We start from the raw sequence: 144179 nt of genomic DNA on the forward strand, positions 1-144179 counted from the left end.
ACGACCTTTCAGGACATTTCTGAAAGAGCACCAAGCTTTTACATATGAGTGCATTTCTGTGATACACTCCAAGCTGACCTTCACGAGAAGGGCTGCAGACAAGCCAGTCCCAATGCATCACAAGCGCAAGTGGGCTGCACGTGGTAAGGTCCAATGCTTACTGAGTTCTTAACTCTTGGTCAGGTCAACACCTTTGTTTCATATGTATATATCATTTTGCAAATGGGGAAAGTGAGGCCCAGAAGAGTGAGTAACTTGCCCGACATCACTCTGCTGGTGAGTGGCTGGGCCAGGTACCTGGAGCTCTGATACGGCATAAGAAGATCTCCCCCTCACTCGTGACACCCACTGTGTCCCATTCCTGGTGCGTCCTGTGCAGTTCACTCACGGAGTTGGTAACCCAGCTGCCTTCAGTCTCCTTTTTTCCTGGGCACCATCTGTCTTCGGGCTAGTCATAACCTCAGTTCTGCTGCAGCCACACAAAGGCCAGGACATCGGAAGCTCATTGGTCATGCCTCTTTTTACCTGGGATGGTTTCACACCGTGCCCAGGGAGGCATGCAACAGCATGATTTCCTGCTGCAGGCATGACCCCGAGATACAAGTATGCCCTCGGCCCCTGGCTAAACTTTGGGGAACCGAGATATTAAACCACTGAGGAAGCAATTTCATTCTTTAGCTCCTTGCATTTAAAGAGTTCAGACTTAGGGCTGTGCTTCCACACGACGGCTTATGTGTCCTACTGTCCTTCCCTCTGAGGATCTCTGGGAAAGAACACCCAGCCCACGTCCAAACCAGAACAGACTGGGAAAGTACAGCAGGACTGCAGCAATCCTGTCAAAGATAGGTGGCTACTGCTCACTCCTCTGTCCTCTGACCAGAGATTACTTGGAAGTCCAGGAAGTTCAGCTTTAAGGACTCCACACAAGTGATCAGTAACATTAGCTCAGCAAGAAAGTCTACAGAACATAAAGAAAAAAGAGCCTTTCCTGAGCAGCAAACGCACTGTCCTCTCCACCCAAACAAACATTTGTGTCAGGAGCAACTGGAGGGAACAATTGTTCTGCCCCGCATTTGTCCACTCGGGAATCTGCTTTATCTCTGCCGGAGAACATAACCATGGGGATTTAGTTTGGTACAATACTGGAGTGGGCTTATAGTCACCATATTCAATTCAAATAATAATCAAGGTTGTTAGCCATCATTTATTTGAAGAATGTTTTCGTGTAACATCGAGGGGGGGGGTTGGAAGTTTGTTCAGGGACGGTTTTCACTGTGGTAATAATCGCAGAGGTGGACTCCTAGGAAGACCAAACTATAGCATGAACGGTTTCTCCCCTTTCTAAAGTCAGTGAAGATGTATAGTGTCTCTCCGAGCCTGCAGAGGTGAGAGCCCTAGATAAAGATCCTGTCCTCACGAGACCTCAGCAAAGCTTATATTGGGAGACTCTTAAGAAATAACCATGACAGCTGGTCCGGGGACAATTTCTCCAAACATGCTGTAATATAACTGGCAATGTTGCTAAATCACACGGTGTTCTTCAGACACTTGATTCAGATGTTGCTTTACCACAGGAAGTCTGTAACTGGAACATACACGCTTATAGGGCCCAGCTGCGCTAGCCCAGCCATGCTAGCCCAGCTGTGCTGGCCCAACTTTAAGGCTACTTACCAGGCTCGGTTGCATTTTCTTGAAGAACAAATCTAAACATTTTTTATTTGGAGAGAACACTAACCATCAACTTCAGTAGTCAACTTGAGTGCATTAGTGGGTGTTTTCCAATAGTGATTAATAGATTTAGAATATGCCAGAACTCCTAATAAGGAGGGGGAGAAAAAGGAAACTACATATTCTTTTAGATGTTTGGCTAGGGTGTTTTCCCCTAAGCTTAAACAAGTGTTAAACACTGACTCCTGAGTGACTTCACAGGTTGAGCATTTTATTCTTCAGCCTTTGTTTCCTAGGGAGAACCCATGTCATGCTTATTACATGACGGGCTCTGTTCTCAACACTTTACCATATCAGCCTTCTCAAAAACTTCAAAATAACTTACAGGTTTTATATCACATTTTAAATTAGGGCCTGGGATAGTCTTGAGGACACTGACACACCTGGGTTGATCTTAAACTCGTTTTCTTGCTGATCCCATCTCCCACCCCAGAAAAGACGACAGGAGTCTTATGCCTGCCTTAAATTTTTTATCTTTCCCATTCTACTATTTCTATAGGTGCCTTATGAAAATTGCAGGCTTAGGAATATTTTCTCACTACACTGAAATCATTGTTACAAAAAGTCTCTGTACGTTTTGCATCCCCTGAATATACTAATTTTCTATCAGTATATTATATCACTGTACAATTCAAGATAAAAACAAACACGGTCCTCGTTGATCACCCTCTTCCCATGAACCTGAAAAATGCCTTGTCATTCAAGATGACATACCTCTCAGTAAGTTTCAGGGTCAAATCTTCAAATCCCAACTTTGCCTCTTACTGGCTTTGTGACCTGTAATACATTACCTGATTTTCTAGACCATCTTCACTAACCAAGAGGATTAATTGAAAATGCTTATGGCAGGATGTAAAGTTCCTCACTTGTGAACCTCACCTTGAGGTGTGGTCCCTAAGGTAAGTGGGTTCAGAGATTCTTCGTGAAAGAGTGGACTGGCTTTCTCATGGAAGTGGGGTACTTACAGGGTAGTTAACCACCTCACCACTCTTCTATAAATACCCACTTGCCTTACTGCTCTCCCACTGTATTATGATGCAGAATGTGACCAGAACCGTGGACTTGGACCAAGAGCCCAAATGAAGTCCCTTTCCTTAGTCCTGGATATTCTGCTGAACATCACAGCTGGGGGTGAGAGAAGGAAGAGGAGGATGCCCACGGCATCTATCCTAGTTAGTCCTGTGCCAACGCAGAGTAAGCACTCAGTAAGTGGCTACAGGATTACCCATGCATGGGAGTGCTGATCACATGACAGGCAGGAGACCTCACACATGCTCTCTGACTCTGTCCTCCACAACCATGTAAACCAAGTGTTTCCAGCTTGGACTAGATTTAGAATCAGTTAGATTAATGAAGAATCTCTCCTCTTCTCTCCTCTCCCTTTCCCTCTCCCTCTCTCTCTCTCTCTCTCTCTCTCTCTCTCTCTCTCTCTCTCTCTCTCTAAGCCATCAGAACATGGACGATCTGCTTACTCTGCCCTAAGCCCGCCCTGATGTCAACTGCTCCTTTTCCATGCTCTCCTCTTCTCCTCTCCACAATGAACTCAACCCTCTCAACCATGAGCCCAAACAAATATCTCCTCTCTTGATTTGTTTCTGTCAAGTATTTTGGTCACGGTGACACAAAGTGGCTAATACATTCATCGGCCACTTTGACAAATCTATTTTGCCTAAAGCTTTTCTTGGCATTTGCAAGAAACTAAGGTCTGTGCTTTAGATCTATAAACAGAAGCTAGACAAAGCCTGGCATGGCGGTGCATGACTGTAGTCCTGTCATCACTATGGAGGCTGAGGTAAGAGGATTGCTAGTTCAAGGCTATGTTGGGGTGCACAGTGAGTTCCAGGCCACTCAGGGCTACATACATCATGAGAGTCTTATATGTGCATAAAGATAGGTATGTGTGTTTGAGAGAGAGACAGGGAGACAGGGAGACAGAGAGTGAGAAAGATTCTTTGGAATTTAGGTATGGATCTATTTTTATCTAAATTTGAGTTTTAGTTGTTATAATGCATCTCTATAAATCCTTTAATTCATTCAGCAAATATTTATTGAATTCTGGGTGCACTAGTCATAGATCAGACCTTCAAAGATTTAATGTAAAAGAGAAACAACAAGTCCAAGAAATGGCAGGTGCTAGAAGAAAAGTAGGTATAAACCTAGGGAGTCCCGGGAACAGCAGTGAATTCTTACTGGAGAGAAGGAGAAAGGGATGGAGGAGGGGAGAGGGGAAGGGGGAGGAGGAAAGGGAGGGGATGTGGCCCAGTTGCGACTTATTCATTTACTTCCTCAAAAGTAATAATACACAAAGGGCCCAGGAGGCAAATAAACACTCCTGTGAGTGGATCCCGTGGAAACGGAGAGGGGAAAGTCCTCCTGCAGGTCCTCTTTAAGATGTAAGAATATAGGGGTTGGGGATTTAGCTCAGTGGTAGGCGCTTGCCTATAAGCGCAAGGCCCTGGGTTGGTCCCCAGCTCCTAAAAAAAAAAAAAAAAAAAAAAAAAAAAAAGAATATAGCAGGCATCCTGTAAGGTGAGTAGGCAGAGAGGTGGTCAATGACCAGCCAGGAGATGAACTGAAATTCTCCTCTCTGCCTCTCCCTTCACAGACATCTACTCAGCGGGAGGCTTGACAGAAGGCGGTCTAGAATTCCTCCTGGAGGGATGACAGCTCCGAGGAGGTCTGAGAGCATCTCCTGAGGGTCTGACAGAAAGTTGAACTCAGTGCAATCAGTAAAGTTCCAGGGCCTGGGAGATGAGTGGACTTGATTGGACGGAGAGGGGTGTCCTCTCACTTCTCCGCCCTGCCCCCCATCACCCACCTCCATCCCTCCCACCACCACCCCCACGCCCCCACCCCTGCTTACAGAGGGAGGGACATAGTGTTGACATTTCTGGTTGAAACAAAGCCTTCAATGATGTATTGACTCAAGAATTCTCACAGGCTTTCTGTAGCAACCCCTCCCACAGAATATTCCATAGTGTACTATCCAGTGATCTGCTACTTAAACACAATGTTATTTTGATTTGTCTATGTGGTCTATTTAACTCAGATCTTCTTTCTGAAGCGCTTCAGTGAAAGAAAAATGCTCAGGCCGCTGGCAGTACTCAGCCAGTCTGGGTAGACCCAGAAGCCATTGCCCAGTGGCTTGCTACCTACAGTTTTTGCACACTTTGAAGGAGGACAAAATTCTGCCCGGATGCTTCATCAGCTTGGGATGTTTTGAGGAGACATTTCTATCCTGAGATAAAATCCAAATTAAAGTTACAGCAGCTAAAACTGGAACGCCACGTGCTACTTTAATTCAGAGCTGTCTTTAGTGGCGTCTCATTGAAGGCTGCATAATTATTTTCAAATTATCATATATCATTTCCAAGTTAAGCTTGATTATGAGTTAAAACTTCCAGGGAGATTGGAACTCTACATGCAAACAAGATTTTAATTCATACTTATTAGCCTCTCAGATGCTTTTGTTTCCTGGACCCTAGGATCAACTGTTTCCCAGGCAATCTTCTTAGGGAGGTGGGGAAATGTAACTGTAAGAGACCAGGGTCAGTTTTACACGCCCTGTTTTTAAGAGACACAATTTGTCTATATCCACACCCTCCCTAGTGTTCAGTTGGCAAGTACTTTTCCAAGAACCTCTCAAAAGTATTTCTTTAAAGAAACGTAATTCACCCAACTTCTGACCGCTGGATTGTAACACACACATGTGTGCATGTGTATTTTCTACTTTATTTAATAACAAGAGGCTCTTAAAGAGGCCTCTGCTTTCTACAGTGAGTCAAAACGACTTGGAGACTTCCCGAAAACCCTGGGCTGGCCGTTCTGCTTTCAGTCTTGACAGCTGTAGAGCTTCCAGTCACCTTCATTCTAAAGACAACTCATGGCTTTGTTTACATACGCAGTATGAAAAATGCCCAGCTTTACGTCTGCTGACCCCGTTTAATCTCTGAAGCGTCAGCTGATAAAATCCACCCTTTCATAGCGTCAAACATCCCTCCGATCCCAGGTCACAGGCCATTTCCATGGGATGAATCAAAAGACATTAAAGAGATCGTGAAGTCTGTTTTCCTTCAAAGCAATCAGCCGAAAAGGCCGATCGTGCTACACTGAGGTCTTCTAATGCCTACCAGCTGTGCCATTGTTTGATTGGCATTTTTCTAGTCCATATGACTATACAACTTCCGTGAGGATAGGGCTTCAGGCTGATACTTCTACAGTCCCAGTGTCTGGAAAAAAGAAAACATCCAGCAAATATTTGTAAAAATAGTGCATTAAGATGAATATTTATATGCACAAAGAAATGAATAATTTAAGGAAATTTCTCCAACAGGTTTCAGCAGTAACACCGTGGGACCGAACGCTTAAACCCAACAGCTACTGCTTAATATAGCCCAGGTGGCTGTTGCGACTTAACCTTAGCCCAACTAGAAGTGCACTGGAGTAGCGCTCCTTTGTTCATTGGTTGTACTGCCCACATTTCGAAGCTTAGTCACCCGTGGTCTAGCAGTGCTTGATAGCACAGGTTAAAGAGTATCCCTGTCATTGTAGACAAGCACGGTTCATGTCATTCTAAAGTTCTACCCCGGGAGGATGTTATTTTTTTACAAGCTCTGTCAGATCACTACTATTGCCGTCATTTTAAGTATTAACTGTGTGACGTAAGGTGTTTTCAAAGAACTGTTTCCTGCGCATGGATTGAACTTAGTCCAAACACTTCTTATTTCTTCAAAACGTCCAGTCCGTGACCTGGCTACCTTCGTTTATAGAGGTCTACGAGTCTAGTATTCTGTATGCTCACCTAAGCACTTGGAACAGTTCTCAAGACTGACAGCACCCCCTCCCCTAGTCTTCCAGGGCTCTAGCCCCACCTCCAAATCATGATCAGGGAGGACAGAGCCTTGTTCAAGAGGTGATGGGGAGGGGCTGGATACTCACTGAAGGTCTCATCAAGCAACACTTAATGGGGCTGCTCTTTTGCAAACGGGTACAGCTAAAGCCCCAGCTAAATCCCATTTGACTCAGAGAATGGTCCTGTGAAACACGAATCCAGAGTTGTCCTCCGACTTCATACACAGTGGCATGTGTACACCCCATATATACATGTATGTATTTTACATATATGCAAAAAAAAACCCAAGGATTTTAGTTAAATTTATTCTTCAGATTATAAACAGATATTTTGTTTTCTGAGAACAAAGTTCCCAGAGGTTAAGAAAATAAAATTGTAGATTTATACCTAACTAAAGGTAATCGTTTAAATACCAAGTAGGCGAAATCTCTCTCTCCGGCCAACACCTGCCGCTTTGCCCATGTGCTGAGGATCGCGCCTAGGGCCTTCTGCGTGCTAGCCACGTGCTCGAGGGTCAAGCTATTGCCTGATCCCTGGCAAAATGTCTTTAGTGCTGACGCTCTTCAGAGAAGCCTAAGAGTGAGGATGTAAGGAACGTGCTTCATGCCCAGGTTCCGGTGCAGAATCCAGGGAGCAGCACGCCAAGGGCCCCTGCAGGCCCCAGTCCCGCCCTCCCGTGTCTCTTCACAGCACGCATGAATCTAATCCCGGATATCTCCGTAGCGCCACAGAAAAGGGACCATTCTATCAAGTATATTTATGGCTACCTTCACCCATATTTTAAATGATATGCTGCAAATGTTGCCAGTTTTATTATAAAACACCAAATACGGGGGTTGGGGATTTGGCTCGGTGGTAGAGTGCTTGCCTAGGAAGCGCAAGGCCCTGGGTTCGGTCCCCAGCTCCGAAAAAAAGAATTAAAAAAAACAAAAACAAAAAAAAAAAAACACCAAATACGGCTTTTGAACGAGTCGTTTTATTGCAGTTTCTGGTTTCGGTTAAGTTAAACATTGAACACGGCACTATTTTTGAATTAATTATTTACACTGAGATAAACGTTGCTCTGGCACTTTGCCTGGCCCTGTATTCCCCATCGTGTCCGGGCTTCTGGGGGCTGGGACTTCAGTAAAGCACCACACCCAGCTCTCCCCGCTCGCAGTATTGGAGAGAAGTAGCCTCCATACGCAAGGCCTGATTATCGCCGTATCAGAACACCAAACCTAATCATTCTGGTGTCCTCGACCCTCCATATCACAGCCCATCTAAAGGGCATTTAGGGATCGTCCGGGACCTCCTTAGGGGCAAGTCTTTGATTTTTCTTCATGCAATCAACTCTTTTTTTGGTTCTTTTTTTTTTTTTCGGAGCTGGGGACCGAACCCAGGGCCTTGCGCTTCCTAGGCAAGCACTCTACCACTGAGCTAAATCCCAACCCCCAATCAACTCTTATGTCTCAGAATTTTTCATTTTACAAAACGTGTCACACCTGAGAAAGATCGTGTCGTCTGCGCACTTGGCCTTTGGAACACCTCGGGTCTTGCCTCACAGAGGGCAAATCGAATGTGTCTGTACGAGATTTGGGGTAAGGCTGAGAGAGCAGGGTCAGAGAGGAGACAGCATGAGAGACTGAAGTCCATACTCCTTGCCCACTGACTTCCACGTGGCGGTCAGGACCAGCTCTCCTCTCCTCACCTTGGAGACCAGGGGTTGGCACCCATCAGCCTTCTGGCATGAGGTGGGTAACCAGAGAGCCGGGAGCAGCCGGCGGACATTTGTAATTGCCACATGAAAACACAAAAAGCATTACAATGCCAAGCTCCACTGAGCACGGTCTTTGAGTTGGTTTGGGGTTAAACTTAGGGCAAGTGATTTGATGGCTACAATAACGTAAGGGATTTTTCCTGCGGGGAAAACCATAAGGCTTTCAAGGGTGTGATGGGGGTTGTTTTACAGCAAGGTTTTTACGGTTAGGGTTGAAAACTTTGCATCTAATTATGAACTAGCAGTCAACTTTCTTCACAGGCATTTCACTAATTACCTTGGCTTTCTCGTGGCTTGATCAAGGCTTTGTCTAACCTGCCCCATACCAAATTCTGTCTGATCATTAGAATTATCCCGAACCATTATTCCTGCTCATAAACAGTATTTAAAATGCTTGGATTTAGGGCCAGTGAGATGACTCGGCAGGTAAGAGGGACCATGGGAGCCCTTGGGACCCACAGTGGAAGCAAAGAACTGACTGCCATTCAAAAGCTGTTCCCTAGCCTCCACCTGTGAGACACACACACACACACACACACACACACACACACTACCATCACCACCCCACACCATACACACACACACACACACACACACCACACCATACACACACACACACACACACACACACACACACACACACCACCACACACACACACACACACACACACCACACCACACACACACACACACACACACACACCATCACCACCCCACACCACACACACACACACACACCATCACCACCCCACCACACACACACACACACACCACCCACCACCCCACACCACACACACACACACACACACACACACACACCACCATCACCACCCCACACCACACACACACACACACACACACACACCACCATCACCATCCCACACCATACACACACACACACACACCATCACCACCACACCACACACACACACACACACACACACCACCACCACCACCACACCACACACACACACACACACACACACACCACCATCACCACCCCACACCACACACACACACACACCACCATCCACCCACCACACACACACACACACCACACACCACCCCACACACACACACCCACACACACACAAACCCAACACCCAAAACACACACACACACACCCCACCACACACACACACACACACACACACACACACATCACCACCACATACCACACACACACACAAACACACACACACACAACACCACCACACCAACACACACACACACAAAACACACACACACACACCACCATCACCACCACACCACACACACACACACACACACACACACCACCATCACCACCCCACACCACACACACACACACACCCCACACACACACCACACACACACACCCCACACACACACACACCACACCCACACCACACCCCACACACACTCACACAACACCACAAACCCAAACACACACACACAAACACACACACACCCCCACACACCCACACAGAAACCAACATACACACACACACACACCCACACACACACACACCCCCCCCACCACACACCACACACACAAACACACCCACACACATACAAACACACACACACAAACACACACACACACAAACACACACACACACACACACACACACACACACACACAGACCATACACCACAGACACTAAATTTTTGAAATGGTTGTGTTTCTACTGCTGTGCGTAAGTTGGTGGTGTGTAAGTCCTGTGTGATTTGGACAAGCGAAATGTGTACTCTCTGCTTCTACGTATCATCCTTTAATGTGAATAGTGATGCTACCTTGTTGTTAAAAGCGTCACACTGTTGAAGTCTGGAGAGATGCAGTGTATGTTATGTAGAACAGAATGTGTGAGGCCTCTCCTGTTAGACTTGCCCTGTCGTCACACACCCTGGCCACACAGCAATGGTGTTAGAATCTGGCGATGGTGCTCGGAGAGTACACAGGAAGGAGCCGAGACAGGGGGGACTCATGAATGTCATCACTGGCTACTCACTGTGTGTCACTGTGAAAAGTGCTTTTCTCACATGCACATACTCATTTAACTTTCCACATTTATGAAATGCTAATAACTGTATTTCATAAATTTTGTACACTACTCATATAATTTTTTTTTACTCCACTAATTTATTGAGGTAGATTTTACGGTCTCCAGCATCTTTTTTCTTGTATGATTTGGGTATGATTATTCCGTGGGACATGGGAGGCAGAGGGAAAGCTCATCCACTGTTTTCTGAAGATCGTCTGGTTAAGTGCAGTATTGGGCAGATGGAGGGGTCAGCAGGTTCTGGCTGGCTGCTTCCCTTGTTCCACATCCTGGTATGCTTTCACCACCTCAGGCCCCGTTGACCAAAACCAGCAGCACCTAATGCTTGAATGTGAAACCCTCCACTGATTCTCCACCAGTTCCCAAATTGTAATCCCATTTCACCAGCTGGACATGTCTGCCTTCTCAAAGAACTGGCGGTGCCTGCCCTGATCTACTCTGTAGACCTCCATTTCCCAAGGTCTCCCACAGGGAGGGGTCTGTTTCCATCTGAACCTTGGTCTAAATGCATAGTAATGGCATCGGGTAAAGTTAAGTAGCTTACCCAAGGTTGACTGAGCTAGAAAATGGAAAGGCAGACTTGGAGGCCTTAATCTACTTCCAGATCCTGTTAATGACCACAGTGCAGTTTTGCCTTGAGAGAAACAAGGAGAAAGAGGTAGGGAGGAAAGAAAGGATCTCAGGCTGCGGCCTGCAACAAAAGTTGGCAGAAACAGACCAAAAGGCAGGGGTGGGGTGGAAAGGAAGCCGGGAGAGAGCGTAGGAACAAGGAAATCCACAACAGGGAAAGGAGGAGCCAAAGCTAAAGGTGGATGGGGTGTCCCACCACCAGTCAGCTGGTTCAGTCAACTTTGCCCTTTGACCCCCAAGGGGGCAGTTTCAGCATGGCAGGTCTACGGCATGGGCCCCAGAATTCTAGTGCCCAATTACTGAGAGGCTGGGGCCTTTGAGTTTTATTCTTCTGATAGAAACACAGCATTCATTTTTGTTCCGTTGCCTCTGACAGAGGATCTCATTTCTCTAGTCACTGTTTGAAGCCATTGCTAATCTGGTTTTCACAGCTTCACATAAGTCAGCGGTAAACTGCTTGTAAAGCAGCAACCTTTACGACACATTTTATCTGAGTTGAGCAATCAACTATTTCTTTGCAATAGGACAATGACTAAGACTTTAATTGTAGTTGGCCACGTTGAACTGATTAGCAATTTAACTATGTGATATTCGACATGAGGGATGTGGCAAAATTTGCACATAATTCCAAAATAGAGGTGTGAAATATCATTTTTCCATGTGACTATTTGGTTTACCCTAGATGTTTACTATGTATAATATTACGGCTGCCAAGGAAACACAGAAGTTAAAAACAAGCTAAAACTCCCGTTGAGTTTTATTTTCTACTTTGAGGCATCTAAGGCTCTAAAAATATCCCGCTCAGAGAACAGAAAGTGCTCTTCGAATGCCCTAGTGTGCGTGGAGGCTGAAGGACTCTCAGGACAAAACGTCTCACCCACACCATCGGCCCACACGTTTGCCCTTGCACAGCTCTCGGCTTGCTTGTGAGAGCTGGTCAGCACGCTTGTGGCAAGCGGGCCGGGAGAACAGGTTTGGTGAGAAGATATCCGTAGACGCGGTGATCACCAAGCCCCAAACCTCCTCGGCCTCCTGAAGGCCTGGTCTCTTTGGGCTCCCGATTCTACTGTTGGGCTCCGATTCTACTGTTCCTTGTCTAGATGTAGGGGTCTCCCACCTGCTTTTACAAGGTGGGTCAACCTTCTTTCTGCCTCAAGATGGCGCCGAGAAGAACGCTTGCTCAGCACATTGCTTTGCATATGGTTATTTCTCATACAGATGCATTTCCACTGGATTTAAGTAACCTTTGCCCCCCAAAGGCTAGCATATGGCCAGCGTTGAGAGCAGAAGGCAAAAACTGGGTTTATTATTATTATTATTATTATAAATAATATACCGAGTTACTAATTATGCTGTATTTATATCAAATAATCGGTAATTATTTGTTACTGCTGTGAGTAAGAAGACTTCAGGGGCTTCGGATGAAGCCCATCCCACTGCAGCCATCGCCACATGACTGAGCACGTGTAACTAAACACATGAAACAACCGAGCACGTGTGCAGTGAGCATGTTACAGGGGAGCACATGGAAGGAGCACATGTGAGGGAGACCACCTGGCCTGCGTCTCATACCTTTGCAGGTCACTTACATTTGCTCCCTACACGTCTTCCGTCCTCCCACAGTCTGCTCTCGCGGTCTACGGTCCCATCTGTAACCTCAGTCAGAGGTTACAAGTCCAGAACTGGGGTCCCACTGTCCTTCTCGTTAGTGATGGCCGGGGTCAGTTCAAACTCCTCCTGAACCCAAGTAAGACCGCCCTTACTGTCCCACAGTGAAGGTGGCTCAAGCTGCGAGGAATCCCAGAAACGCCTGTGGGAGGCATGGAACGTGGCACCACTCGCTGTTTCTCTTGCTGACTGTGCCCATGGGAGGGGTCGGGAGGTGAGAATGAGCTGCCCTTTGTGTTGGTTCAGTTCTGCGCCCCCCTATAAGAGTCTGGACATCTTTTGCTGGCCTGGATGACCCCTAGGAAGCATCCCTTAGTGGAATCTACCTTCTCAGTACCAGCCAAGTCTTGGTTCTTGCAAGAAGCGTGGGTTAGGGACTATCGCTCCCTGTAGCGATTCTCCATTTCCATCTGGCCCATCCCGGTAAAGTGGCAGCTTCGGTCTTCACTTCGTCCAAACATGGATTCTTTCCTTTGTCCTAGAGTAGTTAAGAGTTAGAGGTAAATGCCTAAGACAAACTAGATATGTATACTGGTACACTAATAGACAGTTCTTAGGGTTGACGAGATAAAGAACCAGGCTCCAAAAATTGAGCCAGGGGGTTCCAGGGTCGGCTCGGTGGCACTTACGTGCAGCTCTTGTAGGCAGCCTGGCTTTGCTTCCCAGTATCCGCATGGCATCTCACAGCCATCGGTTACTCCAGTCCCAAGAGGTACAGTACCCTCTTCTGGTCTCCCTGACACGAGGTATGTATACGGTGCACGGATTATACACACACAAACTACACACACACACACACACACACACACACACACACACACACACACAATGATGATTTAAAAAACAAAAAAACTAAGAGAAAGACGTGATCCAGAGAACTGAGCATGCTCAACTGTAATCCTAGCACTTGGAAGGCAAAGACCGGAGAACTGAGAAAGTGAAGCTACAGCATGAAACCCTATCTAAGAAAAAACAAAGGGAGGAAGGGAGGAGGAACAAAAGGAAGGGGTGGGAGTGCGAGGAAGGAAGATAGGGAATGAACACGGGAAGGAAGGAGAGGAGAGCAAGGAAAAGAAAAATAATGGAACCCAAGCCAAGGAAGGCCAGGAGGTTGGCGCAGCCAAACGTGCCTGGTTTTTCTGGGTCGCCACAGTTACTTTTCTCTGTACTTCACAGGATGTGTGCACTGATGTCACTAGCCTGAGTGTGCCTACAGCCATATCTCTTCCAACACAATACATTGCCTCTTGGCTTTGCTTCTACAGTCGATCACGTGGATACTCCCTCACCTCTAGGAATGTAGAAGCTGGCTTTGCTTTTCATTGGTAGGAGGTGGGTCCTACCTCCATCAATTAACGGGGTTTCCTAAAAACCAAAAGGGGTTCAGATATCGATCCTAAAATCAGACTATTAAGCCACTCCAATCAGATGTGAAATCTCTTACTTTGGGAATCAATACCTGACCCCAAACAACTTCAAACCCCACTTCCACGTGGTGAACCCTCAAGAGGTTCAAACTGTACCCATCTTGGTCTTCGGGGTTGACTGGGCTGTCTGCCCAGCTTCGAATGACTTTTATCCAATAGCTGTCGTGGGTCAAGCTAGGTGTAATAACTATGGTCTTGCTTAGTACAGTTAGGTCAGCTCTGCCTCTGACATATGCTTGCTTACCTTATGCTGAGGCATTTGTACAGTTATACGAGAGTTGAGTTAGGTTTGAAAAATAATAACTTATTGAAGGATTACCATACGTAGCTACATACATTCATTGATCTTGTCATTATAGGAACTCAAGTTAGGTTAAGCACTTGCTCAGGAAACCAGTTAAAGCCAAAAACCTGAGTTTATTCTGATCTCTCGGGCTGTGGTTTCCCCACAGTGCCACACTGCTTCACACAGGAAACTGAGCCTTCTATAGGCAGGTAAGTATCTCACAGGCCAGGGCAGCAGGAAAGCACGCGGAGCTAAGCTCATACCTACTCATTCTGACACTGATGCTGCTTGTACGCTATTGTTTGATGCTTGAGGGCCGCTTTCTCTGTGTGCTTAACAGAGCGGGAAGCAAACGCAGAGATCCAGAGAGCAGAAGGCAAGGTAAGATGTGTCCTGATGCCAAGTCAAGATTAACCTGAGCAGGAAGGAGACGCTAGAAAGGGAGATCTTACTCACAATGCAGTAATTTTAAGTTACTCACTCTTTCACGGCACTTTACAAATGGTGGAAGACATGGGGAACACCACCTTTTTAAAACCCGCAATGATTTGCTAGCCTTTCTTTCCTCACTTCGTAGCTGCAACCCAAGGATGCTGTCGTGCCATTTCTAATTCATTGCCAGCGCCCGACAAAGAGCTGAGGACGAACAATAGAAAAATGCAGAAAAAGAACTTAAGAGGAAATAAAGGCAAGTTATCTCACTGGAGGCACTGGGAAGGAGGACCAAGGCCAGTCCAACCCAGATTCTTCTGGTTTGTTTACGTGTGTAGTTCACTGGTTGGTGATGAGTTCTTAATACATGGCCCAGGTTGGCCTCAAATTCACGATCCTCCTGCCTTCGTCTCCTGATCAGGTTACAGGATATGCCAACGCACCTGGCTCTTTTTACTCTGTGATCAATTTCTTTAATAGGACAGGGATAATTTTCCCTAAAATTACCAAATGGTACTTTAAAGAAAGTAGATTCAAATTTGGCCAGCACCCCCTGAGCACTTCCTATGTGTTAGGCATGTTCGTGTACAGAATCTTCTATAAAACATAGATCTCCATGCTTATGTAAAGCAATCACAGAGAATCAAAGCATCTAAGTGCTTTGTGCAAGGTAGATACACACACACACACACACACACACACACACACACACAAAGCTGTATAAGTGATGAGGTTGGAAACTATCTTATATTTATATTTGCTATGACAAAATGCTTGAGGTTGCATTCTTTTTTTTTTTTTTTTTTTTTTTTTTTTTTGGTTTTTTTTTTGGAGATGGGGACCGAACCCAGGGCCTTGCGCTTGCTAGGCAAGCCCTCTACCACTGAGCTAAATCCCCAACCCGAGGTTGCATTCTTTATAGGGTAAAATTAGCTCACTGTTTTGGAAGACGAAAGTCCAAGATGATCTTTTTATCTTCTGGTGGAGTCCCCTTCGGATCAACGTCATCACTCATGGGAGAAGCACGAAAGCAAACAGCTGAGTGAAGAGGAGGACGGAGAGTGGGGGGCCGTACCTTACAGCCATGCATCCTCACAGGAAAAGACGGCACTTATCCTTTCAGAGGGCCCCGCCCTCAAAGACTCACTGACTCTCAAGAGTCTGCTACCTCTCGAGCACTGCCATGTCAGCCCCAAGCTCCAGCAGCAGAAGCCACGTTTGTTATCAGAACTCAACCCTCGTACACTCCTCCTGCATGGTCCACCACCCAGGAACGCAGGGTGTATCGGGGGACCCATGACCCACCATTATTAACATCCCCTGAATGCACGGTGTATCAGGGGGACCCATGACCCACCATTATTAACATCCCCTGAATGCACGGTGTTTCGGGGGACCTATGACCCACCATTATTAACATCCCCTGAGATGGGAATGAGTTTTTATAAATGACAGAATCTTTAGGTTACGTGACATTTGGTAGTGGACCCTCAAACGCTCGAGCCACTGTCCCTGTCTGTCTCGCCGCTCTGATCAGCCGCTGGTGCGGGGCCCTCCACTCCACTGACCGCGTCAGAGGCTTAGTCATAGCGAGACACTTGAAGGCCAGTGTGAAAATACACAGTTTTCAGAAATCTATTATTTTCTTTAGACGATTTTGATCGCTACCTTAATTTATAGTAATTTAATTTAGGTTATTTCTTCTCAACCCCAAACTGAGGTAATGAAGAGACAAAGTGGAGGTTTTGACTGGTGGTACGACAATTAGAGAAGACAGCAGGGTATTTTGGAGGAAAATAAAAGACGTCCCTGAGAAAGGCAAATCAAAACGGCGCAATATTACAGAGAAGAGTTTAAAATGAAAATATTTTAGGAAGAAGGGTAAATTAATATACTCCAAACAGATGACCATTCATTAGAAAGATTATTCCTGGAACTGTAGCTGGCAGAAAGGTGGTTCTAAAAGCTGAAGGGAGCTCTGGCTGCACCTGGATAGCCAACTAATGCCTGGGGGAAGGGAAATGGTTTGCAATTTGTGCTTCAACATCAAAACAATTGAAACTTACTGATTATTCCACTGCTGCAAAGCAGTCATTGCCTTCTGTGAATTTTTTTTTTTTTTTTTCGGAGCTGGGGACTGAACCCAGGGCCTTGCGCTTGCTAGGCAAGCATTATTTTAAGATTTATTTATTCATGTTATGTATGTAAGTATTCTATCTACCTGTACACCTACGTGACAGAAGAGGGCATCAGATCCCATTATAGATGGTTGTGAGCCACCATGTGGTAGCTGGGAATTGAACTCTGGTCCTCTGGAAGAGCAGTCAGTGCTCTTAACTGTTGAGCCATCTCTCCAGCCCTGTCTTCTGTGAATATTACCCCCTCAAAGCACTCTGGAAGTTGAGTGGCTCTTGCTAAACCTGAATCCAATAGACTGTGATTTTGATCATGGGTCATCGTATTCAGTTTTCCTGTCTTGTTTGGCTCAACTCAGAAGCCACTGGTCAATTTTCTAATTGAGACCAAGATACCTGTTTAATTAATTTTATGTTCAGCTGTATACAGAGGGATGATTGTTTCTTACTGATCTCGAGAATCTGCACCTTAGTTTAGTGGACAAGCCAACGTAGTGCGTACCACATGGACAGACCCAATCTTACTGGACTGCAGCTTACGCCTCTGGCCAGGTAGAAGAGGCCCTCAATTTCCTTAAGCGGCCATGTTTATATTTCATGCCTAAGCACCAGGGGTATTGTTAATGGGTCTTGTAGAGGGTATCCCCAGCCCAAAAAACAAAATCAAAATTTAAGTTCCTTTAAGTCTTTTAAGTAATGCACTTTTAGTGATGTTTAAAATGGGCTGACTAGGTTCCGTCTCTCTACAAGGATGTAGAAGTGTAATGGTACAGGACTGCAAAGTCACCTGTCGGCGCCAGCACCGACACGGTACCGAGAATCGGGCGAAAGCCTGAATGAAAGAAACAACACACACACACACACACACACACACACACACACACACACACAGAGGTTATCGTGTCAAGCCAGGAGAGGGAGAGAGAGAGAGAGAGAGAGAGAGAGAGAGAGAGCAGAAGAGGAGAAGAAGAGGAAGAGCGGAAGAAGAGGGTAGCATCTCCTGTACCTTTATTCACCACTTATATACCCAAGTTCTCCAGGTAGAAAATATCTGGGAAGCACAGTGGGAAACCCTGGCTTGTGACTACCTGGCTCGTGACTTCGGTAACAAAAGACCAACTAGGAGACCTGAATTAATTAGGGAGAAATCTGAGAAGACCAGCCTAAATCTCAAGGATAAAGGCTGAGGAAGCAAAAGGCAGAAGTAAATTGACCACCACCCAGGTGTGGTCCAGGTGTATCGGTTCCACATGCATCAGCCGGGCTCAGCAGAGGTCATGCAGTGGAGATACCGGGTGTTTACTACTTGGTCTTTTCTTCCTGTGCCGTAAATACATGGGAGAGGCCTCTGTCCAACAATCCCATGACTTCTTAACTGTGGCCATGCAGTTACAAAGTGGCCAGGCCCAAATCCAATACGGCTCACTACATATCCCCCATTATTCTTTTATAAAAGACCATTAGGTGGAAGTAGTGGTCTGAGAAAGATCAGACATGCCTCACAGAGTGCCCAGCTCGGCCATGGCGAGCCACTCTTGCAGTTAGTTAGGACTGCATCCCAATGGCTAGGAATGAACTTATGCTGTAACACACCGTTCTGGGCTATACGTGTGTGTTTATTGGGGGAGAAACTGGGCAGAGGAGCATTGACTGGCCCGTACGTTTAAACGGGGTGTAGCCACCTCTGTCTTAGGATCAACCTCTCGAACCCCAGCCTTATCTGTCATAGGATCACCTTGTCGCCCCCAAGGTTCCATGTCTTAGATTGGTCAAGGGTCAGAGGAAGTTGCCCGTCCCTGAGGATAGCTACATTGGATCATCATCTCATTCCTCTTATTTGAGCCCAGGGGCGAAAGAGCAGGGGCCAGATGGCATTAATTTAAGAGATTGTGGACGTTGAGCCTCTCCCGATAAGTAGTGGGCACCTCATCTAGTTAGTTGTCTCTCTGGTTCTCCTCAGCATGTGAAAAGAAGCACAAGGGCCCTAGGGCCAAACTCGGAGGGCCATAACATCAAGGGCCATCGTCAAGCTACTCCTAACCTCCATTTGTCACCTAGCAACTGGACTACTGATGGGAGCTGGTGGGAACCCATGTAGGCAGACCCACCTGAGGAGATTGGGAGAAGAGAGCAAAGGCACCCAGCCACGGGGCAGTAGATAGACTGATGGACAGGAATCTAAGAACATCCAGCTCTTTCTCAGACAGCCAACTGTCCCCGCTTTTCCTGAAACTTTTATTTACTTGGCTTGTCTTGCCTTTTCCTCAGATACAATGTTATTAGCCAAAAAAAGCTAAAAATTTTTTTTCTTTTTTTCGGAGCTGGGGACCAAACCCAGGGCCTTGTGCTTGCCAGGCAAGCGCTCTACCACTGAGCTAAATCCCCAACCCTGAAAAAGCTAAAATTTATAGTTTAACAAAACACAAAGTTTCTTTTCCTTCCACCCTTTGATTCTTCCTGGTCGCCACCCACCTATCCAACTCCCTCTCTCCTTTCTTAATCTGGGAGATGTTCGGGGTATTTCTGCTGCTATCTAAGATCTTAGTACTGGCTTTTAAATATTTCTTCCAACTTGTAACTGAAAGAATAAAAAAAAATGCAGCTAAGAAGTCAGAAGTTTAAAAATGCTATCTCACCCCTAAGAAGCCCTAAATACCTCAAATTCCAGACCTTGCCCTCTACCTGAAAGTAAGTAAAAGGTCACATTTCTTGAGCCTGCTCTCCCAGGAGCTAGATAAAAGGACTTAAGGTAAGGTCCTTAGATATGCGATTCCAGACCTAGTAAAGATAACAGAAAGCTTCTCCCAGGAACTAGCTGACCATAAAGTTAGACTAAAATCTTAGAGAACAACCTTGAGAAGCAGGAAGCTTCTCCTAGGAACTAGCAGACCATAAAGTTAAGCAATCTTGAGAGACAGGAAGCTTCTCCTTGTGATTTTCCAACGACGCCATCCCTGCCCCCTTGGGTTGTGGCTTCTTCCTTTACATACCCTTTCTCCCAACCTCTCGGGGTCGAACTCCTGTGCCCCTGCGTGGGATACAAGTCTCGACCCCAGTGCACTGGTTCCTATCAATAAACCTTATGTTTATTAAAGCAAGGACGGTCTCACGTGAGTTCTTGGGGGGTCGCATCATCCTGAGACTTGAGTGAGGGTCTCCCCACTCTGGGGGTCTTTCATAACAAGGTCAGCAGTTATTGCATGGCCCACTTAACTTCAGTAGAGTAATGTCAGTTAGATAGAAGGCTCAGGAGTTAAAAGCACTCGCTACTCTTGCAGAGGACCCCCAGTTCAATTTCCAGCACCTATGTGGCAGCCCACAATGATCTGTAACTCCAGTTCCAAAGGATATGATGTCCTCTCTGGCCTCCAAGGGCACCTCATACATGTGGTGCATATGCATGCAGGCACGCAAAATATCCACACACATAAAAATAAATAAAACTTTAAAAAAAATATTGCCAGATGGTAATGGTGCACACCTTTAATCCCAGTACTTGGGAGGCCTATGAGTTCAAGGCCAGAGTGAGCTACAAAGTGGCTTCCAGGACAGCCAAGGCCACACGGAGAGAACCTGTCTGGAAAAACAAACAAAATAGCAAAATAACAAATAGGGGCAGGGGTGTCCTTCAAATACTGAGAAATAAAACTGGAGCTGTGGGTGAATTGGTACCCAGTCCCTAGCTATCCACACTGTAACCTTTCATTGGGGCCGTGGCCATTGTTTTAGCCCCTCCCCCACCTCACTGAAACCCATCAGGCTGCATTACGTTTGTGTCACAAGCTCACCTTTGCTTCACTCTCAGACACACCCAAGCACAGCCCTTGCCACTGGCATATTTAATGTCTCACAAATGAATAACAAAGCCGCCGAAGCAAGCCGGGACTTGCACAGTGGAGTAGATAATGCCTTTAGTCACTTGTTTTCCCTTCTAAAATAAGCCTAGTGGCTGAGGAGAGTGAATCTGGCATGTGAGGGGAAAAGCAGGTAACGAGAGAGCTGATGGGATCTACTGGGCACAGTGAGCCACTGTCATTTACTTCCTTGCAGGTTGTATGGGTGGGTGAATTCAGTCTAAAGGGAGACAGAAGAGAGGGGGAGAAAAATCTACTAAGTATCTATTATAGGCCATCACTTGATACAGTATTGAAGGACTCCCAGAGCGGGGAGACCCTCACTCAAGTCTCGGGATGATGCAACCCCCCAAGAACTCACGTGAGACCATCCTTGCTGTAATAAACATAAGGTTTATTGATGGGAACCAGTGCACTCATATCCCACGGAGGGGCACAGGAGTTCGACACCGAGAGGCTGGGAGAAAGGGTATTTAACGGAAGAAACCACCACCCAAGGGGGCAGGGGTGGTGTCATTGGAAAATCACAAGAAGCTTCCTGTCTCTCAAGATTGCTTAACTTTATGGTCTGCTAGTTCCTACAAGCTTCCTGCTTCTCAAGGTTGTTCTCTAAGATTAAACTTTATGGTCAGCTAGTTCCTGGGAGAAGCTTCCTCTTATCTTTACTAGGTCGGGATCACCTATCTAAGGGCCTTATCTTAAACCCTTTTATCTAGTTCCTGGGAGAGCAGGCTCAAGGACCTTTAACTTTCAGGTAGAGGGCAAGGTCTGGAATTTGAGGTATTTAGGGCTTCTTAGGGGTAAGGTTGCATTTTTAAACTTCTCGCTTTTTGGCTGTATTTTTTATTCTTTCAGTATCACCTCATTTATTAACTAGCTGGAAATATCTATGAGCTGGATTATCCTCGTAAACTGAGAAACAAAGAGTTAGAGCATTCCCCAAATCACACAACTAGTATACAGTGCTGTGAGAATTTAATCCGGGCTTCCAAGTCCAGACCTTCGAATTCATCCTTCTTACAATTTCATGAAACATGAAAAGCAGGAAAGATAACCCAGATTTTACAGGGCTATTCCAAAAAGAAATGTGGTCAGGAAGGACTGAGCTGATTTTAGGAATGTTCCCCCACGGCTTACAAAGATGGTGATCTCTCTGGCTTTCATTTACACTCTTATCTATTTAGAAGGATCTAATTAGGATAAAAATCAAACGAAGATAAAAAAGATAAGGCGAAAACCCTCTTCTCAAGTTGCTGACTATATTTAGGCACAGATGCTTAAGTAAACAGGTAATTATGGGGTAGCAGCACAGAGACGTGATGGAAATAAGCAAGTGATGATGAGAGAGCTCCCCCGCCCCCACCCCCGCCCCCCAACACCGTTGCTATCCAGTATTGGGGAATACAGATTCAGGTGGAAATCTGTGTGCATGAGGCCGCTTTCAGGATCAGCACCTGCTAGGTAAAGGAAAGCAGCTGAACCTAAGTGGTTCAGAAGGACAAGTTGGGTTGTACGCAGTTACATCTTCCCTTCCTGGGAGAATTATAGAGCTGGGACGGTCTGCGGACCTGCCATGTTTGGGCCCCCATCATCAGGCCCTTTAGCAGCTAGTCACTGCAGTGAGCTGCTCCTAGGGAAAGTTATGACCTTGAGCATTCATGACCTTCCACTCCCCTCAACAAGGGCAATTGCCAGAAGGAAAAGCAGCTAAGGTTAGGTGCCAACATTCTCAGCAGTTACGGGAATGAGGACAGCCGGTAGGGATTAGCCAATGAGGATGACTTGATGGACGAGAAGCAGATGTGGTGGGCGAGCAAAGGGGACGGTGATGGGGGAATGGAATAGGAATTCATCCAATACTCATCCTGACAAACAGCACGAGGCATACTAAGTAGAAAAACTGAGCACTTGTTGTGAGCATGGTAACTCTGCAGGGAAAGGGGGATGAGTGTAGGCATAAATGATTTGCAGCCTACTTTTAATGAGGGTTCAACCTCTCCTCTAGCCCACCACCCAGCAGAGGTAGTGGAAGAGAAAAGTTATTAGGATGTGGGGGCAGTGGTCCTGTACAGCAATAGTTCTTTGGGGGTGAGCTCGATCTTCTTTGGTAGCAGTTCAGTCCCGTAGCAAACACCAAATACGAGTCAGCAGCTGCAGACCAGTCCTCTAGGCAGGCAGGCACCAGGCACGAACCAGCAACTGTAGTTCAATGCTGAAGGAACCACCAGGCTCGCCAACTGGACTGAGGTGAGGCTGCAGGAACAGCAAGCTACCACAGGAACCTCATGAGAAGTTCTGTGGTGAGTTTTTCTCAGTGTCAACACAAGTTGAGCTCAACAACACTATGTGAGGCGAACCAACACATCCATGTTGTTAGTGAAGAACAGCGAGGTGGGGCAAATCGAACCAATGCTCATGCTCGTCTCCCACTGTCTGTGGGGTCACATTGATAATTCTTCATCACAGGTCCTTCTGTCTGTCTGTCTGCTATATCCAAACATCCTCTCCGCTGTGTCTGCTTCAGGAAAACAGTCTTTCGTGTGTCTGCTTTAGCAAGGCATCCTTTCACCTGTGTGGCCCAGCAAACCATCATTTGACATAACTGACTTTCCAAAGAAACTGGAAGTTTCCCTTCAGATATGTGTATTTTTTTCTATGGTCTTTCCAACATTCATGTAGACAGATCTCTAGTTAACGTCCCCAGAGCTCAGAAAATAGATCTGGGTTGGAGTCAACCCACAGGTAGAAGGGAAACGCCAAAGAAGTGGATAGTATCGGAAAGCAAGATTGTCACGAAGGTTGGTCAGAATAAAGAGGAGACACAAATGAGCTCTGAAGACATCTCCAAGCAAGCGACCAACAAGGACAAACCTTGTGTGATTCTGCTGTATAAGGAAGCGAGGGTTGTCAGACTCATGGAGACAGGACATGAAGTGAAAGTTGCCAAGGCTCTCGGGGAGAGAATTTGTGTTTCATGGATGCATTTCTATTTGGGGAGTTTAAAGGGTTCTGCAGATGGGATGGAAGTGACTGTTGCACAAGGGATGTGCTTAAGACTGCAGAGGTGAGCCCTTAAAGTTCATTTAAACGGCAAGTTTTGTGTAACATTCACTTACAGTATGTATTTCCCTGTAATGGAGAAGAGAAAGGGAACAAAGCCGGGTATGAAAATGGAAGGACCATGTTAGCCCTCCCTCAGGAAGCTCGAATGGGAAGGAAGAGTAGTCAGGAAGTGCATGGAGAGTGTGAATTTCTGAAAGCCAGTGGAGGGGCAGCTCCTTGCCATAGCAAAGTGACACTGTTAGCTGAGCACAACAAAATGATTGTTAAGTGGTCACTGACCGCTTTGCAGGGAACACTGAGGGAGGCAGGGTGACCACACAGATGGCAAAAGGTCTCGCTCTGCCTGGCTCTAGTTCACTGTGATAACTTAGAACAGATCATCACGCTCCACACAGTTGCCTACAATTGAATTAGTTAGTCACTCAAAAAATGGGACAACACACGCATCAGATAGATGCAATGGTATTATTTTGATATGTAAATTTTTATCTTCCAATTGTTAGTGTTTATGTAAGGGAGGGAATTCATTTGTGAGGTGCAAGCCAGTCAACATTTTAGTGTGGAGGGGAAGGGGCTCACAAGCCCTCACCCCTCACTGAGGGGCCATGGACAGTTGAGACTGCTGGAGGAGAGGCACTCAGTCTTTCTGTTCTTGTTTTTCAGGGTAGGGTACGGTCAACTACACTGCAGTGAATGGCCCTGTACTCGTGTGCAAATTGGACTCAAGTGAGTTATTAAAGAACAAAAACAAAACAAAAAGTTGGGGAGGTAGGAAGGAGAGGGATGTGGGAGGAATGGGGGAGTGAGGTGATCACACAATCAACACAGTGCATGAAATTCTCAAAGAAGTGATCATTTAATATTTGTGAACTTTGAAGATCACTGTCAAATTTCAAACAAAGAATATTGTCTAAAATTTGTATTCTTCAATATTTCTCTAATTAAATTTAAGTTTACTACATGTAATTTTATGGTGTTATTGAAAAGACCTGATAAAAATGTATTCAGGTCATGGATTTCTTTGAGTCAAAGGGGAGAAGTAGTTAGGTAAAAACGAGGTAACTTTTTTTTTTTTAAAGCAGAAAACAGCTGGGAGAGGAGGGATTTCTCCTAGAAACATTCTATCTGGTTTATGTATCTAGGTCTACTCAAATGATTACTGCAAATTATCATCACACACAAGTAATGATCCAACACTACAGTGAATTTTTTTTCTGTCTAGACACAAAAGTTTATGAACTACAAAGATAGGAATGTGTGATACACGTACTTATGAATAGAAATGTACTAGGTGTTCACTTGTTAGTCCATGAGGAAGCTTTGGCTGTTGGACCTGATTACATGAGTTTGCATCATGTACAAGACATAAACACAAATAGCAATTTCTGGGACATTGACATGAATTGCATTTGGAGCTTTCTAGGACAAGCTTTCAATCAGTTGCTGCTAATCTTGGTTGTCAATTTCATATACTTGGAAAGAGGGAAAATCAATCGAAAAATTACCTCTATCATACTGGCCCGTGGATTTATTTATGGCATATTTTCTTGATGGCTAATTGATGAAGGAGGACCTAGTCCACTGTGGGTAGCACCATTCCTAGGCAAGTGACCCTAGGCTATATAAAAAAATGTAGCTGAATACCAGCCTGAGAGCATCATTCTTTTATAGTTCTTGCCTCCAGCTTCCAGCTTTGAGTTTCTCCCCAATTTCCTTCAAAGACAGACTGTAACCTATAAGAAGAAATAAACTCTTTCCCAAGTTGTTTTGGTTTTAGTGTTTATCACTGCAACAGAAACTACACTAAGAACAAAATCCAATCTATATGTACATATAGATGTTGGGTATATGTGTGTGATGTTGTGGTTGTCTGAATAAAGATGGTCCCCATGAACTCTCATATTTAATGTTTGGTTCCCAGTTGGTGGGACTGTCTATAAAGGATTAGGAGGTTGGAGAAGGTGTGTCACTTGGGGATGGGCTTCTGGGTTTCAAAAGCCTATGTCAGGTTCAATCCTCTGTCCACACCCTGTCTCCCCCTGCCTCCCGCTTGTGGGTTAGATGTAAGCTCTCAGCTGTTGCTACATTACCAAGTCTTCCTGTCCCCATGTTCTCTGTCATGATTGTCCTGGACCCACCCTCTGCAGCTGTAAGCAAGCCCCCTGATATATATCTCCTTTGTAAGAAGCCTTGATCATGGTGTCTCTTTAGAGCAATAGAACAGTAACCAAGACATTTATCATCGTTATAAATATCAGGGTCATAGAATGACCAGGTATTGTGGTATTGAAGATAAGTCCTAGGAAGGGAAGAGTTGCACTGTTTCCTGAGGTCTGAATTACATGAACCAAGTAAACATTGTAAAGAGGAGAAGGAAGGAAACTAAAAGATTGACCCTTTTTGACAAGACAGAAAGCAAATGAAATCAAATCACCTGCCAATTTTTTCACTGTCCAGCACCAGCTTACAAGTGTACACCACCATTCTTGGCATTTATGTGGCATTGGGGATCAAGCTTGGGTCCTCATGCTTGTGTATCTTATTGAATTGTCTTCCCCACCACTGCTCTAGGCTTTCACAGAGTATGGAACTCACTTTTGGAAATTCTCTGATAATGCTAAAGCCATTTAGAATCAAAGGAAAGGTAAGATTTCCCTAAAAAGTCAGATTATTACACTCTGAAGTCATTTTAAAATATTAAGATCAAATTAATGGTTCGATGTGCTTTTAAGTGAAATATTAAACATGGAACTATTGGAGCTGGAGGGAAGGCTCGGTGGTTAAAAGGCTTTCTGCTCTTCTGGAGGACCAAGCACCCACATGGTGGCTCATGACAACTGCCTGCATCATGACATCACCCTCAAATACATGATGCATATAAATTCATGCAGGCACACACACACCCATAAATAAAACTGGAACTCTCTTGGAAAATCTGAAAAAGACAGTTGAAGCCTTACACCATCCATGGTACAAATATCTGGGAAGAAAAGAATGCTTTTGGCTTTGGTTTGTTTTTTTCTCTTCAACTACAGGTGCTTCTTGGTTCCTTTGCCTTTGCGTTTTATGTTTGTTTGTTTGTTTGTTTGTTTTTAAAAGGGGGCGTTGCCTCATTGTGTAGCCCAGGCTGGCCTTGAACTATAATCCTAGCCTTAGCCCTCCTGAGTGCTGAGTTCTTAAGTGTCTGTTACCTAGCCAATATTGGCTGTTTCAACAATTTCTACAGTCAGCAAAATGCCTTTACCAAAACCCGAGGTTTGTACCTGGTTATTACCACTTTCAGAGCACATGTCTGTGGGTCCAAATTAAGTAATTACTACTCCCACAAAGCTCCTTCAACGTAAGTAAAAATGTTAGAATTATTTATTTGTCTGACCGTTGTCTGTCTACAGTCATCTGACTATTTGAAAAATTATCAAAGATTTGTCAAATCTCTATGCACAGCCAGAGGCTTTAAAAGAACGTCTGTAAAAGCAATGTACAGTGGATAAAAATATGATTGTCGTGCATAGCCAAGGATCTCTTCAAAAATCCACATGAAGAGGTTGAAGAATAACATCTTCTAATTTCTATAGCAATGTTATCTGAAAGTTAACATTGGCTGACTGATTTTAGATGATAGAAGTAAAAACATCACTCTTGAATTACATGGAATAGGTTTATCTTTTCCCTTTTCGTAGCTCGGATTGTGAATCAGGATTACCACCGTGAGACTGGCTATCATAGAAGAAAAACAACCCAAAATAGAGTTGAACCTGAATTTAAGAATCATCCAAGGTGGTGTGCTTCTTTAATACCAGCACTTGGGAAGCAAAGGCAGGCAGACCTCTGTGAGTTCAAGGCTAGCCTGTTCTACATAAAGAGTTCCTAGACACCCAGAGCTACATAGTAAGGCCATCTCAAGACCAACAGCCAACCAACCAAGAAAGACTCAGAAATCTGCTCAGTGTGACAGTATAAACTTTGAATTCACGGAGTTGGTTTTTTTTTTTTTTAAATCTTTAAACTCCTAGAAATTAAGCAACACATTTTAAAATTTATTTTATGTATATGATGAGTACACTGTCACTGTCTTCAGACACATCAGAAGAAGGCATCGGATCCCATTACAGACGGTTGTGAGCCACCATGTGGTCGCTGGGAATTGAACTCAGGACCTTTGGAAGAGCAGTCAGTGCTCTTAACCACTGAGCCATCTCTCCAGCCCCGGTTTTGCTTGCTTGTTTGTTTGTTTAATATTTGTTATTTGTCACAAAATTATAATCAGGGGAAATCCAACTACTAATTTTTCTAACAGTTTGATTCATGATAAGTTATATTTTAAACAATTTCACGTCATTCAAAAATATTGTTTTATTCAGAACTAACACATAATCCAAGTTGTTATTAAAGTGTGAGAGCTGTTCTTGTTGGTTTCTGTGACACGGAATAATGTCAACCTGTAATTAATGTATCTATGACTTTCCAGCATGGAAGTCTTTATCTAATACTTTAGAAAAGAAGGAGTCCGCATAGGAAAATCTCCTCTGGCTTTAAGCTCATTGCTTTAAACCTACATTGGTTTTAAACACTTTTTCAACTTTAAAAAATACACTTACACACTCCCCTGCTTTCTTAAACAAAGAGTCAACAAAACGTGATAGAGGATTGATCAAAACATCTTGATGATTGACTGGGGCATCCAATTCACACATTCGCTATTGCCCTGCTTCCTTTCCCTGCATCCAACCACGAAGGCCCGGTGAGTTCTGGTGTAGTGAGTTCAGGGCTGCTGCCTTCTGTGTGGAGGAGAATGCTCTCTAAGTGACTGTCATTGTTGGGGGCTGTTACCTGAGATTCAGGAGAAACAGAGTAAGCCTAGGTGTCAGACAGACTCCTTCTTCAAAGCCACTGTTCACTAACCATGCATGGAGGAAAGTCAGTCAACTGCTTACCAACTGCCAAGGCGTGGCCCCTTCCCACCGTGCTGTACCTGGGAGTTCCCTAAAAGTGTGGGTGCTAGAAAAATTTATATTTGAAATCAGACTCTACCACCTTTTACTGTGTGACCTTGGACAAAGTATTCAATTTCTCTATCTCGTTTTTCTCATCTAGAAAATGAGGTGGACCATATTACCCACCTCAGAGATTTTAAGTTACCAATTCATGGAATCATCCCTCAACCATAGCTAACGCAGATGACAGGATTTATGAAGGCTAGCAAAGCATTTCCATTGCTGCTAGCCTTGGGATCTGGAGAGGACAGAATCATACTTAAGTTGACGTTTTCTACTAGTAAATTTTGTGAGCATTAACTATATCGCTGCTGCTGCTGCTGCTGCCACTGCCGCCGCTGCTTGGCCTCCCCCTTCCCCTCCTCTTCCCCTCCCCCTCCCCCTCTTCCTCCTCCCTTCTTTCTTCTTATTCATTATTAACAGCTCTGATCTACTCTGATTTATGGAGTCCTGTTTGACTACTGGGTAGATGGTCTCAAGACATTTAACATTCTCACCCTATAGAACTGGAGGCAACCTATCTCTCCCTCTTTGTTTTTCTTATTATGTGATTTGGCTCCATTTTCTCTGTTCCATTTACAAGGATAGGCTTAAGGGTTTTTCTCTCAGCCAGCCAGTTTGCCAGCATTATCATGTATAAATGTTTGCCTTTTACTCACAAGTGGCCATTATGTCAACAGCCCAGTCTAAAAACTCACCCCGTTATCAGTAAAAGTTCCCAGTGGTTATGTTTATAAAGCTTAACACCTTCCTCGTTTCAGGACGGAGAATATTGTAAAGTATTTGCGTTGCGCCCATTCCACTTCTTTGTGTCCAAATATCATCTGTTTGCCTTCAGCCATTAGCACAGATCTAATCCTCCAGTTGAATAACTTATTAGAATTTAGAAATGGAGAGGGAAAAAAAACGAGGGTGAATCGTCACGCGTCTCGACAAATTGCTTGAGACGGTGCGATGATCTCATTAAATGGGGGTGCATTTGCGGCTGTGTTGAACAATTAAATCTAGAGGTTGCATAAACAGAAGTTTGGCTGAGCTACAAGTTATGAAAGAGCTTGTTTTGTGCGTATCAGTCTCATTGCTCAATGCTCTGCCCATGCATCGAGACCGACTATGCCTGCTGCTTCTGACATCAACAGAATCCCAATAGTGTTTTCTGTGTCACATATAAGGAATGGGTGCCTGTACCACCTCCTCCAGTTATCTCCTTCCCTTGGGCATTTCCCCCAAACTACCTACGAGGCTGTTGAAGGCACGGACTCTGATTAGGGTTGGGTGGCCAGGATTTAGGTGTGGCCTGCTAGAGACTTGGAAACTCAAAAGCTTTCCCACAGAGGAGATAAGAGCTTGGGGAAGAGGGTATTCTTGGCGAGAGATGAGAACATCCCAGAAGGCATTTGGCATTTGCTCAGCGACTATACTGAAGCAAACATTTTTATCAGTGGGTGAGAGGCAACGGCGAGGACCAGCTAAGGACCTTTTCCAAGTCTCAGATCTGAACTTAAATCTAACATTACACATAACTTACTCGTCTTGCCCTTTTGTTACTCTTGAAGCCGCACACAGGATCTGCCTTCAGAATAAGTAGACGTGGGGTTGGGGATTTAGCTCAGCGGTAGAGCACTTGCCTAGCAAGCGCAAGGCCCTGGTTCGGTCCCCAGCTCGAAAAAAAAAAAAAAAAAAAAAAAAAAGAAAGAAAAAAAAAAAAAACAAAACAAAAACCAGAATAAGTAGGCGTGCTCCGATTCGACTTTTTAATAAGTGCTGCCTGCTTGTCCACAAAGCCTAGCCCAGTCTAATCCCACAGTCGAAATCTGTTGGGCAAGCACAAGGCCCTGGGTTCGGTCCCCAGCTCCGAAAAAAAGAAAAAAAAGAAATCTGTTGGGGTCTGGGACTGAGGAATAAGAGAGTTAAGTAGATAGCTATGGTTGAAATCTGAACAGCACGCGTTGTTTGCAACGGTCGGAAAATCGTCTCAAGAGCTGTGCATAACTCAGTTACAACAGTGAGATGCGGAAGCTAGATTAATGAAAGTTCTGAAGTTGTGTGTTTTTATTTTACAGCAACCCCGATACTTTAAACAGAACGAGGTTTTAGCTGCCTTCCCTTTTATTTTCATTGATCAGTAAATGATCAGTAAAACTATCCGTGATTGATGGGGCTCCCTTTGACTTTATCTTCTGAGACGAAGGCATAGCTTATCACAACTTTCTTGAATCTTGTTAAATTCTGCCAGTCAGGAGTAACAGTGAGGGCGTCTGTTTACAGCGATCATGTAGGATCCGTGGTTTTCTTTAGGAGATTGCTTCTCGCCCCCTCTTCCAGCTGTTTACCATTATTAACTCTTTTCAATGTCTCTACATAGTCTTTGGAATTCCCACATAGAGACAAACAAACAAACAAACAAACAACGAAACAGCGCTGTGAAAGATCTCCAGTGAGAACAGGATACCCGGGTGTGCTGCAGAGGTTGTCAGGACAGTGTCAACATTGTAGGAGGGGAGTCTGGTGGAGTCTCCCAGGCTGCATCTCAGCATGGGGTAAGGCCCCGGTGAGAGTTAACCAGGAAGCGTCAGCTAAAAGGTTTTCAGTCCAACAAGGATCTCAGGGTGCTTATCTGACTGGAAGGGAAGCTTAAGGTGAAAGTGAAACAAAAGTCTATAGATACATTTGCTGTTGCCACTGCCCGAGTAATAATAGACCTAATTCAGAGAGATGATACACGTGGGAGGAGAGGAAAACGCTGTGTTCTGACGTCACCGCTGTGCATTGTGTAATAGTCAAAGTATCGTTCCAGATCCAATAAATGCATATGAATATGATGTGCCGAGAGAGAGAGAGAGAGAGAGAGAGATGTGTGTGTTAGGCCAGTGGACAACTTCAGGTGTCTTCCCTCAGGCGTTAGCCATTTTTCTTTTTGTGGCAGGGACACTCACTGGCCGGGAACTTGCCAATTAGGCTAGATTGGCTGGACAGGCAGCCCCAGAATCTGCCTGCCTCTTCAGTACTAAGACTGAAGCCTGGGCCACCACAAATGGATTTTTTTCTTTTGTTCCAAAAGCACCGGTTCTGGGATCAAATCCAAGTCCTTGTGCTTGCAAAGCAAGCACTTTACCAACTTGGCTATATCGTCAGATCTTGATTTTTATTTTTAGCAATAATAACAAATAGGTCTGGCAAGATGGCTCAGCATGTAAGGGAATCTGCCACCAAGCTTGAGTTCGAGCCCCAAGGTCCATATAGGAGAAGAAAAAACATATGGACTCCAATAAATGGTCCTCTTCTACACACGTACCATGGTAAGAAGGGAAACACACACATATATGAACACAAAAACAAATTAAACATAATTTTTAAATAAAAAATATTAAAGTCAAGTAAACTACAGCCTGTGAGTTAATTCCAGCTACATAGTTGCTTTGACAGTAACATTTTATAAGAATTGAACACACACACCAAGAAGTAGCAATGGGGGTTAGAAGCAGGCAGTAATAATTGTTCCATAGATGCATGGAGAACATGGCCTTTATGCTATATGTCATTTTCATTGTATTGAATTTTTCCTGCACATGTGTGTGCACGTGTGCGTGCTTGTGTGCATGCATGCCTGCGTTTGTTTTAGGCACTGAGGGTTAAGCCTAGCACCTCATATAGGCCAGGCAATCACTTTGCTAACATCCTCACCCTCTTTTCTTGTGAGACAAGGAATCAACAAATTGTCCAAGTTGGTCTTGAACTCATTATGAGCTGTCCCTGAACCTTGAATTTGTAATCTTCCTGCCTCAACCTCCCTAGTAGGATTAGAGGCCTGCACCATTAGATTTGTTTTCAAGAAAAATGGAATATAATATGTATTTATATATTTATGTATGTATGCAAACATTCTCTTACTTAAACCTAAAATTTAAAAAAAAAAAACCCGTATATTTGAGAATATTAGGGGATCACTTAGAGTTTTTATTTTTAGATGCGATAATGATATTATACTTTGAAGGGGCTGTTTCCTTTTTCAGAGTGGCATGTTCAGATATAAAAGAACTTACACGGACGGCATTTGGATTTTGCTTTTAAATAACCAGTGGGTGTGGTACAGGTAGAAACAACATGAGATCGACCACCATGCGGAACTGTTGATGGCAGTGAGGGATACTTGTGGGTTGCTGGGCTACGCTCTTACCATATATGATAAAGTTTTCAAAAAAGAAAAGATTTTAGAAGAACACTTTGGGTTTGATACTTTGAAGGAAAGTCATTGTTAAAGCTCAGGTTGGCGAAGTCTAGCAAATAGAACTGCCTGTGTGCTGATCTGAGATATCGATTTTATCACAAATAGAGGCAGGGCCTACGGCAGGAGCCCTGGTAATAGCAGAAGGGGGCGTGGGGTGACTCAGGTCGGTGGGAAGGACGGGAGTTTTCTGCGTGGCTCAGTGGGTGGAGGTGTGCAGCAACTTCTCTCAGCGGCAACTGGAGGCAGCACTTCTAAGAGAGGCAGTGAGTAAGGCAGGAAGTGAAACTATAAGGGTGACTCCCTGGAGGAAAACGGCAAAGCTGGAGTTCCAGAAAGCTGGCGCAAGGAAGCCAGAGAAGGCCCAACTCCGAGATCCTCAACCTGCAGGAGTCGCTCCTCAGGTCTGTGGCGAGATTAAAAAGAAACAAACAGAGGTGTTCAAGGAACAGCTTACTACTTGAATTACTAAAGGAGCAGAGAACTAGTGGAAATTAACAGGAAGAATCGGGCTATTTGGATCTCCATTTCGCTGGAGGATCAAACAGAATCAGACTGTCACGAACTTATATTTCTTCAACTCCTCAAATCTAAGGAAGGTAGTGTGTAGCTGGAGTTTGGCTACTGTGGGTGTTTGTCTGTCACCACGGTACTACTAGGTCTCATCTGCTAAATTTCTGTCGGTGGACTAATCCACTGACTGAGTCCTCAGAATACAATCGCTTCCTCAGGGCCCCGCCTCCAAATGTTGCTACACTGGGTGACTAAGCCTTGAACTAGGGACTATGAGCCTCTGCTCCCACCTATCCCCGCCCAACCATAACAAGAAGTCATTGATCTTGATAGGTTCTTTCTACCATATATAACCAAACCTGAATAAGTCGTTGTACCTTAGAAACAGAAATCATTACTATTTGTTTGGTTTTTGTTCATTTTTTGAGACAGGTTTTCTTTCTGTGGTCCTGGCTGTCCTGGAACTTGCTGTATAGATCAGGCTGGCCTCGAACTCACAGAGATCCACCTGTCTCTGCCTCCCAAGTGCTGGGATTAAAGGCATGCACCACCACAAGCACCACGAGTTCTGTTACATACTCTTAGTCGCTCTACTCAAACACAGATGTGAGTTGGTATCTCTGTCAGAGATGGTGCCACAGATCCCATTGCCAAACATCTTGGGATAAGTTGATATGCAGGACTTCTGTGCTGTGCATCTAGATTTTTCCTGGTCACCATCCATACTCTAAGGGTCCAACTCTTTCATCGTTCTAAGCTTTCCGACAGCTGGAGCTGTGCTAAACCTTCCTGTTAGTCATCTGCCCGCTTAGCGTCTGCTTGTTTCCTGGGTCCAGCAGGACTGCTACCTTCTCTGACATGGTCATGCCTGATCCTCAGTCAAATTGGTTATTTTCTTCTGCACATTCCTGCTATTCACATATTTCTTAAAAAGCACCCATAAAAATGTGTTACTTTATTTACTCGATTAAAAGGGTTTAGGGGGAGGCGGCTGGCCGGAGGGACGACTCAGTGGTTGAGAACCCTGACAGCTTCTAGAGGATGAGGGTTCGATTCCACATGGCAGTTTGCAACTGTCCTGTCACTCAAAGATCTGACACCCTCACACAGACATACATGCAGGCAAAACACCAGTGCATGTAAGAAATAAAACTAGATACATTGTTTTTTAAAAAGGGTTTTGGGAGGAGCCAATAATGAACCAGTTTCTGTATCAATAATCTGTAACCATAGTTGACAATTAAGACAAAACGATAGGTGTGTGTGTGTGCCTCTGTGTGTGTGTGCGTGTGTGTGTGTGTGTGTGTGTGTGTGTGTGTGTGTACATGTAGTCAAGGGGACATTATTCCCCTAACTATCTGAATGATTTGCTTATTATTAATGTACTGAGTGAACTCCTTTGTGCATTAGGAAAAAAATGAGATTTTTGTGTTTTTAAAAAAAGACAGATGTGGTGGTAATTAGTGCTATTACTTGGGAGGAGGAAGCAGGATGATCAGAAGTTCAAAGTTCAGATGCACAAGGACAGCCTGCATTGCATGAGACAGTATCTCAAAAAGAAAAAAAAATCAATTAGTCCATTGACAAAAACAAAAAACAAAAAAGAAAGAAAAGCCAACTTTAAGGATGGAACTATGTTTCTTTTCTTCATGAGTTCACCACTTGTCTCATTCCATAGTTCATTTTGCTTTGTTTCTTGAGATAGCCTAACCACAAACTCCAGTCTGGCCTGGTTCACCATCCTCTTGTCTTTGCTTCCCAAGCACTGGGGTTACCAGTGTGTGTCCCCAGGCCCGGCTTCATGCCATCCCTTAACTTTCTAAAACAAATGACCATGTACATATCATTATTTTTCTAGTGCTGAGACTACCCAAGCTGTATTCCTGTTGTACAAGAATTTTCCTTTAAAACATTAAAATCTTAGCAAGCTTGTCTCTGACATTTTCCAAATATACCTAAAATGTCATAGCCAGCATTTGGGGCTTACAGATCCTTTGAGCAGAAGCCCAGGCCTTTAAATTATGTGCCACTCACAGATTTAAAATAGGAGCGTGCTCCATGCTGACCAGGAGCTATTTGGAAACTGTGGATAACTAGGAGAAAATAATTTTACTTTGGGAAGCAATGTTGGAGGGTTGGAGACAAACTGCTTGTAATTTGAACATCAGCGTGAACACAAAGCAAACAAAGTCATCACTCAGAAGTTCAGGAAGCTTGACAGAATGTTATATGTGCTCTCCATCTTCCTGGAGGAAGATGCCTACTTCAGATTTTTTAAATTTGAGAAGATAATAAAGACAGGTTCACTTGCACCAGACGAAGCATTGCCACAAAGGAAGAAAAGTAATCTTGCAATTATTTCCTCAAGTTGCAAGAAAAGATTGGTATGCCCCAATAACCCTGGGTGGTGAATGTTGTTTTGAGTGATTTGAATCTTCAGCGTCTCCTCAAGGCCCATGTGGCAAATGCTTGCTTCCCAGGGTGCTGTGGGGGTGGCACTGTGACTCTAAGAGGTGGCACAGGTAGCACTTTCTAAGGTCCAAGTGAGCAACTTTGCTGTGCACCATAATGTATGGCTTCACACAGGCCGGGAAGCAATCAGGCCATTGGATCCCAGACTGAAACCGCCAAAAACATGGGCCAATGAACCCTTTCTCTTTCCAGCTGTCTCTCCCAAGGCATTCGCCGTCCTTAATGGAAAGTTGAGTGGTACCGTGTCCACATGAAACACCTTCTGTTCTTATCCTAAACATCATTTGTGTGTGTTAGTTTGAGGACAGAGTAGAGACAGGAATTTGGTTGATTCTTACATAGTCTGACAATAAAACAAAAGCGGAACTGCTTCGGCGAAGGAAACGCAGACAGGAAACTAAATCTGGAGACTGGATAGACAGGGTTTGGGAGTGCCCTCATTTTCCATGACAGGACTGTAAGTGTTCTGAATTCAAAGGCTTGCCTTTTTTTTTTTTTTTTTTTTTTAAAAAAAAAAACAGGGTTTCTTGGTGTAGCCTTGGCTGTTCTGGAATTTGATTTGTAGACCAGGCTAGCCATGAACTCGCAAAGACTTGCCTGCCTCTGCCTTCTTTAATCTTCTACTAAGATTAAAGGGGTTCACCACCAAGCACAGCTCAGAGCTTGCCAATTTTGAAGAGTTGTATAGACCTATATTGCGAAGGTAAAGACATAGTTTCAAGATCACAGATCTTGAGATATAGATATATAGATATATATATACATATATATATATATATCAAATTGTGTCATATCTACTTTATCATTGTAGTTCAGACCAAAGTATTGTGAAGTTCTATTTACTATACCTATATCCTAAGGGCTATACTAAGCATTGGCAATGTATTTTATCCTGCAAGAGACATCAGAGTTGGGCATTGTGGCACATGCCTGCAATACCAGTATTCCAGCAGAAGTAAGAGAATATCGAGTTTGAGGCCAGCCTGGGGTGTACAGTGTTCCTGAGACAAGCATAAGATACTTGGAAAGACACTGTGTCAAAACAAAACAAAAAAATGAAAAAGGAACCAGAGGGTCAGCTGGGCAAGAAGAGGAGCTAGCCCTGATCGCATGTGATTCCTAGAACCCACGGGAAGGTGGAAGGCAGGAATCAGTTTCGCAAAGCTGCCCTTTAGTGTCTACGCCTACTCACGTACAGAACAATCGTCGGGAAGAGAGAAAGAAAAGGAAGAGATGGAAATAGACAGTGGCGTTTCTCTAAGAGATGAGCTTATCCCTAAGTGTTTGAGCCTCAGACTGAGGTGAAGTTGCTGGCGGGGCGGCCAGATTCAGTGCAGTGTGAGTGTAAGGAACACACTGTATTTCATGACACTGATGTAGGCTCCTAGCTACTCTGCTTATATTGAGCTATGTAGAACTGGGAACACCTTTAAACAAGACAGGAATTTGTTTTCCTCGGAATCTTAAACCAGGAGGCAGAGTCCAGAGCAGTTGTGCCAGCCCGATGATCATTAGGGACGTAACTTCTGTGTTTCTGCTTCTCCATCCAGGGTTTGCTTGTTTTAGGGTTAGACTTTCATCTTATCTTCACTATTGTGTGTCCATGTTTGTTTTACTTCCGACAGCTATTCCGTGTTTTAGAATACTAGCTTACCACGGTTCACTCTAAGCGATATGATTCCGTTTCCTCCTTCGATCCTTTGAGTTATTTGTTGCAAAACATCTTACTTCTGCACAAGTTATGGTCTTATCATACAGTGTTGTTGTGTCGTGGAAGATATCAATCCTGACCTGGGTTTTTACCCTACCTTGATGATTTAGTTCTCATGTGAAACACACACACACAACCTTTATATGTCATGTGTAGTTTTTGTTATTCTACTTTAAGCTCTAGGTGGATTGCACCAGCTCCACCCAGGTTCCCTCAGACCCGTGGATGAAACACACACACACACACACACATACACACACACACATTCACACACACACAGACACACACACACACATACACACACACACACACACTCACATACACACATGTGCACACAGACACATGCACACGCATGCATGCACACACACACATACACACACAGCACACACACATACACACACACACACACACACGTGCATACACACGCACACACACTAACTCGTTTTGATATAAGCTCAATGGCTGGGGTCTCCTAAGCCTTCCCCAGCTATCATGTCCTTCTTTTCACTCCTAGCTCAACTCCTCTAATTCTGCCCTTTATTTTGTTGTTCAGTTACCTTCTTCTTGTTCTGCACCCTAAATATGCCCTCAGCTTAGTTATGTTTCTAATATATTGTCTGCTACCCCAGGCCCATCTGGGGAAGCGGCTGATGGCCACTCCGCCTGAGACCTCACACGGCTGATGGCATTCTCCCTCTGAAGCATGGCGAATCTTTTTCTCCTCCTTGAGTTTGCTAGCCTGCCTAGGGGGAAAACTGCAAGCCCAGCCTATTCTGCCCAACTCATTGGCTGCTAGCATCGTTACTGATCGATCGAGAATCAATTGGGGAACAGGACCTTCAGGGTCCACACACAGATTCCCAATCGGAACATCAGAACAATCCCTACATTTATAATAAGTCTTAAACAGCACAAGAGCTGAGCATATGTCTGCCTTCTGTGTTATCAGAATATACTTTCCTATAGATAACCCTGAATTATTACTTAATATTTACTATGTTTCATCTGGGATGCACTTAACTCCCACTAGACAGCCACATTTTTATGGCTCACCTAACCCATGGTGGCTTCTCCTCCTTCCTCCTGCATACCTCCCACACTCGTGGTTCTTTTTGGACCCCCAAACCCAAGAAACATAAATGTCACCTATATCTCTTCTTCCCACCTATTGGCTGTTGGCGTCTTTATTTACCGATCTGAAATAAATTGGGGGCAGGGCCCACAGGCCTATGTGCAGACTCCAGATCTTGGGGTCCTGCACTTAGCATTACAACAGAAAGCAAGACCAAACCTCAACATTATTGTTTTTCCTTTAAATTATCTTTAAAATGGTTTTAACGAAGGGGGATCTTACATATTTACAATTTTTGGCATTCAGCCTGCTAGGCTTAAGAGTGAGTACTGAACCCCGCTGACCCGTCTTGAAAGTCTTGGGGTGGTTTTTACATGTGTGTGCATTTAACCCTGGTTAGGGTTGGATTTTTAGAAGTTCAAAGGCTTCTCAAATTTGTAGCTTCTCAAATATATCTTATTTAAAAAATTCATGCTTGAATACTGCTTCCAGAGGGGGGAAAGATGGCATTCTTGAGTGTATTACCCAAGACCTTCATGGGCTTAGCTGTCTCCTTCAGTTCTTGAAGTTTCCTCTTGCCTCTCTCCCCAGCGCCCTTCTGCCTCTGTCAGCAAATGTACCCATCAGCCTTTGCGCCCCCATGTTCCCTGCTCTCCTTCAGTTCTTTCTCCCACTTTTGCCAATAAAAGACACAAATGTGAAAGCTGAGAGTCAGCCCACATTCAAATGATCTTTGAAGCATTTCCTGACCCTGCCCAAGTCTGAGATAGTCTGAATTTTCCTATGACAGCATAGATCACACTGAGTCCGTTTACCTGTTTCTTCCTTGGCAGAGAAAGGGGACACTGAGTACAAAGCATGTCTCTCTTATATTTTTACAGCTCTGTTTTTGAGGCCCAGTAAAGTGCCTGGCACCTAGTAAATATCCTTACTTGGTTCTTAGTATTTTAAATATCTACACTAAATATTTTAAATATAGGTGTTTTGCCTGCATATATGTCTATGGGCCAATGAATCCAATATGTTGGATTCTCTAAAGTTACAGGAGGTTGTGAGTGTCCATGCTGGTGCTTGGAGTTGAACCCAGGTCCTTCGGGAGAGTGGCCAGTGCTCTTAACTGCTGAGCACTGCTGAGCCACTCTCCTGCCCCTGTGTACTTGCTTCTTAAATTACTTATTTCTTCAACGAGCAAATAATTATGTGGTCTGTGGGCACCCAGACTTTCAGATCCTAAAATGATTTGAAAATGCTTAGTTTCCCGTCTTGAAATGTATGTCTGACTCCTTGGCATGAATGGTAGTTTTTTTTTTTTTTTTTTTTTTCTAGAGTGTAGGGTTCTAGGTTAAGAGAAATTGAGGCAGGTTACCACTAAGCCTTCTGGAGAGCCAGTACTGTATCCTGGCTTTCTCTATGCTTCTCACCATATATGCATGCCTGGGTATTTAGCATGGGTGTAGACTTAGCTGAGCACCCCAACGACATACCCATACCTTGGTTCTGGTTTCTCATCGAACTAAAATTGGCTAGTATATACATCGAACAGTTCTGAACTCTCTCCACTTACGTTTTGAATTTATATTTATGGAACCTGAATGTCTGAAGAATTAGAGATTTTCAGATGAACAAACTGCAGTAGAATGATCCAACAGTGTTATTAACGCTGAACTTGAAGTTAAGTGTAACTAACCAAACAAATTATGGGATTGTTAACGGTCATGCTCCCTGCAGTTGTATAACCTAATTGTTAAAACACTAAAAACAAGTAGATTTTTAGTACCTTGGGTACTAAAGGAGGCAAAAGAAGGGGGTATTTATGATTTGCAGAAGAAATCTGAACAACCAGGGAGCCTGCCCTGTCGAGAGGAAGTGAGATTTCACTGGGCACTTGAAAGTGGTTGGGGGTGGGGTGAAGCAGGAGAGACTGGCTATGGGCAGGAACCCAATGGCACCAAAGACACAAGACCAGCCTTGTTTAGTCAGCTAGGGTCCTGAACCTTCAGGCTTAGTGAATGGGTGACTATGGAAACAGTCCCCGCCCCAACCCCGTTGCGCATGCTCAACGCAGAGCCAGCGGTAGACTCCTCCACAACAGATGCTTTTTTTTCCCCCTCTCCTCTCAGAGAACTACAGTTCCCAAGAGCCCTCTCGGCACCACCTACCGATGTGGCCCTGCCCCTTACCCTTATGCCCCGCCCTCCTGCTAGTCCTGGTCCCTCCTTCCCAGTGTGTGTCAGTGACCCAAAGGCGGTTCGAGGCGGAGGGACGGTCGGGGGCGCCGCCGCCGCCTTCTCCAGCGCCAGCAGCAGCAGCAGCGGCAGCAGCGGCGGCAGCGACAACAGCAGCAGGAGCAGCGACTACAGCAGCAGCAGCAGCGGCCGTGAGGCGCCACTGGATTTGCCTGCAGCCCGGGGAGCTCACTACAAAGCGGGCCCGAGCCTCTCTCTCGTCCGCGCTCATCCGCGCTCCGCTCCGCGTTCCACTCGGCCTCGCAGGGCTCGGCAGCTGGCGGGAAGGCTGCAGGCTCCGCCGGTGCCTACGTTCAACCGGTGCTCGCGCCGCCCCCGCGCCCCGGGTGTCCGCGCGGCGGGCCGAGCTGGCGTTCCGGCCCCCAGCAGTCGTCCGGTGAGTGCGGCGCGGGCGGGGAACGGGGGCGCCAAGGCCGACGGCGCGGAACTTCCTCCGAGCCTATGCCGGTGGCGACGCGCGCGCCCGCCCTCCCGCCCGCGGGGAGGCGGCGGGGAGCAGAGTTTGCGGCGCCGCATCCCGCGAGGTGGGAGGAAGCGCCTTTGTGAGGAGCTGCCCCGAACGCCCTCCCCCACGGCTCCAGCGGGCGCGCGGCGGAGGGGAGCCCGGGCCCGGAGGCCCGGTTCTCGCTCCCGCGGCCCGGCTGCAGGCCGGCGGAGTGGAAGGGGGAACAAAGGGGCGGTGGGCTTTTCTTTTGTTTGTGTGAATTTGATAACTTCTCTGCTCCCTTACATAACGCAGACTTCCAAGTTAGTCATTCTTTTTATTGTTATGATTATTGTCATCATCTCTGCGTGCCTCTACGTTTCCTTTCATCTTAGGATCTCAGAGCATTTTAAAAACACTAATTAATTTCACCTCCCGGCCCTTGCCAAGCCCGTTTCCGTAAGTGGGTAAACTGAGGTCTAGAAAGCTCTCAAATTGATGGATACGCTCGATGTACCGCGCCTGGTGTCTGAGGCTCCGAAAGCGTTTATGAGTAATAAGTCATCCTCCAAATGCCCTGTGGAAAAGTTGAAGATGCTCATTTTCCTTACAGGTTAAGTGAAGTCTGGAAGAAGTCTAGGTAATTGTTAGGTAGTTGAAACAATAATTCTTTTTAAATAGTGTTTGAATCTTAAAACCTCAGAGGACTTTCTGAAAAAATGTTCCGAGTGGTGAAGATACTGTAAGTCATAAACTCACTTCGCCATTTTTTATGTTTATATGTGCAAGTCTCTTACGAAGTCAGACAGCAACGATGAGGGCAGGGGGTAGTTTTTACTTAACCTACATCTAACATGTTTAATCACTCCACACAATAGTGCGCGGTGGTTTGAGCCCCAGCACTCTTCCCATCAACAAATACTGAGCATCTCATCCACGGGACGCTTGATTTATACCAAGAATTGAAGCTTTTGTGTATCAAAGATTGTTTGTTTTGATTCAATGGCTCTTTACTTTCTAGTAGTAGAATGTTACTTTGTCTTCGTAGCTGGTGATCTTTTGTGTCAGATAGGACGATGTCTTTTCTCCACATTCACCGACTTTGCCTAGTAGTGTGAATTTGAAGTTTTTGAATTGTGTAAAGGGTACAGTTCCTCAGTTTATTCTGTTTCGGCTTATGATAACAACATATTTTCTCAGAGTACTCAAATACTTGAAACATTCTCCTCATTGTCTAAATACAGCATATAAATTTTTTGGGTTTTTTTTCCTCCCCCCACCCCTACAGTTAACATCTGTAGTAAATACTCTGAGGGCAATTAATCTCAGTACTTTTAAACACTTTCGGTACCAAATGGAAGGTGTGAAAAGTTTAAATCAAGTGTTACTTCCTCAAGTTCTTCCCTAAGTTGTGTGAGCTTTAGACGTGTAATAGCATTATTTTCATTTACACACTTAATTTTGTAATGCCCCCAGATTTTAAATGTAGGTGTGTCAGAAAAAGAAAGTGAGACTTTAGGTATTTTCTCCTCTGTTCCCCAACCTATCCCCTTTCTGAAGTTTGTTAAGAGGTCTGTTTAGCAATTTGAAAATCGAACAGTTAGGTGTATGGAAGATTGCGTATATGCTTATAGTGTCTCTTCTGATAAATTTAAGGAAACGTACCATCTAGTTTTTTAGTGCAAAACAGTAAACTGGAAATCACCTTAGTTGCAGCTTTGGGGGTTATTCACGTGTTCCTTAAAATTGTCATTTAAGTAAACTTTTTTTTTTTAAAGATTTATTTGTTTGTTTGTTTATAAGTACACTGAAGCTGTCTTCAGACACACCAGAAGGGAGCATTGGATTCCATTAGAGATGGTTGTGAGCCACCATGTGGTTGCTGGGATTTGAACTCAGGACCTCTGGAAGAGCAGTCAGTGCTCTTAACCACTGAGCCATCTCTCCAGCCCTTAAGTAAACTTATACTGAGGTTTTTCCATAGAACTTACCGACCAGCTTTACCAGGGCCTTTTGTACTTTTTAGGAAACCACTACAGTGCCTTTGCTCTGTCGGATTAAAAGAGTCCAGAGACAGAAGTTAGTGAAGTCTGGCTTTGCTGCTTTCCTGAGTTCTTTGGGAACAAGAAATGTTTCCTTTAAAACAAATGGCTGAACATTACTGGGCAGGAAATAGAGCTACTGAGGCAGTTTTCAGGGGGAAGCCTCAGACTTTCTCTTCTCCTTAGTTTCTGCTTCTGTTTCACTTGTCAAAATGTCAGTTGTGTTTTAAGTCCCTTTATTTAGAATGTGAGCACACATTCTGTGGTTGCCCTGTGAAGGGCTGTAGAATTCTTCTCTGTGAATGGTTTTTCTGTTTGCAGAGAAATGTAAAGCGGATTGAAAAACCAATTGATAGAACCAAAATTAAAAGATGAGGCAGCTGACAACGATTTTAGAAAGTATATTAAATATTCCTGCAAACATTTATAAATAAGGAACAAAATTCTAGGTGAAGTCCCAGACAGTAAATTACACATAGACAGTCTTTCAGTTTATAGATTTGTAGCCATTTCTCTGATTCCTTCTTCATATATCATCGAAAAGTATATGTATAAGATAGTCTTTCAGGTGACTGGGGTTCTAGAATTTCTTATTACACTTTGTGGGAGAGGTTTTGCATTGTTAAAGTCTGACCTCGGCTAGGGAAAGTTCACCTCAGCCTACACTAATTTGTAGGACTTTAAAACAAGAAATACAGGTCACTCAAAGATCTGGACATGATTTCAAGTTACCTATTAGCCTTTCCCATGTTGTTTTAATACATCAGTGGTTGGAAATACTGGCTAATATTCTATACTTAGTAAATTGTAAGTCATTTTTGTTCCGGTGAAATGAATGTGTACTGAAGAGAAGAAGTGTGAGATTTCTTGGGGGAATTTACAGGTTTGGTTTTGTTTGAGAGTTTTCTTCAGATCAGATTTTGCCTTGTAGTATTTCCCACCATAGCCTTGAACTGGAAATCCTCCTTCCCTAGCCTCCCCAGCAATGCTCCATGCCTGGAATATTGGAATCTTTGATGATACTACTTTGATGGTAGCTACTTTCAGAAATAATTTAGAAAAAAGAGATGACTTAATAGAAATTAACTGCAAGTGATTTTCAGAACATTTTTCTCCCAAGAATGTTACATGGGATATTTTAGGTGATGGTAGTGATGGCAGTTGTGATGAAGGTGGTGGTGGTGGTGGTGGTGGTGGTGGTGGTGGTGGTGATGATGATGATGGTGGTGAAGATGATGGTGGTGGTGGTGGTGGTGGTGGTGAAGTGGTGGTGGTGATGGTGGTGAAGATGATGGTGGTGGTGGTGGTGGTGGTGGTGGTGGTGGTGGTGGTGGTGGTGATTTTGCCATAGTAAATGCCACTTCAGACAGAGGTTTGTGTTTTATTTATTTTTGTGTTTGAGCAAGATGCCCGCCCACAGAAGCTTTTTCTTACAGGTAGATTCCAGAGAAGAGTTGTGGGAGTTCTCTCTTCTTCCACTGTGTGAGTCTAGAGATTGAATTCAAATCTTCATCCAGGCTTGGCAAAGGGCTCATTTACTCTTTATTTTTGTGTCTTATAATATTACATTTCAAAATACCATTTATAGAAAAATAGAATGTTACTGATGCTTCTAGATGAGAAAATTCCGACTCAGCACACATGGGATTTACTTCCTTTTCAAGGCATTTGTTTGCTGCTTTTATTTTATAACGGACCTCTTGGGATGATGGGACTAACTGTTTCCCTAGCTTCCCATGATTTTCTTTCTTTCTTTTTTTTTTTTTCCGGAGCTGGGGACCGAACCCAGGGCCTTGCGCTTGCTAGGCAAACGCTTGACCACTGAGCTAAATCCCCAACCCCTAATTTATTTATTATATGTAAGTACACTGTAACTGTCTTCAGACACATCAGAAGAGGGCATCAGATCCTATGACAGATGGTTGTGAGCCACCATGTGGTTGCTGGGATTTGAACTCAGGACCTCTGGAAGAGCAGTCAGTGCTCTTAACCACTGAGCCATCTCTCCAGCCCTTCCCATGATTTTCTACTTTACTTCTTCTTCTCCCCTTCTTCTTCTTCTTCCTCCTCCTCCTCCTCCTCCTCCTTCTTCTTCTTTGCCACAATTTGCTTTCCCCCACCCCAACTTTCTAGAATAAATAAAGGAATATTTAAAGACACGTAAACACTCTTAATTTATTATGCTAACTGCCAGCTGAATTTCAGCATACAAAGTATGGCCTACTCTGTTTTAGAAGTAGAAGTATACATTGGAGGGCATTAAAACAAGCAATGTCAAAAACGCCATGGTGTATTCTATTTCCGATTGTTTGGTAGTGGCTGCTTATTGTACCGTGTTTAGAAAACTGGGGTTCTAGGTTTCATTTATTGCCACTAGAATTTGATAAGAAAGCCAAACCATTTCTTCAGTAAATACTGAGTTTAGGGAAGGGTCTAGTTGTTGACACGTCACACTAAGTGCTCATTGTTACCTTACGCTCTGGTCACAAGACGCAATAAAGTGAGTGAGCACACTGAGGGGGCTGCTTAGCAGCTGCTAGCGTCTATGAAGCCGTGGGTTCAAACCCCAGCACCACCCAGATTTAAAATGTTTAAAGCATTTCACATTCCAAGAGGGAATAGCCAGGCTTATTTCAGTCATGCACTGCAAGCAGTAAGAGAGTAATAAACTGTTAAGATTTAAAATTGCCTTAAGAGGGATAGCAACCAAATATGTGGACTTGAGTTGAACGGTGCTTTGAGCAAGTAAACTGTGGAAGGAAATCTGTGGAGAATAATGACAGCTTAAACTCCGGATGTTTAATGAAGAGGAATTGTCAGTTTTTCTTTTAAGGTTTGATAATGTAAGTCTTTACTTTGTAGAGGTAAAGTATAATTTTTAGGGGCAGCAGAGATGGCATAGGCAGTAGGGGGCTTCTTGCAAAAGCCTGAGAGCCCAAGTTTGATCCTTGCATCCATATAAAAGGCTGGCATGGCGTCACCTGCCTATTGGTCCAGAACTGGGTAGGTATAAACAGAATGACTCCTGCGGCTTGCTACCAGCCAGTCTAGCTGAATCAAGCACCTATCTAAAAAGATTAGGTGGAACCAAAAACCAAACCAAACAAACCAACCAACCAAGCAGACAGAAGATTGAGGTGGAGAGCCTTCGAGGAAGGCATCCAATGTATGTCAGCCTCTGGCCCCCTAGCATAGATGCACACACCCAATAGGATGTCTCGAAGGTTTCCGTTTTAAGTTATTTGAAAAGGGGAAAACACTGGTGGTATGTGTGTTGGCCTAGATTGAAAATGGTCGGGATGGATGTCACAGAAATAGATATGAGAATTTTCATAATTTATACTTTTGTATAATACTTAAAAATGTTGTAATATAGGGTTGGGGATTTAGCTCAGTGGTAGAGCACTTGCCTAGGAAGCGAAAGGCCCTGGGTTCAGTCCCCAGCTCTGAAAAAAAGAACCAAAAAAAAAAAAATGTTGTAATATATGGAAATATATGAAGGAAGTCATAGAGGGACTGTGGAGAGACAGGAAGGTAAAGGGTCATCAGGAAAGGCTGCATAGGGAAGCATCTGTAGGTGGATAGTGCTCCTCTCGGGAGACTTATGCTATGAAATACAAGTTCCAGTGCCCCATGTGGGATACCGCATTACGAGTTACCAGTCATGTAGGGCCCAAAGGTCCGCAAAAAATACAGGGTACAGCCAGTTGCTCGTGGTTACCCACCAGACCCGGAGTCGCCTTTCACCTTGGTTGCAGGGCATAGGGAGTCATGCTGGAACTGAGTTCAGGGCTCCCCGTGCTGACCAGCGCTCACAGTGCTGGAAGGAGCTGTGTGGTGTCTAGTGAAGACGTTCTAAAGATGGCTAAAGCAACTGCGAATCATGTGATCTACAGTTCTGCTCTACCAGGCAAGATGCGCCTACAGTTACAGTAGTGGCACAGCCGTCACGGTGGTCACCAGCCAGCTGTAGGTTGTATTGTAAGCCTACTACAGGGGGATGGTTCATTCATACTCTTAACCCTGTCAGAAGTCCTAGAGAAGGAGGCCATAGGCCCTAGAGGAGAATGTGACGTGGACTTGCACACACGCACATGCACCACTGTTAGGAGTGTCAGGGTGGTAAAGAGCATACAGAATAAAGAGGGTGTGAATACATAGGGCTTGTATCCATTTCTGTTTTAGGGTGTGTGCGTGTGTGTGCGTGTGCGTGTGTGCATATACATACACACATAAAATGAACTGTCTTTAGAGTAGCTATTATGAAAACCATGTATTAGTCAACATTAAGGTTGCTCAGAATAGTTTTAAAAGTTCTTTTTTAACTGCCTTAAAAGTCAGTCTAACAGCCACACATGAAAATAGTTCATTACCTTGTATTTATTTTTTGACAGAAAATAGGAAGAAACGTGAAGCATTTCTAAAAATCCACGCTGAGAAGGCAGTTACCACTTCTAAAAACTCGATCCACCCATGATCCTAGAAGGAGTTTTAAAAATGTTCTGGACATCACAGTATTTGAAATGAGGCGTAACTCTGAATATGACCGTGCACAAAGCAATAAACTTGCTTGACTATTCATGTTCTGAGAATTAGAACGTGTGGCCGTGGACGTTTCCTGATGCTAAGTACTCAAAAACAGTTGTTGCACAGAGGTCTCATAAATATAGTGTGTTTCAGGCTGAACATAGACTTTGTGGTGACCGGTTAGTAGGACTTTCTTGCTGGTGTGGCACACCTCTGGGGAGCTGGGAGACTCACAAGTATGATGTCAAGAGGTGAGTGTGGGGCCAGGGAGAGGGCTCGGCCGGATGTGAGCGTGAAGACCTAGTGGTCACTGGCACCCATGGAACAGAAGCCGAGCTTCGTGGCACGTACCTGTGTCCTAGCACTGAGGAGGTGGAAGGGGATCTCTAGCTTACTGGCCACCACTTTGCTGAAGTGGTGAGCTCCAGGTTCTGGAAGAGATTGTATCTCAAGGGTAAGGGAAACAGTTGAGGAGGGCACCAACATCAGCCTCTGGCCATCATATGTGTGCATGTGCAGATGAGTCTGACTTACCAATTGTGGATTCATGCTTAATTTCTCAAGATCAGTTAATCAATTAAATCTCTATCAGAACTATAGGCAGATCAGATCTTTAATGTTTGTATTAATTCCTTAAGAATTTTCATACAGTGTATTTGCTCATTATTCACTCTCATGCTCCCATGTCCACCTCACCCCGTCTCCAACTCAGTGTCTTAAAAATAATAATCGTCCATCCAGTAACTTGCCATATATTCCTGGGTGTAAGACCCTTTACTGGAGCCTTCTTGGCCTACCAGGGATCACACTCTAGAGAACACCCTCTCTCTCCTAGAAGCCATCAACTGTCAATAGCCCTCCAGGTCTAGGGGTTCAGGTCCCTCCACGTTGGAATGTTGACTGGCTTGCTCTTGTGCAGACAGCTGCATCTGTGATGAGTTCATGAGCGCATCTGCCCTGTCCAGTCCAGAAGTCTCACTAACAGTCTCACTGCCTCCTCCCCCGCAGTGGTCCTTGAGCCTGGAGGAGATATGTAGGACAGATGTGTCATTTGTGACTGAGCACTCCACTGATAACTTACTCTTTGTACTTTGACAAGTTGTGAATTTCTGCATTAGCCGCCATACACTGCACGATGAAACTTCTCTGATGAGGCCTGAGAGCTGCCCTAATCTGGACATAGAGATACAAATGTAGAGGGCAGTTCAGTACTATGTCATTTTAGCAGAACAGTAGTGGTGGGTTCTGGAATCACGGGTTGGAAAAAGTGAATCTTATCCAAATGTTTAGACACCCGCCATCAGAGATTTTTAGGAAATTTGTCCATAGGACATTGTATGTGTAGATATTATTAATTTTGAAAACGTAATGTTACTTTGTGCTATATACAGTTAATGTTTCCAAACAGAGAAATGAAACTTATTTAGATGCTTTAATTAAAAATTACATTTTTCTAGTTACATCTAATAAGGGGGGAAATGCTACCTTTTCATTCATGTTTTTTAGAATTTAATGGCAATAATCAGAATTTATGAACTTTAATTTTATAATTTTGTAGTGGCCATTAAGACTATGCACCTCTGTATTAAGAATACTTTAAGGAGTCAGGAAGACAGACGGTCCTTCATAACTGTGAGGAGGCCTCAGTGCTGATGAACACTGCCCTGACTTGACGCCTCGGTTAGCCATGTCTCGGCCCTGTGCCAAGGTTGAGCTGGTTTCCCCAACCCCTGCTGAACTTCCTCCAGGTATTCAGAGAGTGAGAGGTAGAACACAGTGTTGGAACTGGTGGCTTCAAACAGCTTACAGCCAAGGAGGCTGTGCTGAGTGGTTTGGTGGCCACTGAGGTATGGATGTGGTTTTATATCAGAGAGATCATAGGCAAACGTGACATTGTTGGCTATGATGTTTGAAGATCAGTCTTTAACATTTCATTTTATTTGAGTTCTTATTTGAATGTTCTTGGACCATGTGTAATGAGACTGCTATCTGAACAAAACACTAGCTTTCAAGTAAAGAAAAAAGGAATCCTTTATTGTTTGTGGGTTGATTGGTTTGGTTGAGACAGGGTCTCTCTCTTTATAGTCCCGGAACTCATTATATAGAACAGACTGGCCTCGAACTCAGGTCTTCCTGCTTATGCCTCAGGAATGCTGGAAGTACAGGCCTCTGCCACCATGCCCAACTGTATTAAGAATACTTTAGCTGAAGGGGCTCGAGACCACATATGTACAACAATGCCAAGCAACCAGAGCTTCCAGGGACTAAGCCCCTACCTAAAGACTATACATGGACTGACCCTGGACTCTGACCTCATAGGTAGCAATGAATATCCTAGTAAGAGCACCAGTGGAAGGGGAAGCCCTGGGTCCTGCTAAGACTGAACCCCCAGTGAACTAGACTGTTGGGGAGGGGCAATGGGGGGAGGTGGGAGGGGAACACCCATAAGGAAGGGAGGGGGGAGGGGATGTTTGCCCGGAAACCGGAAAGGGAATAACACTCGAAATGTATATAAGAAATACTCAAGTTAATAATAAAAAAACAAAAAAAAAACAAAAAAAAACCAATGACTTTATGAAACTCACAAATGGATGGAACTGGAAAATATCATCCTGAGTGAGGTAACCCAATCACAGAAAAAAAAAAAAATACTTTAGCAAAGCTCTGTGTTAAAATACCTTCTGTAAATTGTTAGGTGTGTGTGTGTGTGTGTGTGTGTGTGTGTGTGTGTGTCTGTCTGTCTGTGTGTCTGTCTGTCTGTCTGTCTGTGCATGTCTGTGTGTGAGCGTGTGTGTGTCTGTCTGTCTGTCTCTCTGTGTGTATGTGCATGTCTGTGTGTGAGCGTGTGTGTGTGTGTGTATGTGTGTCTCTGTGTGTGATTGCGCGTGTGTGTCTGTGTGTTTGTCTGTGACCCAGGCCTGGTCTTTATATAAACCTACTATCAGGATGCAGGAACTAAACTGTATGACTTAATGTATTTTAAACACTATTTTGCTAGTATGAAATGTAGAGCAGCCTGTGTTTAATTCTTGGGCTTATTGTTAATTCTGAAAGTTTTAAAAGCTGTCTTTGATTCACCTGTAAAATAAGGCAGTTTAAAAAAACAACTCTTATAACCAAACATGTTTAGAAATGTCTTTTTTTAGAAAGAAAGAGTGGTTTTGTCTGTTGATTTGGTGAGAGGATTATAAATCTCATTCTCATGTTTTTGTGTGTGTGGAATAAATAATATACAGAAAAAACAGAATTGCTAGAGAGCAAAAGAGGGCAAGAAAGAAAAGGGGATTGTTATTACAACAAGATGGCATGCCAAGAAAAGCTTTTGTACCTGGGTACTATCTAAGTGCCTATGACCTAGAGAAGTAAGGTATAAATTTATAAACTAGGTAAAAAATAGAAAAATATAGCTTCCATTAAAAGAAAACAGTTGCTATGCAAAAAGTATATCATTTTAACACTGTAACCATAGTAAAACCTGCACTTAATTTTGGAAATAATGATTAATAGTAATTAAGAACATTTGAAAACCAGTCCAGAGATGGCCAGATGGCTCAACTGGTAAAGCTGCTTGCTGTGCAAGCCTGGAAACCTTAATTGGGCTTTGAAGCCCACATAAAGTTGAAAGGAGAGAACTGACTTCACAAAGTTGTCCTCTGGCCTCCACTCAGGACCCCCCCCCCGTGTCCCATGCTCCTACACAATCACAATAATAATACGTGTCCTAAAGTCCAGTCAGTTACTTAGGCTTTGTACTTTTCATAGCAACAGGTTCCAGATTGCTATTCTCAGCCTATGTGGGGCAAGGTGCCCTAACTTCACATCCCTGCCTCATTCACTTTCATCTTGCCAATTTTCTGCCACTGGCTTGCCTTCATTTTTTAAGATTTATTTATTTTATGTGTATATTTTGCCTCCGTGTATGTATATGTGCCATGTGGAAGCCAGAAGAGGGGTGTCCAATCCTCTGAAGTTGTAGACAGTCATAAGCCACATTGTAAGCGCTGGGAACTGGATACAGGTCCTTTGCAAGAGCAGAAGTGCTCTTAACCCCTAAGCCACTCCCGCTCCTCTGCTTGTGTCTTTTATGCTCGCTCCTTTGCCAGCCTTAGTTATGCCTGTTGCTGTTGCCTACTGTCTCCCACCCAGCCTGCCACTGTGCTGATAAAATGTACTTGAAGTGAAGGGCCAGGAAGTAAGGCCAGCACATGTGGCAGTCCCGCTTCTGCTTGCCTGATGGCGTTGTTAACTTCTTTCTTTATCTTTGTCTTTGTTTTTCCCCATGTGTCATTCAGACTCTATACAACTATTTGACCCGAGGAATATATATTTTCAGATCAGTGTAGGAAACAAATAGGCATTAATAAATACTACGTTCAGGTAGAACTATATTGTTGTTAGACCTATATTTGATAGCAGAATTCATAGCCGAATAGAGTATTTTCAACTCTTGGTATTGGTAGTCTTCTCCAAAATTGTACAATTGCAGACTTAAGAGCACGGTGATAATATAAACGCACATGACCTTGGGGGGAATGTCCGTATTTCATTGAGCCCTTTTCCTATATTCAAGCAGAAGACAGAAGATGGTGAGTAAGACGCGACGTGATTGGCCTTGGCCTCTCCTGCCTGCTTGCTGTAGTTCAGCATCACTGGGGCTGCTTTTGTGAAGGCTCAGTTAAGTCCAGCTTTATGTTCTCACGCAAGTGGAAACATTAGAAGGCACTTAGTTGGTTCTTCAAAACCTTAACGCTGCATCCCTGATTCCTAGCAGGTCCCACCTTTCCTGCTTCAGTTCCTGTGGGGTTAGCCCAGATTTAATGAATTGTGACTGCTGGAAGTTGGTTTTCTTCATTTCCGGCTATGGTAACGTGGTGAATTTTCTTCAGATTGTTTTCATTACCATTCTGTGTGTTTACCATAAAAGGACAAGAACATCCAAATTACAAACCTATTTAAGTTTATTACTCATGGGAAAATGTGTTAAGATATCTTTCTTTGCAAGGTAGTAGCTGTTTTTAATTAGAAACCACAGCCTTTTCTATATGCTGACTGGATCCATCAGAACACTCTTTACATGTACTCACTCCTTTACTGTAATTCTCACATAAGGTAGGATGACTCAGTCTCTGAACCAGTTCTCACAGTGAGAGAGCTGTGACAGATGTTGAAGAGGCTCTTAAACCGTTGAGTATAGGGCATACGCTGACTTCAATGATCCCCAAATCAAAAAATGTATCACTGACATTCAAGAAGAAAACATTTCTGCTGAAGTTCCTTAGTTGTGTGTCTTTAAATCAGAGGTTGGTTTTCTGGTATACAGATTACCCTCTTAAAGAATTTGCCTCCTAAAGCTGCCTTGAAAATGGTTTCCAAAAAGGATTTGCTGGGTTTCATAACTGTGTGGGCTGTTAATGATTCAGTAGCCCCCGCGTTCTCCTCCTACCCCTTATATTGAAAGCTCTTTCATAGCATCGAAGTGCCCTGAGTCATAATGGTTAAACTCTAAAGAAGATCTGTCATACGGAAAAATTTACCATGTGAAGTGAAATTGTCAGGAAACAGTTTGAGTCAGAGATTCATTGATCACAGTGATGGAACCTAAAGATTGTGAGCTTCATTTAAATCTTTGAGTGTACTTACATGAACATGTCTTTATTATTGGATTGCAAACCTTGTAATAGTCTCATAAAACCTTCAAAGGTGTGTATTCCCTCCCTTTAAATTTTAATTAGTTTGGTTTTTATCATCTGTTACATAAAAAGAATATTTTATTCTATTTTAAGTTCATTAGGGAGGAGAGACATTATAGTGCTGGGTTAAAATCCCAGTCCCTGAAATTGAGGGACATAAGAATTCTGATACGTTTGATTATTTTTTGACTGTGTTGTATTTCATTTAACCCACCTTAGCCTCAGTTCCCTATCTTTACAAAGTCCCGTGCTCTGTGGTAGTTAGGTTCTCCATGGAGCCACTCATGAAAGCTACAACTAAATGTTGATCACAAACCAGCTCAGAAGGCTCTGGCTTGAGTCTGAACCTTCTCTGGGTTACCTGGGCTGGCTTTATGGTCATCCTGCCTTAACTTCCTGAGTGCTATGTTGGCTTTCCAGATGTTCACAGCAGTACTCACACAGACTCCTTTTTTGATTTAATATAGCGTGGGCATTTTATATGAAGTCTATTTGCCATCTTCTAGCTTCAAGAGTCCATGACTTCAAATAGTTTGCCTGTGGATGTCTCTCTCTATAGAGACTCTCTTTGCATTGATGATTCCCCCTTGACATGTGAACTTAAGAATTCTTTATATTCAGGGGTAGCATTTTAATGTTTTATAAAAGTGTATTAAAAGGTTGAAGAAAATTTACATGGACACTACAAATTCCAAAAGTGATGGAAACAAATTAAAATAATAGTAATAACGTGATTTAAATTAATATCAAGTTCTAAAGACTCTAACATAACACTCATGTAAATGAAGTTCAGAATGATGCTTGTAGGCAAGCCGTGAACCCAGAGATGAGAAGCTTGCTTTCCAGCTCTGCGGACTGGCTTTTGATGTGGTTGTTGTCTCTATCTACTTAGAGGAACCGTTCGGACCATTGCTTTTCAGGTATTGTGTGGATACCAGGGGCTCGTTCTCAGTAAATGTGTCTGAAGGTATTTGCCTACTTAGGATTGATTTGTGGGACATGTTCTCATATGTACTCTCACAAGTTGGCTTTGAACTCCTCTTCCTTCTGTCTCAAACGTCCCCCGTGTTGAAATTATCGGTGCGCTGCTACAGCGAGCCTTGTCCCACATTTACTTAATGAAGCACACAGTGATTCCGAGGCTGTTTTGATTTGGGGGAGAAGGGGGTTCTCCAAGGCACTCTTGTTTCTTTCTCCCCAGTTCTTCTGTCACCACTAAACTGTGTTTGGAAGTCACTTCTGGACTCACCCCAGTCTTAAGTCTACTAGCTCCTTTCAGTTTGGTCTTTTTCCAAGTCTGTATAATAGTCACTGTGGAAAAAAGCTTTGATTAGAGGAAAACTGAGTCCAGATCCCTCCTTCACAGAATTAACAGCTCTGTCCAGTTGCCTGGGCAGGTGACTTGTTTAACTTAACCTCTCCAGGATCTAAACTCCTTTCTACCAGCACGGAAAGGGATAAAAATAGTTTTTTTTTTTTTTTTTTTTTTTTTAGTTTACAGCTTTACAGCACAGGGCTAACATAAAGGAGATGTCCAGAAATTAGAAACGACTTTTATTACCCTTATCAGCATCCTGCTCTGATTATTTTTGTCTGATGTCACTGGTTCTAGTGGCCATGTGCTTCTCATGAGTCTGCCATGTTGCTGTCAGTTATCTTCCTGTGAGTCAGTCGCGCTGTGCACACATCAGGTTATAGGGAAAGAACAAACTGAGGCAGTTCTTTCTGAGTGAAAATCACAAATTAGGGAGGGAGATATTAAAAGCAACTAAATGTACAGATCAGTACAGGGCAAGGCCCTGAGAGAGCAGCAGAGGGACCCACATTTCATTGGATAAGAAGAGAGGGCTTTTTGAGGAATTTCATCTGTAAGCTGTCAGGAACAAGAAGACCCCAGTTGGTTTGGGCTAGAGTAGTATTGTTCAGGCTTAGCATGTGGCATGAGCAAAGACTGGGTAGTGTGTGCTGAGACTGCTTCAGAAGTTGGACAGTGGCATCACAGTAGGGTGGGATCCAAAAGATTACAGAAAAGGAAGCTATGAGTCATCGCTAGGTTAGTTTTGGTAATGGTGCCATTTACCGAGCTGCAAGTTCTGCAGTGGGCCAGGTGGGGCCAGGGTTTGACCCCTTGAGCTTAACAGTGGAGAATCTGACCAGATAAGACCCAGCTTTGTCAGCCCCCTGCACTGCAGTTCCTTTTCCTGCTGTGTCTGCTCGAGTGCACTGCCTTGGCTTACAGAGTCTGTGTGGCCTGCTCTAACCTGACTACGGTCTCCTAACCTGACTTGCTTGCTGTCTCCCCTTCATCCTCGTGCTTGACCTGGTTTCTTTTCTGTTGCCATGATAAAACACTGACTTTAGCTCAGCCACTTAAAGAAGAAAGGGTTTCTTTTGGCTTATTCTTTCAGGGAAAGAGAGTCTGTCCCGGTGGGGACAGCATGTCATGTCATGTCAGTAGGAGCAGGGATCTGGTTGGTCACATTTTATCAGCACGTAAGAGGCAGAGAGAACAGGAAGTGAAGGGGAGCTGTAAACCCTCGCGATCTGCCCCTCTCTCCAGCAACTTCTCTCCAGCGACCTCCTCCTCCAGCAAAGCGCTGTCCTCCCTCCCTCCCTCCCTCTTTCCCTCCCTCCCTCCCTCCCTCCAGCGAAGCGCTGTCTTCTGAAGATGGCCTAAACTTCTCAACAGTGCTGTCAACTGGGGTCCAAATGTTCAGATAGTTAACCTGTGAGAACATTTCATTGAAACCACCACAGCGCCTAAACCATAAAGAAATTCTCCCTTTGCCAAAGCAGTTTTGATCCTCTGCATAGGTTTGTCCCTTGGTTTGAAATAAATGCCTTTGTCTGCGCCTTTCCATTAGTCGGACATTGGTGTGTTACGCAGAGAATCTTCCAAGTTTAGGGTCTCAGACCATTTACTGTTCGGTTAATGTCTTTGTGATAGATAGCACTTAGTAATACTCTTCCCTTTCACCATCCTCTCCTCACTCCTCCTTCCTTCTCCCCTCGTCGGCATTTGTAGACCAGGCTGGCCTCCAGGATGATCTTGAGCTTTTGTTCTTCTTCCACTTCCCAAGCACCACAGCCACAGGCGTCAGTACCACCTCAGACCTAATGCAGGCTAAAAGCACTCAGCAGCTGAGCTGCTCCCCAGCCCTGGGAGTCTCTCTTAACTCACCCGGATTCACTCTAGAGGGCATGAGATGTATGTGTGGAGAACTAAATTTATTATGTTTTCTTCCTAGGGCCTAGGCACTCAGAAAATCCAGTGAGTGGGTGTTGTTGTTGTTGTTGTTGTTGTTGTTGTTGTTATTATTGTTGTTGTTGTTATTAAACCAGTCAGACCTGAACCTCTACACTCTAGACTTGGATGAATGTTCTTTGCTCCATGAGGTCCAAGCAAGGTTTTACCAGATTATAGCTTTGTAAAGATACAGATCTGCTGTTAGTTTCCTTGTTTCCCTAGTGCCTAATACAGCATTGTGCAGGGGTTTTTTGTTTCGTTTTGTTTTGTTTTCTTCAGTTTGTGTGTATTTGACAGGCATCTTACTAGTTAATCCAGGTTGGCCTTAATCAGTCTTCTTGCCTTAGCCTGAGTTCTAGAATTACAGAATTATAAGCAGTTAGGTGCTAACTTGCAGTTGGGAAAATCTTCATTTTAGATCATAGTTTCACTGTTGAATGCTTACCCACAGTGTTCTTAGTATATAGTAGTATTGGTGGCTAGCAGAGAGACAAAGTTTGATTGTAATATCAACATGTCTCAGATTGTTTGCAAGATATATTAACTTTTTTCATATGTTTCTTAGTTATGGTGTCTATTGCTGTGACAAAATACCACGACTAAAAGCAAGTTGGTGTTGGTGCCCCATGCCCGCACAGACACGGTACTGAGAATCGGGCGAAAGCCTGCGGGATTAAAGAAACACACACACACACAGGTTATTCGTGTCAAGCCAGGAGAGGAAGAGAGAGACTCCTGTAGCTTTATTCACCACTTATGTACCCAAGTTCCCCAGGTAGAAAATATCTGGGAAGCACAGTGGGAAACCCTGGCTCGTGACTACCTGGCTCGTGACTTGTTTGGTAAAAAGACCAACTACGAGACCTGAATTAATTAGGGAGAAATCCGGGAAGACCAGCCTAAATCTCAAGGACAAAGGTCGGGAAGACAAAAGACAGGAGCGAATGACACCTTGTGGCCCAGGTGTGTCGGTTCCACATGCATCAGCTGGGCTCAGCAGGGGTCAAACCTAGAAGGCTCTGACAAGTTGGGGAGGAAAGGATTTATTCTACATACATGTCCACATTTCTAGTCATCACCAAAGTCAGGACAGGAACTCAATTAGGACAGGATCCTGGAAGCAGGAACTGATGCAGAGGCCACGGAGGGATGTGACTTACTGGCTTGCTTCACGTGGCTTGTTTAGCCTGCTCCCTTATAGAGCCCAGGACCACTAGCCTAGGAATGGCACCACCTACAGTGGTCTGGGTTCTCCCCCACTGATAACTGAGAGATGCCTTACAGCTGGATCTCATGGAGACATTTTCTCAACTGAGGCTCCTCCCTCTTGGATATCTCTACCTTGTGTCAAGTTGACACACAAAACTACCCAATACAGCATGTATGAGTTTTGCCTGCTTGCACGTGTGGGCACCACATACGTGCCTACCGCCTGTAGAAGCCAGAAGAGAGAGTTGGATTCTCTGGAGCTGAAGCCATAGGTAACCATGAGTCTCTTTAAGTGCTAGGATGTGAACCCAGGTCCTCTGCAAGAACCACAGACTCTTGTCCACTGAGTCATCACTCTGGTTTCTCAGAAGCTTGCTTTCTAATTCTGATTATAAGCTATATAGTGATGTTAATAATACTGACCTCCACAATCCCTTGGAAAGTCGTGAGGGTCAGTTACCTCTTCGCCTCCATGTTATCGTCATTTTATTGTCTTAAGACTGCAGCCACCATAGTTTTAGGCCCTCCCCTTCTTTCCTGTCTTCTTTATGCTCTTTCCCTGGGTGTGGTTGCTCTATCTGTACTGTAGACATTGTCAGGTTTCTATTCTCGCACATCTACCCTCCAGGTTCTAGAGTTAGACATGCATTCGTTTCTCACTTCCTCATGGGTGTTTGAAAAGCATCTTAAATTCCAGTGCTTAGGACTCGTAAGAATTTCCAGCATTTTCTCCCTCTTCAAGTAATTCTTTTCAGCAGAAAATGCTTTCTATATTATTTTAAAGTAATTGGTAGTATAAAGATTCTAGTAAGTAGAAACTTTTTCAAGAGAGCACTAATCATTAATCATTAAGTCATACTACTATATTCTAGGTGTTTAATATCTTGTAATAATACTTTAAAATTAAGTAATACTGGTTGCCTATATAGGTCCTTAGCCAGATTTCTCATGGTCTAGTCCTAAATCTCACTTTATGTATATAAATGGTTTTCCTGCATGTGAACCATGTGCATGTGTTACCTATAGAAGTCAGAAGAGGGAATCAAGTCTTCAGGAGATGGAATTTCACACAGTTGTGAGCCACCATATAGCTATTAGGAATAGAACCTGGGTCCTCTGGAAGGGCAACCTGTGTTTTAACCACTGGAACATCTCTCTGACTGTCTTAAATGTCACAGTTTTTAGTTTGTAACCTCAGGTAACTAAGGTCAGTATCAGTGGTCAGACATAGGACAGTGTGAGTCCTGGACTCTCTAATATCACTTTACCTTATTTCATCCCAAGTGATAACTTACCTCATCCGCTTGCACACGGACTCTGCATTAATGGCCTCCCTGTGAGGAGAAGAGTGTTGTGACGCATTCAGGGATGCACACCTGGTGCTTTAGGATGTAGATGCTTTAATGTCCTGTGACGTCTCACTTTGTGTGATCTGGGAAGCACAGTGCACACCATAGCTCCTTCTTATTCTGTGTGCATTGTTTGCTTTTCTCTCAATTTTAAGTTTAAATTGCCAAAACTCTAGCAAGTGTGACTGCTATAGTCTCACGGTATTATAGTGACTTCAGTTATGATTTACTTTGCTAAGCCTTTTGCTAACCATTTTCAGGACATCTTGGGCACTCAGTAACGTGTCATAATCCCAGTGTGCATAAAGTCAAGGATTTTTATTTTATGATTAACAGTTTTCTCCTGAAATTATGTAATGATTTGCCTGGTTGTTAGGGTTTGTTGTTTTCATTTTAGTCTAAGACTTGTAAATCCCAGGGTTTTTGTTCTTTTTTTTTAAACTTTTTATTTAGTCTTCACCCTAGTCCCTCTCATCTCCCCTTCCCCTCCCCTCCACCCTTGCAACCTCCCCACCCAAAATAAAACACAACCAAACAAAAGCAAACAAAACGAAGCATAGAAAACATCCAATTGGGAAGGGTAGTGTGTCACAGAGTGTCCCACAGTTTATCCCTCTGACCCCCCGTCTTCATGTGTCATTGCAATGAGTTCATTGGTGTGGTTCAAGGCCTCTAGCTTCTGTGACACCATCAATACTGGATCCTCACTGGGACTCCTCTCAGATACACACACACACACACACACACACACACACACACACACCCACACACACACACACCCTGTTGTTGCCCTGTACCATAGAGTGAATCGTACAGTTTTACTATACCACTTTGGATTCCTGGATTATTTTTGAAATGCCTTGGCTACCTCAAAGGCCAGGCATTCCTTTTTTTTTTTTTTTTTTTTTTGGTTCTTTTTTTTGAGCTGGGGACCAACCCAGGGCCTTGGCGCTTCCTAGGCAAGCGCTCTACCACTGAGCTAAATCCCCAACCCCTGAGGCCAGGCATTCCTAAACTTTCCCTGCTACCCCAGGCCCAGTCAGGGAAGTGGCCACCCATCCAAGTTCTCACATGACTGGTTGGCTTTCTCCTGCAGCTCCTGCATCCCATCCTTCTTAATGAACTCATGGCAATCTCTCTATTCCCCCGCTGCCCCCTGCCCCCATGTCCTAGCCTGAGGAACTCTAAGGGTCCTGTCCCATCTCCCTTTGCCCAGCCATTGGCCACCAACATCTTTATTGATCAATCAAAATCCAGTTTGGAGACAAGGACCTTCAGCATTTGAACACACAGATTCCCAATTTAATCTCCAACGATGGAGATCTGCAGGTTTGGATCGGCAGAACTGTCCCTTTCAGACATCCCAACCATTTGAAAATGATATAAATTGTGGGATGATCCAGCTAGGCTATTTAATGCCTCCATCTGCCGGTGGCAGGGTTCTCTCTCCTGCTCCCATGCCCTCAGGTTGGCTCATCCTCACCTCCAGAGCCAGCTCCACTGTGCTGCTCAGTCAGGGCTCAAGGCCCACTGTCCCAGGGGCTGCCCCTGGAAGGGATTGGTCAGCTCTCCATTCTCACAGCCTCAGGGAGAGGATGGCTCATCTGCACCTTTGCCATCAGTGCCAGCTCCACTGTATTGTCCAGTGAGGCACAGGGCCTGTTCTCACTACCTCCTAACTTAGGGGGCTACTTTCCCAACAACCACAGGTGGCGAGGGCTGAGGGGGAGAGCATTTTCCCCTGCACCCACAGCACCTCATGACTGATGAGTGGTGGGGTCAGCTTTCCCTCACTCTTGTCCTCTGGGCTGGCTCACCCGTACCTCCTCTACCAGGGCCAACTCTACTGTGCTGCCCAGGCAAGGGGCAGGGCCAGCTTACCTGCTCTCTCAACCCTGCTGCTTTTACATAGGAACTTTCTTGTTAGTACTTTGATGCCTTTGTATTGAAAGTTGTGTATCATTGGATTTACTTAAGTTTACCGTAAGTAAAAGCACACCTGCTTGCACCATAGCTCGATAGCTTACCATAAGTAAAAGCATACTTGTTTACAGCATAGCTAGATAATTCACACCCTCATCGTTCCCGCCTATTACTTGTTACTTTTTTTAATTGCCAGTTTCTTTGTTCCTTTGTAGGATAAAATTCTGCTTATTGATGATCATATGAGGCAGAAAATACAAAGTCCCATGGCTTTGAAAGGAGCGCAGACCTAGAAAACCCAAAACCATTTGTGAGGAAAAACTTTTCCTCTTTTCTTGGAACTGAATTCTATGACCTAATAGATTTACTCTAAGGAAAACAAACATACTTGAAATAGTTTTTGTATTAGTTAACACCATTGTCATTAAAAAAAAAAAAACCAACCCAGCTTATAACAGAATTAAGTAGGACGGGAATGTATTGATTTGTATACATTAGAGTTCCACCTGAAGCTCAAATAATGTCACCAATACTTTGTACTCATTAAAAAGTTTTACATGAGTTTGAATCAGCTATATGCCTTTCCCCCCCCCTTCTACCTTTTCCTACCAACCTCACACGTTCTCTCTCTTTATAAAATACTCACACGTTCTCTCTCTTTATAAAATACTCACACGTTCTCTCTCTTTATAAAATACTTACTGGATCCATTTAATGCTGCATGTATAGGCTTGGGTGTGAGACCATTCACAGAAGCTTGCCTGAATCCCGAAGAAAACTGACTCTCCCTTTCTCAGCAAACATTCACTGCCAGTGTCTCCTCAGACCGGGGCGGTCTGTGTGGGATTTGGCTGGCCGGATCTTGTAGAGGTCATAGGCACTACATATTCATGTTTACAATGGTCCTGTCACATCTGGCTGGCGAATACTGTTCCCTACAGATGTGGCTCTAACAATCCTCCACTCCCTCTTCCGTGAAGCTTGGCAGGGGGAGGTGAGATACAGATGTCCCATGTAGAGCTGAGCACTGCACAGTTCCTTATCCTTTACACAGGAACTGGTTGTGGGTTTCTGTATTAATTGGTATCTACTCAGAAAAGAAGATGCCCCTGCAGGCATTATAGGCTGTCAGAAGACCCAGTGGGGCCCCATATACTGCCCTCAGACATGACAAGGCTGTTACTGTTGCTAGAAGTTGAGGCTAAGACCTTATTGCTGAAGACAAGACCTGCAGAAAATAAGCTAGTATCAACTTGGAAGAATCATCCCCACTTGCTAGCTTTCAGCAAGTGTAGCAGGTTTCTGGGCGGGAGGGAGGAAAGTCTTGTGCGAGCTACAGCTGACCTGGCAGGGAAGTAACTGGGTAACTAACCTGGCAAAGGTTGCTAATGTAGTGAAACAGTGGCCTGGCGCTATGGGAGCAACCAACAGTTTTATGCTTGGATCTAAGCCTGATCTTCAGGGATCGGCAGTGTGTCGAGTGTTTGTATAGGTCTTATGTTTTTACAAAACTTGGATGCTTTGTTTGAATTTTTATAGACATTTTGATGAAGAGCACTTTTGCTACCATAAAAGAAAATATATTTCATAAAGTCTTAAAAATTCAAGTCTCCAAATACAATAATTCTATAGTCATTAAGAACAGTAGACAAAAACTTTTCAAAATGTTTCAATTGTAGCGTATTGAGTAGGAAAAGAGCCAAATTGATTTAAACTAGTAAGATCCCCACACTTCTGGCATTCTGTACCTAGTAGTTTTGCATTGCCAGGTAAAAGTTCTCCCATTTATGTTTCTTTGCAGAAGCTTGTTCTGACTGTAACTTAATGATTTTTACAATTTATTGCTGTCTAAAAGTTCCCCTTGACTTCACATTCTGTTCTGGAGTCTTGGTTTCTTCTCTCCTCCCACACAGTGAAGCAGGAGTTGCGAAGTGACACTGAATTTAAGAACCCTGGCTTTTTTTCAAAACAAACTAACTTTAAAAATATGAGTGCTTTTTATTGAAACCAAAAGAGGAACGGCTTTGGCAAGCATTCACTAAATGTGCGAATAACCTAATTGATTTTCCTAGCATGATTAAGAGGCTGTGCTGTCTGTCCTTGTAGATATCTCGCTCAGTAATTACACAATAGTGAGAGACTGATTAACCTGTGATGAAAAGTTGTGGGTTTAAAGTCATCAGTTTGTGCAATTTTATATCCATGCTGCTTTCCTTCAGAGAGGAGGGGCAGTGTGGCAATTCTTGTTATTCTGTGATGAAAATGATCATATAAACTTACTTCAACTTAATGTTTTATTATGTGAAAATATCAAGGGATTCTTGCTGAGGATCTGAGGTGAATGAAATTTAGATATTAAACATTTTAAAGTTTAAACATACCATTATATATTCCTCAGTAAAACTCTAATAAAAGGGCCAAGAAGTCATAATTAATGAAAAAAAAGTAAAAACATAGATAAAAGTATACATTTAAAAACTCATTACAGGTGTCACGGTATTCCAACTAAATCTCTAGCTCAGGTGACTAACTCGGGCTAGAATATAGTATTTTAGGAAGGAATCTGAGATCCGGGAAGGAGAAAACCACCTGTGCTGCCAGAAGGAGCTAAGTCACCCCCTCAGTGTGTGATGTGTGACCTCAGGTCTGCACACTTAGGTTAAAGGCCGGCACCTTTAAGGCCATTCTTAGACGGCTAAAAATAGGAAATCACAGAAAAATTCTGGAAGGAAAACAGTTTTGCCGAGTTTTAGTAGCTCATACAAGAAAAGAGCACTTCACATGCATCTGTCAGAGGAACTGGGACCATAGTAAGGGGCTCTGTGATGATACTCAGGGAACTAACCTGGCTCTTTTTTTTTTTTTTTTTTTTTGTTTTTTGTTTTGTTTAAGATTTTATTTTATTATATATAAGTACACTGTAGCTGCCTTCAGACACACCAGAAGAGGGCATCAGATCTCATTACAGATGGTTGTGAGCCACCATGTGGTTGCTGGGAATTGAACTCAGGACCTCAGGAAGAGCAGTCGGTGCCCTTAACCACTGAGCCATTTCTCCAACCCCTAACCTGGCTCTTAAGATAAGCAGAGCAGCTTGTTTTTCCTGGGCTTCTAATAGCAACGCCCATCCCCTTGGGTCTCAGTTTTGAAGAAAGCTGGTTGGTATTATTTATTTATCAAATCTTGGTCACAGAAAAAATTACTAAGGGGGAACTTAATTAGATTTTATTCTTTTTGAATATCTAAACTTTATAAAATAGTGACTCCAAATTTTATAAATGAAATTAATGTAATTAATGCCTGAACTATAAAATAAGGTGGAGGATTGGCTTGAAAACAGTAAATATATATCCTTACCAGTATAGTTAAAGGAAAGCTAAATTTCATCTTTCAAATGTAACCTAACCTAGGTCTCTAATGACATTCTCAAGTACAGTAATCTCTTACAACAAGGAAAAGAGACATTCTGAGCAAAATTACAGTGACAAGAGTCAACAATAGCGCTGGGAAGTGTGGGGAGGGGTAGTTAAAATGTTACTTAGTGGGGGGAAACACACACACACACACACACACACACACACACACACACACACACACACACACACAAGAGGGAGAGTGAAACAGGGTTTCTCTGTGTAGCCCTTGCTGTTCTGGAACTCACTTTGTAGACCAGGTTGTCCTCAAACTCAAGGGATTCACCCACCTCTCACCACCTCTCCCTCTGTGCCTTGCAAGTGCTGGGATTAAAGGCACATGCTACCACACCAGGTTTAATGTGTATAATTTTTAATGCAACAATATTTTCTAGAAGACATTTCATTTTAAGTCACATTCATTTGTATTAAAATCCCAAGTCACAGTTACTTGGTTATAAATACTGCTCTGATCCACTAACAGTAAATTTTGGGTATAAAATTTTTCAGAACTTTTCAAATAAGATCTGAATGGCTTAGAATTTGATGGATTTGGTGCCTTTTCCTTTGGACCCTTTTGTTATTTAGTAAATAGCAAAGATATTTAAACAAGCTAGTCTTTCAAGAATTAATATACTTTAAAGGTGTGTTTTTCAGGTCTTAATATCTACCAAATACGGTTTTATATTTTGTTTTGCAGATTTTAAAATTGATTAACTGTTGATGAATAATTACTTAGTTTTGTTCCAAATTACTTTGTTTTCTCCATTTCTGTAAATAGGCTCATGCTTGATCAATTTCTCCCAGTTCTCAGTACCTAGGATTGTAAACTGTCTTTTGTGACTTGTAGTTTATAGTGTCTATCGTGCATTTTGTCTTAAGTGCACATATAGCATGCTTTTCTCTCAGTCATTGGGTTCATTGAACCCTTTTGCTCTCTCAGCTGGTTGCTGTCAAAACTGGCCAAAAAACAAACAAACAAACAAAAAAACCCAAAACAAAACCAATTTGCCGCAGTCAGTAACAGACTAAAAGTTTAATTCATGTTATGTTTTGTCTGAAACACTGTTATTTTACATCATTTTTTGGTCTTGATGGCTTAATAAGTTTGTTGTTAATTTGTTTGTGCAGAGTAGAAAATTACAGCATATGCTAAAATCCAGTCCTCAACTTTTACTAACTACTTTTAAGATGAACATGTGCAAATGATTAGCATAACTTCTGTCTGTCATGGACTACTGTAAAGATTAATTTTAGTGTATATGGAGTTTTATGCCTGCTCTGCATGTCTGCTTTCTTTCTGAAGCCTCAAAGAGTGGGTGACATTCAGTCTTTGTTCTGATTCGACATACCAGGCACTTTTTACCCTCCAGGTGCGTCTCATTCACTTACATGCACGCGTGTGCGTGTTCTAATAGTTTCTGAGCACAAAAGCCTAGCCCCTGATTTCTTCTGGCTTTTCCTGATCTAGCCAAATCTGTACTCCAGGAAGCCAACGGCTTGCCCTTACCCACACACACAGTGGTCTTCCTTCCCACGATTTCCTGTCTGGATGGCAGTTGTTTCTTCACTTAGCTTCCCTTCCCCAGTGCCTTCCAGGGTCCAGCCCAAACACCCCTCTTAGAATGAAGCTTGCCCTGGAACCACTTTTCTTTGATATCATATGTATTTAATATTAAGGAACATTGATACTGTATCTGGGGGTGGGCCAGGTGGCTCAGTGGGTAAGGTTCTTTCTACTAAGCCTCAAGACCTGAGTTCTGTCCCCAGGACTCACATGTTGGAAATAAAGAATTGACTCTTCCAAATTTCCTCAGACCTGTACACCTGCTCTGTGACACGAATGCCTCTTCTGTACAATAAATTATTTAAGTGTTGTATGTCTTGGGCTGACTGAAATACACCTTTTTTCATAACCATGTTAATTAACGTTTTTGCTTTAGTTTAAATGTTCTTGCTGCTTCTGGTTGTATGGTAAATAGTATTTGTTGAGTTAGTGATTACATTAATGAAAACGCTAGGTGGAAAAATTACAAGCAGAGATGCCACAGTCCATAATTTGGACATTAGTCCAACATCCAGGCTAATTGAAGTGGAGGGAGAAGCCAGAACTGTTGATAGAAGTTGGAGTAAGCATTTTTGGAAAGCTAACCTTGCCTCGCAAAAGGAGGCTGGTTTATATCTTCCAGTGGTAGAGGACAGCCAATGGGAACCTAGAAGTAGTAATCATCAGAGGACTCTTAGGGATCAAGCAAACGACATCACTGAAGTAGACAGGTCTGCTGTTTACGCTTTGGATTTAACACCAGATTCGTGGTTTGATATCTTTGTTTTAAGTCATATTAAACACCCTTTCACACCCAGGAGTTTGCCTCAGTTTCCTGTAATAAACCTATATTGTTCTACTTTAAAAGGGGGGCGGGACTTAAGTCAAATACTGCTGAGCGTGGGTTTGTATTGAGGTATTTGACTGCTCAACCTTTGGTGCTGTGCTAGAGAAAGCTCCAAGCATGCTGAATGCTTAATGCCAGGCAGGGTTCCCAGCGTAGAGCTAAAACTAGCCCTTGGTAATCATAATAGGAGTTCCTTTTAGATCAACCTTGAGGTCATGTACTTGATGACTTAGAATGGAATCCCTGCTTAGCCTCAGGATGGGACTGGTCACCAGAAAGACCGAGTGACTAGAAAGTGTGAAGATTGGGTTTGGGTCAGTGAACTGGGCCCTGGTAGAGGCATATCTGCACAGGGCATGCACCCCCCATACCATCACTTTCAGTGTCTGCCCTTCCCTTTGGCTGTCTACACGTGGTACTGTTCACTTGCTTTTCTGTTTTTAGTGGGCTCCTGGGTTCAAGTGATCTTCCTGCTTTAGGCTCCCGAGAGCTGACTCCGACTTGTCTTTAGGAGCCATTCTTTTGTTCTTTTGAGTTCTTCTGTAAACTGTACTGATGGATCATGGAACCGAGGAAGGGTAAGGAGCCCAGTAGGTCAGAAGTGCAGGTTGTCTGGGCTTCTTTTCTTGTTGTGACAGTCTCACTGTATAGCTTGTAATCCTGCTGCCCCAGCTTCCTTACGTGATCGAATTACAGTTTGCACCATAATGTCTAGATGACACATTTGGGGGTAGTGCTGTGAGACTAAGATCTTGAGCTTGTGACTTTATTTGCTAGCCGTTTTCATTGTTACCTAGTTCCTCGTGTGTCTAGTTATCCTGCTAATTGTTTTTCTGGTGCTTTATTCATTGGCCTTTTAGTCTCACAGCTGTATGGAGGTCTAATTTACATATCGTTAATTTGCGTACTTAAATGGTTTCATAGATTTGTATAAACCATCATTGAAATTTTAGAGCACTAAGTTACATGAAATAAATGTCCTTTATCTGTCACTCTCGTCTTCTATTTGCCTTACACACAGAAGGAGAGAAGAGGGGGGAGGAGAAGAAAGAAAGGGAGAGAGAGAGAGAGAGAGAGAGAGAGAGAGAGAGAGAGAGAGAGAGAGAGATATGCAGGCAGTCATCCACGTACCAGCCCCCTCTCTCTGACTGCTGTTCTGGACCTTTCCTGTAAGTCCACTGTGCGTCTCCTGACTGACGGCTTTCACTTAGCTAATTGTTTTGAAAGTCCATTCATGGTGCTGCATATCCAGGACTGTTTTCAAGGGCTACCAGTATAATGCCTCATTGCGAGGGTGTGTGCGTTTTACTTATTTATAAGTTGGTAGACACTTGGTCTATCTCCACCTTGGGGCAGTTATGAATATTTCCAGTTTGGGGCAATGCTGTAAACATTGATGCAGTTTTGTGTGAACCTAGGTTTTAATTTCTCTTGTGTCTGTGCTTGTGGATTAAGTTGCTTAGTAGTGTGGTAACTGTATATTTGTGAAATTATTTTTCAAAGTGACTGCCCCATTTTCTCAGTAACAGCAATTATAGGTTGTCATATTTCAGTAGCCTTACCAGGCTTATATTATTACTATTACTATGATTACCGCTCTCCTGTGCTAGATAAGGGAAGTGACATCCTGTAGTTTCCTTTATCAGATGTAGGGTTGAAAACTACTTTTCCATTCCGTGTATCAGTCGTGGCACTACTTTCCATACCAGGATTTCTTGTGTGTATTTGAGGAGACTTTCAAGTAAGCAGAGCCCACAAAGTAAGTGTCTGAATAACTAGTTCATGCTGTGTCTGGTGTGCAAAACAAACGCACAAACAGAACGTCTCAGTACTGGGGAGATAGCTGAGAGATTTATAAAGTGCTGTGCAAACACTCGATCTGAATTTGGATTCCTAGCATGCACATCAAAGCTAAGCATAACAGTACATAGCTGTAACGAGCGCTGGAGAGGTTGGGTGGGACAGAGGCAGATTCTGAGGGCTTGCTGGCACCCAGTCTAGCAGAAGCAGCTAGCTCCAGGTCAGCGGGGGACCGTGTCTCAGAACATAAGTGGGAGCTGTAGAGGAAGATGTCTGATATTGGTCTCTGCAGGCATATACACCTCACCCCCAACCCACACATGTACACAGAAAGGAAAGGCACGTATGTCGCCGTGGTGCCTGTCATCAAGTTTTTGTCCATTTTCGCTTTATGAAATAACTTCAAATTAGGCTGGAAAGCAGCTCATCAGCTAGAGTACCTGCAGCTCTTCTTGCAGCGGACTGTGTGGTTGCCAGCATCCACATGGCGGCTCACAACCGCCTGTCACTCCAGTTCCTGGGGATCTGACACCCTCTTCTGGCCGCCTTGGGCACCAGGCGTGCACATAGTACACACACACATATACAGAAATGCAGGCAAACATAAAATAACAAGGAAATCTTTAAACAGTTAAAACAAATAAAGAGCAGTACTGAATATTTTACTCCCTGTTTACTACTACACAGTGCATTGCAGTCGCTTGTTGGCTGATGGCTTCGTTCTTTGGTGTTTGGGATGTTTCCTACAACTAAGTCCTGACATGGGAATCAAGTGTTTCATTGGTTAGATCAGTACTTAGCACTCCAGCCTTCATCAAATAACCTGACCTTATACATATGCCTACAGACTTTCTCATCTATAAAAGAGCAGACTTGGAAGGAGCAAATCGAACAGTATATTTGTTGAAATTCTTTTCAGCTTCAAAGTATAGTTTCACTAGTGACTTTTTATTTACTTTTTATTGCTCCTGACCAGGGAGAATTATGCTTTGTTAACAAAACTTGGACTTAATGAATACTTTCTTGGAGATTGGAGTTACATTGATTTGGCAAATAAAAAACTGGGCATATCCATACGGCCAATTAAAAACAAACAAACAGCAGCAGCTCACTGTGGAAAGCAGATGCCATCCTAATGAATTGTACTGTGGCTAGTCAAACGTGACCAAAGCAGCACCCCCAGAAAGGCCGACCTGAAGGAAGAGAAGTTACACACCTGCTTAGGGTGTGGCCAGAGGCACAGGGACTGTAGGAATGAGTCCTTGACTGCAGCCTTGCAAGTATGCATGGCTCATTAGAGAAGCAAGTTCTCAAAGGACAGCTGTGTCCAGAGGTGAGGCTGAAACCTGGCCACAGCACATAAGAAAAAGAGAGGACAGTAAAGGAAAGAAACACACGAGACTGGCTGGACACTGTGAGGTGAGTGTACCTTGTCTTGGTTACCCTGTGAAGGATCCTGATTTTAAAGGTCTTTGGGGACAAGTTTATCACTGGTCCTTGAGTTCAACTGAAGTACATGAGTGAGGCGAGGAGGTGGAGCTCTAATAGTCCTAGCCAGGTGTTTAGAACAGAAGAAAGTTTGCCGAGATTCAGGTCCAAAGCTTAGTAACTTAATTCCCACCAGCCAAGAAAGCTACTTAAAGGTTTGGTTATGTTTTGTTTTTACACTGGCTTCTTTGATGTTATTAATCAAACATCATTATAAATAAAAGCAAATGTCAGAAGTAAAAATGTTTTGTTAAGTAGTTAGAAATTAGATAACGGAAGAAAAATCTAGAAATTTAATTCTAGCCATTCTGTGTTATGGCTATGTCTTTAGCCTATTTTGAAAGCAGTTCATCACAATCATTGAAAACACAGGGAAGTTTTGTTTTTAGTATCTTCTCAGAGCTCTTTAAGAAAAATGTATTGTCTAGGATACATAGCCTGAAATAAGTAAGGATGGGCTGTTTGATTGTTGGTTCCCCTAGGAATGAACAAGAAATACACTTCCAAATGTAAGGAGAGTTGGTGTGTTAATCCAAAGAGTGGCAGGCAGGTCCTTAGGCTTTGTTTTGGCATTCAGCATCACAGCTGCACTACATTCTGTTTGGTATGAGTGTTGAACCTGTCATGTCCGGTTTCTTGAGCAATCCTTGGCCTAGAATAACATGACAGCCAGTGTCCTCAGATAGAAGGATCCCAGGATGTATTTGGACTGTCTAACTGAGCTTTGGAGTCTGGGTATCTATACTGGACATAAACAGGCCACCTGAGCGTCTTTATTTCACTGTGTCCTAAGTGGTCCTGCTGCCAGCAGAAGGACCAGAAACAATGGTGGGAAGGTCCCCTGGAGGGAGTTTAAGATGTGCTGACAGTTACGGAATGCTGGGGGGAATGGATATAAACTTGCCAGCTCTCAGGGCGCTCATTTTTGCCAAGGCACTAGTGATTGTGACAGTATTGTCTTAAATATTACAAACATGCTATGAATCAGAGCTGTTGACCTGTGGGTGCATTGTGAGAGAAGGCTTCGCAGACAAATTTAGGTCCAGCAAAATTATTTTTATGACTTCAAAAACTATTTCTAGGCAAGACTTTTGATTCTAATTAAGATCAATATGAGCACTTACTGACTTTGGAATTGTGTCACTAGTAATGGTACCATTCAATATAGCATAATTTAATTAAATCTTAGACCGTCAAATTAGAGAGCATTTCCATACTAACTCCTAACCATGACTACCAGCATCAATTTGGGGGCAGGCACTTTACTAGGACCAGACACTTGAGTACCACTAAGAACTTTATTATTCTTCTTTGATGTGTGTAGGGGTTTTTGTTTTGTTTTGTTTTCTGGATATAGACTTGTACCCCATGCATGCCTGGTGCCCCAAGAGGCCAGAAGAGGGCATCAGATCCCCTAGCAGTTTACGGTTATAAACCCAGGTCCTCTGGAAGAACAGCCAGCACTCTCAGCCTCTGAGCCATCTCTAGCCCTGACTGGAGAGCTCAGTAAGAGCTCATCAGTATGTAGGTTCACATGGAACTTCAGTTTAATGTAAAGGACTTGCTTGTGCAGCTTGGTGAGCAAATAGAAACCAGCATTTTTCTCAATTAAATTTTACCCAATTGAAAAAGAAAAACAAACATAATTAATCATGTTTGGCTATACAGAGAAGTAGATAGACTTTTGCTCGGTATAGTCCTATTCCTGGTAGATAAAGGGCTTTTCTAGAAGGGGAATGGAGAAGGAATTTGCAAGTGGGGTGGGTGGTCCGAGATTAACAAAACGTCTTACATAGGATGCCCTCAGGAGGGAGTATATAAAGCTCAGTAGACTTGTGTCTAGGTAGTGCTGTGATTTCTCCATGATCACAGACAAATCTGATTTGTTTGTCTGTTTCGTCTGTCTATTGTTCTTGCTTTCCCGAAAGTCGAACCTTCTAGGCAAGCATCCCACCTACGGAACTGCTCCTTAGCACTAGTTTATTTAAAAATACAAAGCTAGAAATTTACACCTGATTTTATGCCCTAGATAATGTAGTATTTTGTGACCAGATCAGAAGGAAAAAATAAAATTCATTTCATAGTACTTAATAGATAGTTTGCACATGTGAATTTATTGATTTTAGTTTCTCACATGGAGTGCTTAACTGATTATTTATTATACTGCATCTGTTTCTTATGAAAGCAGGCTGTTTTAGTTACTATCATGAGCCAATAGTTCACCATCTTAATTATATTTTCAGCATTTACAGAGCAGGTACATAGTTAATCTGAATGGCTTTTTAAGAAGTAGGATATTTTTCTTTTGAAGTGCTTTATTCTATAATTTGCTGCTAAGCCTGTGTTAAAAATTATTCTCTGCTTCCTCTTACTTCCGTTTCTTCCCTTTTGGGCCACATACAAGAAATGAATTCTTGCTTCAACCAATAGAAGCTCGACTCCCATAGTGTTTACCTACTTTGCGTAACGCAGGCCCGCCCACACACATTCTGAGGTGTTTCAGTGAAAGAACACTGAACAGACGCTCAGCGCAGCATTGGTTCCCAGAGCAATCGGCAGTCTGATGAGAAGGTGGTTTAGCTCGTGGTGATAGCAACAAAATTAAAAGGTGGGTGCTCTGGGGCTTGATTTTAAGGTTCATGCTGAGCTTAGGGCAGAGGTAAACTTGCGAAAGGAAGCGAGCTGAAGCAGACTGCTTTTAATTGTTGTTTTTCATCCTTAACTCCAGAATTGTGTTATGTGTGATTAAATTTCCTCCATCTTAGGACAAAGGCTGGGTAAATCTCAAGTCCAAAGTTTCTGTGTTCTTAGAATTTAACTATTAACCTCCTATCAGCAGTGAGAAAAGCCAGAGAAATATGCTAACTACAGGTGTTATGGCTGCTGATCTCACACCAGCCGGAAATGGAAGCCTGCTCTCATTTTTGGTGTTTGAAGACCAGCCCACAGCACTCAGCTTGTGTGTGTCGTAGGACCTAATGTTATCAATCTGTTTTCCTCCCAAGCTTGAGAAATGTGTTGTTCTTTGAAGAAACGTATTTAGTAGTTCAGCAGTGTGCTGCTTTAGGGAGGTTTAAGGAGTGTTTCCACCTGGGTATCCTAATTGTTCTGATGGTTATGGTAAAGAGATTGAATAGTGTTATAGCTAATCAATTATTAACTGCAGGGAATCTTTCCACCAAAAAGTAACAGGCATTGTTTCTCAGAAGGGTTCTGTTTTCACCAAAAGAAAAAATATATCTGAAAAAAATTGTTTTTGTGGTAAATTCTAAAGAAACTAGGTCTGATCTAGATATTGGCATGTATGATCATTTCCCCCAGTTTTCTAGTCTGTGAGGAAGTAATTTCTTGTACATTAAAAAGATAGGTAAGACAAATTGGAAAATTGATCATAATTTAGTTGTTTGGGATATTTGTAATGTGATAATGTAACAGTAAGCAGATGGGGAACAGCCCAGACATACGCATCTATATGAAGGGGGTTTGGTTCTAAAAACAGAACGTTCTTGACTTTCACACACATTGTCTCTAAACCACTGTTGCAAAGTTCTGGAGAACACAGTATGATTTGGTCAGAGAAAGATCACCTGTGAGTCTTCAGAACTTTTCAAGGACAAAGAAGGAAGTGAAACTACAGGATTAAACTGCCATCGTTTGCTGAAAGTAGCAGTAATTGTCATTTTTTAGTAATAGCTTCTCTTTATGGAAAGCTACCTTCTCTGAAAAAAAGTTACTTCACTCGTAGTTAGAAATTCAACTAAAATTTTCTTCTTATTCTTTTTTAAATGAAGTTTATTAAAACATTTTGAAAAGAAAATACCTAAAAAATTAACTTCTATAAGAGTAGTAAAAATATGTCCAAACTCATCTGATTTTTCTCTTTAAAAGATAATACATAAAAATAAAATTTCATATATATGAAACATTTGATGTTAAAATGAACTGTAGTAGATTTTGAGATTTTTAAGATTATATCTTAGCTGTTAGCACTGATGGTATAGATATTAGCCTAGTTACCAAGAAACACAGTTAAATCAGAGAAATGCTTAGGTCTTAAGAGATGGGGCAACACCATCATAACAACAAAGCGTTTATTAATCCCTACTTGTATTCTTAATTAAATACTTAGTAGGTATTTAATAAGTACTTGGGTTTTTTACATTGCATTATCATTGGAAATCATTGTTTTAACTCTTACAGTTGAAGAACATTTATTTTTCATAGACTACATTTTGATCATGTTTTTCCTCTCACTCAACCCCTCCTGTATCCCTCCTACCTCCTTACTCATCCAACTTTATGTGTGTGCATTTTCTTAAAATAAATAAATACCACAAAACAAAAAGCCAAACCCTCCACAGAGTTTATTGACCAAGCGCTCCTGCTGTGGGGTCTGCCCTGGAGTATATGGATCTACCCAGTGACACTCCGTTGGGAAAACTCGTTCCCTTTGCCAGCAGGTATCAGCTGCAAATAGCTTCTTGGTTAGGATTGGGTCTCCATGTCTACTTTGCCCCCTCACTGCTGGGGTCCTGTCTGGCTTGAACCTATACAGATGTTGTGTGTGCCACCAGTCTCTGTGAATCCATTTTTCATCAGCCCCATTGTGTCTGGAAAACAGTTTCTGTGAAATCATGCATGGCTTTGGCTCTTGCAGTCTTCCTGCCCCCTTTGCATAGGGCGTCGAGGGGAGGGTTTAATAAAGACATCCCACTCAGGTCCAAGAGCCCCAGAGTCTCTCGCTCTGCACATTGTCTAGTTAGGGTGTCATCATGAAACTACTAATTGGACACTAGTTCAGTTTCTCTGATCAATGACATAAGACAGTGCTATCTTAGGCCTTGCCATCAGGTGAGAGAGACCAACTAATAACAATGGCCATAGCTGTGATTGGCCAGTGATTCAACACTGTGCGACCCGCTCCTGGCAGGAGGTCTGTCCAGAGCACGGTCCCCTCTGTTCCTTGGTTCTCTACTTAGATCACTCCCATACACCTATATATTTAGGGCGTGTCTGTAGCATGATTTCTCAAAAGACTGAGTGAGTGTTGTTATCCCTCCGCACATTCCCTCCTTTCCCTGCTCTGCCACCCCTCCCTATTTAGTACGCGTATTCTCCGTCTTCCCCCTTTTCTCGCCATAAGATATGTACTGTTTCCCTTCCTTGGAAGATCCTCTCCTCCATCTGACCCCGTACTAGGTACCTAGTCGCTGTGCTTATTGGGTTGGAGCGTACATATCTAAAACTTAAGGCTAAAACCATGTCTGAGAGAAAGCGTGCAACACTTGTCCTCACGCAGGATGGTTTTCTTCTAGCTCCACCCCTTTATCTGTAAACTTCATTTTTCTTACTAGCTGGATAATATTCCAGCTGGAATAATTTTATGGCACCCTGGACTCTATAGCTTTTAGTTATTGGTAATTTTACTGAGGCACAAATTCGCATCTTGCCAGGTGTAAGGTTGCTTTATAAAAGGAGGCAAGGGTATTTGATGAGTGAACCCAGCATTGAAATCTTACTGCAAAGTTGTTTTGTTTTGGTACTCATGAGAAATCCTACCCATCAAATAACAGAGGATGAGTATTGTCCCTGCCTTTATGAGATAGGAGACCCACGTGCTGAAGAACTGGTTGGTAACTTTGGGAGTTCATAAGGAACTGGGTAGAGTTCTTACTCAGAGTCCCAAGATTTTAGGGTCAGTCCTATGTCGTGATAGCTTATTTTACAAAACTATCTCTGAAGGAAGCACTGTGATAATGAGATAATTCAAGAAAACACTTGCTTTTAAGATTTTATTTAAAAGCTTTTTAAATGAAATGTACCAATCTTACTTACCTTAGGGTTTCTGCTTACATTTCATGCTTCTTCCTCTCAGGGCTCCCCTTCCTAGGTCATCTTAAATTTTTGCTTTAATATAGTGTCTCCTGCGAGGCTCTGCCAGAGCTTGACAAATACAGAGGTGGATGCTCACAGTCAACCACTGAACCCAGTTGGAGGAGTTAGAGAAGGGATTGAAGGAGCTCAAGGGGCTTTCAACCCCATAAGAACAACAATACCAACCAACCAGAGCTCCCAGGGACTAAACCACTACCCAAAGAGTACATGGACAGACCCATGGCTCCAGCTGCATATGTAGCAGAGGGTGGCCTTGTTGGGCACCAATGGGAGGAGAAGCCCTTGGTCCTGTCAAGGTTGAACCCTCAGTGTAGGGGAATGTCAGGGCAGGGAGGTGGGAAGGGAGTTGATATGGGATAGGGGGGTTATGGACAGGAAACTGGGAAAGGGGATAACATTTGAAATGTAAATGAAAATACCCAGTAAAAAAATTCTTGCTTTAAGAGTAAAATTCGCTGAGATTACATAGCTGGCAGAACTGAAATAAATGCAGATACTTTTAAAAATTTCACTGTATGACATTCACTCAGAAGCTATGTTACTAGTATATAAAATGGTTTTTAAGACCACCCACAGCTTAATAAGACACCTTTATATATGTCTTTTTTTCTTTTTAAGAAAAAATATAGAATTCTGGTTGTTGTGGGTAGAACTGGATGACACTTTGATGTTGGTGTCACTCCAGTGGGCCCCTTGGTTAAAGGCTGTGGACAGGACTTGGGGGCCCAGGCAGAGATTGGATTTAATGGTTAACATTAAATTAATGGTCTTAGTGGTCACGAGTGCCTGCTGCTCTTGCCAGAGGAGCAGAGCTGGGAACCCAGCACGTGTTGAAAGGCCCGTAACTACCTGTTACTCCAGCTCCAGAGGACCCAGCACCTTCCACATGTAGGTGCACGGAACTGAACCTGGGTCCTCTGCCAAAACATCTGTGCTCTTAACCCCTGAACAGCTCTCCAGCCAAAATAAAAAGCAAATCTTCAGAAATCAAGCAAAGGACCTGGAAGACCCTAGGATTTGGAAAAGTGTGCGAGCAACACAGAACTTAAGCTGCGAGTTGTATGCAGTCGTGAACGCAGGCTTTGAATCTTGAACTTATTTTAGAATTATATTTATTTAGGGAAACTTTGAAGAGTTTTCTCCTGCCATGTGAGTCCCAGAAATTGCACTCAGGCGTGGCCACAGGTGCCTTTGCTTGCTGAACCCTCTCCCTGCCCTTGTTCATTTTTAATGCCTTGACTTTAAGAAGCTTACTTTGCTCTCAGGTGGTGGCGGTGGCGGTGGCGGTGGCGGTGGCGGTGGCGGTGGTTTTCTATTTTGAAATAGTTTGGTAAACTTTACCAGATGTTTTGGTCAAGACCAGGAACCTGACGCCGTTGGTACAGTGCTGTTTGCTTAACCACATGGTTTCAGCAGCCTTTCTCCCAGTGTGTGTCGCCTGGCACAGGATCCAGTTCACGTCCCCATGTTGCTTGTATCCGTTGCGTCTTACTCTTCTTCAGTTTCTGAGGCTGCGAGACCTTTACAGTCTTCGTAGTAATTTTGTAGGCCTGCCACTTTGGATGTGCTTCGTGGGCTCTTGTGCTTGGATTGAGGCTCTTTACAACATACCTCATTGCATCACCAAAGAAAAGTGATGACAGCTCTCTGATCAGGCAGTGCTAACCTTGATCAGTTGGCCAACATCAGTAACTACTTCATTTCTTCCTCTTTGTATTTAGTATTTTCCCCTAGGGTAATTCGTAAATACCCTTGGGGAGATATTTTGACATTAAGGCATTATAACAAAAGCATGTACTTTTACATATTTCTACTCTTCAGTTTGGTTTAATATTATAGTGCATGGGCGTGTGTGTGTGTGTGCGTGCGCGTGTTGTGTGTGTTGTGTGTGTGTGTAAAGTTCGGAAACCGACTTTGTGAAGTCAGTTCTCTCCTTTACCCCTTTAGGTGGCTCCAGGGATTGAACTAAGGTCAGGAGGCTTGTGCAAGCACCTTTATCTGCTGAGCCATCTCACCCACCATAATTTATTATTATTAGCATATCTTCTTCATACAAAGTGATGGTTTGTTGCAGCTTTTTGTGCATGTATAATCATATACTTTACTCATAGTTACCCTGTCCCATAACTTTTTCTCCATCTTCCCCAAAATATTACCCCTTCTACTTTTATGTCTTGAAAATATTTATAACAGTATTGATATCTTTTTAATCTAAGTTCCACACATGAGGAAGAGGGTGGCTTATCTCGTGTAGCATGGCCTCCAGTGCTCCATTTTCCTGCAGGTGACATCCTTTCATTCTGCATTTCAGCTGAGTGAAGCTGCATTGTGCCAATGGAATGTTTCCTTATTTCTCTGACTCACAGAAGGTGGCTGTTGTTGCTGTTCTAGGCAGATGTTCTCAGAATCATCATTTAGTGCTACTTTCTTTCATGGTCTATTTAAAAATTATTTCTATGCCTAAAAAAATAAAACAATGGCAATACGATACAACGTATTACTTGGTGTTCTAACTTCCAAATTTCTTACATTGATAATAGTTTGAAGCACTAGGGAGAATTCATTATATTCATTTTCCCTGAGCTTAAATTTTATCCCTTGTACATTAAAACTCAACTTTAAGAGGTTCGTTCTTAAGATTGTGCCTGGTGGACAATGGAGCCAGCCGTACAGACCGTGTGTGCTTCGGTGTGCAGAGTTGAGCCGGTTAACTTACTTTCCAAGTGTAATCACCCCCCCCCCCCTCGGTGACCTTAACGCCTAGTGGTGGTCTTTCCTATTAATTGAGCCTTAGAGTAGCTACGATCTCTTACGGTTGTTGTGAGGTTTAAATCACATGTGTCAAATGTTTAGAATAGTGCTTGGCACAGAGACAACCCTGCATCAGCTATTGTAAAGGGGCTGGGGGCAGATGGTGTTGGTGTTGACTTAGGAGCTAGAACTCCCTTTACTTTTCCTACGCTTGTATTCAGAGTAGTGCTGAGTCCCACCAGACTTTCCCTTCCTGTAAAACGCTGTCACTTTAATAGTTAATAGGGGGATTTCTGTCTTACTTTCTCAGAAACATATATAACCACCTCAGCAATTTAAGTAATCTAAAATTGCCAAATACAGGCTAGACATGGACAGAGGACAACAAATATATTTGAGTTCCTGGTTGTTGTAAAATTACATTTTCTAGTGACACAGTGAATACAAGGACTTGGGGTCTGAGGGATGACCACTTAAGCAAACCTTGCTTCCCTTATCATCCCTCATCGTGAAGGCTCTCCCTGCAGCTTCTTCTTGACTCACATGCGAGGGCCTATCTTCCTGAGCTGTCGGGACTCACTTTTCTGTTTTCTTTCTGATGGTACCAAGAATGTGCTTTTGTACGATACTGTGTTCCCCCTTGAGTTCCTTTTCCCCTCCATTATTAAAATTAAGTACACATTTATTGGAGATTTTGTTGATGGTCATTACCAGGACGTAGGGTTGACAGATACACTGGACACTGGGGAAGTGACCTCAGAAAGCACCAGTCATGGTTGTATTCCATTACTAGTTTACACTATACTGTAATCGTTTAGGGTTATTTTATACAGAATGCTTTCTAGTTTCCTAAATGACACCATAACAGGGTGTCTTGGTTCTTATGAAGGAGGTAGCCTGTTCAGCCTCATGTGTGTGTCAGCCGTGGATTAGAAAACTTGAGCCTGCTTTCCTGCTGGGAGCCTCACCCACGCTCCTCCTATAAGAGAATGACTGCACTCACAGTTACGATAGAGAGGAGACAGGTTGGTGTTTCTTGGGCTGAATTAACATGGATTTTTAGTCCCTGACCTATTCAGTTCCTTTGTCTAGAAAATGGAAATTAGTAAGATCTTCATATTCAACTCCTATATCTGTTTTAAGAGTCAAATAAACAATATTATGTGAAAGCATTTTGTTAATTCGTATTCTGTACGAATTCGTATTCTGTTGATCGCTGGGCAAGATCGGCCCTAGGCCATGAGTTGTTCAAACTGACATTCCTTTTACTAAAGGATGTTCTCATCCTTAACAAAGCTTGCTTCTATTTTTTTACAACTGTGAGTAGAGGCCCAGAGGATCTCTCCTTATCTGACCATAGCCCTGGCCGTGGACTCATTCTGTGGTCACCCCAACTCCAGTGCCTTTGCTGTGAACACTTGAAGAGACTCTGTCAGACATTTTAAATGCACACACACGATGGTTAACATCATCTATCAAGATGAGAGGGTCTCCTGTCCTCCTCCAGTCACTGCTAGTAAAACACTGAACTGCAGCTACACTTTCAAACCATCCCTCTATTAGCACTCGGCTTAATATACAGTCCATAAAGACAGTAGTTAACGCCATGCTAATAAGCAGGTACTTGTAAGTACTTTTCTCTGTTCTAAGGATCACATTAAAATAGGGGAACTTTCCTGTGTTAGATCAGATTCTCTCATTCCCAGTTCAAGATTAAAGAGGTGGTTGTTCGCGTGGTTGAATGGAGTAGTGACATTTGTGTGGGGGTGGGCGGCTATGTTTGAGACACCCTGGCTGGCTTGCACTTAGCTGCCCTTCACTCTCAGGTACTGAGAAGGCTCGGCCTGTACTACCATGCCCAGTACCACAGGATATTTTTGATTATCACAGTTATGTGCGTTACTGACAGACGTCTGCGTAAAGGCCAGGGGTGCTCCTGACATGTCTGAGATGTATAGGCTCTGCCACTACAGTACCAAGATGTTGGTGATCCCCAGGCTGAAAAGCCCCAGTTGAGAGAAACTATCCTTGGGGGAAATATTAATTTCTTTCTTGTCAGGATGGAATATGCTATGCTCTCAGAACTCTGAGGATGTCGTTTGGCTGATCTGGAAGTGGGTAGGTAGCAGAGTACTTGTTTTGGGAAGGGGCCTATGGTTTTGGGAAGGGGCCTATGGTTTTGGGAAGGGGCCTATGGTTTTGGGAAGGGCTATGGACTTCCCTTGCCTGCCCCGCTGCTGAAGGACAGTGAGAACACAGAAGTGCTAACTTCCAACTTCCCCTCTGACCCACTGTTCTCCTGTGTAAAAGCTGCTGGTTCATCCCACTGATTACACAACAACAAAGGTCTCAGCAAGGCTGTTCTCATAGCATTCTTTCCATTGTCTTGGTAGAATGAATGGTGCTGTTTCAAGTTCTTAGTGCCATCACACAGGGACAGGACTGCATGCACAGATCAGCTCAGCTAATGTAATGACAAGGAGCAGACTGGGATTGAGGGTGAGGACAGGCTTTGTCTGTGAATCCACAGCAAATACGCAAATGACTCAGGAGTTCGTTTTGAAGAACTCAGACTGAAGAAGACATAGAGAATATTTAAGGGAAATGGATACAAAAGCTCTCTAGCAACTGAGTTTATCATAAAAATGCTGACCCGTTACATAGACAATGGCCTTCATGTAAACATTCTAGCAATTTCTGTTACGGCCATCAGTATGTACAAGAATTGCACTAAAAGAGAAACGGCAGTTGTGACACATTTATTTGCGGTTTAATAATGCTAATTCGATGTCTGTTGATTGTATTTAAGAAAACTCAATCCCAGGCAGGTGGTGGTGCTGCATGCACCCCTTTGATCCCAGCACTCGGTAGGGAGGGAGGGAGGGAGGGAGGGAGGGAGGAAGAGAAAGAGAAGAAAACTTGTCTTGCTAGTCTTGGATCACTTAAGTATGTCAGTACTGATGGCGCTGAATTCTTTTAGGCTTTAGAATATTAGAGGTAAGAGTAGAAGTTAAGTTTGAGCTTGTTCCTGTGACTGCAGCCTTAGTGTTACTGATAAAAATTTCCAGCCATGGGCTGGAGAGATGGCTCAGTGGTTAAGAGCACTGACTGCTCTTCCAGAGGTCCTGAGTTCAATTCCCAGCAACCACATGGTGGCTCACAACCATCTGTAATGGGATCTAATGCCTTTTCTGGTGTCTGAAGACAGCTACAGTGTACTTACATACAATAAATAAATCTTTTTTAAAAATTCCAGTCATAACAGTAGCAAAATTAAGTTATGAAGTACCAGTGACACAGTTTTACAGTTGGGGGTCTCCACAGCATGAGGCACTGTAGTAAAGGTCACAGCGTTAGGAAGGCTGACAGCCACGGCCGGAACCTCTCCTGAGTAATATCACAGTGCACATTTTACTAGTAAGTCCTCAGGCCCGGCCAGGTGCCTGCTTATGTTCCCAGCTCCAGAATCTCCTCCATTCTGCTTTAGTCCCTTTATTCTTAGAGACAGAGAAAACAGACTGCTTTGCTTAAAGAGCTACAGCTAGAACCAGGCTAACACTTGCTAGCTCTGTGGTACGCTGTCACTCAAATATGTATGTAACACCTTCAGACTTTAGGAGTAGATCTACTTTGCTAATACTATAATTTGAAGAAAATATAAAAGAGGTCTTTTTATATTTACGTATATTTTTGCTGCCCTGTTAGCTGTTCTTTCTGTTGAGAGAATCCCGTCTAGTCATTCCTTTATGAAGTACCACTGGCAAGTTCTTTAAATTTTTCTCTACTTGAAAATATGTTAATTCCTTCCCTCTGATTTAATTGGATACAGATTCTTCTGTTGACAGTTCGTACTATACATACAAACATTAGATTGAACATGTTGTATTCATGTATGTATGTATGTATGTATGTATGTATGTATGTATGTATGTATCAAGAATTAGAGAAATAGAGGCCATGAATTTGATAGCTGCAAGAGAGTGTGTGAGAAGAGCTGGAGAGAAGAAACAGAAGGGGGAAATGTGTTACATTTTAATTCCAATAAAAATAATTTAAATATATTAAGCCACTATTTTATGGATCTCGTGGTTTCTTATGAGATTTTATGCTATCATTCTAATAGCTTCTTCACTCTAGATAAAATACCATTTTTTGTTTGTTTTATTGTTTTGTTTATCTGATTTCCATCTTTAGAACTTTTACCAGGATGCTGAGACCTTTGGGTTATGTAGAGACAGAATTGTTTAGTTCATGAATCTGTGTTTTGTTTCTCAGCCTGGGTTTGTTGTGTGTCGGGCATTATGTCTTTGAGCACTGCGGTGGTTCGCACGTTTTCTTCTTAGGCTGCAGTGATGCAGTTAGCTCTGGGCCGACCAGAAGGCTCTGCCTCCTCTGTCCAGCCTGCCTCAGGGGCTCTTGCCGCAGTTTAATCTGTCTTGGTTTAGCGGTTTCCACTTTGTGTCCAAGACGTTGTACTTTATCCCCACTGTCCCAGATGCAATTGTTTCTTGGAGGTTTTATCATGGCTGTGTCTAACTCTGTTGGGTAGTCTTAGATTCCTCATTTCAGTCTTGTCCCCTGTTGTCCCCTCTTCTGCTTTAAATCTTTTTAGTTCTTGGTATGTTGGGATCTTAAGTTGAACCCTGGGTATTTTCAAATTCTTTTTTGAGACTGTATATTATCTAAGCCTTCTCTTTGCGCTGCCATTTCCTGACGCTGCTTCGTCAGCATCCTGGATGTCTGTCTATCTGTTACTGACAGAGATAAAGTGTAGGTTCCCTACTGAACCTCTGTTGGCAGATTTCAGGAAGTATCCTTCTTACTACTGCCGAGGGCATGTGGAAATGAGATTCATCTGTGTGGTCTCCAAAGCTGTCACTAGGACTGACCACCAAAGTGGCCTGTGCACCTGGGTAAGCACCCTGGCTCCTTCCCAAGCCTGCATGACACCATCCTACTTGGATTTTCAGTCTCTTTTGTGGTTCCAATGGTTGTCAAGACTCTACACCCAGCTCTGGCTGGTGAGAATGGGCAGTTTCTGTAGTATTTGGGTATAGTAGAATAGGTAGAGTCAGCACTTTCTCTCTGCCAAACTGACACTTAATTGTTCCTTTAAACAAAAAGCAAGCATGTTTTCGCTCTTGTCTGTACTAGTTCACTTTTCCAGGTTGCTGGCTTCCTCGGTTCCATCTGGCATATATTAGCCAAAGAGCACAGAGAATTTACTATCTTGTTGTTCCTTAGATCCCGAAATTCCTACTGTTCTGCCTCTCTCAGCTTTTTATATCTTCTTACATATTTTTCATGTTTATTTATTATGTGCCCACATGTACCATGGTGTTTACAGCACTTGGTTCTTTGCCTTCACCACGCGGGGTCCCAGCTCAGTGCGCAGCACCTTTACCAGCTGAGCGTCCTTGCCAGCCCCCCCCCCTTAACAGACTTAGAAAACATTTTCTATGTCTGCTTACGTCATTTTATCCATGGTCTTTAATTGTACTTTGTAGAAATAATAGGGAAATAGACAACTTTATTCTGTAAAGTGGCAGACAGATGTACATTTAATCTGTTTGTGTCAAATACAGAACCATCATCAGGGAATATCACGTGCCGGGTATTTCGAGTGATTTTCATGATGTGTTCGTGAAGACTTGGAAAATACTCTTTTTCATGTTACTAATAAAACCTTTTTCTCTCTAGGAAATAATGCAAAAGGTGTCTCAACGCTCCTGACCAGTGAACAGAGATTTGAGAAAGACAGCCAAGCTCATGTTTTCTCCTGATCAAGAAAATCATCCTTCCAAAGCCCCAGTAAAATATGGCGAACTCATTGTCTTAGGGTAAGATTTCTGCATGGTGACACATAGAACTCAGTTTAACGTGGTTGTTTTGGTCTGTGGGTTAGAATTGTTATTTTGTTTTTAAGAATTTGTACCTCACTGTGTCCCGAGGAGTGTAAAGCTTGCAGTGTTAGCAGTTAGGAGAACGTTAGTGACCATGTTTATGCCATTCTTGCTAGCACTGACATGCTGCATAAGGGCTGGACAGACAGACGGCTCAGAGACTGATGCTCACAGCACTCAGGATTCCTAACTCCCAGCAGACCTGAGCTCAGTGTCCAGCACCCACATCAGGAAGTTCAGCGTGGCCTGCAACTCCAGATCCAGAAGATATTAGCAGCCTCTTCTGGACCACAAGCAGCCACACACGCAGATGAAAATGTGAAAAAGCTTTACCTTGTCCTTACCCTAGAAGAACAGTTTGCATTTCTTCTGATAACTTTTCCTTAGCTACTTGGCCAACTACCAAAGACCCTTTCCCTTTCCTGCTTCAGGTAGTTTTGTGTGCCTCCGTGTATATTTGTTCTTTTGCCTTCTGAGGTAGTGTTAATTTGTGTATAAGGACCAGCTTTGCTTGTACTCCTTGGTAAACAGACCTCGGGGAGCAGTAAACACATTTGCTTCAACAGTCACCTCACTCATTTAAACTCTGAGAAAAGCAATCTGGAGAGTGAAGGAGAGGAGATTCAGTTATTTTAATCTAAACCTGGAATAACTGTAAAATGTAGATACAGTCTGTTAGCTAAGAAGTCTAGAAACCGAAAATTATGGAATCTCCCATCCACTTGGTACTTATTTTTTGCCTAAATGTCTGGCTCTTTAGACTTTGTTATGCTTTTGAGAATCAGACTATTATAGCTTCTTGTTTACTTATGACCTTTTAAAAATCTAACTGAATGTGTATGGGTGTTTGGTCTGCATGGATGCCCGATGCCCACAGAGGCCAGAAGGTAGCTTTACATCGCCTAGGACCACCAGCCCAGGGGTGGTTCCACCCACCCAGGGGTGGCTTCTCTTGTATCAATAATCATGTCCTGCTAAGGTCCATGACTGACTCTTCTCCATTCCTCTCAAACACCTCTCGACAACCTTGTATCAATAATCATGTCCTGCTAAGGTCCATGACTGACTCTACTCCATTCCTCTCAAACGCCTCTCGACAACCTTGTATCAATAATCATGTCCTGCTAAGGTCCATGACTGACTCTACTCCATTCCTCTCAAACGCCTCTCGACAACCTTGTATCAATAATCATGTCCTGCTAAGGTCCATGACTGACTCTACTCCATTCCTCTCAAACGCCTCTCGACAACCTTGTATCAATAATCATGTCCTGCTAAGGTCCATGACTGACTCTTCTCCATTCCTCTCAAACGCCTCTCGACAACCTTGTATCAATAATCAAGAAACGCCCACAGGTCAGTCTGGGGCTCCCCCTGCCAGGTGACCAGTTTCTGTCGTATGTGGACTTGGATTCGTATTCTGGTTTGCCAGTGTCATTCGGGGACTTGAGGAAACGAGGTGCTCTATGCCTGTTTAATCCAGCGGGTTTTGTTTGTTTTTGCTTTTGAGTGTAGGACTGACTGATGTGTGAGGTGGAGCTCAGTGCTTCCTGGTAGTGGTACATACCCAGATGTTTCGGTTTGTTTTCAGTTTGCCCAGTTGTTTTAGTTATATTTCTTGCTTGTTTGCTATCGAGATTTACATGTGCTCCAGAGTGATGATTAGAAGATTGAAACAGCAGGCGTAGCTGTGACCTCTGATTGGGCTAGAACTCAGGTGGACAGGAGCTGGCAGCTCATCAGCGTTCCTCTGTTCGGGCAGCTAGGAGGAGTCCAGACACGCTGGTTTCAAAAGTTTAGCATTGAAGGTGTTGGGTTCACAATCAAAGGAGATTGTATTTCAATTACCGTTGCAAAAAATATACCTTAAAATATATAGTCACAAGGAATCAGATCATTGTTACTCAGTCCTTGCTTATATAAATAACTTAAAGCTGGTTTTAATTTTGTCTGTGGCTCAAAACATAGCCAGAAAAAAATCTCATTTTGATTCAGACCCAAGCTGGTCTGGAGATCAGTTTCGAGAAGGAATCTGAGGTAATTAACTGAGAATTGAATGTACATGTAAGGCAAACTATAACTTTGTTTTATATTCCTTTCCTATCAGGTATAATGGGTCTCTCCCAAACGGCGACAGAGGAAGGAGGAAAAGTAGGTTTGCTTTGTTTAAAAGACCTAAGGCAAATGGGGTGAAGCCCAGCACCGTGCACATTGCATGCACTCCTCAGGCCGCCAAGGTAAGACAACATTCTAAAGAGGCTGCCTTGGAAAACTGAAATGTTCCCATGTGTGGTCTGTGTTCTCTAGTGCTTCCCAGTTCTGCCTCAGATTTTCCTTTTGTTTGTACAGTATTGAAAGGCTGCCATATGGAATTCCCCATCCCTTTTAATGACAGAGCAGAGGCAGGTAGGAATGGAAAGTGTTCTCATCTCAAGGCTCTCTGGGCCTCTGAGTTCATTTTCTTCTTGGCGTATACATGCTGAGATTTTACCCCAGCACCGTGTACAGCGGAAGTGCATTCTCAGTGGTGCCCACAACGTAACCTCTCACCCCCGAGGCCTTGTCAGTCAGTCCTCCCAGCCCTGTTTTATTTCCTCACCAAGTTTTAGAGGCTAGACCTTTAAGGCACTGTGAAAGTAGAGGAAGTTTTGAATCTTCATTTTGTCTTGGAATTTCTCTCTTTCCAGTTTATAGCACAAACTGAGTTGAGTTCCTTGACTTCTAGAGGTTATCAATAGCTAAGTAGCCCCAGGATGTATATAGACATTATACATCTGTGTTAGGTCCTTGTTAGGTTAAATGAGCTGCATTAAACTGGTATATGTTACTGTGTTAGGTGCCTTGTCCTTGAGGCTGATTAGATTTCAGCCAGAGAGGAAGGGCTGTTGTTTCTAAGGTGCCCCCTCCTGATCCTCTGTGGAGAAGGAATGTGTTCAGGACGAGCGGCTCAGTCTGGCTGCTCTGAAGTGTCTGCCACAGACTGCAGTCCTTGGGCCCTGTGTACTAAAACTCACTTAGTCACTAACATCGCTGATACAGTAATGCCTCTGAGCTATGCAGTACCAAGGGAGATGTTCATAATCTACCTCTAAAGTCCTTTCTCCCTTTGTGTGTGCACATGCGTGTGTGCAGTGAGTGTTTGTGTACATGCCTGTGCAGGCACAAGCCAACACTGCTCTCTTCATTCTCCATCCTGGTCTTTGAGTCAGGGTCTCACTGAAGCTGGCGGGCTTTGATCACAGTGCACTGACTGGCCGGTGAGCCCAGGTATCTCCTGTCTCTGCATCCTCAGTCTCTTACACCACAACCCTGACTTTCAGTGAGACTCGGGCTTACCCAGATGTGGTTCTTTTCCCTGATCTAGTTAAGAAAAGGTGTGACCACTTAAAAAAAATTGTAGCTTGAACACTCACCAACTCTTTAGAAATTAAGAACTAACTTTCAGAACTAAAGCTGTAACTCCATGGTAGGGTTATTTATTTCCTAGCATGTGTGATGTCCTGTGTGTTTGATCACAACAACAGCAACAAAGCTAATTCTTAGCCTTGTGCACACATCTGTAATCTCAGTCCTTAAGAGGCTAAAGAGGGATGGAAAGTTCTAGATCAACATAGGCAACACCGTAAGACCCTGTCCCTTGCTCTCTAAAGAAAATTCCAGAAGTTAGCAATTATTTGAAAATGTATTCTCTTAATGCAGGATTGTGTAGGCTTTAAAGTGTGGAACAATTATAAATACTTACGAATGCATAAATACGTAGTAAAACATTAACGCCGTGCTTGTAAATTATCTATACTATGTTCTTGATGCAAGATGGCTCCTGTGTTAATGCACTTCTCAGTCAACCCGGCCTACCTCGTTTGGACCCCTGGAGCCCACATGGCAGAAGGAGAGAACTGACTTCCACAAGCTGCACTGATTCCCACCTGTGTGTGCACCACCCGTGTTCTCACACGCACACGCGCACACGCACAAATAAATAAATGTAACTCTAAAAAAGCATAAGTCTGTTTGATTGTCCACACCTGTATAATCCAGCACACGAGAAACTAAGATAGGAGGATCCAGAGTTCAAAGCTAGTCTGCACTGCATAGTGAGGTGCAGGTCATCCTGAAGTACACAGACACAGTAAACCTAATAGATGGGACGAGAGCGGGTGTGGCACGTGCCTGTCATCTCTACAGAAGCCGACACAGAAGATCTCAAGTTTAAGGCCAGCCTGGGTTATACAGCCAGACGCACTCTCAAAGCAAACAAGCAAAAAGGCAGAAGCCCAGTACAGTGGCTCATACTTTCAATCCCAGCACTCAGGAGGCAGAGGCAGAGGCAGAGGCAGGGGGTTCTCTGTGAATTCAAGGCTAGCCTGGTCTACATAGCAGGGCCAACCAGAGCTATATATAGAGATGTCTCAAAACAGTGCACAAACAAGAGAGATGGTAAATTTGCATTTTAAAACCAGGTAGTTGGTGCTTAGGTATTTATTACCTTTAGATGTTTGAAAAATAATTTTCTTAAAAATATTAGAACTTCAAAAGGCCTTAACTGTTACAGATTAGCTAAAAAGCAAAAACGAGCATTTTCCCTTTTTTCTATGTATAGTCACGCTTGTTTCCTTTTAACTGTTTTCCTCTTCTGCAACCTCCTTTGTGCAATAACCAGGTTTTCCTCTTCCAATATTGTCTTCAACTCATGACCATGGAACACCTGAAATAAAACTGAGCGCTTCTAGGAGAGCAGTTCAGTTTAGGATAAGTCAAAAATACGGCCGCTGGAGATGCATCTCTCCTTGGACTGTTTGATCGCCCTCTACATCTCTGTGTCTGGTCTAGCATAGGTAAAGCCCCTGTAATCTGTAGGACTAGACAATGAACGGACAATTCTAGCTTAACTGTGTATATAATTTTATGTCACTTTAAAAATAAAAGTTTTGGGCTGGAGAGATGGCTCAGCCATTAAAGGCTAGGCTCAACAACCAAATATATAAAAATAAAAGTTTTTTTCCTTGAGATTTTGAATTTTTCCCTTAACAGAGAAATATTGGTGTTGGCTTTAGTGTCCACGTGGTATTTGATACAAATTCCCTTAGAATTTAAAGTGCTTTTAAGAAAACACAGATTCTTAATAATTTTAAATTTATGTTTTTGCTCCATGACTATTAAAAAGCATTTTGTAGTCCCTCAACAGTTGAAGTTATATAGAGTTTCTTGCCTGTTAACCTAAATTACAGGAGGGAAATACATGTTGTGTGTGTGTGTGCGTGTGCGTGTGTGTGTGTGCATGTGCATGTGTGTGTGTAATATTTTATCTTCCTTTAACGAAGAGATTTTTCTGATTTGATTGACTGCTAATATTTGCTGTTAACCCTTTCATTCCCAGGCAATAAGCAACAAGGACCAGCATAGCATATCGTATACTTTATCTCGAGCCCAGACAGTGGTGGTTGAATATACTCACGACAGCAACACTGATATGTTTCAGGTACTCTAACATGATTTTTTTTCTTTAAAAGTAAAAAGGTTAAAAAATCTGTTGTTGGTGACTTTGCTATGATCAGATTAAATACTATGCTTTCATGCTGTATGTTTAAAATGTGTTGATTTTTTTAAACCTCATATCTAAACATGACTGTAGTGCGGTTTAAAGGTGGGCTGTGAGGTTGAAGAGTCAGGAGCACTGGCTGCTCTTGCAGAGGACCTGGGTTCCCGGCATCCGACACATTAGGAGGCCCCCAACTGCCTGGAGCTCCAGTTCCAGGAGGTCTGATGCCTCTTCTGGGCTCCAAGGCATACTCATGGTGCACACATGTGCATGCAGGCACTCAACATACACACAAAATAAAAATAAAATAGAAAAGAAAAGAGAGGTGGGGAGGAATCCTGGGACCTGGTAAACATTTCTTAGCTCCTCTGTGCCTCCGTGCCCTCCTCCTCCACAGAGCGATCTGTGTTTGTGCGTGCGTGTCTGTGCGTTGTGTGTGTGTGGCCACACCTCCCCCCTCGTCTCCGAGCAACAGCAATCACAGGTAATCTCTCACTGTTGACATCGTTGTAGGGTTTGGTTTTCAGCACATGTCTGGGCAGAACTCCTGGTATAATAAAGCTCTCTGGCTCCCATTCTCAGAACCAATCTGGTACTGATATTTATTTTTATATCCTGATTATAGAGCAGTGAAGCCTGAAGACATACATTCTTGTTTTTTCAATAGTGGAATCAATCAATATTAGATTTTCTAAAGAAGCCTAACTAGAATCGACTATCATTCAATTAAAATTATTGTCCCAATCACCTTTTTCATTTTTCTTCATAATACTCAATGAAAAGGCCCAGGGATGTATTTAATTTCAAATATTAGCAAAATATTTTTTTGAGGTTGATCTTTCCTCTAACCCTGTATGTGAGCCATAGATTTAAAGAATCTTTACAGTTAGTATTAGAATATGGGTGTTTGTTTCTCATTGTTTTTACTAAACTAAATAGACAGCATCCTTAGTGATGAAAGGTTGGGTAATGGATCCTGGTAAATAACGCGATAGTAAACATTAGCCACATCCGATCAACAAGCAGTTAAGATATGTGGTTAGCTCTTTAAAATATCAAGATGATACATAGCTGTTTGGTCATAGATTTGAAATTTAATTCCAAAAGTCCCTTGTATTTATTTACTTCTTCTTTGTAATGGGCTCCTTGTTTTCCTGAGTTAATCTTCTAATCAGAAATTAGTTTCTACATGCATCATCCCTATAGGAAGTTGCACATGCACTGTGAGAAACCAGTCTGTTAATAGTAAATTAGCTCATCTTTGAGAAGTGATCATAGCTGCCTTCCAAACTGAGCATGAGCATTCCCATCCAGTCTGTCAGGTAGAAATTCAGATTCCAGTCGGCTAACTGTAGGTGCTGCCCTAGTGTGTAAGTGCAAAGTGCAGACTGCCGATGGGAGGAAGGGACATGAAAGTCTCCACAGTCTTGTAACCTGTGCCTCCTCACCACGCTTAGTAGAACAGCAACCAAGACAGAGGCATCATGTGAGGGGAAAAAAGATAGGATGTCAGAGAAACCGTATGAAATGTGGTAGATTGACGATTCTAGGATATGGTGCATAGAAATACTAGGAAATTAATTTGGATTGACTTTTTTTAAGGCAAATCTTGTGTCAACTTCTATCTCCTGTGGAAAGATAGAAAATATGCACTATAGTACAGAGTTGTAATCCCAGCTACTCAGGAGACTAAGGCAGGAGGAGGTAGAGTTCTAGGCCACCCTGTATAGCTAGGGACTGTATAGCTAGACCCTGCCTTCTCCCACACACACTCAAAGGCATCATGGTTGTAGAGAGTTGGTATTTTCTGTGTGCATCATTAAGTTGTATAATGCTGTGTTATAATACGTTAAAGAACAATGACCTCTGAACGATGGCCAGTGGAAGCTTAGTGGACTGTGCTTTGGAGTTTAGTTATTGATGTCTCGATCCTTATCAGCCTAAGTGGTTGGAGGAGAGGCTTGTTGCTAAAAGCCAGCACAGCCAACAGTAAGAACTGGCAGCTGGTGACACAGTGAGAAGAGATAGAGAGCTGCCCCAGAGACTCAAAGAAGGCTGTGCACAGCCAGTGACCGGGTCAGTGCTGACACAGCTCCTGCACACAGCAGCACTTTGGCTTGGACTCAGTGCTGTCCACAGCGCGAGCTCTAGACTTACTCATGTGCAGGGGGTTCCATTAAGGTGGGTAGTTTATGGTAGAAACATGATAACATTGCTGCCTTACAGGGGTTAAAGCCTAGCGCCGTCTAGGAACCTTGGCCACATTGGATTCTTTATTCCCTGAGTTGTAGACATTCCATCATGTGCTCCCACTTAATTCTATGCCCGAAGTGACTGCCGTATCAAAGAGTGTGAGGGATTAGCTTTCAAAGGTGTAGATGTCCCACAGTTAAGAATTGTTAAGTTTGAGCTTTAGGAATTTCAGAGGCTTCATGTTTTTACATTATCCTTTCTTAATGGATTCCATGGTGTTCGTTGACTCGTTTTATATTATATCCTTTTCCCCCTTTAGATTGGCCGGTCAACTGAAAGTCCTATTGATTTTGTGGTAACTGACACAGTTCCTGGAAGTCAGAGTAATTCCGACACGCAGTCCGTACAAAGCACTATATCAAGGTTTGCCTGTAGGATCATTTGTGAACGCAATCCTCCCTTTACAGCTCGGATTTATGCTGCAGGATTTGATTCATCAAAAAACATCTTTCTTGGGGTAAAAAGCTTTTTGATCACTAATGCTTTCTTTCATACCAGTTTCTACTTATACACAAATGGAAACTCACTCCTCTTTCTACAGGAGAAGGCTGCCAAATGGAAGACGTCCGACGGGCAGATGGATGGCCTGACCACTAATGGAGTTCTTGTGATGCATCCACGCGATGGGTTCACAGAAGACTCCAAGCCTGGAATATGGAGAGAGATATCCGTATGTGGGAACGTCTTCAGTCTGCGTGAAACCAGATCAGCGCAACAGAGAGGAAAGATGGTAGGTACTTGCACGTTGCTTCCTTTTACTACAATAAACAGAGGATGAGTCGGTCTGAGTACAGTGCGTGTGCATCTTGCTTTTTTCAGCAAAGCTCTTAGAGATGTTGCTGACACAGAAAAACCGAGACCTTCAAACACAGACTTCCAAATACTAATTGTAGAGGGTAGTTGTTTCCGTTAGGAAAGATTGGCTTCTGTTCTTTGTGTCCTTGACTGTACTTAACTAAAATTAACTAGGTTTGTTGGTTATCCAGATGATTAAATCAGAGAGAAGTTACTATTCAATGTGTTGTTGTTGATTTTCAAGTTTAGCATTTTTTATAACTGCTACTTAAAGTTCTATTTCCAAATTACATACAAACAGAAACTTTCTTAAGTTTAGTGGGTAACCTTGGAGGTCTCCTGTCTTGTTAGACATACTGAAGATGTAGTGTGAACACAGTGGTAACTTTAGTTTTCAATCTTTTCTCCTTCAGGTGGAAATCGAAACCAATCAGCTGCAAGATGGCTCCTTAATCGACCTCTGTGGTGCAACCCTGCTGTGGCGCACAGCAGAAGGCCTTTCCCACACCCCTACTGTGAAACACTTAGAAGCTCTGAGACAGGAGATCAATGCAGCTCGGCCTCAGTGCCCTGTCGGCTTCAACACACTAGCCTTCCCCAGCATGAAGAGGAAAGATGTTGTAGATGAGAAGCAACCATGGGTGTATCTGAACTGCGGCCATGTTCATGGTTACCATAACTGGGGCAACAAGGAAGAACGTGACGGCAAAGATCGTGAATGTCCTATGTGTAGGTCTGTTGGTCCCTATGTCCCTCTGTGGCTTGGATGTGAAGCTGGATTTTATGTGGACGCCGGCCCTCCCACCCATGCCTTTAGCCCCTGTGGGCATGTGTGTTCAGAAAAGACAACGGCTTACTGGTCCCAGATCCCGCTTCCTCATGGTACACACACTTTTCACGCAGCCTGTCCCTTCTGTGCACATCAGTTGGCTGGTGAACAAGGCTATATCAGACTTATTTTCCAAGGACCTCTAGACTAGCAGCTGTCCTCCAGGACTGCATTACAAGTTCATAAGCTAAGTGATTGGGTTTGCCGACCCCTTGTCCGTGTAAGTTTCTCTGCTCTGGTCATTTGCATTAAGATGAAGAATTTTTTAAAATATTTATAATAGCAATTTCTGAGAAAAATTTGGGAAAATCGAGCAAAGGAATATTTGAAAGTTCCAGACTTCTGAATTCTGAGTTTTGAAAATCTATTTTGAGGAGAAAAAGACATAGTCTAATTTGATGCCTTTGTTTAGTGTTCTTGAATCCCTGCTCACCCTCAGTGTTGAGAGGTCGTTCTGTAGAACTGAGGGTCTGTTGGTTCAAACTATGTTAGTTTACAATTTGTTGCAAACATTGTAAAATACAGCAACATGTATATTAATTTTCTATTTATCTTTATCATAGAAAATACCTTAGAATGTTGTGATAGGTAGCATGGTAATGATGGTGTCACACACTTGGTGTGAGTGGTAGGTTAGTGGGCACGCAGCTCAAGGATTTGCAAAGTTAAGGAGAAAGGTAGGAGAGCTCCCCCAGCCCCATACAAGTAGGGGATTCTAGTTCAATATTTCATAAAACCAGATTCACATTAATTACCATTGTCTAAAAGGTGTTTGTTTTTAACCACATTGAATTTAACCAGAAAATGGTTTTTTCCTTCATGTTTCTCTCAAGTGTAGTACTATAACAAAAGTTAATGCTAAGAAACGTTTTATATGCTCCTTTGAATATGCAATTAATCTAGATGATCTATTTTTCTCCCATGATAACTGATCTGTTTTTAGTGCCAGCAACATTTGGCAAGTTTATTTTTTTGGATATAAACTGTGGTTCATCTGTTCACTGTTTCTAAAAAAAAAAAAAAAAAGGAAAAAAGAAAAAAAATTCTATGAGAAAGTGAAGAAATTAACAAGAAAATTACTTGATTTGCTCTAGAAAAACTAAACAGTGTTTTGTTAATTCTTCTGCATTCGGACTATTGCAGGCATTAGAGCATCCAGAGCTACGAAGGGCTGGCTGCAGCAGCACCGCCCTTTGTAAGCCAGCAGACCAGCCTTAACTGTGGGCTTGACTCCTGCGAGCTGGCCTCAGTGTGACTCAGAAATGTTTGGTTAGCAGATGAGAGAGCGAGGACACACCACAAGGGCTGCGTTCTCTTCCTCCAGCGCTGTGCAGGACAGTTTCTTCTCACCCTAGCCTTTTTAAATGCACCAGAAGTACAGACAGTTGCACTACACAAACCCTTTGAACACTTGTAGAAATCAGTCCACCGTAGATTAGACAGAATCACCTTCCAATCCTTTGACTTCTTTTCCTTTCATTTGAACAATTGTATAATAATTGACCATTGTCAAATTTTTGTCTGTGGTAGTATCGCTTTAATTTATCTTAGTACATCAATGTTTTGATTTAAAAAAGAATTAAAACAACAAAAAAAGTCACTTAGAAGCCATGAACTTTTTTTTTTTTTTGATTGTCAAATTTTCTTGTTTTGAAAATTATCATTTGGGTTCACTCAGGAAATGCATGTCAAGATTTGTATTATAAGTTAGCTGTGATGTATCAGTAACTGCTGGTTATTACCCTTTTTTCAAGGAAATTTAATTGATTTTGAAGTTTTCTGGTCACAACCTCTGTGACTAGGCAAGGAAACCAAGTCCTGTGTTGTGTTTTGTCATTTCTGTTGAGGCTCTATATTGTAGCTTAATTTTTATTTGCAATTAATTTATTCAAACTAAGTAAATACTTTTCAAAATAGATATGTGAATTTGTCTGTGTGGGTTCCTTTTTGCACAGTTGAGAATGGAAAGCCAGAAGTGGTAAGTTTACCCCAGACTAAACAGACCTCCCATCTGCTGACATAGTCTGATGGAAGTATAGGAGTTTCCGTTTACTGAGAAAGACACTGTAAATATCAAAGAGAAGTCATCATGGCAATGTAGAGCCTTTGTGAGGTTCGGCCTGAGTTCCCCGAATTGTACTTGTGAAGATAAAGAGTCCATGTTCTTTCCAAAAGCCCTAAATTTTCTCTATCAGCTGAGAAAAGAAAACACAAGATGGTTCATTTTCTATAAAATTCGGGTTTTTAAACCTTGGGAAATATAAATCACGAGCTGGATCTTTTGTTCAAGCACTTTGAATAGTGCTTCTGCACTCCTCTGTATTAAAGACACTCGGGGACTGGACAAATGGCTCAGTGGTCACGAGCCCTTGCTGCTCTTGCAGATGACGGGAGTGTAAGACAACCCCATCCTCATGGCTTACACCACTTGTGGCGGCCTCCAGCGAATCAAGTGCTTCCTTCTGACCTCTGGGAGTGCCTGCACCTGCACACACGTGCACACGCATGCACATAAAATAAATAATATAAAGAAGTGGGAAATGTCTATATTTTGGCCAAGGGAAAAAAGGTTGTATATACTTTTCCTAAATGAGCTCTTAAGGAGGTAATCCTTAAGGTTGCTTATATCAAAGTGATCTTTGTATTTAATTTAACAAGGATTCTATTTCTATTTATGTAACATGTTATTGGTCATGTAGGGCAGTGAGACAGTTTGTTTTGTTTGGTTTTTTTTTTAATTGTTTTATTTATTTACATTGCAAACGTTGCCCCCCTTCTTGGTCCCTGCTCCAAGAGTTCTTCACCCTGTCCTCCCTCCCCTAGACAGTGTCTTTGCCAGACTGTCCCCATCCTACCCCACCAGGTGGTGCTTGGTGAGCGTTCCTCATTAGCTGTATTTTACCAGCTCCTTCTGACGTCATGATTGCTTGCTGTGCTCCAAGAAGAATTTTCTGGGACAGGCCAAAATAAATAATATAATAATAATATAATATTTATATAATAAGTTTGCATAACAATGCAGATAAATAACTGCATCTGACATTTGAGTATTCCCCCTTGGGATGGCTTGGGACCCAAGGCTTTCTGACACAGGTGGAGAGCACCAACAGGTATCTGTCCAGTTTCCCTTTAAATTTATAAACAACTTTAAAGAAATCTATGGCACTTCACCTCAGTGTGTCTTACGTGGCCAACTTTAGAGACAACATTTGCATTGCTTTTTCCCAATCCAGGAAGCAGTCACCCTGTAGCAAACCAGCTCAGGTGAGCTCTGTATATCCACACTACTCTGTACCTCACACTTCCTGTCAGATTTCCTCTCGAGTGTGTCCTGACACCTCCCCTTCCACTTATCACTCATTCCTATAGGGCACATACTTGAGTGCCTGGTGTGCACCAGCTGTGTTCTACGTATTTGCTGAATGACATAGCGAGAATCTCTACCGTGACTATAAATCTGTTGGAAAATGTAGATCTAAGCAAGGAAACGTAAAATCTACAACGGTGTGGACAGTGAACCATCCCGATGGGACCGGGAGCTGAAAGGGGAATGTCATATGTCAGCTTGGGACCAGAGGAAGCCTTAGGAGGAAGGTAGGGTTGGAAGGAGCTGAAGGCTACTGGTGCTGTGCAGAAGAAACCAAAAAGAGAAGCCATCAATGACCCCAAAAAGGAAGTGTACCCTGGGTGTTCTATAAATGTAAAGGAGGTCAATATGGTGACATGGTGTGAGCCAGGGTGAGTAGTAGGTAGGGAAACAAGGGGCAGAGGGAAGGCTACAACTACATCCTGAATGGCCTCTTAATTCTGCGTGGGATGGGAAGAGCATGAGCATGGGAGTCAAAAATGCTGGTCCTTAAACTATCGGAGCAGGCAGAAGTGGAGAGCAGGGAGGTCGGTATAATCCTAGAGAGAAATCAGTGTCTGGGCCAAGATGGCGGTAGTGAAGGTGGTTGGAAAGGGATTGGGGAAAGCTGACAGGTCAGGGGCAGGGAAGGAGACAATGAAGACAACTGCTTGAGAGCGAGGAGTGGCTCAGTGGTAAAGGTTGGGCTCCATCCCCAGCGCGTGCACATGCAGGTGAGCACACGCGCACTGCGCAGAATGGCTCATTTCCGTCAGCCTCAGCACCTGGGTGGATGGTATATTCTGGAGACATCCTGATAGGAAATACAGAGTACAGTCATGGACATCAGATCAAGACTGCACGAGGTTTTTGCCAAAGGTGTATGTTTCTACTCTGTTCACGGTGCTAGGGATTGGATGTGCAGCCTTGACTGTGCTAGGCAAGCACCCTTCCGTAGAGCGAGATTCCCAGCTCTGTGTTTTCATCGGGAGCTTACTGTGTAGCCCAGGCTGGCCTTGAACTCATGATCTCCAAACCTCTCCTGACTGTTGGGATTGCTGCCACGTGCCACCATACCCAGCTTTCACTTTCTTTTAGTTGCCAACAAAGTTCTCAACCATTATAATCAATGTTGTCTGTACACCTTGCCATGGCTTAGAAACAAATTGAGAGGAGAAAGTGTTTCTCTTGATGAATGGCAGACTTCCTTTTGTTGGCTCAGCTCTTGGTGTATCTGCTTTGGCCACCCTCTGAGGAAATGAAATTCTTTTCAATGGGAATGACTTCCTGTCTGGAGAATTTATCTTACCCACTCATAGTTAGTTGGGTTGTTTTGTTTTGTTTTTGTTTTTTTAATGGTCCTCAGAGGCCTGCAAGAGGAATTATTGAGTGAAGGCACACCCTGCCAAGCTTGCCAACCTGAGGTGCCCGCATGGTAAGCCGTCCTCTGATCCACAGGCATGTCCTGTAGTAATGCACCCCCAACACAAGTGTACTTTTAAAAAGTTGCTTTTAGGGGTTGGGGGTTTAGCTCAGTGGTAGAGCGCTCAAGGCCCTGGGTTCGGTCCCCAGCTCCTGGAAAAAAAAATTGCTTTTAAATTAAAAAGTAAAATGCAGTTTTCTTTAATGCTAATAAGAATCATTAGTGTCTTTTTGACATGATTGTATATTTTATTTTCCTTAATGCATAAAAAAATCTGGAAAGCAAGCTCTTGGGCTTGTTTTATGAATCTAGATTTTAAAATCTGCTTCCCTGAAGGAGTATGCTTCTCTCTGTTAACTATCCATAGTAAGTAAAGTCAAAAGCTTTCCCAGTAACTGACAGCCTGGGAACGCTGGTCTAGACCCAGAGCCTGGGAATGCTGGTCTAGACACAAGCTGTGATGGGTAAGCCAGTTTCTTTGTGTCAGATTGGAAACCCAGCTGTGTGAGTCTGAGGTAAGCCACTGAGTTTCTGCTGTAGCCAGTCACTGTTACAAATTGAGAGAGAATATTAGTGTTATTCAGGTCCACCCTATGAGGTAGAAACTATTATTTGGAAACCCGTCACAATGTAACTTACTCAAGGTTCACATGGTTTATAACGGAAGGACTCACAAGGTAAACATCTCAGTTTGTGAATGCGGTTTCCACATTTTATTAAGACCATATCAAAGGATTCTTAATTATCAATGCAAGTCGATAAGTATTTATGGTTCTAGCATATTTAAGACACAAGCAAGGTAAATGTTCAAAAACTTTCTCAATCATCAGGAAACAATTAAGCTATAGTCACACACTTTTAAGAAATACTAACAAAAAATAACCAAAGAACAAAAGCTACAGAAGCTCTTGGCTCTATCAGAAAATGTCTTTACCTTGGCTGAACAGAAGACCTATACAGCACGGCACTAACTGAAGTTTGGCAAGATTGCAAGAGAAAAATCTTGCAGAGGGGTGCAGGAAGGAAAATGTTAGTATGGAGAAAAGAAACACCGTGTATCATCCACAGTTAACTTCAGCTGTCAACTTGCCCCAAACTGGAGTCACTTGGCAAGGGGAACCTCTGCTGTCAGTGAAGCATTTTCTTAATTGCTCATTGATGTAGAAGGACCTGGCCCACTGTGGGCAGTGCCATTCCTAGGCAGGTGAGCAAACCTGGAATGGTGTTTCTCTATCTGTTTTAGTTCCTGTCTCCAGGTTCCTGTCCTGACCCTCTGTCCTGGCTTCCTTCATTGATGGGCCGTAACCAGTAAGCTGAACTACACATTCCTATCTCCACTGGTTTTATAACAGCAAACTAGAAAACTGAGTGTAACTAAACATTTGGTGCCCAAATGAGGAAGAGCACAGAAGGCAGCCAATACTTGTAGAAAAAAATATGATCATGTCATTGCAGATGTATGTCACTGTACAAGTAGTGAGTTTTCAAGTTGGATATAAACTAAGAGGATCCTGGATATCAGGAGACTAAGTCCTATCCAGGTAAGGCAGCCATCCACTGATACCTGGTATTAGGTCCGCAGTCTATTACATTTGCTCTAATAATGATCTGTTGAGACCAAGTCTCACTCTGTAACCCATACACTGGCCATACACTCACTGTATAACCAGGCTATAACCTAGCCTGGCTTTGAACTTCAATGCTGCTGACTCAGCCTTCTGGGGACTGGAATTCCAGGTGTGAGCCACCCTGTTGAGCTTATCCTTTGTTATCATTTGAGTCTCTAAGACTTAGAATAGTCTTGTGTTTTTAATTGTTGACACCTGGGTAATACATTGAATTTAGGAGCTTTTTATTTCTGAATTCTGAGTGTTTACAGAATGGAAATAACTTGTGAACAGAAGTTCCCACTTGTACGAGTGGGCTTCTCCAGATTTGGTTTCATTAAGCAACCTGTTTTGGGGCCGGGTATGGTGGTGGCACCCTTAATTCCAGCACTTGGAGACAGAAGCAGGTGGATCTCTGTGATTTTAAAGCCAGCGTGAGGTATGTAGTTCCAAGACAGCCAGGGCCACAAAATAGAAAGCACGTGTTTCAAACAACAAAGTCTACTTGGTTTTGGAAGTGAAAGAGGAGAAAATCCAGGATCCATCTGATGTGTCCCAGGTCTGTGGTAGGTGGAGATAAGATCATGTGTGCTCAGGAGTCCGCTCTCAAACTGGGAACTATAGGGTGAACCTCCCTCAACCACCCAAACTCGGGGAGTAGGAGGCAATTCACCAGTTTCACTTTGGTGCTCTGTGTAAGTCATAAGTTGTTCAGCAAATGAGCGTGCACCTAGGGGCAAAGCTTTCTTTGTTCTATCCACTCAGGAAGTTCGAGCGGTTCCTTTGCAAGTCCCACTTCTGCAGGGCTTGAGTACATTCATATCACTTGGATGCTTTATTGAATTCCCATTAAAAAGTTACTTGGACATCTGAATGCCAGATGCTGATACAATGTGGACAGCTGTTCACTGCGAGTAAACTAGAAACAGTGAAGGCAGGGGACCTATGCAGTCAAACCCATAGCTTTCTGTCTGTGGACTTGAAACTCATTATCTGGATTCTACCAGGAAAGTAACACCCTCCTACTTTAGTAGCCATGGTTCAATGGTCATAGTTTATCTTAGATGTTTAATTTACAGTGAACAAATCTTCAGATGGAGATGCACAGGGACAAGAGAAAGGTGGTCAGATATCCACAGCCAGGACACTTCAAAGCTAAATTGGGCTCAGAGGGCAGCTGAGGAAGTCATGGGAGCAGTTCTCTGTGGTGGGTGTTGATACACAGGTAGGAGCCACATTTGTCCATGTACCAGATAGCCGCTCCCGATTCTAGGGTAAGTGTCTAGTTAAAAACAGTGTATTCACTTAAAGTTTTATTATTGTCATTTCTGGATTAGTCATTCTTTGTGAATACAAGTGTTGGTGTATATATTCCCCTTGATTTTACTAAACTGGTAAGAATCACTAAAGTCAATTGTGCTGTGCAAAGTTGGTGTCCGCAGGAGTGACGTAATAAAACGGTGACAGGGGACTTGTCTGATGGAAGTCGGATGTGTGGCCTATGTAGCATGACATCAAAGAGCTCAGGGCTTCGGGATTTCTCCAGACTTCACAATCAAGAGTGTGTCTGAAGATGCTCTTATGGGTCTCTGGTGGGTGTTCCTGCCTTCAGATACGGCAATATATATTTATGAAATCATTTTAATACCTCTTTAAACATAGAAAGGACATTGAAGATACCTAGGTGGGATTCCACAGCCACAAGACACAAACCTTAATTTGGCCTCAAGTCATCACTGGACACGGATATCATTACCTGGACTGGTTCTATAGGAAAATAACCCAGTGCTCAGGGTACCATAATCTGATGCTCATTACCTTACCTTAGTTCCCCGGGTCTTTGGAGCTGATCCACATAGAATGAGATTGTGCAGCAGATGGATCTCAGGTAATGGCTGTTTATTTGAGAAGCTCAGTCATCTCTTAACAGAGTCAGAGTATGTTAAATGTGTTAGGATGGTATCCTTAGTCTATAGAGCCTGTTAATCATGTAGTAGATAATGGAAAAGTTAATTGAAATAGTTCATAGCCAGAACAGTTCTGAGAGTTTGGGGTTGGGGACAGGGCAGTGACCACAGGACTTAACTACCCATCCCCAGTTGCTTGGGTCCAGTCCTTGAGTAGTTTGTTTTTTGTTTTTTTTTTTTTTTCTTTCCAGCTGAGCATGGTGGCTCAGATCTGTAATCCCAGCACACAGGAGGCTCCTACAGAGGGTTGCTATGGGTTCTAAACCAGTCTGGGCGATAAGAGTCAAATCCTGTCTCAAAATAAAATAAAAGCTCCTCTCTATGGACTAGTGATAGAGACAGCAGAGACATGTAATTAAAGTGCTCTTCCAAGGTGGCTGCAGCAGCTTCCTGGCCACAGAAGTAAGCCAGTTCCTAAAGGCTGGTCACGTGCTCTTCTTTATTTCCAGCTAACTCGATGATTCTGAACACTAGCACTTTGTGTTTTCAAGCGTTGTGTCTAAGCAAACAACGCATCCTGGATACCTGTAACATGATCTCATGTTCCTGTGGGCTTCCAGTGATTGGTTCTCTTTCAAATAGAGTTGAAAGTCATTCAGTCAGTCGTCTGTCACGACATGATCCTGTTTCTTGGCCAGTTACTTTTTTTATGGCAAAAAGCAGTCTGTGACTTGCACTCTTCACAAGCACATTTGAGAGATCCGGATACATGGAAAGGATTGGAGAGTGGGATGGTGTGCTGCACGTCCATCAATATTGGACAATTATGACAGCTCAGAGAAAAATCCCTTTTGGGATCTTAGGAATGGTGTCTGGTCCTGTATAGCTAGAACTGAAACTGTTTGATTTTATTGTACTTTGTAAACCTTTAGCAAGAGAGTTAAAGTTGCCTGTCTATTGTTTGTGCAAGGAAATAAAACAGGTGATGGGACAGTGGGTACCAGGCTTAACACAGGACTCTGAGTTTGAGTCCGTAGAGGACAGTAATGTGCAACTGTAATCAGAGATCCTGTGGTGAGATGGGAGGCAGAGATAGGAAAATCACCAGAAACCTACAGGCCCTCAGCCCAGCATATGTAGTGACAGAGACCTGTCTCCCCGTCTTAAAGTGGAAGTGAGTCAAAATTGATCTCTGACCTCCACAAGACACATGCACACCCTCATACATGAACACGAACACAAACACACACAGGAGAGACAGAGACAGAAGACACAGGATAATGGAAACACCACGGCATCCTGCTTTCAGCCCACCTGAAGTTAAATATTCATCAAATACTTGAACAGAGAAGATAAGAACTGGACCTTTCATCCTTCATGCATTGAACTATTTTTAATTTCATAGCAACCTTGAGATCAGAGAATAGGAGAAATGGAAAAAAGGAATAGGAAGCAGTAAGTGTCTCCACGGACACTCGGGACAGATCATTCTCTCTCCTTGACTTGGGCAAATCATCGTAAGGAAGGAAGACTGTCAGCTTAAACCAGAAAACAAGAGCACTATAAATTGTGATATTCATGAAGAGAGTGGTCTTTCAGGTCACGTGGTTCTGGTTCATCTTCTTCCTCTGTCTTCTTCCGATCACCTCCCTCCATGTTGTCTCACCCTTCTCTCCCCCTCCCTTCCCATTCTGCCTGGAAGATCTGGCCTCCATATGAACCAATCAAATGACTAGGGGAAATTCCCTTACGGTTTGGCTATTTCTAAAATCCATCGGCCATAGCGTAGTCCTGTGGCATAACTAGCTAGCTACAGGGGAAGTGGGCAAACACAGTCTTTATTACAGACATCCGTGTTCCCACATAAGTCTTTGCACCTCTCTTTTCAAGGGAGCCCATGAGACACCATTGGCTACTCCCACAAAAAAAGGGGGAGGGCTCAGTTACTTAAGCTTAAATAAATCACTTTAATATTCAAAGCAGTTCGACTCTTTGCCGACAAAAGAAAATATGAATTATTATAACAAGCAAAGTTGGACCAAAAGACTGAAATCCTTGCAGGGGAGTGAAAGTATGGGCAAATGAGTCTGCAAGAGGGGCTGGCATCTTGGGTAAAACCAGGAGAAAGAAGTATGCTGATCTGGCCAGATGTAAGATTTCACAAAAATCAGTCTTTGTTCTTTTGGGCTGGGGGGCTGGGGTGATCCGAACAGCTCTATCATTGTGCTAGGACAGCTCGGCGGAGTTTATATTTCTCCAGTGTGCAAAGGAAGAAACCTGAAACTCCTCGGGCCCTGTAGTGAGTGGTTGGCAGACATCAACCCCATTGAGTTTGGGCTCCCAGGCCCAAGCTCCTTCCTCTACCTCCCCATTACGCTGTGATGTCAAAGGGGTGTGTGACCAGAGTGGGAAGAAGCACCCCCTTTTCAGTCCCTTCCACACCTCCCTCCACTGCAGTGCACAAGGGCCAGCAAGGTGGGTTTCCCCCAGAGAAGGATGTACCGAATTAGAATAGCAAGTGCGGATGGGTCATGGTAGCTGCAAAGGGGAACCAGCTTACAGAACCCTTGTCGACACAGGGGAAGGGTGACACATGGCATGCCGCAGAGACATGACAAAGATTCTAGAGGGAGAAGAGTGTAATGTTCTTTGTCGAACAGCAGGAATGCCAATTGTTAGGCCTATTTTTACCGAAGAGATTTACTTTTCCGTCTTTAGCTTTTTGGATGGTTTGTGTGTGCGTGTAGGAAAAAGACAGCATCCGTGCACAGTGGCAAGTGTGTCCCGCATGCTCTGCCCGATGTTGCTTTTCTCCAGGCGATGGCTAGGACAGAATCTACCTTCTCCTCTCACCCCTTTTCTCTCCCTGCTACAGGCAAAGAAACTTCAGGCTGAATTCTCTTCACTTGCTAATAATGCAGGCCGTCCTAATTCAGCAGGATTGAAATAGACCACTAAAAAGACCAAAGACAGAAGGTAGATAGATGGATGATAAATAGATAATAGATGAGATAGATAGATAGATAGATAGATAGATAGATAGATAGATAGATGAGTGGATGGATGGATGGATGGATGGATGACTGGCTTTATTGTTGTAAGGCTTCCTTCTGCAAAGCCCCACTCCCGGTGCAGTAGGAAATGCTTGGTCTTGTCAATTGAAGATCTTAGTTTCTTAAGAAGCTGGTGAATTTATCCCTTTAGGAAATCATTCCTCTTTTCCTTTTCCAAAATCTCTCTCACTGACCTTGCTGAGAAAATGCTTCTTCTCTCTGTGCTTTTGACCCACATGGATTCAGCCACTAACTGCTTCAGCCATAGTTCCAGCCTTCTGTGGTAGAGCATGGTGAGCCTTGCCTACTCCCATGTATCCTGTCTGGCTCCATTGTTCACCCTCTGGGCCTCAGAGCAAGCACAGGCTCCAAGACGTGGAAACATGGTACAAAGTTTCGGTTGCTAATTCTCAGAGTTTCATTGATCCATAATCGCCTACTACTGGGGGGGGGGGGGTTAAACTGGAGGGCAGGGATCAGGGAGAAGAAAGGTCCATACTCATATCAAGCCTTGCCCCCAATCTGGGGTAACTCTGTTCATTTTTAATCTCCCACATTCCTACCGGTTTCTCAGATTTTTCCTTTTTTCTTTTTTTTTCGGAGCTGGGGACCGAACCCAGGGCCTTGTGCTTGCTAGGCAAGCGCTCTACCACTGAGCTAAATCCCCAACCCCTGGTTTCTCAGATTTTTATGCCCCTTTCCAGCCATGGGGCGATTGGTGAAGGCATCACAGCGTCTTGTGTCTGGCTTGGCTCTACCTGTGCTCGGGGAAATCCTTCACACTCTGCCTTGCTGGGGTATAAGAGTCTACTTGGTTCGTTTCAACAGGGTGGTTTTTGTTGATCAATATCACTTGAATTCAAGATTTTGTCTTCCCCTGAATTAAAAGAAAATAAAAAGTCCTATTTTGAAGTCCGCCTAAGTGATGACTCATTACTCGGCTGGCTTTTTCCGTACTCACCAGGTCGGGGAACCACGGGGACAGGAGTTTATGGGAAGGCAAACACATCGGTCCAATATGTCACACGTGTTATCTCTGTGCATCAGCATGTTCCCCGTGCCAGCGAAGGGGAAGCCAGCGTCAGTACCACAACTGCTCAGGGACAGTCACACCCACTGCAAGAGCAAACGTCAGTGGGTGCCACGTGAGCCTGGTCAGAACGTAGCCCGCATCCGCCTCTCTCCACCCATCTACTCCGGTTCAAACAAGTCAAGCTGCGTTGCTCTTGGCTTCGCATCCCACCTGTCAGCTGCCAGTGTTGCTGAAAGGCCCTTCCTAATTTCACAAAGCCACTGTGGGCGCACATTAACCTTGCTACTACAACCCTAGGCACACTATCTATCTGTCACCTGGATCTCTGCCCCAGTTGTTCTCCCTGACCTCCTCCGTCCGCGTTTGACCTACAATATACAAAGTAGCCTCAGTTCGCAGTATCTGTCTGTCGGTCTGCAGCTTCCCTATTGCATCTTCCTTCGATGCGGCTCTGCCTCTCTTCCCCTCACCACCATTTCCTCATCCCCCTGTCACCCTCCTCATCCCCCTGTCACCCTCCAAGCTTCCCCCTTACTCTGCTGCAGCCACACTGCTGTCTTCCTGCTGTCAAACACAGGCTCTTTTCTACCGCAAGCCCTTCGCGCGCTTCCTCAGATGTCCGCATTGTCCCGCACCGTCTCCCCCGCAGCCCTTAGTTTCTGTAGCTGTGTTGTTTTATTTGTTTATGCCTTTTGTCAGCTCTCACGTCCCTGAATGGGAAGCAACCTTCTCAGAGCCTTTGCTTGACCTTTTCCACGCCATATGCCTAGCCTGGCATCAGTAAGTGCTCTGGACTGGAACTAACCTCAAGCAGAGGAGAAGGGAAACAACAGGTAAAGATTGATGTATTGTGCTGGGAACCAAACCCAGGGCCTTGTGCATGCCAAAATTCCACCTCCGAGTTCTGTCCCTACCTGAAGACTATGGTTTTTTTTGACCCCCGTAAAACTAATGGCTAGCATTTATTTCTCTGTCCAGACACACTAATCTCTGTGTAAAGCAGTTGCGTTGTGGGGATGATGTGCTCTTCAGGTGAGGAACTTGGCTGGGAGACAAGTAGTTGTCTATGAAGACAGCGTCTTAAAATAAGCAGGTCAGATCAAGTAGCCATTGGACATCACAGTGGCCGACTGTCTTTGCAGGAGTGAAGTCTGAATGGTTCCTGTGTGCTTTGCTGTAGACTACCCCCTGTTTTAAGGTTCCCTAATTGCTGAAACTTACTTCTTTATTTCTTTCAGTGTGAGCAAAGCTAAGGTGGCAAGAAGTAATTGCAGGCACTTGTAGCGATTTTTAAGTATCTCATAACAATCATGGGTAATTTTTTTTTTCAAGTCCGAGCTCTTCTTGACATGTCATTTAACATTTCGAATGACACTGGAAAGCCCCAAACGACGACTAAACTGCAGCAAGGACTTTATTCATAGTTTGTTTACTTTGAAAGAGGATCTGTCATGGCTAAACCACATTGTTGTACTGGCTGGTTTTGTGTGTCAACTTGACACAGGCTAAAATCATCAGAGCGAGAGAGAGAGAAAGAGAGAGAGAGAGAGAGAGAGAGAGAGAGAGAGAGAGAGAGAGGAGGAAGGAGGAGGAGGGGGGGAGGGGAGGGGAGGGGAGGGGAGGGGAGCCTCGGAAAAGGAAACGCCTCCATGAGACCCAACTGTAAGGCATTTTCTCAATGAGTGGTCAGTGAGGGAGGACCCAGCCCATTGTGGGTGGAGCCATCCCTGGGCTGCTGGTCCTGGGCTCTCTATAAGACAGCAGGCTGAGCAAGCCATGGGCAAGCCAGTAAGCAGCACCCTCCATGGCCTCTGCATTGCTCCAGCCCTGCTTGAGTTCATGTCCTGACTTCCTGCAGTGATGAACTATGATCTGGAAGTGTAAGCTGAATAAATCTTTCCCTCCCCGAGTCGCCATGACACTTTATCGCAGCAGTAGAAATGCTAACTAGACCGTTGTCAACTTGACGTACTTGGGAAAGGGAAACCTTGACAGAAAACCTGCCTCCGTGAGACCGGCCTCTGGGCATGCCTTTCAGGGCTTTCTTGATAACTGATTGATGTGGGCCGGCCACCTGTGTAAGAGAGGTAGCTGGGCGAACCAGGGGAAGCCGGTTGGTAAGCGTCATCCCTGCAGGCTCTGTTTCAGTTCCTGTCCTGGCTTCTTTCTATGATGGACCATAACCTGCAAGCCACCCAAGCCCTTTCCTCCCCAAGTGGCTATTGCTCACCATTTTTATCACAGCAACAGAGAGCAACCCAGAATAACAGGGTCCCACTGTGCGACCCATGCTGGCCTGAAACTCACAATCTTGCTGCTTGGGCCACGTAAGTCCTGAGATTACAGGCGTGTATCCAGGAAAGACCGGCTGTCATCGTCACTCTTCTATCCCTGTGAAGACACACCATGACTAAGGCAATTCTTATTGAACAAAGCATTTAATTGGGGGCTGGCTGGCTTAAAGTTTGAGAGGCTTAGTCCATTATCAACATGGTGAGGAACTTGGCAGCACGCGTAACACTGGAGAAGAAGCTGAGAGCTGCATCCTGATCCTCAGGCAGACAGGCAGACAGACAGACAGACAGAGACAGAGAGGCTGGTCCTTCTGTGGGCTTTTGAAACTTCAAAGCCTATCCCCAGTGACACACCTTCTCCAACAAGGCCACACCTCCTAGTCCTTCCTTGACACTCACGGACTGGATGGAAACTAAGCGTGCAAATATTTGAGCCTATGGGGCCAGTCTCATCCACCCCGTCATGCTGTTCTTTGTGATGACTGTTGAATGAAGGTAACATGTGCTGTTGTTTTGTTGAGATTAGGTGAGGGCAAAACCCTTCATCTCTGTGTCATGGTGGCCACTGTTTCCACCTTCCCTTATAGTCCTCTTCCCAAAGAGAACACTCCTGGCAATAGAGTACCCCGATTTAGGGGACATCGAAGCTAATCAGACCCATATTCCTCCCTGTGGGAGAGATGCCCAATAAGAGAGCCCAGGTAGATGAAGAAGAGAGGTACCAGATTGGTGAGAAACACCAGATCTGAGTTCTTCTGAACATACAGTGGATCTGGTACAGTCGTTGTTGATCGGCATCGGGATAATGGAATCATAATGGGATGAATGGTTAGTGGATGAATGGTTAGTGGATGAATGGTTAGTGGATGAATGGTTAGTGGATGAATTTCTGATGACAAATACTAGTCTAAGAAATCTTTTTAAGTGCAAGAAGTATTATTATGTAACATGAATTCAGGGTTGGGGACAGAGTATGCCAGGTAGGGACTGAAGGATGCTGGGAGACGCTGCAGGCCAGATCTGCTTTGATGTGTGAAATATGCACCTCAGTCCCTTGTCCCAGCGTCTGAAACCAAACAGCTAGTAGAGAAACTCGTGAATGTATTTGGGACTATGAGGCGGGAAATTTGTTAGCTGTCTTCAAAAGGCACAAGCCACAAAATAAAAAAGGGTGTCAGGCTTGGCAGAAACAAAAACAGTGCTGTGACTAACCTGGGCAAAGGGCAGCTGGAAAGGGACATTTAGAAAGTCTCAGCTCTACAAGGAGCTAAAACCTAGCTTGCAAAGGAGCTCTGGGAAGTCGGGGAAGGCACAGGACAGAAATGCTGTCGAAGGGCTAGGTGGCCAGCTCTCAGAAGCAGGAACACAAATGCTCAAGAGTCAGGAAAAGTTCAGAGTCCCAGTAACCAAGAAAAGTGGTTATGAGAATCCTAGATACCACCTAATGCCCTTTGATTTGTAAAAACGGGGAATCGGGACAAATGTGACAGTCTTAGAGAATATGTGAAAACAAGAACCCCTGTCCACTGGTGCTGGGAGTGAACACACGTGTAGCTATTCTGGAGAGTTCTCTGGCTGCATATGTGTGAGTGTAGCTGTGACTCAGGAACCCCCTCTGCACAGGGCCATGAGGAGGTGGGCCAGAGTGCGTCTATCACAGGACTGCTGTCTGTGGTGCAGGGCGGTAAGAGGCGGTCTGCGCTGTGTCAGTTGGAGATGGGATAATTACACATAGACGTCATGGGACCTTCTACAGCAGCGAGAAGACATGAGCTGGACAGCATAAGAGAACACAGAACGGCCTTTAAAACAGCACTGTGTATACACAGACATGCACACACACACACACACACACACACACACACACACACACGCGGGGGGGGCGCGGGGGGAACAGGGCCAAGTGTGGTGGCTCACATCTAGAATCTCAGCACTCAGGAGACTGAGGCAGGGGCATCACTGTAAGTTTGAGGATAGCATAGACTACTTAGTTTCAAGCCAGCCTAGCCTCAGAGTAAGACATTATCTCAAACAATCAATACCTAACTAAGAAATAGAACGGGAGCTGTTGAACAGTATAGAATTTTAATATCGGTACTCATAAAACAATGTTATATATTTTGTTACACATACAAACTCAGGGAGAGTACTGGGACGATTGTTCCGTAAGTAAAGTACTCCGTATGCAAGCCTGAGGACTGAGGACCTGCATTCATTCCCAAAAACTATGTTAAAAGCTGGGCAAGGAGGCACACACTTAAAATTCCGATGTTGGGAGGTAGCAACAGGTAGAGATCTCTGGGACTCAGTGAGCTTAGCCTAATAGGTGAGCACAGGTCCCAGGTGAGAGACCCTGTTCCCAAAACAAGGAGAAGGGCTCCTCAAGTTGTTCTCTGGCCTCCACATGCGAATGTATGTATGTATGTATGTATGTATGTATGTATGTATGTATGTGCACACAAAGACATAAACACACATGGATTCAGGGAAACATCTGTACTTAAGCATATCTCAATACATTAGAATGCTGGCCCTGGAGTCAGCCTTGACGTTCGGTAATGCTGCTTCTGCTGAACGAGAAAGGAAAAGCAAAATAAGATGGGAAAAGGCAGGGGCACGGAAGGTCACGTGACATGACCCTCAAAGGGGCGGGGAGGATTAGGTCAAGTCTAGTATGCAGAACAACGGAGCTGGAGAAACAGATCGAGCCCCATCCTGTGGATGGGATGTGGGGGTCTATGTTTTGAGGCAATCAATATAAACAGCTCTAAGAATGGGACCCAAGCCTCGTCCCAGCCTCGTCCTTCTCTGTTTCAGAGATGCTTGAGCAAAGCACACGTCCACAGGATGCCGGAGAGTGAAAATGCAAGAGCAGATGGATAACTCTCTTAAATCAAAGTTCACGTGTAACAAACTAGAAATGCAGTGGGCACGGGGATGGGGTTGGGGTGGTGTGGGGTCGGGTGAGGGGGGATGGGGACTGACGGACTGGGTGGGGGCGCTGTGCTGTTTCACATCAGCAAGCCAAGCCTGGTTATTTCTATCAAGCAAAGAGATGTTATTTAAAGTAATATTAACTATGGGGGGGGGGAATTACAGAAGACACACTGGCAGGTCCAAGGCATCTGCGGAGGTCATCAGTTGGTGGTGGTACGTTATCTGGTATCATCAGGCAACGGAGAATGCCTGACTGTATAGTACAGTCTCCAGATTGGCTTGTTTTCTTAAGTTGACTAATCTAGGATTTGTTTCAAGTTGTTCTCAGCCAAACAAGCACAAGGGTCTGGTTTGATTCCAGAACTTTCTTTTTGAGGCTGCCAGGGCTGTCCTAAAGGAGGGTGTGAGCGAAGCTGCCTGTCTTGTTTCTCAGAAGGCCTGCTTGGCCTCGGTCCTCCCAAGGCCTGCTCTGGTGCTGCTCAGTCTTTCTCAACTCCGCCTGTCTGCAGGGCAGATGCTGCCGGAAGTCACGTGGCCTTTGTTTTTCTCGGCTGTGAGACAAGGACTCCAAACAGGAAATGGTGGTTTTAAACAGAGGTCTAAGAGGTGGGCTTGGGGGAAGGGGGGGAGAGCCTTGATGCTTTGAAGTTCTATTATCTTTGGTGCCTCTGAGCTGCCTTTTGTACTTAAAATCTCTTTTAAAGTCATTTTCATTAAAGTAAATGGTCCAATAAACTTAGGGTACTTAGACGATGTTGGAGAATGTGTTCGACTCCAGTGAACTTACAAAAGGATTCAACTAAAAGAATATCAAGATATTCTTTAGAAGTACACCAAATTTAATTATGAAAAACTAACTTTGAATATACATAAACTTTAAAAAAAACAACCTAGGAGTAGCAGTGCATGCTGTAATCCTGGAACTCCAGGGTTGACGAAGGAAGATGGAGAGTTGAAAGCCAGAACAAGCTATATGGTGAGAGTTGGTCTCAAATGTAAAATAAAAACATTTAAACTTTGAAATGCATAACGTCCTTAAAGCATGTGAAGACACACTACTGAAATCACAGAATCAAGACAGGCGATTCCTGAACACACTCCATGTTGTGCGCATGCCCAGCACCCAAGCCCTGCGTCTGCTTACCGAGGCTTATCTTTAAAGAACAGGCATGTGTCATAGCTCCAAAGAAACCCCCACTTTATCTTCATGCCAGGTTTATTTGTGTTTAGAGACTGACTGCATCGTGCTAATTGATGGTAAAAGCAACAATGTAATTCACGGACTTTCTCGACTTTTATCTTTGAAGTTTACATAACACAGGACATACTGGGCTCTCTGTCTCTCATCTCTGTGGGGTGTGTGTGTGTGTGTGTGTGTGTGTGTGTGTGTGTGTGTGTGTGTGTGTGTGTGTGTGTGTGTGTGTGTGTAGACTGATGTCAGGATATCTTCAACTGCTTTTCCACCTTTGTTTTTGAGCTGGGAGCCCACCGGACCCGGAAATCATTGCTTGGTCTATAGTGGCTGGTCAGAGAACCACAGGCATACACTGCCACGCTGGGATTTTTTTCGTGGGAGATGCTGGGGATCAGACTTGTGTAGTGTGCATGTTAGCCGCCATCTACCCAGCCCTGATTCCTGTCCCTTGTAAGCCTTATAATTCTATAGCTCCTCGAGGTTGACAAAAGTATGGAGCACCCAAAGCAACTTTTGGGACTAGTGTTAAAGCGTTTATTTTGTTAGAAACCCAATGGCAAACGCCAATTCACAATTTGTATGATGATCTATAATATCTGGCTTTGAATTTTTAAAATTTTTATAAAAGTTGCAAAACGAAGATAGTTTCCCATAAATTTACTTCCTAGAGGAAAAGCATTTCTCACATACACTTTGTCTTCATTTTCTTCTTAAGAATATCTTACTTTCGAATTTTTACCCCTATAGACTTGTTTCTCCAAAGGTGAGCTGGGAAACCAAGTTACCCTACGCCGCCCCGCCCGTGGAGACAGCCGTTGGCTTGGAGGCAGGGAGCGGCTCCCAGTCTGGCTTGGAGGAGATGCTGTCACTCTCCAGTGTTGATAGAAAGCCTTCAGCGGGAAACATTGTGTATGTGGGAAAAGCTAAGAATTGGGTCTACCTTAGGGAAAGAGTAAATTCTCTCAAATCAAGCAAGCGGGGTTTTCTCGCTACTATATCCCAGAACAATGTAGGTTTGTTCCTGTAAACCAAGTAACCGTGGATGTATCATGAAAAACCTTCTCGGGGTTGGGGATTTAGCTCAGTGATAGAGCGCTTGCCTAGGAAGCACAAGGCCCTGGGTTCAGTCCCCAGCTCCGAAAAAAAGAAGAACCAAAAAAAAAAAGAAAAACCTTCTCCGCTACCTTCTTGACGGTTCCATGCAAACACACAGTGAGCAGTGGCAGTAGATCTTCGTGCCTCGCCTGTGGCAGTAGGCTTTGTAGTGTCTTCGAAGCTACTGTGATGCAGGCTGCTTTTAGAGACATTTTCGAGCTGTAAGAGACTTAGCAACGCCTCCTGGTCTTCAATCCCGGGCCTTTGCTGTTCAGTAGAATTTTCTGTGACAGAAATGGTCCTCTGTGCTGTATGACAGATACATGTAGCCACTGAGCTTTTGAAATGCAACCAGTGTAACTGAGGAACCAAGGTTTTAGTTTTAATTTTTTTTTTTTAAATTCACTAATCTGCACCAGTCCCCAGCTCTGTCCTGTTTCTCTCTAATCACCACACTTCCCTAAGACACAGTGAATTCATCTAGAGGGACTACAGAGACATCTATAGGGACATTCGCCTCTATGTGTCTCCTCACTCGCTGTGTTTCAAACATCATCTCTTCCTACACAGCATTTCTTTCTTTCAGTGAGGTATATGTGTGCCCGTCTGCATGGGGGTATATGCATGAGTGCACTTGTTGTGGAAGCCAGAAGAGGGCAGAGGGACCCTGGAATCTCAGACAGTTGTGAGCCACCTGCCGCAGCTGGTGAGAACCAAATTCTTTTTTTTTTTTTTTTTAATTGGATATTTCTTATTTACATTTCAAATGTTATTCCCTTTCCCGGTTTCCTGTCCATAAACCCCCTAACCCCTCCCCCTCCCCTTCTATAAGCTGTTCTCCTCCCCATCCATCCCCTCTTACCAGCCCCCCTACAATCTCCTACACGGGGGTCCAACCTTGGTGGGACCAAGGGCTTCTCCTTCCTTTGGTGCCCAACAAGGCCATCCTCTGCTACATATGCAGCTGGAGTCATGGGTCAGTCCATGTGTAGTCTTTAGGTAGTGGTTTAGTCCCTGGGAGCTCTGGTTGGTTGGCATTGTTGTTCCTATGGGGTTGCAAGCCCCTTCAGCTCTTTCAATCCTTTCTCTAATTCCTCCAGTGGGGGTTCTGTTCTCAGATCAATGGTTTGCTGCTAGCATTCGCCTCTGTATTTGACATGCTCTGTCTCTGTCTCTCAGGAGACAGCTATATCTGGTTCCTGTCAGCATGCACTTCTTAGCTTCATCCATCTTATCTAGTTTTGGTGGCTGTATATATATGGGCCACTTGTGGGACAGGCTCTGAATGGCTGTTCCTTCAGTCTCTGCTCCTAACTTTGCCTCCTATGTTCCCCCCTTTTTTTTTTTTTTTCTTTTTTTTTTGAGCTGGGGACCAACCCAGGGCCTTGCGCTTCCTAGGCAAGCGCTCTACCACTGAGCTAAATCCCCAGCCCCTGTGTTCCCCCTTTTAAGAAGGAGTGAGGCATCTGCACTTTGGTCATCCTTCTTCTTGAGTTTCATGTGGTCCATGGATTGCAACTTGGGTAATTCAAGCTTTTGGGCTAACATTCACTTATCAATGAGTGCATATCATGTGTGTTCTTTTGTGATTGGGTTACCTCACTCAGGATGATATTTTCCAGTTCCCTCCATTTGCCTATGAATTTCATCAAGTCATTGTTTTTGGTAGCTGAGTAATATTCCATTGTGTAGATGTACCACATTTTCTGTATCCATTCCTCTGTTGAAGGGCATCTGGGTTCTTTCCAGCTTCTGGCTATTATAAATAAGGCTGCTATGAACATAGTGGAGCATGTGTCCTTGTTATATGTTGGGGCATCTTTTGGGTATATGCCCAGGAGAGGTATAGCTGGGTCCTCAGGTAGTGCAATGCCCAATTTTCTGAGGAACCTCCAGACTGATTTCCAGAGCAGTTGTACCAGCTTGCAGTCCCACCAACAATGGAGGAGTAGAGAACCAAATATGCACTCTGAAGTGCTAAGCCATATCTCTCCAGCCCCACAGTACTTTTCGGTAAATAGAAGATTCATTACTTTTCTTATTGTTGTAACAAAATTCATGAGGCAAGCAACTTAAGGGAGGGAGGGGTCGTTTGTAGTCCATCAGAGCATAGAAGTCCTGCAGCTCACATTGTATCCATGGTTGGTAAGGGAGAGAATTGCTGGTACTCAGCTTGCTTTCACCGCTTTCGCCTTTCTAGCTTGGATCCAAACCCACCAAATGGCACATAATGATTGGCTGGCCTTCCCACTTAGGTTAACCTTAACTAGAAAGTCCTTCACAGTTATGCCGAAGTTTATCTCCTAGGGGATTCAAGGTCCCGTGAGGTTGACAATAGTAACCATCGCAAACGGTAATCCTGTAAGAAAGCAGGGCAGACAGGTAGGCTTCCGGCATTAAGATTCTCCACCAAGTCTGACTTTTTATTAAGAACTTTGTAAATCTGCGTCCAAATAACCCACTGTACTCTCTAATTTAGCAGATTGGCTCTCACGGCTGTTCGCAGGTCTGGAATGGAAAAGGGGTACCTCTGCTATTAGATGCATTTCCAGTACACAGCCGATGACTTACGTTCCAAGTCTCTGGGGCAGCTCTGTGTGGTCCTATGTCCTGCTCAGAGCCCCTTTGTCAACCTCATGCTGACACCTGTGCCCTGACTTGGCCAGACTCTCCTGGGCCATCCAACTAACTCCTTAGAGACAGTGTCTCTGGGGCCATCTCTGGAAGATGCCCACATATCACCATGCCAGGGTTCAGGCTCCTGTTCTCCTCCCTTCTGTAATAAATCCATCGTTTCTAGTCCTGCTGCTCGTATCAGAGGAAAACAAACAAACGCAAAACTGAACGGTTGAAGCCAAAGCCAGCTGTGCACTGGCTCTCCCCCTCTCCCAGGGAAAGGCTGCCACCTGCTGTAACACATTAGCATTAGGGCTCTCCACGAGGTCGTCGCACACTCACTTCCTACATTCAAAATTAATGTGCGTACAACCTCACTGCCTGCCGTTCCCCGGGCCGGGCTTGGAAGCAGGAATGAAAACTATGAGCACCGAGGAAAGTCACCCACATGAAGGGCACCCGGGAGGAACTGTCATCTCCAGAATGAAGGGTACCCTTCGCCACTCCGCTGTAGCAGCAGCTCACATTAGCTCGCTGTAGTCACAGGCAGTACTGGCTGGCTTTCTGCTGCCTCAGCCTTTCAGAGCTCTGTGCCCTTACTCTCCGCAGCCCTAGCAAGGTTCTGACAGACGAGAAGACTGAAGGAGAATAAAGGTTGAGAACTTGAGGGACGGCATCTCTAAGCCAGATCCTGACTCCCTGTAGGGATACCAGACTCAGAAATCCAGCACCATGACTGGAATCCAGCAATGTGACTCTTTTGTCACACTAATACTTTGTTTGTGGCCAGCCTTCTTGGTGTAGTCAGTGTGCCCAAAAGAAGCAAGTTTGCATGGCCGAGGAAAATCACAAAGTGAAAGAATTGGGAGCATGACACCCCCAGATTTGCTGCTTGGATGTGTTGATCTCAGAATGAAATCCAAAAATCAGCAAATACAGAGAAAGGCTCTTTCTGAGCTTCCTTCTCTGCCCAAAAACAAAACAAAAAAACAAACAAAAGCAAAAGACACACAAAAGACATACACACACACACATACATACACACACACACACATACACACATGGAGGGATATAAGGGGGGGAACGATGTAATTAAATTATTAAAATTTTAAACAGAAGGAAAACATTTTTTTAATGCCTGCTGTCTGTTTTTGATCTTTCTGAGTTTGGGGCAACAACATGGCTTTTATTATGAATAGCAGTTGGCAGCCTCTGGAGGAAGCTGTGATAGTTTCTTCTCTGAAATCAGCTCTACATCGCTGCCCACTAACTACCATTTGCAGGTGCAGAGGCAGGAAGTGAAGCTAGCCACACAGGCGGCAAGGTCAAGAAGGGTTGGGAGTGTCCGGAAAGCTTTCCTGAGTTGTACCAATAGCTAAGAAGAAAAATGAACCCTTATAGGACCTGGCCCTATAGTTCCTGTGTGAGAGTATGTGTGTTTTCTGTCTCTACAGTACATTTTGTGTTTGTGTGTGTGTGTGTGTGTGTGTGTGTGTGTGTGTGTGTGTGTGTGGGTGGGTGAGGGGTTGGCCCTAAATTACATTGTGTGTGTATTTGTGTGCCTGTGTGTGTTTTCTGCCCGGTGTGTGTGTGTGTGTGTGTGTGTGTGTGTGTGTGTGTGTGTGTGTGTGTGTGTTTTTTTCTCTATAGTACATTGTGTGGGGGAGGGTGGGGAGAGACAGAGTCTAGTTGTACAGTAGTCCAAGTACTCAAAATCCTTCCTCTGCCTTCCAGCCCCCTTGGCGTTGGTATTTCAGACATGCACCACCATGTATAGCCATCAACATTTCATTTATCAAAACATTACATAATCACACTGAATATTTAGAATTCTGTGTTCTTACATTTTTTTGTCTCTGATTTTCCACTGCATTTTACTGCCTGGAGCTATGTTTCTATTATGTCCAAATCCTGCTGCTAAAGATTGAATTTGTTAGCTGTTCATTTGAGTTAAGAGTTAATGGATACCTTTGTAGCAAGCACCATTCTCCTTCAGTAATTTACTATCTATTATAGTGAAAAGCCCACAGTTACTTTCAACAAATATCTATTAAACAAAACAAGTTATTTATAATCAGTTATCAAGAGTGACCCTGGGTTGGGGATTTAGCTCAGTGGTAGAGTGCTTGCCTAGCAAGCACAAGGCCCTGGGTTCGATCCCCAGCTCAAAAAAAAATAAAAGAAAAGGAGGAAAAAAGTGACGCTTAGGTTAAACATTAAAACAATTCTGGTATAAGCAAGCTGAATATCCCTTGATACAGATCACTAAAAAGGGCTTTCTAAGAGAATTTTACTTATGTGCAATATCAAAAGATAACACACCTTTCCTGTGGTAACATTATTTTTAAATCTCACTAAATTAACAAGAGCTTAAGATATGAGAAGGTTGTTGAAATGAAAGGTCACGAAAAGTCTGGGTCACTGTGGAAAATGTGGGTCACGTTTCTGGTTGTTTTTAAAGTCTATACCTGACTCCTGTTTAATTTTTCAGATTTAAGGGCAGAGTATGTAAGGAGATCTGTTAACCACCCACGGTTTGATTTTTCAGTTTTAGGCTGATGTAGAACATAGTTCCTTCCAAGGTAAGGATGGACTAGAGAGGGAGAAGAGATGCTACAGCTCCTCAGCTGTCCCCAGAACAGTTCTAATTTCACTGGAAATTGGAGGCTTCATCTCAGACTGGCTGAAACAAAATCTATATTTTATCAACGCCCCATGTAACTTTGGGGCACACTGAGTCGGAAAAGCAGTGCTGTAGATAGCAAAATCGTCATCACCAGGAATGAAGCCCAATGCAAAGTGTGAACGTGAATATGGATATAAAACAGTAAACAGGCAGCGAGGTGGTTCAGCTGATAAAAGTGCCACATATCTGATGACCTGAGTTCCAGCCCCAGAGCCCCACGGTAGAAAGAGCACCAACTCCCAGAAGATGTCCTCTAACTTCCTCATGCACCATGTACACACTCAAAAATCATCATCATCATCATCATCATCATCATCATCATCATCAACAACAACAACAACAACAACAACAACAACAACAACAACAACAATGATATAAAGACAGCAACCACCCTTCCTTTGCTTGGTTCTATTAAAAACACCCATCATAGTATAGCCTAGATTTTAAGAGTCAAATCCATTTTTGAAATGTTTTAAATATAAGCTTAGTGTCTCATAGCAACTAGGGACAATCTCTGTTTTCAAGCAGACTTTATTTAACCTTCCTAGCAGCCTCAGGATATAGTTGGTAGAGTGCTTACCCGGCATGCACAAACTTCAGGCCTCATCCCAACTGCATGAAACCAGGCGTAGGGGCTCCCCACCTGTAACCCCAACCCTTAGGAGACGGAGGCAGGGGGTTCAGAGTTCAAAGCCATTCTTGGTTACAAACCAGATCTGAGACCAGCCTGGAGACATGAGACTCTGTCTTGAGAAAGTTCCAATTGAAAAAATCTTTAGAAATGGTTTTCGACACTATTAAAATTCTTCTTCCTGTCACTAACTGAAATAGCTCCTGTGAAATGGGTTTCTCTGACAGCAAGGAGCTTAGGTTAAAGTTTGTCATGCACCATGGACCAGCCTCAGTTTGGAGAAGACTTCTGCTCACAGCTTTCTCAACTGCTCTCTCCTCTTGCTATTCTAAAAACTCTCTGGATAGCTTATCTCTTGGAGATCAAAGGTCCAGTCTTTTATTTACGTTTCAATTCAGTAATTATCTCAGGTTTCCTTTTGATTATCCCATGAATCAGCATTCCAAGACCCAGCACCTTAATTCTTAGAGACAACAAGGACACCCCCACCCCCATCTCCCCACGCCCCCCCCCCCCCCCCACCCCCCCCCCCCCCCCCCCCCCCCCCCCCCCCCCCCCCCCCCCCCCCCCCCCCCACCCCCCCACCCCCCACCCCCCCCCCACCCCTCCACCCCCCCCCCCCACTCCCCCACCCCCCTCACCCCTCCACCCCCCACCCCCACTCCCCCCACCCCGGAGCTGGGGACTGAACCCAGGGCCTTGCGCTTCCTAGGCAAGCGCTCTACCACTGAGCTAAATCCCCAACCCCTAACAAGGACATTTTTAACATTACAAAATAATTCAGAGAGCTGCCTGCCTTTGTTAAGCATAGACAGTAAGATAGCTGGGTGGGACCCTGCCCTAGAATTATCTTCTCTACCAAGTCTGGGTCCAACATAACTCCACTCCAGGCTCACCTTGAACTTTGTATTTTTCTGACAAGCTTGCTTACAATGTAGCTGCCTCTGTTCCTTTAGAGCTGCGAATCTCCTTATACAATTCATATTGCACCCTTATATTTTGCATAGTTGAGACATTACAGACTTCTGAACTCATGTTTTCAGAGTTCTTTTCCACAGCCTTAAGGGCTATCCTGAAGGTCTCGGTATTTAAGTATTTACCATTTTGCTGAGACATTAGCCACACCCTCACCTCCCAGACTCTGGCTGTCTCCGATTATAATAGAGTCAGAGAGGACGTGCCTTGAAGGAGGAACATGAATGTACACTATTATACAAACAAGCCTTATGCCCACAGCAACCATCAATACCTGTGGAGGCCCATGCCTGCTGGCCCTGTCCCACTGGTGGTAACCAGGTCACTCCATCCCTACAAGGCCATGTTGTCTTCCCCTTTCTGTTTTAATTCAAGAATTTGAATGTTAACTATGAGTGTGGTTACTCAGTTGCTTGATGCAGACTGGAAGGAGAAAGAAAACCAATAAGAATATGCACCTCAGGGGTTGGGGATTTAGCTCAGTGGTAGAGCGCTTGCCTAGGAAGCGCAAGGCCCTGGGTTCGGTCCCCAGCTCCGAAAAAAAGAACCAAAAAAAAAAAAGAAGAAGAATATGCACCTCAATTCCTCTATTTATCAGCAAAACCATCCAGGAAGATGAAGAAGTGAACTCATGTGCAGCAGAGGCAAAGGCTGCAGACACTTCTTAACAAAGGTGGATCCCACTCTAGAGTCACTAATATCCATTATCTCATGATGTAGGAAATCCATATCCAACGCCAAATTAGAATTGTTCCAAAGCCCCTTTAAATGAGACTGAATTTTAGACCACTCATGTTCAGAGGCATTATACTCCAAGGGAGTTACACAGACCTAATGGAATATTGAATGGCATTGCACTGAGAGCCTGATCTTAGTGTTTTGAATTTGGTTTCCCACAAGTAGAACTTCTTCTTCTAAAGCATGGAGCCTATCCTGGAGTCCCCTGTCCATAGTCTCCTGGATCATGAATGCTATCGACAATTTTTTTTGATAACTGATCTACATAATGTGCTGTGTGACTCTCTTTAACCAAGGATGTAGTAGATAAAGCAAAACTAGAAACCCCACTTATGTTAAAGCAGTTATCTGCAATATCAAGGCTGCAACAAATCTTTGAGATCTCTTGAGAGCCAAGGGAGCCCTATGCAAAGCCTTTGTAAACAATCTGGCTGAGAAGGGCAATCTCCCCTGAGAAAATGTGGCTGCCTCATGGGTGAGACCCAGCCCAGAGTATACCAGGCTCTGGCTGTCTCTTTAGACGCTATATGTAGATTGGGTCTCTCCAGGCCAGCTAGCTGGTGACAATTGAGAGCCTCAAGGACCTCCTCTGCTCCATCAGGAGAGTCCAGGGATCTGTCTGAGTTGCTTTTGATGACTGATGGCAAAAGACCTGAGGAACAGTCACTACAGGAGTAGAGAGAGAGAGTAATGCACTTGTTAAGCCCGTAACAGTTTGACTGGCAGCTTATCTGTGGTCTGTTATGAGCCTAGAAAAGAGGCATGGGTGTTAGGGGAATCTTGGCTCTGGAAGGAATCCTTTAAGTGGGAAGTCACCCGTGTCATATTAAGAAAAACAGTGTTGGGAATTATTTATTTCCTCTGCTTTAGGTAGCTGAGGAAGAGGATACGATGTTAATTATGTATCTAGGATAGGCAGTAACAGCTTGTCTGTGAAAAAGAAACAGGCTTAAACAGTAGACAGTATTATTCTATTAATTAAGGATTAAACAATGGTTATTAACATAGTCGGTTTGACCTATGGGAGGTAGACCCAATGTGATTGAAAAGCATGAACATTGTCTCAGGTGGTCCTGTTATGAGGGAAAAACAAGCACATTTAAACACATTTTAGAAAAAGAAACATGAAACTTTTTTTGTCTTTTTTCTTTTTTTCGGAGCTGGGGACCGAACCCAGGGCCTTACGCTTGCTAGGCAAGCGCTCTACCGCTGAGCTAAATCCCCAACCCCAACATGAAACTTTTAAGTTCTAGGTGAGCTGTGTTGTTCCAAGTTGTCAGCAGCAGGAGTGAGGACTCTCTGACCTACTTGATTCAGAATGATGTTTACTTAATTGAAGGGTTAAAAAGGCAAAGGTTTGGACCTTGCCTGGGTCTTTTGAGTCAGAATGTCTGGAGGTTGACAGATACTACTGTACCTGATTCTAAGGTACTAACAGCTTTGAGAATCATTGTCATTCCAGTTTTGGTAAAAAGCAAAATGTCTGAGCAGCGTCACTGGACAATCAACTCAGCCGCCCAGAAAACTTAAGCTATAAACACAACCCTGATACTGCACTTCTACGTTTCCAACTGGTTTGATTGGCCGAGGCTGGGGCTGGAGCATACAGCCTGGAGGGAAGAGAGCTTTGATTTGCTAGGGTGTACCCTGTGAAGGTTGTCGACGTGTTATGACATTGTCAGTTCTGTAGCGGCAGAGAGCTGGGTACTGGTGGACTTGTCCTTGTTAATCTTGTGCTTGTCCCTTGTCTTGGCATTTTGTAAACATGCACATTCCTCACTGGTTGATTGGGTTAATAAAGAGTTGATGGACAATAGCTAGAAAAAGACAGAAAAGGCACAACCTTCCAGGCTGAGAGAGGGCCTCCAGGAGAAGAATCAGGCAACGAGATTTGATAGCACGACATGGAAGAGGTCGGTCATACAAGGAATGAGAAGTACGTGTGTGGGGCGTGGGAGGATGAGGTAGGTTAAAGTGTTTTAAGAACCATTAAAAGTTTAAAAAAATTAAAGTTACAGTAGTGCAGGCCAGGTAACCACTCTGTCACTGACCACATCTTCAACCCAAAGTATCTTTTCCATTGTTTGTTTGGACACAGAGTTTCTCTGTGTAGGCCCTGGTTGTCCTGAAACCCTCTCTGCAGACTAGGCTGTCCTCTGTAACTTAATTTGTTCAAACCTTACTTTTAGTGATGGTTCCCAAACGCTTTGACCTCCTTTTTAGCCCACCTCCCTTTCAGTGAACCAGTTTAGAAATTGTTCTTTGGAGCAACTCCCATCTCGTTGTCTGGGAATTGGGAGTTCAGCTTGCAGGTCAGCAGCAGGAGCTCCATCCACTCACAAACACTTCTCGGATGCACCAGCAGTCCAGTTTGGAAGAGTTGGGATAGCAAATACAAATCAGCAGCAATGGCACCACCTAGCAGAGACAGCCAGCCCTCAGCCTCAGCGCTAGTCAGCAGGAGGGACCAGTAGGAACTCCAAAAGAAGTTCGTGGCTGTGCCTCTCTCAGGGAATCAAAGATCATAGAAGATCCGACATCCACAAGTGTTGCACAGCTAGCTCTATAAGCAAGCTCAGCCCCCATCACTGTCCACTGAGTGCTTTTTATACTCCCTCCAAACATCACATGTCCTCCACAGGTCTTGCCTCAGCATGTGCATTTGTCTCAGCTGACATCACTCTGCCAATCAGTCTGAGGAAGTGGCAAGAAACTGCAGCACACCACCGGAAGATTTTTTGGTACATTTCTCTCTATGGAGTCCCGACAAACAGTGCAACTACACAATGTAAGGCAGACCAACACATGTGTGTCATTAGTGGAGAATCCTTCACCGTGTGTCTTTTCACATGCTTGCACCCTCCTAGGCCTCATCAGTGCTTAATCCCTGCTGAGCCTTGCTGATGCATGTGGAAGCCTTTTGTTCCTAACAAAGGAACATCCTGACCTTTCTGTTTGCCCTGGGCAGTATACCTGGGTGGTAACACTGTTAAATTGGTTCCTGTTTTATGTTCCTGTTTCTTTGTTCCTGAGAGTGTAAGCCTGCTTTTCCACTGTGCTTCCTGGGTTTCTCCACCCAGTGAACTTGGGGTATATAGTCTGTGAATCTCAGTAAAAGATTTGGCATTCTTGTAACACGAATGACCCGAGTATGTGTTTTTTCTTAAACCTCAAAGGCCTATGCCCAGTTCTCGGTACTGTATCAGTGGTGGCACCCACAAATGGAGGTCCCATCGAGATTGGGAAAGTGAGGAATCCCTGACGAGGTCGTCCCAGGAGCCAGCGGTGAAGCGAAGGAATGTATTGGGTAAAATGGACCATGAAGTTAGAGCCCCGGTAAGCGGGAGACAGTGAAGGACACCACTGAAATTGAAAGCACTTGCAAAGGAAAATAAAGATTTGGGCTAGCGGTGAGTAAACCTTGTAAAAAGGGACAAGGTAATGGTAAAGTGTTTTTGTGTATGTGTTCTTTTAGAGTTATGCTAAAATCTAGAGAAATGAAGTCAATTCTCATAGATTCTTTTAGTCTTTGGACTGAAAGGAAAATTATACAGATTTAAGGTTTAAAAATATGAAGTTAAAAGAGTAAGTTTCAAAATTCACAGACTCAGGGCTAAACACTGTGAAAAGCAAGTCCAGGCAGGCCCGCCCTGCCGCTAGGACTAACAGACCATAAAGATAAAGAAAAGGAATGCAGGAACCAGGCCGAGTTATCAGGACTGACCCAAACCACCTGGCAGAAGGGCACCTCCCCCAGCTTACTCAAGTCACACCTTAACCAGATGTCCTTCAAACCCTGATCGCCTAGCTCCTAAAATCCTGTCGCTCCAGTCAATACGTTACTCCTGCTGTGCTGTAATCTCACTGCCATGTTTAAATGAGCCAATCACTTATAGCCGCGCCAGAAATTAGCCAATTGTGTGTAACCGCGCCAAACCCCCTAGCCTTCCCTATATAAACCCCTGACTTTTGAGCTTCGGGGTCGACACCTCTGTCTCCTGCGCGGGATACGTGTCAACCTGGAAATCCCCGTAATAGATCTCCATAATAAACCTCGCCTTTGCTTATTACATCCAAAATGGTCTCTCTGTGACTGGGGTCCACGATTTCCCGCGACTTTAGAAAGGGTCTCTCTTCGGGGATCTTTCATTTGGGGGCTCGTCCAGGATCGGTGTTTCCTGGGGTGCACCATCCTGAGACTCGAGCTAGGATCTTTCAGGACCCTGACTAGAGACAGTTTACACCCTAGACATGACAGAGAATGGGTTTGAGAAAAACAGTCCTCCCGGACTCTCCAGAGATGCTTTGGCAAAAGAGAAGGAAAATGAGCTTAAGCTTTTTCAGAGCTCTCCTAAGGACAGAAGGAAGGTGGGAGCTGTCCTGCCTCCTTGCTGGCTCCTATTGGAGAAATGCTTATTTCTAGTTCTGGGTTCCTTAGGTAGATATCTGGGTCCCTTTAGTGAGACACCATCTAGTTCTTTCCTTCTATGTCTATTGTCTGTCCTTGGTGCACCAAGCAGCCCATGTATGTCAGTTTATGTTTTTTGCTTCGTCGCTTGAATGTTCTGTGTTTCATGTTTAAAAGAAAAATGGTTAAGTCTTTAAATACTGGTTGTTCACCCCTTAATTTAGTTTTAACTCCTTTCAAAAAAGGAACAAATGAATAAAAAGCAGTTTCACTCAGCCCTTGGAGCACTGCACCTGTAGCTAGGAGCCTAGGTCAGCTGGAGAAGCTCCCCAGGGGTTGAGGGCCTGCACTAGCCAATCTTAAAGGCGCCAGCAACTTCTCAGCTTCTGTGGTAAGGGAGCTGGTGGCTGTTTCTCTTAGAAAAATCCCTGACTGTGATTATTGGATTTAGCAGGTGACAAGGTGCTTCTCTTAAAATTACAGCTTGAAAAAATAAAAATTGTGCTTGGTCTAAATATTAAAGATATGTGTAGCCACTTCATTTTTGGTTTCTAATTGGTTTTAAATATATAAATATGCTCTACATGTCTTGGTTATAGATCATTGGCTTTTAAGTTATTGGGTATGGTTAAAAATTTATAGCATTGGTAACAGAAAGTTGGCTTAAAACTGGTGATTTGGATGGAATCCTTCTAGACAACACATGGCATGAGCCAATCCGGGGAAACAGGTCTAAATTGGGATAATATTTTTATGTAATTCTTATCCTAGAAACCAGACTTATAAAAAATTTAGGGCAATGTCTCTTTGTTGAGGTACTAGAGTCTGCACCATCATGCGTTCATATGCAAGGCTTGGCCATCAAACTTTATTGCATGAGAGATGGACTTGGTGTTTTGGAGAGACTGGATTTTGGAGACTAGATTGTTTGTTGGAGGTTGAGTTTTGCTTTCCAAAGTTGTGGTTGTGCTCTGGTGTTGCAAAGAGAACTTAAAGATTGTGGTTAAAGATTGCCAGTGTTACATTGGCTACAATTTGCAGTTTGATCACAGACAGGCTCAGGATTCTAACTTACACATATATGTAATTAAGAGAAAAATCAAACAGGTGGAGATTGTTACAGGATTTACGAAGGGTGGATGAGGCTATGTACTTGTAAGAGCATTACAGCCTCTTTCCTTACTCCAACTGCCATTTCAAGAAATACATATAGAATTATTATAGATTTAGAAGATTGTTTTTTATGCTGTTTCTTTACATCCTGGTGATTGTGAAAGGTTTTCATTTAGTGAGCTTGCTTATAATTTTGGAGAGCCCATGAAGTGATATCTTGGAAAGTTTTACAAAGGAATGGCTAATAGCCCCACGCTGTGTAAAAATTTGTCACTGATTCAAAGAAGTTAGGCTTTGAATCCTTGAGTGTATATTATTCATCATATGGATATTTTATTAGCTAATCCCTCTGAAAGAGTTTTACTACAAGCCTTTGCTCTTACAACGAGCTTTAAATTTTGGGGAGTAGTTGTTGCTTCAGAAAAGATTCAAAGACAATATCCTTTTCAATATTCGGGACATCAGTTAGATCCTAAATAAATTGTGGCACAGAAAATTCAAGTAAGAAAGTTATTTTTTAAAGCTTCTAAGATATGTTAATTGGTTAAGACCGTGCCTTAAACTTACCACAGGTGGACCTAAGCCTTTGTTTGATATCCTTAAGGGAGATGCAAATCCTAATTCCCCTAGACAATTCACTGATAAGGGAGGAATAGCTTTGCATAAGTAGAGAAAGCTGTGTCAATAACAGATGCATCAATTGTATAGACTATGATCAATTGTTGGTTGTTTGTACCCACAGTAGCCCTTTGGCAAAAGGAACATTAACATGGACTCATCTTTCCTCTCCAAGTAAAAGTTTTAATGCCCTATTATGAAGCTGATATTGTGTTAATACAGAATTGTAGGAGTCATGAAAGTATTTTGAAAAAGAACTTGATGAAATATAACTTGTTCCAAACAGCAATTAAATTGGTTATTACAGAATACTGATATTTGGCCTATTACATATACAAACTTTTCAGGCAAAATTGATAATTTTCCTCTAATAAATAAAAAAGGGGGAGTTATATCCCTGTATGCCATACAGTTATTTATATAATGTTCCTTTTATTTTAAATTTTAAAATTTGGATGCCAAGGAACTCTGAGTGTTTATGGCACCCTACAACTAGGCATACTTCTGCCTAGGTGAAATGGAAGGATCCACATATTGGCCTATGGCATGATCCTGTTCAGGTATTTTATATGGGTAAGAGGGCATGTTTTTGTTTTCTCTGCAGGATGCTGCAGGAGTGTGCTACCTGCCAGAGTGGCTGGTGAGACATGCTGATGCTGGGACAAAGAATGATGCTGATCTGTGAGCTTGCTGAGTGCCCTGACAATGGTGACTGGAAAGCTGTTTTGGACGAATGTTCCTGACCCATTTTGCTTGCCTATATCCCAGATTGGACAAGCTGCCTTGCTTCAAGCTTTTAGACCTTGTGGGACAGAGAACATGGAGACTATAGAAAATGCCTTCAGAAAATCAAAGAGAAGATATGACTCTTCTCTCTTTCCTTTTATGTGACAAGTTATTCTGACTCAATCATAGACTGGTCAATCCAATATTGGAAATAACAGTTTTCATTTGGAAGATTGGTTCTGGACATTTTCAGAGACATTTAAAAGTTCACAATTGGGGTTGGGGATTTAGCTCAGTGGGAGAGCGCTTGCCTAGGAAGCGCAAGGCCCTGGGTTCGGACCCCAGCTCCAAAAAAAAAAAAAAAAAAAAAAAAAAAACAAAAACAAAAACAAAACAAAAAAAAAGTTCACAATTGTCTTGTATGAAGTTACATTTGCAGTGGAAAAACTTGATACAGGATCTAGATTTTGAACAAATGTTAGTACATGTGTTAAAACTCCTAATCTTTTATTTATTGGTCATGTTAAAATTACTTCTGTTTCTTCTACAATATTTAATGTAAGTTATATTGATTGTACACTTTCTAATTTTGTTACTGTGTTGAAATCTGGCAGGTACCAGCTTTTGTTTTTTGCTTGTGAGTATTATGGGACCTTGATATTCTGAATAAGGCTTGAAAATATTGGAAGAAGTGAGTCAGGCTTTAAACAGAAGCAATAGAATAATGAGTTTGACTATTGTGGTATAGTAGTATAGCTATTTAATTAATAACACTATTTCTTTGACCCAAAGAGCTTACAGTTACTTTTGTTATTCATTTAGCAAAAATGTTGATGTTAATGTTCTGGGTATTCAAGAAGATTTATGCGTTTGGAACAATGGATTGATGATCTTTGTGTTACCCTAATGGTGCTAATGCTGGAGATAGTGTTGACTATTCTTCACAGGAATGCCATCTTCATGAAGCTGCTGGGGACCAGGGAACTCTGCCCTGGTTGTGCGGATCTCAGGCATAGTTCCATTGCCTGCTGGTCATTCAGGAGAGGGTCAGCTGATCCTGAAACATCATGAGAGAGACTTTGACATCATTGCTGCTATTGCCACTGAGGTTGCGGTGTCTGGGATTGCCCTCTCCCAATCTGATGTTAAGGCAAGCACAGTGGATAAACTTCCAGGAGAAACTACTGACAATTGGGAATTCTAAATTTAAATCAACAGTCAGTGCTTTTACAGGAACAGCTTATGGCCCTTGGTGTTATGGGCCTCGGGCACCACTTAGTTGGCCTTGTGTTTTTTTTTTTTTTTTCTGGAGCTGGGGACCGAACTCAGGACTTTGCGCTTCCTAGGCAAGTGCTCTACCATTGAGCCAAATCCCCAACCCCTGGCCTTGTGTTTCTTATCACAAGTGTAGACAGCACTCCCAGTCCTAGGCAGCAACTATGCAATTGTTGCTCTCCTTGGCAGGAGATAATCCCTCTGCCCAAATCGGGCTCAGCCTTCACGAGAAGTAGTTCGCCAAAGAGGCAACTCTTTGGGACCAATGCCCACCTAAGGCAGGGGCTCTGAGACAGGTAGATAGTCCTAGAGATGGGAAAGGGGTTGGCTCCCCAAAGTGTCCTAAGACAGGCGCTACTTAAAAAATAAAAAAGGGGGATTTATCAAACCTTCCTGGGTCCCATCAATGTTTAACCCCTGTTGAGCCTTGCTGATGCATATGGAAGCCTTTTGTTCCTAACAAAGAAACACCCTGACCTTTTTGTTTGCCCTGGGCTGTACACCTGGGTGGTATACCTGGGCAGTAACACTGTTAAATTGGTTCCTGTTTTTTTTTTTTTTTTTGTCCCTGTTTCTTTGTTCCTGAGGGCATAAGCCTGTTTTTCCACTGTGCTTCCTGGATTTCTCCACCCAGTGAGCTTGGGGTATATATATTCTGTGAATCTCAGTAAAAGATTTAGCATTCTCGTAACACAAATGACCGGAATATGTGTTTTTTCTTTTTTCTTAAACTTCGCAGGCCTACGCCCTGTTGGGCGCCAACATAGTAGGCTATTTTTTCACTTGTGTCTGCTTCAGCTAAATGTTCCTTCATGAGTCTGCCTTAGCCTTTCACCTGTGTCTGAAGAATTAAAAAATTAATAATAAGCCGCCTAACTACCCCAAAAGAAGAAGTGGGGTCTGTAAGAGCTTGAACTTTTCACCCTCCCCTGCTGTACAATGGTTCCCGGAACATTCTTGCATGAAAAGTTTCCTGGAACAGCCACAATGACCCTGTAGAATGTCACAAAGCCCTAGGTGTGTTGCCTGGTGTTGCACATGACTAGCATATGATCTAGCTGTATGGGCTGTTTATGGTCTTGAATTTCCTCCTCCTCCCTCTTGCTCCCCCTGGTTTGTGGTTTTTCCTTTATAAGCTCTGTGAATTCAGGTCGTGGTCAAACTCCTCTACTCCCTGTGTGGTGTATGAGTCTCGACCCCAGCATGCTGGCCTGAGCTCATATCATCTTGCTTACAATAAAACTTCCTCATGTGATTGCAGCAGGTCGGTCTCTGTGTCCTATTGGGTGCGCCTCCCGAGACTTGAGTGGGGGGGCCCTTTGGGGTCCAACATTTTGGGGCTCGTCCGGGATCAGCTGGGCTGACCACCCAGGGGTCCTAGACCCACTTGGAGGTAAGATTCTCTGTTTTGTCTCAGCGCCTGTGTCTGTGTTCTGTCTGGAAATCTGGTGCGATCGAGTTTCGGTTTTATGACGCTCAGGGAGACCGCACTCCTGGAAGGAGGGCGGGTGGATATGATAGACGTGTCCAGGTGTCCACCGTCCGCTCGCCCTGGGAGATGTCCCAGGAGGACACGGGGAGGACCAGGGACGCCCAGGACCCTTCTGGTAGGTCCAGAGGAGACTTTACTCCTTGACGACCGATTTGTTAGGCAAGGTCTGGGACCTGCCGATCAGTTTCAGTGCCTCTGGTCGGCCGAGGTGTTGTCGGTTTTGTTTTCTGTTGTCTTTTGTTTGTGTTCGTGTGTGTGTGTGTGTGTCGAGCTCGACATGGGACAGAAAGTAACGCCTCCTTTGCCTTTGACTCTGGATCACTGGACTGAAGTAAGGACTAGAGCTCACAACTTTTCAGTAGACGTTAAAAAGGGACCCTGGCAGACTTTTTGTTCATCTGAATGGCCGACCTTTAAGGTAGGATGGCCACCAGAAGGAGCCTTTAACCTGTCTCTTATTTTCGCTGTCAAGCGCATTATCTTTCAGGAAGTAGGAGGACATCCCGACCAGATCCCCTATATCACCGTCTGGCAGGACCTGGTCCAGAATCCCCCACCTTGGGTTACGCCCTGGACCGTAGGGTCCGGAGTGACAGTGGCAGTTCTGCAGCTAAACCTAAGAGACCCAACTGTCGGGCCCTTCGGCACCCCAAGATCTACCCTGAGATCGAGGACCCTTCATGGACAGAGCCACAGCCTCCCCTTACCCTCTGCCATGCGGCCATCTGCACCCCGGACCCGCACCTGCCGAGAGGGAAGGGGTGGGGGGCCTGTGGCCAGGACGCTGGAGCGGAGAGGCCGCAGCCCAGAGGGGAGACTTCACGATTGCCTTGCCCCTCCGCTTATGGCCCACCACCGGGCCCCCGATGAACTAGTCCCTTTGCAGTATTGGCCTCTCCTCAGCTGACCTATATAATTGGAAAAATAATCACCCTTCCTTTTCAGAAAATCCTGCAGGCCTGACCAGGCTTCTTGAATCCATTATGTTTTCTCACCATCCCATTTGAGATGCTTGTTAGTAGCTGTTACAGGTCTTTTTACCACTGAGGAAAGACGGAATCCTACTAGAGGCCAGAAAAATGTTCCAGACACGGATAGAAGGCCCTCACTTCTGCCTGCTCTCTTCAGACGCCTGAAGGTAGGGGAGTGCTCCAGGTCTGCCGCCAGGCTCCAAGGGTGGGTCTCTGAGGGGCTGGAAAGTGCCCCACCAATCTGGCCAAGATAAGGAAAGGATATGAAGAGAATGTTACAGAAACTTGAAGGGTTAAAGTAAGGTGCTGGAAGGTAAGATAAATTACAGAGAAAGTAAGGTTAAAAGAGAAAGAAGGTAAAAAGAGCAGAAAGCTAGGGAAGAAAAGAGACAAAAAGAAGAGGAAGTTAGAGAGCTAAAGAGAGATAAAAGACGAGAAAGGAACATATACTGGCCACAGTAGTTAGGGAACCTAGGAAGATAGTACCTGGCAACAGAAGAGAATTCCTGGCTAAAGATCAGTGTGCCTAATGCAAAGAAAAAGGACACTGGGTCAGGGACTGTCCAAGAAAGAACAAGAGGGGCCACTGGAGAGCTTCTTGGTCCTAGAGTGCTGGCTATGTACAGAGATAGAAGGGAAGTGTGGATACAGGGACCCAATGCTCTGTGCTCCTATGCCCCCCAGTGGGCCAATATCCAAAGACCTTTGAGTGCAAGGGCTACTGGCAACAACAATACTTATGGACTGCCCCAAGAACAGTGGACCTTGGCGTGGGCCGGGTAACCCACTAGTTCATAGTCATCCCTGACTGCCCCTATCCCTTGCTCATGAGAAAATTGCTCCCCAAAATGGCTTGCGTGGGCTGAAATGGCTGGGTGAGGCCACAGACTGTGTATGTGGAGCTTAAGACCTGTCTCAGTGCACCAGTACCTGATGCTGGGAGATGAATGGCTTAGCGCTGTTCTGCTTGGAACATATCACTCCTGCCAGCCGGGCACTAACAATTATCACCCAATCCAGGACTTAAACTGTGATAGAGTGGCTGATGTTTGCCTTTGAATAGAGTGTCCCAAAAGATGGGACCACTGGTCAGCTGCCATGGACTAGATTCTCCACCGGTGAGGACAATCTGTCACCTTGCTGCCCAATCCGGACCTGGAGCCACCACAGCACGAGTGTCAAGCACTGGCAGAAGCCCATGGTGGAGGAAAGACCTCTCGACTGGCTGATTGACCGCTGCTGAAAGCCGAGGACCTTGTCACAGATGAGAACAGTTCTCTTCATGAATGAAGATCAGAGATAAGTGGGTGCTGCCATGGTGGACAAAATGATGTCATCTGGGATGGCTGAACTTCTACACCCCCAGCACATCAGCACTGCAGATGCCTTTGCCATCTCTTGGATGCCCTGGTGAAGCCAACAACTGTGAGTACTATTCATTGCCCAGGAAAACAGGAGGGAAGAGATTCAGTGACATGGGGCAGTAACAAAGCAGATAAAGTGGCTCGGGAAATGGCTATGCAGGAGCCTATCCTGGTTACAGGCCTGCAAGAGACAGCCACTGGGAAATGGGATTGGACTAAGGGATGGCCCCACTTAAAAAGTAAAAAAAAAAAAAAAGCTCAAATTGCTTAAACGGAAAAAAAAAAAAAAAAAGACAATGACACACTTGAGGGGAAAGCTATACTCCCCAGAGAACAAAGAAAAGACTCACTTTGCCAAATACAGAAATGGATTCATTTAGGAGATAAAAAGTTTGTCCAAGTAGTTAAGTGTATGTAATAGACTTTAAGATTTTAGCCAGAGAGACAGTAAAAAAAATATAAGGTATGTCAGTAGTGAATGCTTAGCAAGCAAACAGGGCAAAGAGACCTAGAGAGTTTAGTGAAAAGTCGAAGTGAACTTCACTGAGATAAAACCAGAAAAATATGATCAAGTATTTCCTAGTGCTTGTAGATACCATTCCAGGAACAGATAGAAGCTTTCCTCACCAAACGAGAGACGGCCTCTGCAATCATCAAGAAGATACTGGAAGAAATCTTCCCTGATTTGGAATGCCCAAAGGTAATCTGGTCAGACAACGGCCCTACTTTCGTTGCCAAGGTAAGACAGGGTGTGGAAAAATATTTAGAGGTCGATTAAAAATTAAATTATATTTACAGACCTCAAAGTTCAGGACAGGTAGAGTAAATAAATAGAACTCTAAAAGAGACCCTGACCAAATTAAATTAACCATGGAGACTGGCACAGACTGGGTGATACTCCTTCCCTCTTGCTCTCTTCAGAGCAAGGAATACCCCTTCCAGATTCAGCCTTACCCACTTTGAGATCTTATATGGGGCCTCAAGTCCTCTGACTGTATTAGATGATGTTACTGAACCAACATGTCATAGTGCCATAGTAATAATGATTTGTGTGCCAGGCTAAAAGACCTATAGGTGATACAGAAAGAAATCTGCTCACAGCTGACAGCAGCCTATGCCCCGGAGACCCCAGAGACATCCCATCAGTTCCAGGTCGGAGATTGCAGCTACACTGAGCCCAGACACTCGAGCCTCGCTGGAAAGGACTGGTGCTGCTGACCACCCTGACAGCTGTCAATTCTCAACCCTCACCAGCCGTGTACTAGCTGTTGGGGCTGAGAGCTGGGACCTAGAGGGAAATTCAGTCATGTTTGTCCTGGGTTCTATCAAGATAGGTGTGGGATAGGCTTGATTTCCATTACAAATGATGTAACGCTACATACGTTAGTACTCCTAACACTTCTTGGGACTGTGCCTCAGGGATCACAATCTATATAAGTTTAGAAGTTCTGAAAGCTAGTCATGACCTTGGTGTGCAGGTTTAGATAGTGTCCAGATTGGAATCCTGATGCTAACGACTTAGTAAGACACAAAAAAAAGGAGTTGAGAATTACTTAGGGCTAAGGCTATCTAGGTGCTGCAAGGGCAGCACAAGGACATCTGCTGTTGCAATACAAGGCTTATAGAGAATTCAGAACTGCCATTCAGGAGTAATTAAAGACTCCATGAATAAACTTAGAAAAAGGTTAGACAAAAGGCAGACAGAGAAGCGCATCAGGGATGGTTTAAAAGTTGGTTTAATAAGTCCCCATGGTCAACCACTCTCCTCTCTACTTTAGTTGGGCCCATTATAATTCTCATGCTTCTACTTACTTTCGGGCCATGTATACTCAATAGGCTGGTGGCTTTTATAAAAGAAAGAGTGAGTGCTGTTCAGGTACTGGTCCTGCGACAACAGTACCAAGAGCTACAATGGGATGAACAGTGGCTCTAGGATTAGAGCGATAAAAAGAAAAAGTGGGGAATGAAGAATTAAAAAATTAATAATAAGCCGCCTAACTACCCCAAAAGAAGAAGTGGGGTCTGTAAGAGCTTGAACTTTTCACCCTCCCCTGCTGTACAATGGTTCCCGGAACATTCTTGCATGAAAAGTTTCCTGGAACAGCCACAATGACCCTGTAGAATGTCACAAAGCCCTAGGTGTGTTGCCTGGTGTTGCACATGACTAGCATATGATCTAGCTGTATGGGCTGTTTATGGTCTTGGAATTTCCCTCCTCCCTCCCTCTTGCTCCCCCTGGTTTGTGGTTTTTTCCTTTATAAGCTCTGTGAAAATTCAGGTCGTGGTCGAACTCCTCTACTCCCTGTGTGGTGTATGAGTCTCGACCCCAGCATGCTGGCCTGAGCTCTCATATCATCTTGCTTACAATAAAACTTCCTCATGTGATTGCAGCAGGTCGGTCTCTGTGTCCTACTGGGTGCGCGTCTCTCCCGAGACTTGAGTGGGGGGCTCCCTTTGGGGTCCAACATGTCCACTTCAGGAGAACACTCCTTCGGGTGTTTGCCCCAGCAAAACACCATCCGACACAACCAACTTACCACTTCAGTCCTCGAACTCCGAGATCCATCTGCTTCTGCCTTCCAAGTGCTGGGATTAAAGGTGTGCACCTCTACTGCCTGGCTCAAAGTGTCTTTTGATATGCGGTGGCTACTTGAATATTTTCATCTTGTAAATGAAATTTTAACAAATATACTTGGCTTCTATGCAACCCTCTCCTCACTGTGCTCCTCCTCTCTCTCTCTCTCTCCCCCCTTCCTCCCTCTCTCTCTCTCTCTCTCTCTCTCTCTCTCTCTCTCTCTCTCTCTCTCTCTCTCACACACACACACACACACACACACACACATGCACACACACAGATTAAATATCAGTTCCACGGGGAGATCCCAGGATCCTTGAGCTGCACCCAGGCATGAGCTGGTGGCGGGGTGTGGTGTACTCTGTTTGGAGCGCCTTGTCCAGGGAGGTGAGGGATCACGTGGGATGGTCACGGACCATCTAGGGAACAAATACTACTACATTGCCGTGTACAAGAACTGGAAAGGGCAGACTATTCGAGAGAAAAGGATTGTGAAAACAGCAAACAGAAAATAGCAGGAGACATCCCAACTGAGTGGGAAGCATGGGTTAGAGGAACAAGAAAGATTCTACCTACCATGAAGGAAATACTAAAGAATGAAAAATGCAGAGAAGAAATTAAAATAAAAAGCCAAGATTTTTATGAAAAAGATAAACTCAGTAAAGAAACCAGCCTTCGCCTACTGCGACTCAAATTAAAGAGCATGACTCTCCCCCATGTTTTCGAAAGTGCTCCCCCACCAGCACTGGCAAAACTTTTCAACCAGGATCCCGGGTGCCAGAAGACAAAGTCAGTGAATGTGCTGTGGTTAATCCATCGCTTATATGGATATGGCTATGTTAACAAATAGAAAAGATTAAAAGTTGGAAGAATATCAGTTCCACATATAAGAAAGAACATACAATATTTTTTCACCTATTACTCCTCCTTCCCCTTACATACTTTCCTATTTCACATCACTTATGTGATTATATATGTATATGTTACATGCATTATATGTTATGTTATATACTACATGTTAGATACTAAATATTAGATATATCATCCAAGTTCTATAAATGAAAGAAAATGTAATATTTATTCTGAGTTTGGCTTGTTTGGGGTACTATGATGATCTCCAGTTCCATGCATCTGCCTGCAAATGACATAATTTAATCTTTGTGTGGCCAGACCCCCATTGTGTACTTATACCACTTTTTCTTTATCCTTTCATCTGCCGACAAGCATTTTTTGGGGGAGGGGGCTGCGTTGTGGCTATTTTGAACAGGGAAGCAGAAGATATCACTAGGTTCAGATCTGTCGTACGCTGACTTACATTCTGTCAAGTAGATATCCCAGGAATAGTAAAACTAGATCATATGGTGATTCTATTTTTAGACTTTTAAGGAAGCTCCAAATTGATTTCCATAGTGACTGCACTAGTTCACACTCTTACCCACATAGATAAGGGTTCTTTATGCTCACATCCTCACCAGCATTCGCTTGCTTTCTTGGTGTGCCTGTGTGTCCAAACGCACACCTGTGTGTGCCGAAAGGCCTGAGACTGACACGAGAGTCTGCCTCTGTCACTCTCTGCCTTATTCTTTGAGGCAGGCTCTCTCAATTGAACCCAGAGCTTGCTAGACTTGACTCACTAGTTGGCTTGCTCTTGGGATCCCATGTCTGCCTTCTGAGCTCTGGAATTACAGGTGGGCCACCAAGCCCACTGAGCATTCCATGGGTTTGGGTTTCTGGGATCTAGAGTCCAGTCCTCACACTTGTTCAGCCAAGTGCTTTAGTGTGTGTGTGTGTGTGTGTGTGTGTGTGTGTGTGTGTGTGTGTGTGAATGAGTGTGTGTGGTGAATGTGTATAAGTGAGTGAGTGTGTGAGTGTGTGTGCCTGAATGTGAGTGTGAATGTGTCTAAGTGTGTGACTGCACATATGAGTGTGTGAGTGAGTGTGTGTGAGTGTGTGTGTGCACACACACTGCAGTATATGTTGAGGACAAAGGACGACTTGCAGAGTCAGTCTCTCCTACTTTATGCAGGTTCCAGGGATTACACTCAGGAGTCAGGATTACATCTTGGCACAGGACAGCTTTTACCCACTGAAGTACGTCTACACCCTCTATGTGTTTTCTTTCTTTCTTTTTGAAAGACAGGGTTTTGCTATGTAACCTTGGTTGGCCTAGAACTTAGAGGTTCTGAAAACTTCACAGACATGCATGCAGTCAAAATGCCAATACATATAAAAATAAATAAATCTTTAAAAAAAAAAAAAGGAAAAAAAAACACTGAACCAAGTGGTGGTGGTGGGGCACACCTTTAATCCTAACACTGGAGAGGCAGAGACACGTGGATCCTGGAGTTTAAGGGCCAGCCTGGTCTACAGAGCAAATTTCAGGACAGCCAGGGCTGTACAGAGAAACTCTATTTCAAGAAAAGAAAATGAAGTGTTGCCCATTTTTTCCATTAGACTGATCACAGTAAAAAAGACATTAACATAGTTTGGAAGGTTTGGACGTTCTAGCAGGGAAGCTTAGCTAGCTAGCCTTGTGGTTTTAACAGATAACCTTTCTTCTTCTATTGGAGAAGGTCATCTGATCCAGTGTGCAGCTCCCAGAGGGATGCAAATGGAGAGTAAGAAGAAGAGGGATACAGCCCATCCCTTAACCCTGTGGATCAGTGACAACACGAGTTGCAGCCAGTTCACCCTCTATTGTGACAATTTTGGAATTTTGGTTTCTTTAAAAAAAAAAAAAACACAGAAGTGTTATAAGAATGTGTCTTTGTAGGGTTGGGGATTTAGCTCAGTGGTAGAGTGCTGCCTAGCAAAAGCAAGGCCCTGGGTTCGGTCCCCAGCTCCGAAAAACAAAAAAAACAAAACAAAAAAAAAAAAAAACTTAAGAATGTGTTTTCGTTTTAATTCCAGGTGTGGGGTATGAGGCTACAAAAGTAATTTTTTTTGTGCCCCTTTTGCTCCCAAATAACAGCAGTGTACTTCTACACTGGCTCTCGACTTGGTATTTTTTTTATTAATAAACTGCAAGCCTAAGTTGGGCAGGTTCTAATCTCTCTAACCCAATGAGGCTGGTATTACCCTGGTGTCCCATTACTTGCCATCTGGTCTTGCCCTGGTTTGTAGTGGTCCATGTGTGTTCTTCATGGCTGTTCTCTCTCATCCTGGTCTCCTGGTGAATCCTCCTGGTCCCTCCATGTGGTCTCTCCATGCTTCTTTTCCTTGTGGTCCTTCTCTACTCTCTGGTCTCCTTTGGGACCCCTGCCTGGGATCAGAAGTACCGCCCTATCTATTCTGCCCAGCTCATTGGCTCATCAGTTCTTTTATCAGCCAATCAGAGGTGATGGGAAACAATCTTACATAGCATTGCCACTGGCAATACTTAACCAAGCCATTATCTGGACTTCAACCAGATGTCTGGGCATAGAAACCAGCATCTGAATACACAGTGCACAAAACACCCCCCAACCTGGGGTTGCTTCAGATTCTCCACAGTAGCTGACTATGATTTACCTCTTTTGCCAGATGGTTTCTGGGATTGTGTGACATTTGCAATTCTGGGGACCTTTCAGAGGGTGTTTAAATGCTAGGGTCCCAAGAGAGGTGGTTGATTGGTTATTGGTTGATTGGTTATTGATTGTGGATTGTTAACTATTTGTGCACAAAGAAGAAACAACAAGAAGAAATTAAACATCCCAAAGGTGAAGATCAAACTTGCCCCAAGGAACTCAATGCCCCTAATCAGCAGGAAGAGTTTAACAATAATAACTATGAGCCCCTGTCTGTCTCCTGACTTTATTCAGGGATCTCTTTCCTTCTCTTCTAATTTTTTTCTCTCCTATCTAGAGTTAGGGGGTTCAAAGGGAAGAAAAAAGGTAGAGAAGAGTAGAAGAGAGAAGAACCTATAAAGTAGCAAAAGTCCAGCTACCTTCATATCCAACACCTACTTTTGTTGGAGTTTTAGGGCACCCTCATCTCCTCCGTTACTGGGAGAAGTGTGTTCACATAAAGTCATTTGGGAGGGGAATTTCAAACCATCCAAATTCTGAATTGCTTCCCTGAAATCGGTTTGTGTGTAGGTCTATGGGGAGCCATCTTGACTGATGACTTGTGGGTGGGCCCATCCCACCATAGGTGGCAGCACCATCCCTAGGCGGGTGGGCAAGCGCCTTTCCTCCATGGTTCCTGCCTTTGCTCTTCTTGAGTCCCTGCCTTCACCTCCCTCAGTGACCTGTGACCTAGAAGCCTAAGACGAAGTAAACATTTCCTCCTCGGATTGCTGTTGGTCCTGGTGCTTCATCAGGGCAACAGAAAGCAGTAATGCAGAACTCAGTAGGAAGGGTAGACGTCGGCCACGGAACCTCAGCTACAAGTAGGAACCTCTTGGAAAGTGCCGAGATACCAAGGTAGACAAGGGAAGAAGCGGGAGATGTGGTCACGTCAGGAGGCTAAAGATAAACCTGGAGAGAGTGATGAGGGGGGTGTCTCTGCTTCAGACGATTCTGCTGAAAGGTGCAGGGATGTGGGGATGTTTGTCTAGCTGGACGCATCGCATCTCCTCTAACATATCCTGTCTCTCTGCCTTGGTGGCTTTAACTTGGTGTCGCATGCTCCCCTTTCCACTGGGAAATCATCACATTCAGTTTTGCAGTGACAAGGTGTCCGACCATTTATGCCTCATTTTGTCACAAGACAATTTTAAGTGTCTCAATAGTGAGATTCAAAGGTGACACTGAGGCAGACTCTCCTTTTAAAAAACATTCAATTATTTTGCGTGTTAAAGTGTGTTGCCTGCATCTATGCATGAATATCGTGTACCCGTCTTGGTGCCTATGGAGGTCAGTGGAAGGCATTGGATCCCCTAGAACTGAAGTTACAGATGGTTATAAGTCCCCATGTGGGTGCCGGGTACCAAACCCTGGTCCTCTGCAATAGGAACATGAACTCTAACCTGAGCCAACTCTCCGACCTTCAAATTGTCTTTTGAACAAGAGATTAATTAGAAGAGTTATTAATACTAAGAAAGATATCTTGTCAGTGGCTCTGGGAAGACTTAAGGACCAAGGTAGAATAGGGTCCTGTCTTACAGGTTTCAGAGAAGTAGGGAGAGCCCACACCATGTAGATGATGAGTAGCCCATAGCACACACTCACTGTCTGGTTGTCTTCAATTCCTGGGGGGCAGAGCAAGGGTTCTTTCCTTCAGTCGATGTGTGTCTGCAATCCTTATGACGCCAGTAGCTCTGGTTGCTTGGGGTCTTGGTAAACGTCCTTTGGGGAAGTGAGCATCACAGATTCACAGGAAGATGTAGAGCCATGTGCATGGTTTTTCTGTGTGGCAGTGAGAATAACAGTCATCTCCAGAGGACAGGCAGAGAAAGAGGCCCTGGACAAATCTAACAGATAGAGCTATGGGGACACAGGAAAGTGGCCTCTTGCCCCAGAGTCAACCAAGAATCACTAATCACTAAACAATTAGCATGTGTTTAAGGCCTTATCCCTCCCCACTGTAAACCTATACTTTTTCTTTTTTAGGAATCTCCCCGGAAACCCTGTATACTAAGCGATGGTCCTAACCTTATACAGCTCTAGCAGACTATGATCCGGTCCAAGGCAGCTCAGACCCACCTTTAGAGTCTCACTTACCTTCCAAGAGAGAAGTGGGTGGGGATGAACACCAGGCTTGCAGCACAGACTTTTAATCCAGCAACGGAACAGGTGAAGGTAGAACTCTATGAGTTCAAGGCTCGTCTAGTCTACATAGTGAATTTCAAGCCAGACTAGGATAGAGGATTTCCTTAGGGACATGTGTTTGTCATACATTTATCCTGCTCCCCATTGGTTGGAGTATTCACCCAATTGTGTCACAGGACTTGCATTGTCTACCATTCATGTCCTAACTTGTCTACCAGGATAGGACTTGTTTACCATTCATGTCTTAACCTGTCAACCAGTATATCAGTTACCCACGTGCACGTTTCTTTCTGCCAAGTAAGATGTCAGTTCCCACGGAAGTTTTGGGAACTTAAACTCTACTGACTACTACTCAAAATGGAAGTCCTTTTCCAAATACTTTCTTATATTGGTACAGGGTCTCTCTTATGTTGGCGGTCCATCTCAGGGGCAGCTTATAAAGGCAGATACCACAAAAACTTATACATAGGTGCAGGACATGCTGTCGTGTGGTTGGTTCGGGTCCAAGCATATTGTGGGTAACTGTACAAATCAGGTCTGAGAAACAGGGCTCTAGCCATGGGGAGTCAAGGCACCAGACAAGAACTACCACTGTGAGCGTCTGAGAAACAGGGCTCTATCCTCTTCCGCAGTGAGGGAACCACTGTCAGATGACATCCTGTCAGCCCCAGTGATCCCTGACCTTGTTGATGTTGCCCTGGTCAAGCTCCAGCCCAGTAGCTACAGAGAATCACCAGGTACCTCAGGTTACCCTCAGCATCACACCTGGCCCTAATCAATGGCCCAGGACTGTTTTCAATAAAAAGTTTGTGTAGTAATTAACGTCGATGGAAACATCCCAAAACAAAAAGGATATTGTTAAACTTTGCTTCGAATTTCTGATTTAGGAACATCCTTTTGCCTTATATGTAACGAAAAGACATGGCATACCATCGGGACCTCCCCCTGAGAGTCTCAGTGAGACTCTATAACAAGACAACCAGGTTGCCTGCAAAGTATAATCGTTCATGGTAATGCTCTGAGACTGCAGGTAGAATCTGTTTTTGATAATAGAATTCATATTGACTCTATTAGTCATATCCTCTCTGAGTGGTCCATTTTTTTTTTTAGTAAAGCCTGCTCTGACAGACAAACACTGTGTGGCTGTTTGTCTGCCACGTGTGTGACCTCCATACTTACCTAACTCAAGCCACAAGGCTTGTTCCCTGAGAGGTTGCTGAGATTTACCGTTTGCCTGTCTGCTCCCATAAAATTGTCCTTCCTTCTGAAGAAGTGGAAGAAGCCTGAGAGATTTCACTGCTAAACTAAAAACTAAGATAATGAGATCTATCTCACATGACCTGATGACTCTTACTATTCTAACAGTAACACAAGGGGGAAACCCTGGATGAATGGATGGATGGATGGATGGATGGATGGATGGATGGATGGGTGGGTGGGTGGATGGATGGATGGATGGATGGATGGATGGATGGAAGGATGGACGGAAGGATGGATGGATGGATGGAAGGATGGACGGACGGATGGATGGAAGGATGGACGGATGGATGGACAGACGGATGGATGGACGGATGGATGGATGGATGGAAGAATGGACGGATGGAGGGTGGATGGATGGATGGATTGATGGATGGATGGATGGATGGATGGACGGATAGATGGATGGATGGATGGAAGGATGGACAGATGGATGGATGGATGTATGGATGGATGGATGGATGTATGGATGGATGGATGGATGGACGGATGGATGGATGGAAGATGAATGAAAAGATAGATGAATGGAAAGATGGATGGATGGATGGATGGATGGATGGATGGAAGGACAGATG

General features: G+C 43.8%; 1 protein-coding gene and 1 pseudogene across 2 annotated transcripts; both read left to right on the forward strand.

Moving 5' to 3' along the window:
- The first annotated feature begins 41275 nt into the window (after positions 1–41275).
- Positions 41276–96497, forward strand: Peli1 (pellino E3 ubiquitin protein ligase 1). 2 transcript variants are annotated; one of them, XM_032915878.1, is made up of 7 exons: positions 41276–41485; positions 84961–85100; positions 87271–87400; positions 90541–90642; positions 93215–93412; positions 93497–93685; positions 94164–96497. In XM_032915878.1, the coding sequence occupies exons 2-7, from the start codon at positions 85030–85032 to the stop codon at positions 94728–94730; spliced, it is 1257 nt and encodes a 418-aa protein (XP_032771769.1). In that variant the 5' UTR covers positions 41276–41485; positions 84961–85029; the 3' UTR covers positions 94731–96497. The 2 variants fall into 2 exon arrangements, with proteins under 2 accessions (XP_032771769.1, XP_032771770.1); XM_032915879.1 differs by lacking the exon at positions 41276–41485 and adding an exon at positions 72808–73222.
- Positions 96498–136934: 40437 nt separating this feature from the next.
- On the forward strand, positions 136935–137500 carry LOC116912051 (annotated as a pseudogene).
- The last annotated feature ends 6679 nt before the right edge of the window (positions 137501–144179 follow it).

This window comes from Rattus rattus, chromosome 11 (assembly GCF_011064425.1).
Source record: "Rattus rattus isolate New Zealand chromosome 11, Rrattus_CSIRO_v1, whole genome shotgun sequence".
NCBI classification, from domain to species: domain Eukaryota; kingdom Metazoa; phylum Chordata; class Mammalia; order Rodentia; family Muridae; genus Rattus; species Rattus rattus.

Excerpts from the sequence above, each read along its gene's own strand:
- Peli1 (XM_032915878.1), top strand. The coding sequence starts at position 85,030 with ATGTTTTCTCCTGATCAAGAAAATCATCCTTCCAAAGCCCCAGTAAAA. Across the intron at positions 87,401-90,540 it reads GCACTCCTCAGGCCGCCAAG|GCAATAAGCAACAAGGACCA; the intron begins GTAAGACAACAT and ends TTTCATTCCCAG. Across the intron at positions 90,643-93,214 it reads GCAACACTGATATGTTTCAG|ATTGGCCGGTCAACTGAAAG; the intron begins GTACTCTAACAT and ends TTCCCCCTTTAG.